The following is a 144,179-nucleotide window of genomic DNA, read 5'->3' as shown; positions in this document are numbered from 1 at the left end:
AATTTGTGTCTCTGTTCGTGTTATTTCGTGTTTTCTGTGTCTAACGTCCAGTCCTTGTGATCCACGACATAGCGTTCAGTTGATTAGTACGTGCTGATGAAGAAACGTTTACCTCTTGGAAAATTTGGGGAGAAATAACGTAGTTCATTCATTAGCGACGTCTCTAATAACCTTGAAAGCCTAAATATTATTATATCTATTTGTCTCTTAGTCATTACCCTTTTTCGAAAGTTGTATTATTTTTCAAGGATTAGTGAAGATACTCTTGCTGTGTAGAATGAAAGCTATTTTGGGATGTAGTTTAAACGATTAAATGGTGCATTTTCAAACTTTTTTCGTCTAACTCTATATTTGACTCACTTTTTGATATCCATTCAGCATGGTTTTATTGTTGTGAAAATACATTTGATTCCTGTTATAATTAGTTTTGGCTTGAGCCGCTTGTGTTAAGGTTAGACGAACCTTTTTCCTACTTCTACTATCCACATCAACAACTTCAAGTCCGAAGTCGATACCAACCTTCTGCATAGTCATGAGACCTCTTCTGCGATATTCTCACATCCCACAGTCCCCAATACGGTCCAAATAACCGAAATCTGACAAATACCAACCCAATTTTAAAATGCCTCAGGCAATAAATCCTGAAGATAATGACCAGTAGCACGTTTGTCAGGACCGTCAAACCTTATGGAATAACTGGTATATGATCATCTAAGCAACTAATTGCCACTTGTGAACATCTTTTCAACTCAACAGAACAACTACGAGAAGAGCCACTTTTGCGTCACTGATCTGAAACTGTGGTGGATAGATGGACCGCCATCCTCAAAAACAAGGGGGAATCGGATGCCAAATGTCTCAACTTTTCGAAAGTTTTAGATGTGGTAAGGCATAATGGTTCTATCGGTTGGCTGAACCATTAGGCATCATGTCATCATTGGCTGGCGACTTTAGGCCTTGAATAAATGATTAACGTTTTGAAGTCAGAAATAACTTTACGTTTTCTCAGGTTACATAATGCTCTAGAGGGCTCCTCTTTAGCACCCCTCATACACTTAACTTTGTTTACGTTTGATTTTATCAACACATTGAATTAACTTAAGTAAGAGACAGTGTTATTCATCTGCGACCGTTTGAATCCCATAAACTTCCGTATTTCACTCATAAAACATGAAATCATTTAGGAATCGATACCTTGACAGCACATACCCTTAGAGATTCTAGTTGAAACAATATGATTTTCACTCAAAAGTGAAATTCTATTACATGGAATTCGTTTGTCTTACTTTAGTTCATTGCAAAAGTTTGAATCTACATATTGGACACTGTACTTTTTTGTGTTTGTATTTACTACATTGATTTATATCCCTAGGCTACTGAATGAACAGAAATGATTACAGACAATGATGAGGATTTATATGAGGGTTTTGATAAACTCAACAGCAAGTTGGAAGTTGAAGAATTCGTGAATGACACTGGATTTCAGAACGTAATTAAAAATACCAGTTATGGTAGAAAACCACCGGTACATTTCTTTTTTTCATGATCATCAATGTTATAAACTCATAGCAACTGATGGTTGTGATCCGTAAATATCAGAAGATTGTTTACTCAGCTATCACCTTGCAACAGAATAGCATCTTAATTTCGAATCTTTAAGTGTAGATTCATACTTCACTTCGAGAATCGTAGCTCAAAATGTTCGGATATCATTTAGTCAAATAAATTTCTAAGGGCTTAAACATGTAAACCAATTTAAAAATCGTACAAGACAGAGCTATTACTGTAAAATGTGGCCATGAGACACAGTTTTGCTGTATTCAAGTGAGAAATTCGAAAAAGTTTCACCAGAATCATAATTTCAAATGCGTTTCCAAAACCCATCTAGAATTGGATTGAACCCCTTCGATACATGCTATAAATCAATCGTTTTCTAAGAACAACCGTTACGCGTGTTTCTAATGTAAATTTCTCCGGATACAGTTATGAGAAATTTTTAACTTGATTGACTCCCTAAGATATTATTAACTAACATGGTAATCTGTCTACAATTTGTTTATTCTAATAACACACTGACTTTTTGGTACTTAAAGGGAATGTATTGTATGTTCATATTACCCTTTGTGATTTACTTCAATAACCATATGAATATTTACCACACTTGTTTGTTTTATGCTAGGTGCTTGATCGAGGTTTAAATACATCAGTCGTTCGTGGATCGATAGGAAGAGTACCAACATCGGGCAACTTCAGATTGGTTACTGCTTCAGGACTTGCAGGTGGGGATTTCGGAAGACCAATGACATCTGTCAGAGCTGCTGGGTATTCATCTATGGGTCGGAGACTGAGTACGGGAAACCAAGGTTGGTTAGGTGGTCAAACTGTCCCAGCAACGGTTGATGTCAGTGCTGTTCCCCCACTCGAAAGTAAACCAGAAGACAGTTCTGAAGAACGTATCAAAAATATGGAAAAAAAAGTAGGTATATTGTTGATTGTATGTGAATGTTTCAGGCAGATACTGTAAACACTGAAACTTTTCCTAGTCATTTGCACACTCCAAACTGACAATTTACAAATCAGAAACCTATTCAAAAAAATAAAATATTATTCGAATTGTTTATTTACAAATCACTTTGAGTGGTAAATATAACTTTTGAAATAAATCAAAAGTAATATCTTTGGGTTTTGAAGATGAGCCATGTTCGTTGTTTCGAACGCTACATAAAATGTATAGGCTGAATGCAACGGGAGTAACTTTATCAAAATTTGAAACTCATTATCAGTTACAACATGATGTCAGATGCAGACATCCTCTCAAGGTTTTTCGCAGTCAATGGTATCAGTGACTGTGGGCGCTGAGTGATGTGGCTTAGGATCGGTCTCAATGGGCTTTGTGCATTAGCTCGCTTTTATTCTTCCGGTCTAAAGTTCCAGCATTATTTCATGCTTGCCTTTCTTACTGTCCTTTTAAGTCTAATCTCTTTCATTACCATTAGCGCTATATTTTTTAGATCTCTTTCTCCATATGAATTGTTAGTTTTGTCACGTTTTCCCGATATGATGTGGCGTCATGGACAATCGCACATCTTTACAGGGCCCTACCTTCATTATGACCTGCTAACTGACTAAAATTATGTTTAATTAAAGATGCATGCTATTTTAAAATATAATTCAGTCGTAAAATATCCAATTGAAGACCTTTTATCCGCCTTGTAAGAAAGAAGGATCGAGATCTTGTGTAACAATGAATGTTTTTAGAGACCTAAAGCTGCCATCTTTTTGTCTGCTACCATTTCAAGGTCCTTCACCTTGCCTGTGGGTAAGATGCCAGAAATATTCGAAGGCGAGTAAAACTCGTTGAGAGTATTTGAGCAAAGTTTAGACGGTGACTAGCACTATAGTCTATTACGCACAATTTTTATCATTAGGAACCCTTCAGCTGTATACATCTACACCCTAGTATTTGGTTTCTATACGAACAAAGGGTCTAGCTAATTCCAATATTTAGAGGGAAACAAGTTATTCATAGGCCACGGTAAGCCTACTTAAACAGAAGAGACCTATGTAAGCAAAACATTACATATTTACCTACTAACTTTGTACAAACGATGGCTATATTCTTAGGACATTCTTTGCTGTCGCAAATCATACGTATTTCGTCTTTACGTAAAGTCGTTTATTCAGCACGACCGTTGACAAGTTTTTGCCTATATCAGTGAAATGCTTCAACAATATATTGTTCACATGGTATTACACTTATGCTGAAGTATTCTATATATCCTATAATACGGTTGAAACTTCCTAATAAATAATGTATCCGCCATAGTAAATACATTAGTTACAAAGCAAAATATGAATTGAAGCCATTTCTGACTAAAAATATTCAAACAAGTCTGTGAAAATTCATTTCAAAAGTGTCTTAGAGTTAGATTGATCGTGACAGTCCGTTATGAGGAGTAAAAGCTCTCTACGTTGACCTTTTATTTCCCGATGGTTTGTAAAAATATGACTTTAGCCTTTTTTCCTTTTGCCAGGTTAATCACCTAATTGAAGAAAGTTGTGTTGCTGCATGTCAAGCAGAAATCACTTTAGCATTAGAAAAAGCTAAGGAAGCCAGTCGCAAAGAACGTGTACTTGCTAGACAACGAGAACAACTTGGTGTCGCAGATCAAATCAACTTAGACTTAACGTATTCAGTACTATTCAATTTAGCTAATCGTTATACAGCAAATGGAATGTATCAAGAAGCATTGAATACCTATCAAGCTATTGTTCGAAATAAAATGTTTGCCCATGCAGGTTTGAATTCTTTTGATCGTTGCGCTTTAAAGCCTACATATGCCATTGGCAAATTACCATCTCAAATTTTTGCTCACCATTAGATTTTTCTGCATCATAACAAAAACCTGTACTTAAGAGTGACTTAGTACTCTAATCAAAAGTCAATATTACTGTAATTTATCTTCACTGACAGCTATAATTTGTCATTAATGTTTCCTTGACATAACGAAACTCTTGTTTCGTGACATTTGAAAGCAAGGAACGTCTACTATTTTGAAATAAACTACTTATCTAATAAACCTCAAACTGTGACATGCCGCCTCATTTCCAGAAGTAGATTAATATCGATTCATGATAGTTTTATGCTAACAACTTCCTGTATCAAAACAAATTATAAAATATATGACATATTTATTTAGCAGTTCAACAATGTGAACTATCAAGTTAGGCAAAACTCACTTATTCAGCATCAGCTTATGATGGCTTAAGATTTTATATCACACTTATTCTGTATTTAGGTAAGTTAACTGAACAGGATCAGCTACTTTGAGTCTAAACAAAACATTTTGGTATCTTGAAATTACCAGATATTCTGGAATGACTATAAATTAGTTAACATCAGAGAAGAAAGTCATTTTGTATTACACCAAGATTTTTCACTGAACTAACGCTAAAAATCGTAAAATAGGAAAAAACGTTTTTCTAGTACTTGATAATACTAGTTTGGTCGTTTGATATGAATTCAAGATTAATGTTGTTTCAATCATCGCCCAATAATCAACTTAACTTGTCTATTTTTTAGGTCGACTCAAAGTAAATATGGGAAATATTTATTATATTCAAAAGAATTACTCAAAAGCTATTAAATTTTTTCGTATGGGTCTAGATCAGGTGCCTAATACACATAAATTAATGAGGTAGTTTCCACTTATTATTCAGATAACTGTTTACTTCAGAATAAAAATTATGCAGAATATTGGTATAAGCTTTGTTAAACTTGGTCAATTCAGTGAAGCCATCACAGCATTCGAGCATATTATGCAAGAGGAACCGGATACAAAAACTGGTTTTAATTTAATTGTTTGTTATTTTATCAAAGGAGATCGTAATAAAATGAAATATGCATTTCAGCAACTACTTCGAGTGGATCTACACTTGGATGACGAAGATCGATATTTACAACACAATGTAGGAATTTAATTTTCTTCCACCATTTTTCTTGATTATTTCAGGATGATAAGCAATATGATTTGATCTTGGAAGTGATTCAAAATGATGAACTGCGTCAATATGAAAAGAAAAAGTAAGTTGATAGCATACCCAGTCTTTGGTAAGTATATCGAACAATAAGAAGTACATTAATATAATCTTATAGACACTTCACGAAGACCTGTAGATTTACTTGTACAGCATTTTAGTATGATACGAATTCTTATTAAAAATGTTTCTTGATTTTTTTGGTTGTTCATATTGTGGTAACAACATAAGTACACTCAATGATTGTAGCTTGTTTACCTTCGATTACTGAGATCGTAAAAAATAGACATCCTGTTAGGCCTTTTTGTTTATGTATTTTATTCATCTTTTTTGTTTCTGAGTGCACACATTATTTTGATTGATTCTCTATCATTCAGATATCTTAATATGTGATGTATACTTCTAAACAATTTCTCCATGTCCATATTGTTATCGATTATCTTCATGCTAGTTCCTAATAACCACTGTTCTAACAAACAGAGAAGCAAACACTAAATAAAGAACTACATATTAAAACAAAGTAGTGGTAAAATAACTTATGAATCACTTGGTTATGTTGCGATGTAACTAAGGTACCCAATTAAGTATCACCGGATGAACAATATAGAATAGTGAGCTAGAAAACGAATAGGGCTTATCAAACCTGATCTTTATGTTGATCCGTGTATTTGTTTGACGTTAATTTAAAATACAAATATAGTAACATGTCGTATTGCAGGAAATCATTCGTATGCGGTTATTTTATGCGTTCAAACGTTTTTCCATATTTTTATCATTATTGTCATCACAATTTCCAATCATTTCTTGCTATTTTGTCAAGTCTAACTAACAGTGCGGATTTAAAACGTATTCCGAAATTTAAGTGATCCACATTTGTGACAGTAATTACATTGTTTCAATCTGTTTATTACCTTCTAAAACATAATAATTCAATCACTTCCGGTAGACGATAAACCATACTCAATATCTCAACTGTTGTTGAAACTCAATGTCAGCTCACATTATAAACCTTCACTCTTTTGATTCCTACCGTTAAATTCTAATTTTTATGGCGTAAAGATAAAATGGGTATAAACGATGCATATTTGTACAAGATATCATCGAATTTCTGCTACTAAGAGCTGAAGTTCACGACATCAATTAAAAGAATTGCTTCATGCAAACTGCGTTAGTTAACACTAATAACTAAAACCCAAGGCTAGTCTACATTACAAAACTACTACTGTAAGTGAATTGGTTTCACAAGCACCAAATCACTGTCTAAACAACATTAATAAAGTGTTTATTAATTAAACTAAAAGACAGTAGTGAAACATCTAGTTAACCAGCAGTCAATTTTAGTTTGGACATATGTGATTAAATTCATTATATTAATGTATGTGTACTCATATAATTTTGGATTTGAGGACCAGTTGAATTTAGTTTATTTATACACAGTTTTGTCAAAGAATTTTACATAAATTTATCCAGATATCTGTTTAAAAAGATACATCGATTGTTGTGAAGAATTCATCCTGCTTCACGATAGCTATACAAGTTCCTCTGAAACTGATAGGCGATTTTAGTTTACTTGAGTTCTAATAAAACTACAGATTGTTATTGGGGGGCTATTTTTCTACTAAATCTGAACTAATGAATGATTATTGAACGCTTATTAAATTTGATTTAAATTACCGCAAATTATTTCTTGACTCATTCCTGTTTGTTTCAAACAAAAGGAAAGTTCAAGCAGAAAATTTCATTAAATTGGCGGCCAAAATAATTTCCCCAGTAATTGAATCCAATTTTTCTATTGGGTATGATTGGTGTATTGACCAAGTGAAAATGTCCTCTTATCATGAAATTGCACATGATTTAGAAATTGATAAAGCTGTGATGTTTTTAAAACAAAAAGATTTCCATCAGGTGAGATTTAGATCTAAATATGTACTGAAAATGATGTTTATACACAGGTTTTTATTGTCATGATCAGTTGTTTCTTTGTCAAACAGGAATTATTGTAATTTTAATCTACACTTTACTGTCACTGTGACGTTTATTTTGATGAAAAGCTGTTCTTTATACTTGCTTTCGTAACATATTACGACGTAAGTCACATAAAACCATAGAAAATTACGAATAAGTGTTCCATATGCTCAAGTTACTAGTAAATAGTAGTTTTCGTCCATCTGATTAACATATTCGAACAAAATATGAATCATTTAAACATGAACCAGAAAGAGAAATGAAAAATAAGTTAAAATAAAAACTCCCTGAATCTTGATAAAGTATCTTTGCACTACTGTAATTGATTTTGTACTATGTCACATAGTATATCTAATTGTATATATGTGAAGTCACAACATAACATTTTCTGAGGAAATCATTGAACGTTGTATCGCTGTAAAACCTTAATGACACAATGATAGGTAATAAATCGTATAGAAATAGTTGATGAATACATGTGTCTTTGTTTGCGACAAATAAATTTTAGCTTTACACGAGCAATACGTCAAGTATTATTCCCATCACCTACTTTTTATGTTATTACTTACGCCTGTTAACCCTCGCCGATGAGCATAGGCCGACCACCAGCACTTTCCATTCTATGTTATATTATCTTCAAAATAATTGCATAACTATTCAAGAAGTAGGTCGGTAAAAAGATTTTTTGATATTTCTCAATACTATATTCTTAATTACTTATGAATATGTAATATGAATTAATAACTCTGTAAATGTAAGTGACCTTTTGACACAAAAATACCTTGTACTTCTTCTCATCTCTTGATCTTGACAATTTGGTAAATATTACAATTTAACTAAATTAAATTTACCGCCAAAATCACTGGAACACTATTTGATACTGGAAAGAAAAAGTTGTATACGTTTAGCATTTTATCACAATATTAAAATATTTATCTATATAAATCTTTCACTTTCAACTATCAACAAATTTTTCATGATTGTTAAGGTTAAATTTAATTTTTGAAGTTAGTTTTTTTGTAAGCAATGATAGATAGTGGCTAGCAGTGGAATCCAGGACGCGCGTTTCGTCAGAACTCATTGGCTGAGCGGATAATGCGATGGCGTTTGGAGCGAATGGTACTGCGTTCGAGTCCCGGAGTTAACATCAACTCAAGTGCAGGTACATCCAGCTGACGAGCCCCGAATAGGACGAAAACGCGTGTCCTGGATTCCACTGCTAGCCACTATCCATCATTGCTTACAAATAGCTTGTGAATTAAGGTAATATCGAGGCATACGCACAGTATGCACATATGCCAATAACAGACTGATCAACTGCAGTCTTAAACCTCAGTGGGAAGATACAAGCCAAACAATACCAAGGGAATTAGTTTTTTGTTTGAAATGATTCCAGTTAGGCTTTAAATTTATGTTTTCTTTTTTTAAAGGCAATTGTTACACTGAAGTCGTTTGAAAGAAAAGATACACGTGTCGCATGTACAGCTGCTACAAATTTATCATTTCTATACTTTCTTGAAGGTGATTTACTACAAGCTGAAAAGTATGCAGATCAAGCTTTATCTGTTGATCGATATAATCCTGCAGGTAAATGATTTACGATGTTGTTATATTTTCTTTTTATTTGACACTAATCGTTGTATCAAGTACAATATTATTTGATTGTAATGCATCTATCCAATACAACTGTTCTTCATCATTTACATTTACATTTATTTACAAAGCGGTTTGATACTATAAAATAATATTTTAACATTTACGCTCAAAATTTCATATCAATTCATCCATTCTAAAAAGCAAATATGTTTAGATTTTATCACAAAAAATTCAGATTATTTAACTAACATATTGAACTGTGTTGTTAGATCTATCGAAGCGTCTAGGTCACCCGATTGAGATACGTGCTAATCCAAAGTTCCAAAACAACGATTTGTCTACAATAGCGGTTCTTTATTGAATAATACACAAAATTTAGTCACAAACCTCAACTTGTGAGGTGTATGGGGCGTTTAAACACGTCCTTCAAGTATGAAATGAAAGGGCTCCCTGTAACAGTAACATAAAGAATAATTACAACATACGACAGTACAAAGGACAGCTGATAGCTGTGTCTAAATTTGATAACAGTTTATGAACAACCGAAACCCGAACCAAGAGCAAAACAATATGGAAACTGTTGCGCTTAAACAAATGCACGAAACTGTGGATAACCGCTACAGTGATTATAATCATAAGTACAATGATAAGTACAATAAACGTTATAAGTATATGTGAACATTTCAGAATATTACACTACAACTTGAGTTACAACATAAGCGTACAAATTGTTGGGAATACAACTGCTTACTGAATGTAAATAAGTAGTATGAAACAATATACACAAAGTGGAAAAGGAGAGGGTAGGAACAATGTAAGACAAACTTAACATCTGTAATTATGATTCGAAGTGATCTATTGCATGGAATAAGTAATTTTATATAACGTTACGTGACAATAGCCTATGAGGTTAACAAAAATGTTTTATTGCCATCAGTCAGTAAGTTTTTCTTCGAATGTTTGTGCATTACATCGTTATCTGTTACAGTCTACTTTTAAATTTATTTAATTTACATGTGATTAGACTGTGATAGTTCTAAGAAATAGCTAAAATTCACTGTAAAAAACTCACCATTTTATTTATCAATGATATTGAGTTGGGTATTTTGAGAATATGAAATTTTTATCAACCGCAATTGTTATATCTAGTGCTTTGATTGTTAATATACTGAGTACAACTCGAGCACTCAAACGTTAGAACCCTCCCAAGTCGCAAATGTGAAGACAAAACACAAGTGAAAGGAATGCTATTCCAAAAAGTATCACTTATTGAACAAAACTGTCAGGTATTTATAATTTTTATTAAAACCTAAATCATTAATATAGTCCTCTAATCCGAATACAGGGGGTTATTAGGGGTTGTCTAATAGAGAAGCTAAACGTAGGGATTCTGAAACATTCTCCTAAAAGACAATTGGACGGAATATCTTTGGCTCTTTCTGAGCTTCTTAGAGTTTCCTCGAGTTCACCAGTAAGCCGTCCTTACACCAATCCATCCCTAGTATTCTTGTAAAGCGACTCAACTCAAAATGAACTAAAAGAATTATCACATTAAAATTATCAAATACTTTATAAATGGAAAATGGAGAAAATTAAGAGAATTTTACAGCAAATATAACTTATCATTTCATATCATGGAGATTTGGGGTGATCTTGAAAAATATAATGAAAGAAACTAGTTTAACAACCACAGTTATAATTCGAAAAATAATACACTAAACGCATAATACTACTGTTGCATAAATAAACTGATTGGGCGTTAAAATTTTCATTGAGCGTAGCTCTATGTCTAATAAGCCAATGATAGTATATTTACCGTTGTTTTAAAACACATACAAACGAAAATAAATCAAAGTCCATGACTTTGATACTTATCTACTGTAGTACACAAACAGTTATCAATCCATCATGGTCAAAATGCCAAATACTTGATATATTAATAACACAACAATAACAACAACAAAAAGGTTATCATTTACTGGAAATCTTAGTCATTACGAAGCTTCTTTTAAAAAATTTAGATCCCATACTAATATACATATTGTAAATAACAGATAATTCGCTAAGCTGTCATCTTTGACAAAGTTGTCATTCATTTATACAAGGATAATTTTTTATATCATCTTGTTAGTTCGTCATCAAAAAAGCATTTATTAAAATCCCTCTTAAATTTATTTGTCTTAAATTGTAAGAAACATATGCTCATGTTTCATTGATTTGAGAGATAACTGAAATAAAAGGATATAGACTGTAGTGTCCATTACTATGTTAAGCCCATATAACTTATTCTAGATTCTGGACAAGCCAATCCATCCATTCTTCTTGAATCACGTTTTGATCTTGTTAATTATTTACTTATCAACCCTGACTGGTCTTATATGAACATGTATGTACACTTCTTATCCCGTTCATCACACGCCAGGAGCTTAACCAACTAGACCATTGAGCCGAGACTGATAAGTCCTGGGTTCGAAGCCCGCGAGGCGAGGACGTGGATGCGCTTTGCTGATGAGTCTCACAATAGGACAAAACAGCCTTCCAGTGCTTCCAGGTTTTCATGGTGGTCTAGCTTCAATTGACTCATGATCTCAACTGTTGAAATTACTACAATCTCCACAAAACCCCTTCTGACTACTGATACAGTTTAGGTAGTCATATTCTTTGAGTAAAAAAATGTAATTCACAAATACCGATTAAACGGACAAAAAAATAAAACTAAAAATAAGATGCACAACAGATTAGGGAGTTCATTTTTCACAAAACCTTAATTTAAAATCTTACATAATTTCAAATCAAATAATCGAGTATTCGAATAAAGAAGAAACAAATATCATAGCAGAATTAAATGAATTCATTTATCCCGTGGATTCCCCTCAGCTGCTTATAAACTAAAACCATAATATTGATCATTAAAATGAAACAGATGTATGTACTTCGCATCAGCAATATCTAGAATAGACAGTTTAAATGTAGTATTAAGAGAACATAATACAGAAGAATTAAAATTGGTCAAACATTCGATTACTTATAAGTCAAATATATGAATGTTATAGAGGAGTATGTGAACAAAAATGTTTCCTTCTCGAAACAGACAATAGATTGTGTAATATAGACTGACTGAGTAAAGCTCAGTAGTAAGGACTAAGAGACTAGAATTTCGATTAAAATTTGTGGAAAAATAAAAATAAAGTCTTACGTAATTATCTCACAAAAATAAGGTCAGCGGGGAAATCAAGGTTTATATTACACAATCTATTGTCTGCTTCGAGAAGGAAACATTTTTGTTCCCATAATCGTTCATATACCATATGAAATACCAATTGCCTCCAAGATTTCAAGTACCGCTGCCGACGATTGCTAACTGAAATATAATCCAGGTTCAAGGTTTGCTGCCGACTATATCCAACTACCTAACATATTCAACATAAATACCTCCGCTTGATGCACCGCGGTTAATAAAAAAAAGCATTACCAGTTTTCAATATTAACTTTATAACATTATGTATTTTCTATTACCTGACACTTTTTTTAATAATTTAGCGCTTGTTAACAAAGGCAACGTTTTCTATAAACAACAACAATATGAGAAAGCTCGAGATTGTTACTTGGAAGCATTGCAAGATGATACACAATGTGTAGAAGCTTTATATAATCTTGGTTTAGTATGTAAACAATTAGAAAGATATGAAGAAGCTCTTGAAGCCTTTTTCAAACTACATTCTGTTCTAAGAAATAGTGCACCAGTAGTTTATCAGTTAATGGACATCTATGAGAAATTGGGAGATCCTACGCAAGCACAGGAATGGTAGATATAAAAACATTTTTATTTTGTATGTTAATTTAAATCCTAAAAATCACTTATGGAACACTTTATATGTCACTGACCATATTCATGCGGTCTGAATGAAATAACTAAATAATTATTTAATGCCTTTTTTTCGTCAACACTACCTAGAAACTGGTTTAACTATAGTTTCAAGGACACCAGTTATAGTTCCTTATCCAAAAGACATATTAAAAAATTAGCTTCCGTGTATTAAGTATTATCAAGTAGTTTCATTAAAGGTTTAAATTACAGTTGAATTCTATATTACGTTATATTTACATGAAAAGTTCCGCAGCTTTATATATGATAACAATGTATTAAGTCATACGTCCACCTTAAGTGATCATATATATACAAGGAATAGAATTTATACCGTTCGCCCAATAGTGTCACAAATGTTAGTTAGTCGAATATAACTCATATGTTTTACTGATGATAATGATAGTCCACCTCCATATCGAAAAGCAATTAACAGAATTTTATTACCACCGTAGCTTAAACAGTGACAAGATTTACTTACGCCTGTTACTCCCAATGGAGCATAGACCGCCGAACAGCATTCTCCAACTAACTTCGTCCTAAGTCTTCCTTTCTAGTTCTATCTAATTGTTGTTCATTCTTTTTATGTCTATCTCCATTGCTCAGAGTAATGTATAGGAGGATTTAGTGAAAAAATTTACTTCTCAGTAATTAATTAATGTAAAATGAGATGAATAAAATCTTCTTCAATTAATTAAATTAGCATATAACAGAATGTAGTTTAGAACAAGTTTGTTAACAAGTGGTTAGAACCAACATTTTTTTAAAGCCTCATTAATGCATTCGTTATAATTCAGTTAAGAATATCAATAATCAGTAATCGAAATAGTGTTTTAACTATTTTTGAGTGTCCCCTAACTACACTAGAATAGATTTTCTTAAACAAGGATCATAAATTTCTTTTTAGAATTAGTGTATCTTAATAGGACATACTGATTATTTATGATTATTCGCAAACTTCTCTAATTATGCTTATTGATTAATCCGTGTTTAGTAAACAAACTTATTTTATAAACTATAATTAATAATGATGAGAAGTGTTACTAATCTCATCTTCTAAATATATACAGATTCACAGTATAAATGATAATAAGTAATATATTTAGTATATAAAGCATTTCTTCACTTTAATTTAATGACGACAGTGATTAAAAAAATTGAATGGACTTCCAACCTGTAATATTAAAAAATAACATGAGTCTAGATTTACCCTGGTAATGAAACTAAACTAGAATAGTAAATAAATAAAACAATAATTTTTAGTAAAAACCAAATTACTACAATGAACTGTTAGTTGTAAACTTAATATACAAATTGATTTCCATTTCAATGAGGTCAACGAGACAATCAGAACATTTATCAGTATAGTTTTCTATGGAAATTGTATAGTTTTATGGTTTAAATCTCAAACAGATCTTAGCTAAACCACCACTGAAAACCAGGAAGTACTGGATAGTTGTTTTATTCCAGTTTGGGACTTTCCAACAGTGCGCATTAACGACTGGGAAAATGGGGATCTAACTTAGAAACTCCCTTATCGCGAGAACGTTTAACCTGCAGACCAGTGGACTAGGATTCAATAGTCTACAAGTCTAACTTCAATCAATATACGGCATTGTGTGATCATCCACCTTTATCTTTCGTAAGTACCTTCCTCACACACAACACAAGTTAGCTCCACTGGTTATCCCTTCTCAACAGAACTTCAGTAAGTTGCATTTCTTAACCAGTCACTGCTAAATATGTGATTGTTATGAGTATGGAGTTCACTTCCATGTAGCGGGATTGAAAATGAGCAGTACTCAGAAGTCCCATACTAGGGCGAAACCAATATCCAGCTCTTTAAGATTTTTAGTGATGGTTTAACCAAAATCCCTTCATGATGTAATTTATGGAAATTAGAATAAATGTTTAACAATTTGTGCATTCGAGTATAATTGATTTATAAAATCAAACATAGCTTTAAGAAATATAATCTGGTTTAATGTTGTTTTAGGGAGATATTTGCTTTGAAAGAGAAAATATCATGTAAGATTCATATGTTGATACTTTATTGACCATAAACAAATCAATATTTTATTCACAATGATTTTAGGGCAATGCAGTTACATGGTATGGTTCCAACTGATCCTTTTCTTCTACAAAGATTAGGTGATAGCTATGAACAGGAAGGTGATAAATCTCAAGCATTTTCTTATTATTATGATGTAAGTCAGTTGGTAAAAACTAGTGAAATTATATCAGTGTAGCTATGTTCTTTTGTAAATATAAAGACTTTTACATGATCTTTGTCAAACATTATAACATGGAGTAATTTCCTATTTTCATGTTCTTTTCGTTTGATTAGTTTTTATTGAAAATGTAATGAGCACTTTGAAAGTTATTATCTTACAATGTGTTAGGTGGTAACAATTAGCCATACATATCTCTGTTGTTAATTAACATGTTCTTTTTGAATAGATCTTGAGTTTGAGGTTTAAATCTCGTGAAACTCATACGATATATATTATGGTTAATAATTTAATATTAAACACAGTGAGCTCAAATTTTATGCTACTTAGTTTGCATGCATTTTGATGGCATGGCTACTTCTGTTTTTATTATTTCGTACATAGTTTAATTTACACTAGTTAACTATTTGTAGATTTATGTAAATATAGTGTATGCACTTATGCTAAAGATTTTTAAATCATATTTACTGCAATGCAAGTAAAACCCTTTAATGAATGTTAGTCCATTAGCTTTCATAAACATAACAACAGTAATATTATTGATAATTTAGTAGATAGAAGGACCTGTTTCTAAAAATTTGTGAACTATGAACTCCATGTCACATGCATATACACAAATAAAATAAACAAATAAATTCAAAGGACAAATGTCGTTTGTTTGTTAATAAACATTTCTGCACTATGAGATCATATTCACAGTAAAAGAAAAATGACACTTTAGAAACTAAATGGTATGCTAAGTGTTAGTGAAAGACAGCTTCTAATAGTATATGACAACGATATGAATTATATCCATTATATCCATTTTCAATTGTCTGAAGATGACCAGGTGACAAAGATCGGAATGTATGAACTCAAGTGATTGACTGATGTAGTACCCAAAGCCTCTTATTCTTAAAATAACAAAACATCTTAGATAATTTTATTGATATTTCAATGTTGTATTATTTAGTATTGAATTAAGAATTTAAGATTTATGTTATCTGCTTATAAATCTACATCGTGCTTTAATTCCAATAATCTAAACAATAAAAATTTGATTAAATTTAATTCCAGTCATTTAAATATTATCCATGTAATTTCGACGTAATTGAATGGTTGGGAGCATACTATATTGAATCACAGTTCTGTGAAAAAGCTGTGGCTTATTTTGAACGCGCTAGTTTAATGCAGTAAGCAAGACTGCTATTGTTTATATCTTTTGTTTTGTTTTTTGAACAAAAATAAATAATAATTTCATTATATGAACCTTTTAAAACTTAAAACACTTTGTTTCACCAGGAAATCATCGAGAAAAATCGTTAAACATTCAGTGAAAAAAAAACTAATACTACTACAGTAAGTACCAAACTGCAGTTATCAGCGATATTCAGTTGAACCTACATTACGAATATTACACACCATTTTTAAAACAATTTGACCCTAACTGAAGAAGATTGAGAATTATTACTTTCACATTGTGAAAAACTGCTTATATCGAATAGTCTTGAGTGATCGAAGTAAACTGAAGAAATTTTCTAAGAGAAATTATGGACCAGTCGACAGCACGTGAGAAAATTTACAAACTTAAAACGTCAGTAATACCATACCCTGAATGTTTAGATTAATTTTCTAAGAGAAACGAAGTTTCTACCTAGGCTACTTAACAAGTAATAGTAATCATATTACTTAAATAAAATACTGAGCTGTTTAATACAATAACTAGACTGTTTATCGGTTCCATTTACTTTTCAACAGCGTTCAAAACCAAAATGTATCATCGATTGCCTTACGTTAATTGACTGAATTAAGATATAACATACAAGCAGTTAACTTTTTTATTCAAATGTCTATATTGTAAGTATTTCATTAGAAATAAACAACGAAATTAGCCTCAGTATCTGTAAAGACAGAGTATTTTTATACTGTTGCATGTTTTGAAATAAGCTGATTGGTTTCCAAGCTCCCGTTATCTTTCTAGACAAAAACATCGGTACCTACTTCCGTGGAGATAAACACTAAACTATCCACTGTCGATATAGCTAGCTGTGTTTGATTATCACCGCTTGTTTTATTATTTTCATCTATCTATGAATCTCCGTTGGCTAACCTGTCCGGTTGACCTCTGATTAAGTGAATTCAAGACACTGTGTCTTTTGATTGAAGTTTTATCTGAATACAGTGTTGATAGAAATTCTGTTAGTTTTCAATAGCAGAATATTATAACAGAAGATACATAAGTAATGAAGAAGTTCAAAAATTAACACCTAATGACATGTAAGTTTGAATAACAACAGTTAAAATCTTTATCTCTTTGAACTTTAAAAGGTTTTCGAAACATTTAACGACATATAGTACAGTTGATTTGAATAGATACAGAGACTGTAGCCAGGCTTCAATAAAATACGTTTTACAGATAGGCTGACACCAAATAGACTTTATTTTGAGATAATGTATTATGAGGAAACGACTGCAAACTTTTTCATACGGCGAAAATGTAACACATGACTGAAGAGTAAAATGTTTCAACTTCATTGGATATTTGCGATCTTGTATTGTCTTAATTAATCAATGATTGGTCATTTCTAATATTTTTAGTTTTCTTGGAATGTTCAAGTATAAGACGTCAGGGAATCAAATGAGATCTTATTTGGTTCAAATTTAAATTACTAACAAAAGAGCTCAACGAACTTAATACTCAATCTTGAAAAAGTCTTTATAAACTTTTACTTCAAACATAATGAAGTAAGAACTTGTAATGTTTGGCATACCGATGAATAACTTAATTAAGAGCTAAGGAAAATTCACAAATTTAATTCCTGATAGTTTTAAAACTGAGGTAGAAGGTTCACTTACATAGCGTTTACAACTCATATCATCAAATTATTGCAGTGTTAAAAGACTGACGTCCTCTCGAAACTATTTATTGAAATCAACATTGGAACTTGGGTCGAATTAAATTGATTATTGTAGATGCATCTAATGCATTTACAGCTGATTGTTTTAACACGATATACTATTCTTTTTTTAATCAAATAGGGTTAATTTGGAAAATGTACTAAATAGGTTTCTTAATGTTCAATGCCTGTTTCAGTAAGATCAACTTGTAGTGATAAAATGTTGAAATCTTCCTAGAATCCCTCATCAATTATTTTTGTCATAACTATTGTATAGTTTTTGGAAATCTAGTAGTTTAAGAAACTTATCTGTTTTGTCGTATTTATGTTTACATAATCGAAGTATTTACTTGTTTTTATACTGTAGACCGAATCAAATCAAATGGCAGTTGATGATTGCTTCATGTCATCGACGAAGTGGTAATTACCAACAAGCTTTAGAAACATACCGTATTATCCACCGACGATTTCCAGAGAATATTGAGTGTAAGAATGATCTCATGTCATATAAGTATCCTACCAATGTGTTTAGATGCGTTCTCAAAAACAATAATTAATATTTTGTCAATGCAGTGTGTAAAGTTAAATGTAGCAGAATTGATCGATGAAAGCGAGTGTATATTAATTTCTCTTCATAACAATTTCACCCGTGTTCATCGATTAAAATAATAAGCCTTGAAGTTTTCCTATTTCCATCAGCTTAAAACCTCCAGTTTAAGTAAAAAGTAAAGTTGAATTTTATATTCAACCATCTGTTGTTCATTCACTTCAACCTAAAACAAGAAATGTGTTCATCAGTTAACCTACTACTCAATTTCTAATTAGGAGTTATCAAGAAAATCTTTTTCTTTACTAACTTAAAAACATCATATCGTTCTTCTGAAAAATTTGACTTTTTTATCTTAATATTGTGGATGTAAAATGTACTTTGTAAAAAAGTTTATACATCATGTAAATAGTTGGTTGAATGAGATAAAGTTTACAGACCAGAAATTAGGAAATGTTCAGTCTTCGGTTAAAATTACTGCTAAATATATAGATGAGTAAAAACAACTATGGTAATTATATTACACTGATCATAAGATTGAAACATTATTTAAATCTTGTTCAAGATCTTGTAAACTATTTAGGGTATACAAGAACAACAACGACACGAATAACTGAATATAGGTTTGGTCATTGTATTTGTTAATATACACTACATAAACAGAAATATAATTTATAAATTGGATAATCACTTCACAGACAAAAATGTAACGCGCATAAAATTTACTCATAAGAAAATATGATATTCTTAATCATCTAATTTACAACAACGTTTATCTAAAACTATCATGACTCTAAGAGTAACCACTGTGATCAAAATCTAATCATTTATATCTAAATGATCAAACTTTACACCTAATCAAACTTAATTAAAACTTCTATTTTGCTTGGTTTTTCGGTAGGTCTTCAATTTCTTGTACGATTAAGTTCTGATATGGATTTACCTGAAGCTCAAGATTATATAGCCAAATTGAAACGTGCTGAAAAATTGAAACAGGCTAGAGAACAACGTCGACTGTCATCAAGTAACCGCCGAAGCTTTGGTCTAACAAATACATCCAGAACAACAGGTAGTCGTGAAAATTCAGCCAGTGTTAGCAGTGGAGGTAAATAGAATAAGAAATTAATGTGGAGTTGTGGAGATTGTTGGGTTTTATTAAAGTCATGAACCAAACAAAGTCAGATAACCAGTGAAAACCAGAAAGTACTAGAATGGCTAGATCGGTTCGTGATTTCAATGAAACTAAACAATCCGCACAACCTCACAGTGACAATTATTATGTGTTCACTTGTGACCAACTTCAACAGGAAATGTTCGAAGTTCTAGTGAGAAGTTGTGACCATTGGAGCTCATCTGTACCGGGTGTGAAGGTACCTACTGAAGACAACAAAAAATAGTCACGCAAAATCGTGGATTTATTGGAGTTAGATTAGTGAACCATTGTTCGCCGGCTCAGTGGTCTAGAGGTAAGGGGTTCGCGCGTGTGACCGAAGGTCCTGATTTCGATTCACCGTGGTGTGCTCGTGGATCCAAACGGCGGAGCCACATGCTAGAACGAAACGGCTATCCATTCATTTCATGTTTTCACTGGTTATCTGACTTGGATAGGCTCATGGTTTCAATGAAAGGATAAAAACTCTCCAAGAAATAATGACTGGTTTCTATTGTTGAAATTTTTCTTATCATTATTCTCGCAATCTGCAGATGACATCTACTATGTGACAGATATTCTGTGAAAAATGATATAAAACCCGATATACGAAACATTATTTCAACCATTACCACTCTAATCTGTTCGACTAAATATTTTAGAAATAACAATTAATAGTAATTCATATAGAACCGTAGTTAAGTAAATAATGACAGATTACTTTGAATGTGATATAGCATAATATGTGACAAATAAAAATGAGGCTACTGATTCAAACTAAGTAGTTTCATTTCATAGGGGAGATGAAACTTTCGATAAAGTTAGCTTTGATATTTCAATCTATATGATCATTGTTAAAATTTTATATTTTTTGTAGGTGAAAGTCGTGAAAGCAGTGCAAATTACGACAATCATTACAATGTCCAATCAAAACATGCACATTCCAAAAATAATTCTTTTCGTCAAACTGAAGTCCGTAAAGAAACATCTCTTAGTAGGGATATAGACAATGAATATATTAAATATAACGATCCACTGGGACCAAGTGTCGAAAGACCGAGAACAGCAGCACGTACTCGACCAATTCAAGATGATTTTGCAGACGAAGAAGTTGATGAAAACCTGTTACCAGATTAATTGTTAATTTTTTTAAGAAACCAGATAAAAGTCATAAATAGTTTCAATATTATAGTTTACTCTCTCACTATCAAGTGATTTTGTATAGCTTCTTCTGTAATAAAACACTTCTCAATACACTGTAATCAGTGGATATTCATCTAAATGATAAGTCAAACCAATCTTACATCATAACTCGTGTTTCTCATACATTACATAAAATATTTATGTATTTGTAAGCATACAAAATCACAATGAATGGCTGAAAGGCTTACAAATTCATTTGACGCAACTTTTCTGTCATTATCATTTTTGTTTTAGTTATCGCGTGTAAATTTCTTATCAGTATTGAAACAAGCGAGCACAGAAGCATTGAAAGTATATAGACGGCATTCGAAAAAGATGCTTGTTAACTTTCTTACTGGTGGCCTGTTCACAGGATGCATTCGTGTAAGAAACATGAAAATCCTATCAAATTAAATGTAGTAATTAATCTTTCTGAAGCACTAATGGTTTGTGATAAGTCTTGCCAACTGAACGCTATATTCTGTTCCTGAGCTATTCTCGTAACACCCAAGCTAGAACTACACAGCGACCTGAACATGAGAGGAAAGGCATAAAATACGCGACAGCACTTTACTCCAAAGTTCCGTTTTAGTACAGAAAATATAGGGTTTTTGTAGTATTTTAGATGTCCTTGGGTTTCCCGAAAATTCTGGAATGCTACTAAATATAGTAGCAGTACAGTAATCAGCCAACCAGAAGCACTACATGTGACTTTCCACTTTCTAGATGTTTCTGGCTAAACTCTAACACTGATTGGATAAAATGCATCTTAGTGTTTTCCTGACCCTTTCTTGTCTTTTGCGGGTTTTCTGGACCACCCCAACAGTTTGAAACAATTATCTTAGACGGATATAACAATAAAATTTAAGCTGCTTCAAGATATACCGGTTTTACCGATGAATGCAGTGTAGTAGCGAGTTGAAGTGGTGTTCATCTACTATGTCCTACGTGATGGTTCATCAGACAGTCAGAATGAGATAATATAGATAGTAATTTTTCTAAATGAATATGCTTCTGATTAACCAAAACATCTTGGATAACTACATTGCATCATACACTAGGAACTTATTTATTACCTAACTAAGCTTAATTGTTTCATGGATCCCAATCCAACGACGTTTAAATAGAGTAACAAGAACTATAAATTACAAGTGAATCTATATATAAAACCCCTGTAAATTATGTTATTAACCGAATATGTCAAGGGTCAAACAGTTACTTGATTTCCTACAAATCACCATGCATAAGTCTTAGTCTATAAATATCTCATAATTTCTGAATGAATACTATTATTTCATATCTGCGTAAAACTATATTTCTAGTGTGAGGATTGTTGTCATTACATTAATTTATTTGAAACTTCATTTTTTATGGGATTGCACGAACTCACTGGTATGCAAATAATTGAATGGGTAGTTTATAATACAAGTGAGAGCGTTAAGAAAGTTTATATTGTTTCTAAATGATCAATCAGATTTCTTAGTTTGTCTATTAGTTCTTTTGGCTTGAAGTTGAAAAACATATAATAAAGGTGTTCATCCATATGACCGCATAGCATCCTTGCTTGGGAATCTATACATAGTTTTGTAAGTGCAGTTAGAAACATAAACGATGCACTCACAAAACTTACCTTTCTCTTCTTTCGTTATACTTTTATCTAGATGTAACAACTTCATCCATTTCAACAACTTTCCCGACACCAGCAAACGATCATTGTAGTCATCTTGTATAGCTCGAGCAGATTTGTTAAAGCAGTTTCAGACTTAATTTGCATTTTCGTTATCTTATGGTGGTCGGTATTCAAAATAATCCTTAAACTTCGTAAACAGTTCGTCCTGACAACCGTTACTGGATCACCCCCCAACGATGTATTAATCAGAAGGCGAATAAAAAGTGTTGATTAAGTTTATTATTACACCACGCACAGATCACCAAAATTACAGGTACACTAAGCAAGCATGAAAGAGTAGTGCCGAAAAGCAAGCGAATCGAATGAACAGGATTAAAATGTACATAGTGAAATGAATGAATCATCGAATCAAATTGACTGATAGTAAGGCTAGCAGGATGAATATATGAGTATGCAGTAAGCAATGCTCAAGCACACATATTTATACAAGTGCAACAATGGTAAAGATACAATAGTATAGATAAGTTGTTACTGTACGAATGACTGTGTCCGTTAAATCAGTTAACAAAAGGGCTTAACCAAAGTAAATGTGAACAAACTCAATTGCACGTGAGTTGCTATAGTCTAATGCATTGTCATGATCAGCAGTTATCTCGATGTTAACTTTAAGGCCTCATTTGGCTAACGAATTGCACGTTTGACGCACTAGTCCCTATCTTTTTATCAGTAAACTAAACGACCACAGTAAACATACATTCGAAGGCATTAAACAATATCATTTTCTGTCAAACTACTCATTAGTTTTACATTTCAAAGTCAATCAGACCTTGTTAACATACGGCTTGCCACAAATGTCTGTTATGATTGAGATCAGGAATAGATTAATGTTAGACCACCATTGAAAACCTAGAAGCAGTGGACAGCCGTACCGTCCAAGTATAGGACCTATCAGCAGTGTGCACCCAGGACACGAACGCAGGGCCTTCGGTCTCGCGCACGAACGCTTAACTTCCAGACTACTGAACCGGTATCCAACGGTGTGGATGCGCACTGCTTAGGAATCTCATACTAGGATGAAACGTCCATCCAGTGCTCCCAGGTTTTTAATGGTGGTCTAAAATCGATCCATTCATGATCTCAATCAAATCTTAACAATATCCACAACCCTATACTGAAAACATCTGTTAGCTTAAAACGCTATACCGAATGAACACGAGATGGAATCATTAGAATGAACGGCATGGTAGTAGAGCTAGTAGTATAAATGATGATATTCGCATAAATCAGACAGCGAAGAATATAGTCTAGAAAGAAATTATATATAGAGAATGTATTTGAACTAATACAACGGACTGAGTCATCACCCACGCCCGACCAATAACTAGGACTGTCTTGTGGGTCTCAACAAATTAGTTTGTATTTTCCAAAACATTTAAGTCAGATAATCATGAATTCTTACCCCTACCTACTCCCACATTACCCAGCAATGCGCATCGAGGGATGTGTTGATTGGGCATAAGTAATACATGTCCAAGTCACCTTAATCGATGAATAATTACTTCACGTCAAATATCATCATAGCTTACTTAGTGAACTTGTCACACCTGAGTAATACTTCAAAGATATCTACAGTCAAATACCAGTAACCCAAGAGTATCGTCTACTTTCGTAGGCCATGTTTCACAACCATACAGTGATATAGAGCGCGTTGATGTATAATGTACTCATAACTTGATTGGAAGACAGGTATCTTTTCTACGGCACGAGTGAGCACACTGAGAGAAACCAAGAGAGATATAAGAATCCGTGTCAGCCACCAAAAAACGATGGTTAATGAGACTGAATCGAACTGGCGCGCGCCCAGCCGCTTCACTCTATCATTAGTGTAAGGACTGACCCAGACCAGTACTGAAGCAGCATTCTGCTTTTGGATGGAAACAAATGCTAAACATGATTCTACTGTCACTCAAGTTCAAAAGATTGGATAGTGTATCTTCCACAAATAGGACTGTCATTAAGTGAACCTGATAAAATACCGACCTCTGAAATTTATGATTTCTGGGGCGAGGTAATTTATAACGAAATAAGATACGAAGAGTAATAGTATATACAATCTTGAAGGAGACAAACTGAGATTGTCAATCTAGATTACAGTTCGCCCTAAGCGCTGATTTAACCAAAAGGTTCTTAGTAAAGAACCTTAAGTTAGGATACATAACCACAGGTGAACGTGACTTGGGTGTGCTGGGACCTGGAAGTATGAATATTTGATTGATACATCCGGATTCCAGTTTGAATTCAATCTAGGTTTTCCTAGTTTGTTATTTTCGAGATCTAAATAATGATAGAGCGATAATTGAGGCTGACATGTTGGGACTATACAAAACAAAGTAATTCCTTCGCAGAAAGATTTGTCATTTCTAAACTGACAGTTAGTGAACATGGCCGGTCAGACGGGACTACCCCAAGCTCCTAAACTCTAGCAGCTAATACTGGACCACCATGACTAAATAACCTCCAAGTTAATCTATCAGGTCCTGCTGATTTCCCTTGCTTCAAGATAGATATGACCATATCCATCCTTAAAAGAGTTGGGAGAATTGTAGCGATTTCTTAATCAGGCTGTTGGGAAGAGGTGAGTTACTGAAGGTCAGCTGAATTGTTGCCCACTATGCTGTCCATTTGTTTAATCTCCTAAACCTAATAAATAATATTTCCGTTTTTTTCAGAAATACATCAGCTGACAACCGGCTTTCTAATGCATCTATCTGTGACGTGTCGGGACAGATATCTAGTGCTGCCTATTGCCTTTCCCGTCTATTTTGCTTTTATTGTCCACCATTGATCATGATCATTTCATAATGTTTTTATTAGCCTATGTTTGAGTTGTCGTCAATCTGTCTTTTTCCGTGTATAACAGGATGAATTTTAAAGCAGTTAAGAATTTGATAAGAACTTCAGGAATTTAATGGTCCTTCCTAACCTTTTGACTCAAGTTGATGACAGATATCATTTTAGTGCTTACAGGTGTTTGGATATCATAACAACGACAATGACTGATGGTTATATAACCTTATTTCTATCCATAGTCGTGTCGAGGTTGAGGGCCGCTAGGTTATGTAAGTCTCTTCTTATAATTAATGTTGATACGTGCTATGAATGAACAGTGGTCTGAACATTTTCAGAACAAACAGTAACCATTATCTATTCTCTGGGTTGAAATATCAAAAAATTCGACTGTGTCTTTTAATTAGACATTCCCTCTCTCCTTAGGGGTTACTATCACTTTTTACGAGTAGAAGTGCTCCTGATGACCTGGAAGAATAAATCCAGAGGCCAAAAGATAATTGCTTGAAGCCGGTTCATAACGGTCTTCTCATGAATTTTTGGTTTATTAACACCGTACGTTTCAAGCCTTATTACAGACTCCAAGACCAAAATAATTATTCTACTTGAAGAATCACTTAGTATCCATTCAGATACTTCCTATTATTCCACCAAAATTTATTCATCAGATCAAAAATATAACAACATAAAGACAAAATACGTAAAAAAGAAAAGGATATACAACATTAAGTCACGGCATATAAATGATAAAAACAATGTACAAACAAGTTAAGAACTATCACTAATTATTAAACTAATTAAACTTGTCCATCCTGAAAACGGATGACCACGTTGACCATTTCCAGTCTGATCGTTATACTGTTCCCATAAATGACCTGTTCGTTCAAGTCCACCTAATACGGTACGTGCTAAATTTTGCGTCAGTTGTTCAGCCAATCGTTTAGCTTCTGCAGCGACAGGTACAGGTGTACGTGAATGGTGAGAATAATAACGTAGTGACTGTACGGCCAAATAATTTATATTTATCCATATAGCACCTCGCCAGTAGGGTGGGTCATCTTTGGTATTGTGTGTATGATAAAAAGGAGACTTAAGATTGATTGAACGCAAGCCGAACTCAGACCACAGCAATTCCTTATTACTCAGGTCAGCTAACAAACGAGGAAGTCGTGGTGATGTAGGAGAAAGAACTTTCAAAAGAAATGGGAATAAATTTACATATCCAAACGAGGTGTCCACTAACTGCAGTGATGGGGTTTTCACAGTTACTCGTACCAATCTCATCTGCTATGGTAAAAAGTCAATGTGAAATTAAAGAAATAATTACAAAATATATAATATCGAATGCTTTAATCACAATAGTTATTTTCAATGAGTGACTCCCTTCCTCTTGAAGTAATCATATAATAATAATATGAGCTCACGACATTACAGCACCAGATCTCATTGATCTATCATAAGTGAGTCTCCGTACCTGACAGTAATACTAACTATAATATCGCCATATAAAATTAAACATTAGTGAATTGAAAAAAATAATAGAATCCCTTAACTACCCAAACCAAAATAGTTCAATTAGCTTTGAACATGTTTTTTGTACTAGGATAAGAGCTACACTTATCGTTCGAAGTTAAAACTTCGGTAGATAATGTTGGATTCCATCTAGTAGTTCAGTAATCAAATTGTTGGGGCCAAACTTTTAATTACAGAGTGCAGAATAATATTCCAATCGCTATTTAAATAGTAAATCAAATTCTTGCAAACAAGCCCAAAAAATATATAATCCATATCTCCTTTCAAGATATCCAAAAATTATGATAAGAATTATGAAAACAATAAAAAGTACCTTAAAATAAGCACAGAATATTTTAAATATAAATGAAAAGGAAATATCAACGCATGAAATCACTACCTCATCAGAAACATGTGATCCCTTAGGTATATCAGGCATCTCTAGTCTAACAAAGTCTGTGTGCAGACCGTAATCAGCATAGCGGCCCTGTTTTCCTGACCAATGAAGTCTATCCAGTTCATTCTCATCTGATAATAGATCAGCCCAACGAGTATATTCAGCAATCAATGAACGAGTCTCTTCTAGCTTTGACCGACCATTTGCATTTTGATCTGCTTGCATAAATTGTGTAACAATAGAAGCCAATCTTGCCATTACACGAGCAAACAAAGTCATCCAACAACGTAAATCAATGTGACGTTCATCATCAGTTGGATGAGAGGCACGAGGGAAATCATCTAATCCTTGAAACAGAAAACAAAACATGATATATATATATATATATATATATATATATATATATATATATATATATATATATATATGTAGTGAGCAAAGTGATAACAGAACAAAACAATCATAAAACTTTTATAACAGTTGGTGAAAATGGATACATTATCACACAAAATGTTTTGAGTAATACACATGCAGCGCAGTGGGTTCAATGGCTAGATAACTGCATTTCCAACCAATAGTTCTCAATTTTTAAACATACTTTATACGGTTTAAGCATTCGCGTGATAGTTAATAAACACCTCATACAAACAATGAGGTTCAAAGTTGAGTACTTGTAATTGGTATATATAAATCTCACTAATGCTATTAAATGATAAGAAATATTGTCAAATCTGGGCATACTACAAGTGTTTGCAAAAAATGAATATATTTGATCTAGACTATTATAAGAAACATAAAGTTGGTAGTATCCTAATTATTTCGTATTAAGCCATAAAAATTGTATCCATTTTTTATCTATAAACTCAGTACAAGTTCACTAGGTAGGCAGAGATGAATATCCAGTCGAAATTCACGTAACAACTAATAAAACTTTAACAAACACACAGTTATATATATTATTGTACCATTTTGAAAATGAACTAGTTGAAAATAATTACTCCGTTGAATAAAATATTTTAAGAGATGTATATATTCTAAAGTGATTTCCTTAATAATATAAATGAAACTGCATGTTTTCCATGATGTTTATATGAATTACATGCAACAATAATTCCATTAGACATCGGAATTCCGTTTACAAAGTGTTAATGTACCCTTAAGCGTGTCACAATGATTACTATGTTTAATGAATTAGAGTGAAATAAAAATAACATATAATGGCCATGTGCAAAATTCCTATAGAAATAATAACCATTATCTAAAAAAGGATTAAAGTGATACTCTCAAGCATTTACCAGAACTTAATGTAAGAGGGTTCAGCTGATGAATTTCATTTGGATTGCGACCGCGCCAGCGATATGACAGAGGGACAGGACCAATCTGAGTAGTATTGAACCATTGATACCAAACATGTAGCCTTGGAAGAATTAACAAAGACCAACGACGAAATTCATTAGCTTCAGCAACAGTTAGTCGAGGCAAACGATCTAACAAAGCCTGCATGAATAGTACAAAATAATATATAATGTTGAAAGAATTTCAATAACAAAGAAACTAGAAACATACCAATAATAAATATTACATGCAACGATTATCAAGATACTAAGAACTATTGCTGTAAAAAATGTTAGTAATTTGTTGAGTTGGTTTCCGTAAAACTTCAACGGAGCCTCCAGAGGCCCAAAAGGAGCCGAAGGATCCTAGCCAACCAATGTACGAGGGAACGTTCGAGAATTCCAGCGTGGCGTGCTATTATTGGTCGGTAGCATAATATGACGTTGACAGATTGGCTGAAATATGATGTTGATTTAACAGACGCCAACATCTATAAATACCCTTGATTTTCTGTACAAGAATGAACCTTGGGATAAAGCATTTTCTCTCATACTTGTGTCTTCTCTCTGGTGTTCAAGTCGCTGTGTAGTTCTAGTCTGCGGGTTACCAGATAGCTTAGGAAACCAATATAGCGTTCAATCCACACGACTTATCATAATTATGCTCATGACTGATAACAAATCAATGAGAAATACACAAAATTACAAAAAGGAATAAATAAAATACTCAGAAAATTGTTTAGGAAGTTTTGACCAACTGACTAGAAGCATATTCAACATAAACTACCTCAACTTGTCACTGTTTGAATGTTATACCAAACAATAAAGACTATGAAACATACACCCGTTAACCGAAATTACAGGATGAGAGCTATAAAACATGTTCCGACTATTTAAACTCCACCTACCTCCTCAAACAAGACTGAGTAAAAATTTAAATTGCTCGTCAGACGACATCATTATTATGATCAATAGATTGGAACTGGTATACTGAAGGCGTAAGACAATTATGAAATACTTTCAAATTACGAATAGCTAAGCAAGGGGTGAGATTTACCTGATGAATGTTGACTACATTACCAACCACTGTACCAGTAAGCTTTGTCAGAAAATGGATTTTACCTAAGCGTAAAGAACTACTTTTCCTGTTCATTCAAACAATTGCCCAAATACGAGATTAGTTGCCTATATGGAGTTCGCTACCTTAGGTCCCATATCAGTACACTTGTAGTGTCTAGTATCATTTTGCTGGGGATGTTCGATCCCCAGAACACACTTGATAAATACTTTAGTTTTGTAACTCTATTTTTAAAATTCAAATTTCTTGCTTCCGCGCTAAAAGCGCCCATTTTTACCTTCGTGTTGTATTTCCCACTTGGGAGGATCTTAAACGCTATTGGTTCTTTGTGTCTTTTAGTGTGTTATTTTGTAACGCTTCCCAAGGACATTTTTTGTGCTGTATATTTACGCTTGATTTGTGCTTGTTGTTGTTGCTCGTGCTTCTGGCTGCTTGTGGAATAATATTTCCCTTTTCCGGACTTGAACTTCTCTCTCTAGTTAGCGGGGCTGGGACACATCGGAATAGCTAGCTTATCTGAGATGGTGAAGATTTGTAGCTCAGGTGCTTATCTGCCATTGTGTCAGTCTTTGTTCCGTTCTCAGGTTACGTAAACTCGGAATCTCTTCAAGCACAGCGCATTTCAAGCCCACATGGGTTATTCTAGCTTCTAAACAGACCAATCTATTTATTCTTCTTGAGTCACATTTTAACCTCATCAATTATTCGTTTATTAACCTTGACTGTTTTTATATTAGCGTATGTAAATAAAAATAATATATATGAGCGTATGTGTCAATTACCTACACTATTCATGATGTGTCTGTAGTTTACTTTTGTTCGACTATAAATATCGATTCACACTTGGTTAAACCGAGTTGGCTCACATGCCTTATCCGATCCCTTTCGCTTCGCTCTTTCCTCTTCGTTGTGCTACCTCTTATTCTGAATCTCTGTCTGGATAAACGAATGTCTGAATTCCTCCAAGTCCACTTGTATTTGGTTTCTTATTACCGCTGTCATACAAACGGGGTTAGCCTAGGTAATATACGGAGTTAAATGAACGATTTATGTTCATAGCATATTCATACGTTCATCCAAACTGGAGTCAGATCAGCTGGCACCACAAAACACTCACTGAAGACTCCGTGAAAAAGACGTTTCCAAAGGAATATATCTAATAAGCACAATTATAGTGGGAAAAACTATATTTCAAGTGATTAAGTGAGCTTACAATCGTGTTTGTTATAGGACTTCCTACCGAGTACTTTTCAGATAGTTGTAGCATTAGAAATGAATATAACAGAGTAGAACTCTAGGTTCTCACATGAACTATGATCATTACACTCTTGTATAACCATTGGTAAGAAATGACATCATATAAAATTAAGAGCTTGAACAATCCATCATACAACATTCACTTAATAATTACATATCATCTATAACCACAGTGAATTTAACGCTTCATAACGAAACTTTGTTACACTATAACACAACTGAATATTCGCTTCAACTATTAGTAATACAAATTAGGCGTAATAAAATATGCCGTGATGCAAATGGAAATATGTTCATGAATCTACTAAAAAGTTTAAAAACTTGACAACATACTTCAACAGTTAAAATCAAGGATGGTGGATTGGCAACATCAGAGGACTGAACAACAAATTCGGATGGAACCTTTGACCTGGCCTCCCAACCTAAAATCTGTTCACGTGGAATCCAACCATTAGCATTCATAAGATCGAGCCATGAACCGACTGTTTCCATTGCAAGATTTGGATCCCATCGGGCCAATATCAAACCATGAAATCCTTCATCCCATAAAAATCCACGCGGAAAGTTGGGACGAGATGGAGTGGCAGTAAATAAACTAGACGCCCAATTAGATACTGGTTCCGGTCCAATATTAGCCGAACGAACTAACGATGTGCCGTAAAAGAAACCAATACCACCCAGTAGATTGCTGACTGAAATTTTAGATAAGTTGACCTAATCAGATTCAGAGGTAGAAACACAAAACGATTATCCCGATATATATATATATATATATATATATATATATATATATATATATATATATATATATATATATATATATATATATGCAGTAAGGAATGATTATAATGAAAAATCTCATCATAAGAGTTAGGAAAATAACAATTTTATGTAGCACATAATGAACGACGTTAAGACAAAGCCACTGAAGTATTGGCTAATCAATGAGTTTATCATTCACAGTAAGTGTGCAGACGCCAAAACCAGTGCTTACACTAGCCCATTTATTGAACAATATGAAGTAAATAATTTAGTGCACTAACTTAATTAGCTTGTTCTATTCACTTTACGAATAAGATTTCTTTCATAGGATTAATATGCCACTAGCTTAATCCCGATCGTTTCTACAGCTGTAATGAGGGAATTATGAAACAAACATAAACTCCCGAGAGGATTTAGCATGCTTTCAATGTTCTGAGTTGCTAAGTATCCCACCGAAAAGTCACAAGGAAGGTCACTTTCTCCTGTACAAACAATTGAAAAATAATTATTACACCGAGAGTGAAATAATCAACAATTAAGTAGGAACCCGTCTACATTTGAGACCCTTCTGATATTCATACAGAAATCACGATACTGCACTTTTATAACTAACCGCTATAAGTTTCGTATTCCATGTTTCCGATTAATAATTTTGTGGTGCTACTGATATCGACAGATATAAGTAATATGTATCATCAATCAAAAGTGAAATGCCTGGAGGCAGGTCAAGAAGATCGAAGAAAAGAGAACGAGAGCAGAGAATTAGTGTGAAAACGAAGGTACAATGAAGTCTGAGACGACTGATTGACATTTTAAAAATGAAATATTTACTGTATGGATCTCAGATTTTACTAAGACGTTCTGTAATTTTGTATTCAAATACATTCGGTTGTCCCCACTGGTGTTCTCGTTCACTACAATTTCAGTACCGTGAAACACGATACCTTTCGTTTGGAAACATAATCCATATTGTTCAACGGATATAAACGATATAGTATCAAGATGTGTAGATATAAACATAATCAGGTTACTGAATACTTAAACGTTATGACTATCAATTCTAGACATCCTTTCAAATCAATTCTAGTTAGTTTTTACAGTGAAAATAATCACAAATTCCAGCGAACAAAAACTTCAAATCTGACTTAGTAAATTTATTACTACAAAGATTGGTTATAATTGTTGAACATTAGGCATAAACTACGATTTCTTCAAGCTGCCTTTGTTTGTTAATCTTAGAACTTTTATGGATTTTAATCAAAATAGATCAATAAAGCATAAAATAGAAAAATAAATTTAGAAAATGATGTGATCAACTTGCTCAAAACTACAAACCTGTCTATTAGAAAACTTCGTTAAATCAACACTGAATCTTTCAACAAAACGTTTATGGAAACTTATAGACTGTTTAGATAACTCTTCGGAGAAACTATTCCCATGAAAACCTTCAAATGGACTTTGTGATCGAAGGAATTCGACATCCAGAATTGGTTGATTATTTTCATTGGGTTTTGTACTTATTTCATAAAACCATGCATTTGGAGGTTGATTTTTATTATGATTCTTTGTGACACCTGTTAGTGCCAAGAAATTCTTATCTCTTCTAACTCCTAAACCAGATAACATTGTCTCTTTAATTGTATCTTCTCTAGGTATATAAGCCACGAGAGAACTCTCCTGTAATTTATGAGGAGTAGGATGAAACAAAACATGAAAATCACTCAACTCCATTGAACTACCTAAATTGTAAAAATAATAAAAATCAAGGATTGAATACACCTACTAGATTCAAAACATCGTATTTATATAGCAGTAATATGTTGATTATGCATAATTTAAAACTATGTTTAAACTAGACAGTGGTTCTACAACCAACAGTAGTAGTATTTTGCTTTTTGAGTACTTGAGATGATTACAGTTAGGCTGATTAGACTGAAGTATATGAAGCGAGGTTCAAGCCTACGACCTGGTAGTTGAAAGACGAGTGTCTTAATCGCTAAGATACTGCGCTACTACAACGACAAGACAATTAATCTCAAGAAATGTGGTAAAAACAAGTAAAATGTCTAATGACCATAGATCTCACAAGTGTTTACTTATTTATTACAATATAGATTTAGTCACATTATTTTGAACAGATATTTTTGTGTGAGAACATAGGTTTTATTTTAGAAACGATAGCAACATAATGTGATGTGTAGCAAATTGTCTACTCACTTAAGGATTGTTAGTGAGTCTAATAGGTCACTGGGTTCGATTTCATGAAGTGATACCTTGCCACGACATACGTCTTGCGCTGTTGTCGACCAGCATCATGCCAGTAATCGTAAAAACACAAGTTATTAATCTAATACCAACGTAAATATCTCAAACCGACCACCACACTTCGACTTAAAATCATCTCTTGACCTATCTGATCATCAGTCAGTCAGCTACAACGTAGGACCAGGCACATATGTGCATCGGTCCAGGTTGCCATACCGCATCAGCACACAAGATGAACACCGGATTCATAGCAGTGGTTAGGTCAAAGGTTGTAATATATAAGAGAAAGATTGCATATAGAGATATAGTACAAGAAGAAAAAATTGGTTCGTAGAAAGGTATGAAGCGATTTTAATCTCTTAGTTTAAGGGAAGACAGGGAGTGTATACACCGACGCCATTGTGATCGATTCTGAGCCATGTCACCAAGAGTCTCCAACCATTGGTTACGATAGTCACGCGGACATCAACCAAGTAGTCTGCATCTACCAACATGGCTCAGACTACAAGTTAGTGACTTCAAGCACTGATGCCACGTTTTGGTTTGGCCGCCCCTAACTTTCTTCCAACCATCTCCAATACCGGATAGCATTGCACGTCGTGGTAATCGGTGTTCGGACATACGTAACACGTGGCCCAACCATCTCAGTCGATGAAGATTCATAACCTCATCAACTGATTTACCATCATTTCCTAATACCCTGCGTCTAACCTCACTATTACTTACCCGGTGATCCCAGCAGACGCCAGCAATATTTCTAAGACATCTGTGGTCAAATACTAGTAGCTTACGAGTGTCTTCTACTCTTAATGGCCATGTTTCGCTGCCGTAAAGTAAAACAGAACGGACTGCCGCGCAGTATACTCGTCCTTTTATTGATAGACGGATATCTCGCCTTCGCCACAGGTGACGTAAGTTGGCAAAAGCCAAACGAGCTTTTCGAATCCGTGCTGAGATTTCGTCAGACACCAACCCATTAAGGCTGATCAGACTTCCAAGATAAGTGAAGTTGTCAACGCGTTCGACTACTTCACTCCCTATCCTTAGTTCAGGTGCTAACGCAGACCAGTCCTGAAGCAACAACTTGCATTTAGAGGGAGAGAAGCTCATTCCAAACATTCTGGCATTGTTGCTCAGTGCTACCAGAAGACTCTGCATTTTGTCAGCGTCTTCACCAAACAGGACTATGTCATCTGCGTATTCTAAGTCGATAAGTGGACCTCCTGGAAGGAGATCAATACCCGAGAAATCAGTAGTCGAGAATGTTATTTCCATCAGTAGATCTATGATGAAGTTAAACAAAAATGGGGAAAGTGGACAGCCTTGACGGACACCACTTGAGGTTGCAAAAGTAGATGACAGTTCGCCATAAGCTCTCACTCGACAAGTAGTGTTCGAGTAAAGAGGCTTCACAAGGTTTATGTACTTCTGAGGTACGCCTTTCAATGACAGACACTGCCACAGGATCTCGCAGTTTACGGAGTCAAATGCTGCTTTTAAGTCAAGAAAGACCATCATTGTCGGACGCCGGTAAGTATGCCTATGTTCTAGAACCTGGCGAATGGTGAATATGTGGTCGATGCAGCCACGACCAGGTCTGAAGCCAGCTTGGTTCTCTCGTGTTTGCAGTTCACGAGTCTTAGTTAGGCGTCTGATAATTATCGAGGTTAGTATTTTAGATATTATATTAGTTAAACTAATCCCTCTGTGGTTGTCACAGGATGATTTTGACCCTTTCTTATATATTGGGACGATAAGTGATTGTGACCAGTTAGATGGGATAACGTCTAACTCCCAGATCTTAGCTAAAATATTAGTCAACCTAATCGCTAAAATTGGACCACCATCCTTAAAGACCTCTGGAGCCAGTCCATCTGGACCAGCTGCTCTTCCTCGTTTCAGATTAACTATAGCCTTTTGAACTTCTGCTAGAGTTGAGGAACCTACTTCAATGTTCCATTCACGCTGTCTGGGAATGGAGGGTAGTTGTAGAGTAGCTGAAGGCCAGATGAACTGTTCCCTAAAATGTTCCGCCCGTCGTTCTAAACGTCTGGACTGGGAGCAGATGAGAGTATCGTCTTTTTCCGATATAATCTCACTTACACTTGACTTATTAATTCCAGTTTCTTTTATTAATCTGTAGAGCTGTCTTGTGTTCCCTATAGTCGCCGCCTTTTCCATCTCTTTTGCTTTCGTTGGCCACCACTGCTCACAGTTGTTTCTTAGACTTTTTCTTAACCTAGATCTGATTTGTTGTCGCTCTTCATCATGTTCGGAACCTGATGGGACGAGTTTGCGAGAATCCATCAGTGTGATAGACTTTGAAGAAATCCACTGGTTCTTTGTAACCCTGTGGTTTAAGTCGCTAACAGATGTCACTGCTGTTTCCACAGCTGCTTGTATGTCTTTCCAAGCAACATCTGGGTCGGCCTCGTCTTCAGAACTACCTAATTGTGAACTCAGTTGTTCTTGGAACCTATTTTTGGTTTTCTCGTTACTCAACTCAGTTCTAACGGGTCTTTTTAATGTGGCTTTTTGCGTCCAGTGAGGCGCAAGCAGATGCGTGCCCGTATTAGGGCGTGGTCGGAGTCCAAGCCGGTACTCCAGAATGAGCGACAATCTTCTACCGACCCTCTCCAACGATGACTGATGGCAATATAGTCTATTTGAGTCCATCGTTGGTTTGGTGTAGGGGGTCGCCATGTTAGACGATGTCTCTCCTTATGCTTAAAATCTGTGTTTACTAAAAATAAGCGATTGTCAGAGCACAGTTGCAGCAGACGGTCACCATTATCTGTTCGCTGTGCCGGAATGATAAAATATCCACCTAAATGCCTTTCTGTTTGGTTTAAGCTACCTATCTGAGCATTAAAGTCACCCCCTACGAGTACTATGTCTGAGCGTTTAGCTTTCTGAAGAAGTTCAGAAAGCTTCCTGTAAAATTCATCTTTCACATCATCTGAGCTGCAGTCAGTGGGAGAGTAGGCAGAAACGACGAAAAGGCAACGACGTGTGTCCCTATCCTCCCGAGTTCTTACGGAGCCGTTTAGCCGAACAGCACATAGACGACTGTTGACGGGGATCCACTCTAGCAGTGCTTGTTCCGCCCTCATGCTTAGTGCTATGCCTACACCTGCCAGTCCACGAGAACTGGCCATAGGGTCACCAGATACACGTAGGGTGTATCTCGTTGGCTCTCCGTTTTGCCGAGGTGAGGTCAAGTGAATGACCACACTGGGATCCTGTATGCGTGTTTCGGAGACACAGCATACATCAATGGAAAGAGACTCTAGGGTTTTAGCCAAGGAAGCCTGCTGACCGATTTGACATAGGATGCGTACGTTGAAGGCTCCAATGTGTAGTTTGGAGCGAGGTTTCAGTAGACCTGGGACAGAGTTTTGAGCACTAGAATCGTTGGCTATGGTGACACTTGAGGAGGGAGCCGAAAGAGGAAGTTTAGAGTTGAAAGTCGATGTAGGAGGAATAATAGGAATTGAAGAAGAAGGTTGATTATGAATACAGTAGTCTCGAGTGCTGTTAGAGGTATGAGGGCGGTTATCACTTCCCGGTTGCCCACACCGAGGAAGGGTTCTTCTGGAGGTACCTGAAAAGGAAATTGGATTAGAGGCGGTCTCAGTGACCTGAGAGCGTGACCGCAGTGCCCAAGGGACAACTGCTTGAGGCCGGTCGCGCACGGCCTTTTCGTGGGAGGTTTTTGACGTGTTAGCTCCGTTCTTCAAAAGGGCCTTACCGCCGGAGACGGAAATCCGTGAAGTAAGGTGAGGTGTGCATTTTTAGGGTCGACCTTTTCTAACCCCACCCCTCCATGTGGGAAGGCAGCATCGCTGTCATGCTGGTTGTCTGAAGGAAACACCTTACTGCTGTCACACCTCTGTACAGTCAGCAGTACGACTTCGCCTTCGGACCTTGGGTTTGTTGCTTTTAGTCTTACCGCTTTTCAACCGACCTGTCTGACATGGTAGGACCTTGAGGAACGGTTGTTCCAGCCAGTATAGCTCGGTTGCTTCATCACGATAGGCAAGCCCGACCACCACATCAAGGTAGCAACAACGGTCGGGTATCTGATCATGGCCAGCATAATATGTTGAAATAGATAATCACTGCATGCCAGTAACATGTCTGTCTATCTTTCAGGTAGTGAAGGAGGCTTTGACGTCACCTGAAGGCAAATATTTAAAAACTTGGCACTTGTTTAGGTGATTACACGGCGAGACTCTAATTTAGGGAAGACCTTTGAACGGATCTTAAATGACCTTGACAATTATTAGCCAATCAGAAAAGTATATTATAAGAAAGTAATGAATTACAGTGGGTATTCTTCTTTTACATGAGTTAAAAACTTGTTAAGGTTTGATAAAGGTTCTGAGGTTCTGAATTTATAATGCATACGGTATAGAAACTCGTCCATAGGGTTAGGGTTAGGATTAGGTTAGGGTGGCTAGATCCTAATTTAGGGACGAGCCAAAAAGAAGCGTTTGAGCAATTTCAAGGTCACGGAGCCAAGTTCAACACGTGATGCTAACATACGATCGGTTTACAGCGGATTTTAGAGCAGAGGTGTTTGCTGAGAGGCTACAACCCTGACCCCTAACCCTATGGACGAGTTTCTATACCGTATGCATTATAAATTCAGAACCTCTGAACCTTTATCAAACCTTAACAAGTTTTTAACTCATGTAAAAGAAGAATACCCACTGTAATTCATTACTTTCTTATAATATATTTTCACTTTATATTAAGTATATTCTGATTGGCTCGTCCCTAAATTAGAGTCTCGCCGATTACACTTTACAGCCATACAGTGAAACGCAGAGACTATGACGTCATAGTACAAGGCTTAAATAAATATCTGATTATCTCCATAGGTAGTTTAAGCCAACATAGTACTTCCATCTCCACAGATGTTTCTTAGGTAACCAATCACCAAGACCTAATACAACTGTCAAGATAAGTGAGATGTTTGACAGATTTAAACTACTTTACACTATCACACTAAACAGTAGCACAGACCATTCCCAAAACAATAGTTTACGGTCGAGTTGTGGCAATTATATCACAAAATGTTTATGGCCTGTGCTATTGATCTTTGTTCATCACCTTACGTAACACGATCTGTATCATGGAGAATATTTGTAGTATCCCAAATATTTTATTATTAAAAATTTGCGATCAGTGTGAAATTTCAAGAAAGTACTCTCACTTAAGAGGATCTCAGGTTCACATAATTTTAAAAGGAATAATAAATAAACTAACCTTCCAATCCAGTAATTTTCTTATTCGAAATGACTGGTTCGATGAAGAAGTCATTTTTATCACCAGGATAATAAAAGTAGACAATCACCGACAATGGATATTCCATAGAAGTCTAACAAATAAAGTAGCAAAAACACTTTATTGAATAACTTAAATTTACTGTCGACAATTAAGATCCAGTAACTTTATTTATAACAGATAAAGTTCAATAGAATAGAACATCAGTGAATCCAATACATTTACGCAAACTTTTGTACAAAGAACTTTTTTAATTAATCTCTGTAAGGTCTGTTAGGCAGATCCACTAACTAAATGGTGAAAACGGATCTTATCAGACGTTGACACTAAAAATCTGCAGAGACGAGTTTGTAATAGTTTATTACATTAAAAACTCACACGATTCCGCGCAACTGCCGAAATCCTTACTGTCCAGTCACCGCCCATCAAGTCAGAAGACGGTTTTACAAAAGATATCGTGATAATATGATGGATATCCACTATTTGCTGTGTTCCAAAAGTACGACCATCGTGTTCCAACCAGTTGTAGCTACAAAAAACGTGGCAAAAGAGATGGCAGTGTCAACATTTTAGTTGTGGAAAATGTATTAAACAGTAGACTCATACATTTTATTTAATGTGCTTCAATAGCCAAATATAATTTTTCGAACTATGTTTTGAGCCCCATATTTCGTGAGGTCTGGTGATGACACTCAGTTGTTTAAATCTGAGTGGCAGAAAGCTCGAACCTGTAAACAGTTGGTTGAAAATGGAGTCCATTAATCACTAATGAACCGCGCCTTAACTATTAAACAAGATTTTTAATAAGCTTAAATGCAACTCGACTATAAATCAATGGATTTACGGACAAGAAAATATATTTTTGCTTAGTATGAGTGAATAACTATACTTACAACAAAAATTATAAAGTTCATGACTCAAAAATATTTTACTTCATAATTTGACCTTGAACTACACAATCAAATGTTTAGATTCAACATGAATTTACAAGTGTATGGTGTGTGCCATTTATGTTTGTCGACAAAAGTAGTGTGTAACACCAGTCGGAAGTGGAAAACCTAGCAGCAGGAGGCTATGAAGGTTGACTTGAAGAGAACAGGGACAGAATTAGAAAGGAATTGTGAATCAGAAGAGTTATACAGAATGTAAAAGACAAATGATGGAAATTTGCAAATGAAGTATTTAATGAATGGTTTTCATATTTTACCAAGATATTCTGTAATTTTGGATTAAAATACATTTGATTGTCCCCACTTGTGTTCTCGTTTATTACAAGTGCACTTGAGCAACCAATGTCCATTCTAACATAAGTGTGGTTCATAATCAATCAGACTAACCTGCATATTGGTAATTGAACGTACAACTAGTGATCCTGAAATAAATTCAGTACAGCACAATAAATTCAGATCAGCTTAATGGTGAAATTCTGATACTGAAACACTTGTTTCTCATCAGCTTCAACATATCATATGAATATGAGGTTTCTCCTTTAAATTATGTAAAAATCTATTCACTATTCACAACAAGATGCATGGAGTATTACGATATTTTCACTAACGATTTAATCTATAGTAGCAGTAAGCTTCATCAGGTATATAAAATGTTGCAGATGAATTCTACAGTAAGAACATAACGAATGAATGGTGGTTTCATTTTGCATATTTCATTAGTGTCAAAAATGCGACTCATGAAGTGAAAAATCAAACAACAACAAATGTATCGCCTTATGTTATACCGAAAAATCCTATGATATAACTGGGCCGAAAATTATTAGCGAATTCTTTATTAACACAATGTACTCTGTTAGCTGAAGTGCAAGTAGGTTGGATAAAAATGGAAGGGATAAAATCATTTTGTTACCCTGTCATGAGGCGTTAATGAAATAAAGTCGTACAGTTAGGTAACCGATCGAAAATACCAGTCTTACGCAAAGCTCAAAAACCAACATAATAGTGCAATTACCAACATACACGTCATATCTCTATTGCTTTAGAATTTCTCGAAAGTGGTTTATGCGAATTAATACTCGCAACGAAATTTGTTGACTGGGTGCTTCTGAAGCGCCAGATGGAGTGATGAAAAATATTCCACCTTTCTCAAACTTTTGACATGATGCAATGAGTTGGGCTGCCATTCATCTGAAATCATATTAAACATATATCTGGACGTTGGAGGGTAATTTCAGATTCCCTACTCTTATTCCTAGTGTTTCACAGAAATACGAAACTAGATCTTTTATAGAAATACCATAAACAGATTAAATGATTAGTAAATATGAAGATCCGGTAAGTGGAATTAAAAAAGCATAGACGATTAATACAGCCAAAAGCATGTAAATATAAACACTCACTACCAATAAAATTTTACCTTAGAACGCCATCAAATTGATCACATGAGTGGCGGTAGACAAAATTTTCTGGATCTTGGACTGTCCACATAACTCCAAACAAAAGAGATTTGGGGCTTCTATGTTTCATACCAAAATAAATTCCGGGACGATAACTTCCCCAAAACAAACTATGAGATCGTTCATGCGATGAAGCATCCGATACTACTTTAGGTAGATGAAGTGGAGTAATAACTTGTTTTCCCTGATACCATACCATTACTTGACGAAAGACAATCATCATCAAAAAAATCAAGACCCCCAAATATATGAAAGATAAAATGAGCCACTTTGGAACTTTGTTTACAATGTGGAAATCTGTTAGGAATGATCGCTCATGGCTAACACGGCTTCTGAGTTTTGGGTGGCGTGAGCCATCTGACAGGTGTGATATGTGATTTACTTCGCGTTTAGGATGCTCAGAAACTGAAGTGGTAAGTTCCTCAGTTCTTTGACTTTGTTTACGTTTTCTTGGACGTGCTTCAATGGACTTACTCTTTGGCATCTTTATTGAGATATATAAAAGACCCAGACCTAAAAGTAGGAAATATCTTAGTGATGAACAGTTTTTAAAATCACAATCCCTGTTTTTGTAATATATGGATATTTTCAAACTAAGTCAGACTTTTGACTCGATCAATGAGGTAATCATGTCTCAAATCAGAAAATGTTTACATGGATAATAAACAAAAACGCAATGAGCAATCCTTAGGGAATAATACTGATAAAACGTAAGGATGGAACACACGGGATCCCTGTAATTGTATCTCGTACACTCCAACAGATGAAAACATTCTTTTTAAACAGTCCCACATCTTTATAGGCCTTAGTGAAACATACAATAATCGTAGGACGGCAAGAAGTTATTTTGTAGACCCTCTTCAACCGCTTAAAACGTTTAGACAATAAAATTAATCATGACTAACTACTGAGTACGTGTGGGTTTCTGTAAGTGATATAATATGTAAGTGCACATCAGTAATCTATGCTAACAGTGAATTAATCATTCCGTCATTACATACTTTTTATACATTAGAACTTTAGGATTTGGAAACTAATCTTCTAGCTCCATACTTTTTCCACGTACAACAAAAAATTGTTTCCATTAATGCTTTGGTCAAGAAGCAGGTACTTCTTGCGGCAAGCATATGGATAGTGAGTGAGACGTGCTGTATACGTCCTGGCATTGTTGATATCGATAGTAAATCGACTCAATATGAATGGAAACCAATCTATTACTAAATGTGCAGTCTTGCACTAATCAGGTGTTACACGCAGAAAAATCAACTGCTCATAGATTATTTCTATCCAACTAAACACTTAGTTGCTTCGTTTAACAAAGTAATTCGCAGGATGAAACTACTTTACCCCTATAAAGTGAGAAGCCTGTGGTAAGCACAATAATTCTGCTGATCATTAGCAGAGCGGGACTCAAACGAAAACCCGATTATCCATACGACTCAGTTGATTTGGATGTAGCCAAATGTTAGGCTAGGTACAGCAAGTTTACCTACTAAAAGTTGAGACTGATGGAAGCACCTAAAGTAAGCCTATTACTTCTATTAACTTATATACACAAATTAAACGAAGACAAAGCCTCAGCCATCAACTTCTACACTAACATTAAGGGCTAGAGGATGGGTCGGGTAAGTTACGTGTGCAATTGTCTTCACTACGCTACTTTTCAAAAGCTTGTAGCAACCATCTAATTGACTGATAATATTAAACAAATGATATGCATTTTAAATAATTCATCCTTTAATAGTATGTTCAGTAACATGGGTGGATCATCAGTTTTGTTGCCTTCAAGTGAGAAGGAACCGGAAATCCTAGAAACATCCTTAGCAGGAAAGTATAAGGAATAGATATGCAAGATCATAGATTCCTTTAATTAATTATTTACATTTCAGATGAGTGTGATCAAGCTCATGAATGGCAATCTGAAGGCATTATTGAGATATAATCAGGATTAGGTTATGAGACTGGGATCGCCCACCAATTTTACTTCTCTTGGAACTTCGCGTAAGACATGGTTTAACAAATTGATTTTATTGAACGAATTAGGAACGGATTTTTATGATTCTTTTTACGTAGATGCATTAACAGCAAAGTTTGAATTGGTCAGTGTGAGCAAGAGGACTTACTAGAATTTATATCAGGTTTTTCTCATGATGAGACAAATCAAACGTAAAAGCAACGAAAGAATGATGATATAAGTAGCAAATTAGTGTTATTCTTTTTCCTTCCCGTTTTCTTATCGAACATCACACTTCATATTGTAATAAAAATCCAAATACAACCACACCACAACAGTTGGTGGTTATTGCTTCAGAACTTACTAGACGAAAATGCGGACTACCACTGAAGATGGGAACATTTAGTTTCAACGCTATTGTTTCGATTTTAATATGAACACTTTTCTCAAATAAACGAATGCCTACATATACTTCAACATTTTCATATGTATGTGATGTACTGAGAAAAAATAAGCCGGTCTTAAAACGTTAAATTAATCTCTAGTTGGAAAAAAGAAACATTCTTAGTACATGTTCTCATCAAACAAACTCCAGATACACAGCTAAGTTCCACATTTTCTAGACATCAATAATTATCATACTTCTCACTTACAAACACAAAGTATGACAGACACCATAATGCTGATATTTTTGAGGATTGTGATTAGAATTCCTGCAAATTACTTCTTAAACACGAATTACTCTTCATAATAAGGTCAAGCGCTAAGAAACGTTTTCCAGCAGTAAGTAAATGTCGAAAACATTATGGTGGGAGGTAAAATGACAATGGTAAATGTGGGCAAAAATAGACTGGTTGGTGTGCATTTGTGTAACCATTAAGGCATTAACTTTAAGAAAGCCTTTAAGCGAAAAGCTACACTTTAACCACAGCGGAAAATACCATTTATATGTAATTTCGCCGAGTTTCAAATGGACGTGGACGGAATAGAAGCTTCCGTTTAACAGGCTTCCGTGTCTAGTAGCAGGGGATCACCAATACCCCCAGGCAGGAACATAGGTATATTAACCATAACAGATTAGAAAAAAGATATTGGTAACTCATAATAAGATGTTATCCTTAGTCCTTAAGAATAGGTCAAGTTTCCTCTTGAAGGACTCCTGGGAAGTCAGTTTCAGTTTCAGTTTGGGAAGGACAGGAGGCTCGATGGCCTATGTTAGTCCTGGCAATGGTGGTCTCTCAGTTGATCCAACTTTCTTTTGAAAGAGTCGACGGATGGAGCCTCAACCACGTGCTGAGGTAGTGAATTCCACTCGTTGATGATTCGATGGGAAAGTCGATAGTCAGCTGACAAGTAATTTGTTCTCGGCTTGTGAACTTTTTTGGAGTGTCCTCGTAAATTCTCTGTTTTGGAAGACAAGAAAAATGAGGGCATGTTAGGTGCAAATTTATCACTAAGCAATTTGTAGACTGTAATCAAGTCGCCTCTAGTTCTGCGATATGACAACGGGAAAAGGTTCAGCTTGGCCAGTCGAGATTCATACGGAAGCTTCGCTATTCCAGGAACCAGCTTAGTCGCCGTTCTCTGAACCTTTTCCAGAAGCTCACTGTCTTTTTTAAAGCAGGGGCTAGCCGCTTGTATGCAGTACTCAAGTTTAGGACGAACGAACACTGTATACAAAGTCAAAAACGTCTTAGCGTCAACATGACTAAAAGCCCTACGTATTGACCATAACGTTCTAAAACTTTTGGCGGCTATTGCACGGCAGTGTGCAGTAGTCTTTAAGTCTTGACTAACGATAACTCCTAAGTCATTATATGTCTGGACGACAGGTAGCTCAGTGTTATTCATCGTGTATGTATCTGTGCCTTGATGACCGATATGCATCACAACACACTTGGAAGTATTTATCGGCAACTGCCATGTTTGAGACCATTCAGATAACTTCTTCAGGTCATTTTGAAGTTCTAAGCTATCACCCTCACATCGTATCGTTCTCCATATCTTGACATCGTCAGCATATAGCAAGACCGATGATGATAGGATACAAGGAAGGTCATTTACATACAAGAGGAATAGCACTGGCCCCAAAACTGTACCCTGGGGCACTCCACTAAGCACAGTTTCCCAGCTAGATAACTTTGAGTTCACCCGAACTCTTTGTTGACGCCCAACTAAGAAGTCTTTTATCCACATCAATAAATTGCCTCCAATCCCGACTTTTCTTAGCTTATATAACAGCCGGTTGTGCGGAACTTTATCAAAAGCTTTACTGAAATCAATGAAGGCGACGTCTACAGGTAGCTTTTGGTCCTTAAGAGCACACCAGCTTTCACGAGCCACTAATAAGTTAGTGAGACAAGAATAACCTATTCTGAAGCCGTGCTGCTTCTCCGAGAGGATCCGGTTTTTATCGAGATACTTAAACAGCTCCTTCCGAATAATCTTTTCTAATATTTTAACAACCACACTAGTTAGGCTAACGGGGCGGTAGTTCTCAGGTTTGTGTTTCGTGCCTGTTTTGAAGACAGGACTTACTATGGCATTTTTCCAATCTTTCGGTAAGCGACCCTGCGTAACGGATAGGTTAACGCATGTACTTAAAGGGCTTGCAACGAAGTTAGATAATTCCTTCAGTAGCCTAGGATGTAATTCATCGGGCCCCGTGGATTTACCTATGTCAAGCTTATTTAGCAGACCAAAGACATCGAGTTCTTTAATGGTCACGCTATCCAGTGTATGTATGGGGGATCTGTATACGCTGACGAGAAGGGCGCTTCTATGGTATACACGTTGCTAAAGTAGTTCGAGAACGCTTGAGCCTTACCAAAGTCGTCCTCCACTAATGATGAAGCAGTACTGTCTCCCCATAGAGCAGGAATATTTCCTTTTCTCCTTGTCCTTTGGTTTATATAGGAATACAAGCGTTTAGGACATTCTATGGATTCCTTAACAAGTTTTTCTTCGTACAATTTTCTAGACTTACGGAGGGTCGAGGCACAAGTGTTCCGAGCCTTTCGATACTGAGATTTTGACTCATCAGTCCCCAGTAACCTAAATATATCCCACGTTTTCCTTTTCTTACGGAGAAGGATACGGACCTCCCTACTGAACCATGGTGGCGAGTTTTTCGGCCCCTTTGGTATAGTCCAAGGGATGTGAGGTGTGGTAACTTTTAAGTATGAATTTCGAAATGCGTCCCAGGCCGTTTCAATGGAGGACTCTGGGTCTATTGTCCAATCTATTAACGATGCTGAGTGCATGATGTCTGGTATGTTTGCTTTCCAGACGTTGGGTCTGGACTGGACTGACGCGTCCTCATGACTGGCAGTTATATGGAAGTCGAAAGTTAAAACTGCGTGGTCACTTTTACCTAAGGGTGGCATATGATGGAGGTTCGCAACATCATCCTCATAGTGAGTCAGTATAAGATCTAATAAGGATGATTCAGTGTCCGGATCGTACCTTGTCGCTTCTTTCACATGTTGCACTAGAGCACATGTGATAACCCCATCAACTAGTTCCTGCTCGAAAGAATTCTCCGACGATTTAGTTCGCAGATTTTCCCAGTCTACCATAGGTGCATTAAAGTCCCCTAGGATTAGACATCGACCACTTTGGGACCAAGTATTGAGACTGCTTAACAGGATCTCATTTGCCTCACAGCTTGGACTGCGATAGACCAAACCAATCAGCAGCTCTTGTCCCTTGCATTTTAAGCGAAGACTAACTAATTCACACGTCCCACTCTCATGGGATACACTATCGATAATGGTAAATGGGATAGCAGTCCTAATGAGTAGAGCTACTCCCCCTCCTTTGCGCTTTTGTGTTCTGTCGGCCCTTACTAACGTAAAGCCCTCGAAATCAAGTTCTATACTATCTATAGCCTGTGTCAGCCAGGTTTCTGTTACTGCGATTATATCTGGCTTTGTAGAGTCAATCTGTACACCTAGTTCCGATCGCTTATTAAGTAAGCTTCGTGCATTGGTGTAACAGATCCGAAGCCTGTTTAAGTGCCTTCGTGCTTCACCCAGAGTGGCTTCGGCATCATTCTCTGTCGAAGTCTTACAACCCGAAAATTTACAATTTTTAGGTCCTTTTCGCCAGCGTCTAACCTATGTTGTAGTTCTTTCTCGGCTTCCCGTCTTTTAACACGGTCTGCCAACGGTAGGTCCTTTCGGATAAAGACTCCTGAACCCTTTAATTTGTGTCCATTTTGTAAAATTAGGTCACGTTCGTTCGAAGAGCCGAATACTACTTTAAGCAGTCTGGAATGATTTGGTTTCGAGTCCGTTAGACTCCTAGTCTGTACACCTTTAGCAAGGTGACCCCAGTCATATTTTGAGGCATGAGTTGATTAAGCAGCTGCCTAATCAGTACAATGTCATGCTCAAAACGAGCTTTAGGTTCAGAGCTATCGCTCTCCTTAATTCTATGAAAAATAGCTGATCTGTCGCTATGATCAGCTTTCGATTTTTCAACCACTTTTACGGGGGCAGGTTTCCCTTTTATATCAATACTTTTCTTCTTTACAACCTTTACCCATTCGTCAACGGTGCTGGTAGAAGCAATAACAGTTGCGTCAAACCTAGTGTTGGGTTTTGGGGGGTTGTCGACGACCTGAGGGATCGTGTTATGTTTACCATTTGAAACCGATCGAGCCTTGCGATTGCGGCTCCTAGGTGTTTCCTGTTGGATCCCATCTGGGAGACGGGGAACAGAAGACCCTACTTTTCTTGAGCTTTTTTTAAGGCAGGCCTCTTTGGAGACTGCTTTTCCTTCTTTGACGGGCGTGAGTCATCTATCACCGGACTAACCTTAGTTTCCTTCACGTTGATTTGCGTGTCGACAGATCGAGTGCTGTTTGACGCGTTCCGACTATGCTTGATAAAACACTTCTTTGCAGCATCAACCAGTGAGATGGCCTCGGTTAGCAAACTGTTTGCATCCGAGCAGCACTGTTGACAAAACCACACACAACCCTTCTTACTGAACCGTTTGAAAGCAGCAGGCGTTAAGTTCGTGCAAACTTCGTGGTACCAGCCTTTGCACTCGTCGCACTGCATGCCGCTTTCAACAGGATAACGACAACCCGGACGTTGACAACTGCTTTTTTTACACTGTCCGGTCATTTAGGAGGGGTTCTTTTTTAAACTGTGATGATACTCAGAACAAAAAAATTTATCAATGACCAAAAGTGAAGGGCTGTAGATTGCTAGGACCAAAAGTACTAACAGATACAGTTGAAAAAGAGGTACTCAAAAGTACCAACGACAAAATAGCAAAAACAATACTTTAGTCGGATACTTTAACTGAAATAAATTCAATTAAAGTGAAAGACAGTAGTCTTGATACGTAATAAACGATCAAAACAAGTCGCTTGGACTAGTTCAGTCGGCAGCGAATTCCAGCATTTGACAACTCTTAAAGAGAAGTTGTGTCTACAGTCCATTTTGCTATGTTGTATCTCCAATTTCTGGGTGTTACCGCTTAGGTTTGTATTGGGACTAAGCTTAAGTAAGTGTTTAAGGGGATGTCCAGAAGTGCTAAGGATACTGTAAGCCGTCAGAAGGTCACCTCTAGGACGCCTATACTCTAATGGGTAAAGCTTAAGTGATTGGAGGCGCTTTTCATAAGGTTTGAATTTGAGTCCCCGAACTGATTTCGTGGCTCGCTGTTGGATACCCTCCAGAGTGTCCTTATCGATAAGGACACTCCAAAAAGATCCTTTTGGAGTGAGGGAGGAAATACTATGTTTCCGTACTCTAAATGAGAACGAATGAAACTGTTGAAGATTATGTGGAAAGTTCTTCCGTCAAACTGGCCAAAAATGCGCTTCAATGTTACCAGTGCAAGGTTTGCTCGAAAGGCATTTTTGTCACAGTTAGCGTAAGACTTCAAATCGTGGGGCACCAGGACTCCTAAATCTTTTTCGACTTTGGATACTACTAGAGAGGAGTTTCTTAAGCTGTAACTGTAGTCTGTGACATGTCGCGGATGGACTACTTTACACTTTGAAGTGTTAAAGTCCGTTAGGAATATATACCTTATATTCTCCTGAGCATATCTTTATTCCACAATATGGTTAAAAACTCGAGATTTAGACAAATACCTAAGAGTATATTAAATACAGGAATTAAACAACAAATACAAGAAAAAGAATACCATCACCAGATAAACGCCCGGGAGTAGCGCTAAGCTTCAAATGGTTCAAATGGTTGTGGACGGAATAGAAGAAGCTTTCGCTTAACAGGCTTCCGTGTCTAGTAGCAGGGGATCACCAAATCCTCCAGGCAGGGACCTAGGTATGTTAACAATAAAAGAGGAAAAGAGATTGGTAAATCATAATGTGATGCTGTCCTTGGTCCTTAAGAATAGGTCAAGTTGCCTCTTGAAGGACTCCTGAGAAGTCGCTTGGACTAGCTCGGCCGGCAGCGAATTCCAGCTTTTGACAACTCTTAAGGAGTAGAAGTTGTGTCTACATTCCGTCTTGCTATGTTGTGTTTCCAGTTTCTGGGTGTTACCCCTTAGGTTATTATTCGAACTAAGCTTAAGTAGGTGTTTAAGAGGATGTCCAGAAGTGTTAAGAATACTATAAGCCATTAATAAATCACCTCTAAGACGCCTATACTCTAATGGGTAAAGGTCTAGTGAACGGAGGCGTTCTTCGTAAGGCTTAGATTTGAGTCCTCGAACCGATTTCGTGGCTCGCTGTTGGATACGCTCCAAAGTGACCTTGTCCTTTTGGAGTGAGGAGGGGAGTACTATGTTTCCGTACTCTAAATGGGGACGGATGAAACTATTGAAGACTGTGTGGAAAGTTCTTCCGTCAAACTGGCCAAAAATGCGCTTCAATGTTACCAGTGCAAGGTTTGCTCGAAAGGCATTTTTGTCACAGTTAGCGTAAGACTTCAAATCGTGGGGCACCAGGACTCCTAAATCTTTTTCGACTTGGGATACTACTAGAGAGGAGTTTCTTAAGCTGTAACTGTAGTCTGTGACATGTCGCAGATGGACTACTTTACACTTTGAAGTGTTAAAGGTAAGTCCGTTATCGTCTGCCCAACTTTGAAGTCGAGTCAGATCCTCCTGAAGTGCCTGTGTATCGTCTTGGTTGCGTATCTCTCTCCAAAGTTTCACGTCGTCGGCAAAAAGTAATAAGTCTGACGTTACCTGTTGAGGAAGATCATTTATGTAGATCAAGAAGAGAAGAGGCCTCAGTACTGAGCCCTGGGGACCCCACTAGGACATTCCATAGCCTGAGATAAAGTGAAATTAACCCTAACCTTAAAGTGTCGATTTTTTAGGTATGAAGTAAGCCAATCGATTAGGGGTGGTTTGATACCTAGTCGTTTGAGCTTATTGATAAGACACAAGTGGTTAACCTTATCAAAAGCTTTTGAGAAATCAAGGTAAATGACATCAACCTTTCCCTTGCAATCGAGGATGCTTGTCCATCTGTCCACCGCAGTCAGCAGGTTGGTTGTACAAGAGTAACCCTTCCTGAAACCATGCTGTTGGGGTGAGAAGAAATTTAAGGACAGTAGATAGTCGTTTAAACCGTCGCATATCAGGGACTCTATGAGTTTTGAAGGTAATGACAGAAGAGCCACCGGCCGATAACTTGAAGGTTCATTGCGTCGACCACCTTTGAAAATTGGTGTGATGTGAGTCAACTTCCAATTTTCCGGTAATTTGCCTCGGCTTAGCGAGTGTGAAAACAGCACGCTAAGCGGCGTTGCCAGGATTGAGGCTGCCTCCTCAGTATGGCAGGATGAACCGTATCCGGGCCAGGAGAAGTGTCTAGTCTTAAGTGCTGCAATTTCCGGAACACCAAGTCAGCGCTTAGGTCCACTTCAGAAAGTCCTGTGGAATTGCAGGTGAAACTGTCGTCAATAAAGTTGATGTCCGCCGGTTGAAATGTTTGAGAGTAATGTGCCGCCAGAAGGTTAGCGGCGTCGCCATCGTTGTTGGTCGGGCCGCTAAAACCTAGCAGTTGAGAAGCTCCTGTTTTGGCTTGACGAAGAGAGGCTGCATAACGGAATAGGCTTCTAGGGTTAGAGGCGAATTTGTCCATAAGCTTTGTTTGGTACTGAAGCCTGTCTTCTCTTATAGCCTTCGTGCATATGTTCCTGATATGTTTATATTGCCTATACGCTCCATCGTTATTAGTTCGTTTGTATTCCGCCCAACAGTGCCTTTTGCGGCTTAGCAGGCGGATAGAGCGGGATAGTCCTTCCAGCATACGACTATCGTACTCGATGTCGGCAGTTGGCTTCCTGTAAATGACTCCGACTAGACACCTCGAAGTACTAGACAATCTTACAGAGCACCATATGGATTCCTCAAGATTGTTAAACTCGAGGTTGTGAACTTGGTGCACCTCCAAGCAAGAGCTTATGTATATGGCTACTCCGCCCCCAATTCCTGTTTTTCTGTCGTTGCGGAACAAAGTCATCCCAGGTAATGCTAACTCTTGGTCCGAGAACTGAGAAGATATCCAGGTTTCAGATATTCCTATCAGATGGGCCTTATTAGCGTTGCTAAGTTCACGTAATTCATCCAGTTTGTTTGGTAGACTCGCGGCGTTCATATATAAGCAGTTTATGCTTTCAATTTGGAACGCGTGAGCTTCGTCCTGTTTTTCTGTATGAACCTTATGTGAATGGACAGGTAGCCCACCTATATGAGGTTTGCCGAGGTGGTAGGCCCTGTCCTTTACACGTTTTTTTATCGTTTAGACAGTCCACAAGTGGAATGGTCAGCTCCAACTTGCCTTTGTTCTTGGTCGTAGCTTCGTATGGCCTATCCGGGTGCATGTGGATTCCAGGTGGCGATCGACGTCTATTGGCACGAAATGCTTCCAGAACTGCAGCCGCCATGTGGGAAGATGGGAAGGTTATCTTCATTAGACGGGGTCTAAGATCACCATCCTTCTTGGCTAGTCTCGTTTGATGAATTTCCATTCCCTGATGTCAGAATTTGATTGAGTAGGGTCTGCATTTTCCGGTATACCTTGAACAATTATGTTTCTACCGCGGAAAAACTTCTCGCGAGATTCTTTAGGGATGTTTCGTATGATATTGCGCTCAGAGTACGGTATGTCGGGCAATATTCTTACGTTACCATCTGATTTCAGCAAGTGACTTGCTAGCAAGACGTCCTCTACGTCGGTAGCATTCTTAAGTGTTACTCGGAGAAGCCTCGGGTGATTTAGATGCTTAGAATCCTTTCCTCGAGTGAGCCGGGTGACCGTCAAAGGCTCTATTCTAGGAAGTTCGAGCTTCTTGTTCAATTCACCCCAGAGCATCCTGTCGTTTTTGTCCTGCAGACTGAGAGGAAGGTCAGGATTGTCAACGAGGTTCATGATAATGAGAGAATCGTCACGAACTGTTGTTAATTTACCAGGTTTCACGATGGGTTCAGGTTTAATAACTTGTTGAAACAAAGGACTCCAGTCCCAGTTTAAGGACAGGAGGCTAGGCTGTGGTGGTCCCTGAATTTCTTTTAAAAAAGTGAACTGTTGGAACTCCAATCACGTGTTGAGGTAATTAATTTCATTTGTTTATGACTCGATGGGAAAGTCGATAGCCAGCTGACACATTTTTTGTTCTAGGCTAGTGAATTTTTTTAGTGTCCTCATAAATTATCTGCTTTAGAAGACAAAAAACATAAGGGAATATCAGGTGCAAGTTTATCACCAAGTCATTAAAAAACTGTGATCAAGTAGCCTCTGGTTCTTCTATATGACAATGGCCAATCGATCATCATATGGAAGCTTAGCTATTCGGGAATCAGTTTAGCTGTGGTTCTTGGAATCTTTTACAGCCACTGATCGTCTTTTTTTAGGCACAGGCTACCCTCTTATATATAGTACTCATGTTGAGTACTGACAAATACTAAATGAAAAGTCAAAAATGCTTTAGAGTCGACATAGACGATGGCACTATGTATCAAACATATGGTCCTAAAACCTTTGGTGGCTATTGCACGGTATCTTGAAGTAGATTTTAAGTCTTGGCTAACTATGACTCCTAAGTAATTTTTCTGTCTGGATAGCAGGTAGCTCAGTGTTATTCTCCGTGTATCAGTACCTTGGTGGCCGTTATACACCATAATGCACTTAAATTATCTATCAGCAAGTGCCAAATTTTTGACCATTTATCGAGGTCAGTTGGAATTTCTAAGCTACCAACTTTACTTCCTATCGCTCTCCATATCTTGATATCGTCAGTATATAATAAAACCGATGATGGTAGGAGACTAGAAAGATCACTTACATGCGGGAGTGTAGAGGCAAATAAATCCCCAAAATAAGTAGCTCTGTAAGACTTCGACGTTTAGTTTTGATGATCTCACCTGGTTAACGGCTCTCGGTCACGTATCTACACCATATCACGAGCGTGTACACTGCGCCTCACATCTCCTACAACCGCTAGCCAGCTTAAATCAGTCACATATCGACATATCAATAGCCTATCAATTATATCTTCGAACCTCTTCGCTTCCGACTTCTGATCTCACTAGTCTGGCACATTACCATTAGAGAAGTTGTAACTGGTCAAGGTGTGATCAAATTCCGAATGCTTGTGACATCTTTAGGAGGAACAACACCGGCCCGAAAATTGAACCCTGAAATATTCCACTTAGTTGACGCCTAACTAGCGAGTTATTAATCCACCTTAATAAGTTGCCTCCAAATCCGATATTATTTGATTTATATAATATCCGGTTTCGGACTGTAGCCACACGACCTTTGAAGCCGAGCATGTGACTACTAAAAATATTTATATTCAACAACTGACAAGAAGAAAAGGTTAACTATAAAAAACACGTTAACATTATTTCAGTTCAATTCGATCGGATGGCATGGTTCAGCATCACAGGCGCGGTCATTCTTGTGTAAATTATCTATTTCATTCATATTAAATATATTATCCTATCTCCAGCCTAAATGTGTTCTCCAGAAGTATGTAACGTCATATTGGTGATTCTTACGTTAGGACGAGTCAGTGTAGACAACGATGTCACGTCCGCGTAAGATCTGATAGATAAGGTAGTCATATGATGACGAATCTACAATTTTAGGATCAGGTCTATTATTAGAGCAGTACTAATAACTAAGCAAACCATAATTCTTAAATTCTACACTTGCTCCTTATAACTGATTAATATTACTCACGAATGCACACTGGTATCTCAATATTTTATTTGAATACCAGCAAACTTTGATTTTGTACGTCTGTGTTGGAAATAATCGATCCATCTTCACTTGGGTCGCGTGCATCGAAATTCAGAACTCGTCAGTTTTCCAGCCAAAACTTAGAGAAAGGCTTTTATTATTGTATTTGGTAATTAGCAGTGAAATAATACGCTCCTCATGGTTTAGAAACATACAAGAGAAGTGTTTCTGAATTGTGTCAGTTGCAGAAATAACTTACAAGTATGTTCTCAAACATTTACCGATAATCGTACTGATGGTGACGAAACAAGTGTCAGGTACGGGATGATCTTGTTTTTTGATGAACAAAACTGCCATTATTGTAGGTCTCACAGATGGACAGTTTCCTAAGCAAGTTGAAACCACTAAAAACCTACCAGCTTAAGTCAAGCAGCTAAGTATCACAATCAAATCACGTTGCAACCCGTCGTGAAACAGTAGTCTAGCTCAAAATATATTAACGTGTATCCCCCAAACGTTTGCCGTCAACTTTCATATTTGCCATGAGATACTTCTATACAAGAATGCCACTTGTCTATTTTGCCATATTCTAGATATCTTTGGAGGAAACTCGTTCAGAACAACTCAAACTTATCGATGCTCTGAAGGCCCTAGTTATCTACACGTTCTTCCAAAACCTGCATCTTACCTGAAGATATAACTATTATAGGGGCTATCATAATAATAAATTATCAGAAATCCAGATAGCAGAAAAAAGAGGCAAACTTGTTGGCACCAGGTGATGTCGAAATTATTTGTTAGTGATGTGGTTAAAGATCATAGCTAAGATGGAAAACTGGTGATTTTGGAAACCCATGTGTGAGACTATTAATAAAAGCTCCGAAGTGAATAAAATTTAATAATCTGTTAAGTAGTGTTTTCCTCATAATTCTGACGGTAACTGGAGCGATACTATTGGACTTTTGAATCAAAATAACTTCGTTCTCATATTTCAACTTGAAACCAAATATGTGGCCTTCTGTGAGTTAGGATTTGTTTATCACTTTAGATAGAGTGTAAAACTGTCTGTAATTATGTAGGATTATGGTCTAGTTTGTTTTTAGTACTGCCCTAATAATAGAGTTAATCCTAAAATCGTAGATTTGTCATTATGTGACTACCTAATCTACAAGATCTTAGTGAACTTCACATCGTTGTCTACACTGACTCATCGTATCGTTGCAATCAACGATGTGATACTTGGTACTTAGGAAGAACACATTTTAGCTAGGGATGGAATAATGTGGAAAGGTATGAGTTACACAAGAATGATCACGCCTCCAAGAGTGAGCCACGCCATGCCAGCTGAGTGATTTGAATGTTACCGTGTACACGACTGTTGACCTTCTCCTCGTGTTAATTGTTGAATAATTATCTTGTCAGTAATTATGTATTCGGCCTCAAAGGTTGTGTGGTTAAGAACCGATGCAATAGAACGACCGGAACTTAAAGATTTCTTACGTTTTTCGAGTGTTCACGAGTCCTTTGATCCAACTCTGATTTGATCGTATCGTAATGCAAACGAAGCAACCTCGAACATAATAATTTATTTTATTCGCGTTAGCGAATAACGGAATAATGTCAAATACAAGAATGAATTTCGGATACTTATAATTGATAAAATCGTTATCCCAGACAAACAATAAGAGAAACTATGTGAAGAGGAAGATCGAAGAAGGCAAACACGTCGACTCACTGTACTATTCACAGCAAGTGTTAATGCAGCTCAAACAAGATAATTCATGGTGTTGAAAAAATACAGGCATTGGATTAAATAATAAGTGGTAGATATACTCATAAGACATATAAGAGTGGAAGTATAAGGGCATGAAAATAGATATGTGCGCCTAAGGTCACCATTTTCCATGAAAACAATAGAGTTGTCATGTAGGTAGAAATGACTAAATAGTCACATGTTGTCTGAGATATCAAGGACTTTTCAAAACTTAGGACAAATCATGTGTGTACTAGTACTAGACACTACAAGTCCTTTAACGAATTATAGTGTCTTATGTAGAGTTTTTTCTTATCAGCTTTGACGGATCAACCTATAGTTTGGTGAAAAATATCAGCAATGCTTCGGTGTTATTACTAGAACCGCAGATGAACAGTTCATAGATTCGACCAGTCACACAACCACTGAAAATATGAAAGCACCGGTAGGTCGTTTCATCTTAGAAAGGAACTCAGGAGTGCACATCATTGGCTTTGCGACCAGTAGTCGAGCACAGGACATTCAGTCTCGCATGTGAAAGCACAATTATCAGACAGGTCATTGAGCTGTAACCTTGTTGCGCAGAAGTGTAACTTCACTCCATTCATACCTTGTAACATATTAGGCCATAATTCTTACAGGATAATTCAAAACAAACTCCAACGTTCACTTTGTTCACTCTTTTCATCCGCTATGAACGACGTATCAAATTCAACAGCAGAATATTTCACCATCTTTCAAGTTTTAATTCCCACACTTTCCTTCTGGTCAAAATATTTGTGGAAATAGATTTGCTTGAATGTAGTGCGATACATGAACCGGAATCGACTGGCATTAACTAGAGAACCATTAGAAACTAGGAAGGACTATGTAGCTAGTTCGTCTTAGTCTAATGCTCCTGCTCACCCATACATTTCTCAGGAGTGAAATGTGAATTCAACCACCCAAGGAAAACTAGTGGAAAACACATCAGTGGATTTTGTGCAGTTTGACCTAAATGCCTCACAGTTGTAAGTAATAGATGACGAAGTCTCAAATCTCAATGAAGCAACTGTCTGAGGATGATAACTAACATTTTGGTAATTATCCAACTGAGTTCAGTTCACAACTCAACTCAATGTCAACCTGTATATTCGCCATAACACTAACCAATAAAACTTGAAAATGATGAGTGACAGAGAATTATGATCAATTTCAGTTCATTCATTCTACATCGACAAAAATAACAGTTAAGTGAAATGTCAGTTTCCCAGTGTTTTCATCATCACTGTCTCTTTCAAACTAATCATTCAGTGTACAGTAAAACCAATGAACACCTATCAAGCTAGTACCCTATTCGAGTCAAAACTAATCAGATGTTTACTTTTCATTGATCAAATTGGTTGCATCGAGTTTATCGTTTATCCAATCAGTACAGAGATCTCTCTAAATCATTTCAACCGGATCAGCTCGATTTGTTGAAACACGCAAACATACCAACAAACAACATTCATACATAATCTGCATTTCCGAAATTCCATCTACATCAACATGGTATTTGACTTACTTTTATGAGATTGCATTGTGAGTGATTGGTGTGCTTTCGGTTTACCTTCACGAACACCACAATGGAAGATTATTGTGAATAATACTCCAATGCCAACGACAATCAATGTAACATTTCGAAATATGGGTAAATCTTGAATTGTTATATTGTATTCTGAATGTACGACTAACTGTTTCCCAACATTTGTTGACTGGTTATTTATCGAATCATTGAACAATGTTGCTCGTTCACTTCCAACAATAATGTCAGTTGTTATTAATGATTTTGTGAACAGTTGACTGTTGTTCACATTGTTGTCAGTCTCATTTACTGATTTCAAAAGTAACGAACTGGATTTTCTGATTCAAAATACATACGTTATAAGCAATGTAGCCAAATGTCCGATTCCATGGAATAAATATCTCAAGGATGCAAGTAATTCTCGTTCATCATGTTGGTCTGTCAAATCATTGATAATTGATAAGTGGGGAATTTGTACAGCTGCACAACCAACCTTCAAAATATTGTTTTGTAGATAAAAGGAGAATCAATTAGTTTGAATGTTGTTTTATTTTAAACTATCATCAATACGAAATCAGCGTTTAGTCAATTCATCCGACTCTGCAGAAAACAAGAACCGCTCGGACCTGAGAGATTTCTTTTGAAGACCGCAAGTGGATACACGATTATTTAGAACTGATATTTTCTAAATGAAGTATCTACTGTACGGTTCTCAGAGTTTACTGAGCTATTCTATGATTTTGTGTTCAAACATATTCAATCATCGCCAATTATGTTATCGCTTATTACAACACAATTTACTACTTATTGGGATACCATGGAAAGTAGATTTATTATTGTACTCATAAATGATGTTTTGTGGATTTTGTAGAAATTAGGGTTCGTTTGCATGAGGGACTGATTTAATTTGGGAAACTGTTAGAAAAGAGAGGACTTCCAAGACAGTTGTTTCGTCTTATTATTATATTTTCTTTAAGTATGACTAGTACATGAACTGAACCAAGAATTTCCAAGCCAGTCTGTCAGTTCATTAGTTTAAGGCTTATTATTTTGTATATCAGTAGAATCATTTACAAAATATTTTGGCATTTAATATGTGCGCTCCGATTGACAGAATCTGATTTCATGTATCCCATCGATAAAACTTTACGTTCGTTTTATTTTAAAAGATTATTTACAAAAATATTTATTCTCAACTCCATTCGAATTTACTTCGATGACGACTTTACAGTAATCGGTCAAATAGTTTGTTTTTAACCTTTGAGCATGTTGATATTTCATCCAGTTAGACCATTTAATAAACTTTTGTAAAGCAAGGACAATAAACCTGATAGAATGAGGTGACCTAATTTCACTTTGTGTACTTTAAATCTTCCACATATGTACTGGTGTGCATAAAGAAATAAATTTTTAAAAATATTTTAGTGGATAAGATACATACCATAATTTAGTTCAATAGTGAACAAATGACTATTTTGATAAATCGATGAATTGATCAGATATGATAGAAACCGTTATGTAACCGTGTGCAAGAAACGTGTGAAAACCATTGTGATTACGGTAGACAAAATGATAGTAAGTATCGAAATACAACAGTAAAGTGACCATAATAATATTAGCTAGAGAAGGCAAGAAAACTTAAGTAATAAGATATCTAAATTCATTTTATTGAATAAAACTGAAATAATAAGGCCTTCGTAATATTCATTCCAATGTCTACACATTTACATAGATTTAGATCAAACACATCATACTAAAATATTCACTCAATCGACCAACATTATCACCTAATATTTTCCGAGTGATTTCAAAATTCCACATACCTGAACACAAATTATAAGCATGCCATTGATTAATCTTCACCACAATTGGAAGACCAACAAAATATTCCGGTTGTCCGAACATCAACGGAAAAGCAACAAGCATCAATAAACATCCACCTAAATGCCATGACTTTCTCTGTCCAAGTCTCAACTGCCGTTTCATTCGACTGAAAACCTCTTATCCTTCTTTACACTTCCATCTTCACACGTTATCGACTGGTGACCAGTTGTCGGTTTTTCAGTTAGACCGAGTGGACGATCTGATAAATAACCAATCAATGGTGTGGCTAATCCATTAGCAATCTGACCACACAGTAATAATGCCCCAACTTGTGAACTACTCAAACTGATACAACCTTCATAGAATATGATGTAGAATATACTGATAACTCCTGCAACAAGATCTTTAAGCATTTGACCCGTTCCATAAGCAATTTTACTAATCCACTTCATTTTATTTGTCGTTGTAGCTTGGATAACTGATAACGATTGTGAGACTTTGATGTCATTCATAATTCACTGATTTGACCAAGATTTATGAGTGAGTTAATTCAAGTGCACACACTAACTTGTTGAAGTGAGTAAAATTTCAATGATTTATGCTATTTGTGAGAATTGAAATTAGTCTCTTTTAAATACTGTTGTATGTACAATAATTTCGCAGCAATTTTATGGCCTAATTAATCAATATGAACTGACTTGTCTCATTGTCCAATCAGTGAATAACTATTTTGGCTTTTATACTAACCGGCTTGATGAAAGATGAATAACAACTTCATTACAATGAAATGATTCCACTGATATTTCTTACACTATTCATTGAGTACCTTTTTTTAAAATGTGTCCTATCCACTTCCAGCGCTTCTCCCTGATTTCTTCCTCCGCTAGGATCTGGTTTGTTCTCTACCACAATAGCTTGTTACTGATAGTGTCTGGTCATCGGATCCAAAGTATTTTGCGTAGACAGCTGTTAATAAACACTTGTATTTTCTGTATTAGCAAACGTATAATGGAAGAGTCATAGGATTATTATTACCTTGATTTTCCCATTGTCATGTAGAAGTTAATCAAGAGTAAATGCTTAATTTAATCATCACGCGTACATTGATCAAAACTACCCTTGGATGTTCAAAATTTATATCGACATTATGACCATTTCTATGGCAATGATTTAAATTCAATATCCCGAATAAACCATACTGGCGTAGATATATTTGAAGATATTAATTTGAAGCTATATATTTCAAAGATTTCTTTATTGACTCATTACATTTTGATTGTGATAAATTCAAGTGATTAGTTCTGTTTTTTAAAAACACACATATTTTTTCTAATTTACGATCTATTATCAGTTGTTATGACCAGCCTTAAATTCAATGGAGCTCAGGAGATTTCCTAATAAAAACCTTTGTAATAGAAAATCTATCATTGATTATTATTGTTATATTTTGCAGCCTGAGCGCCCTGTTAATGTATAAGGTAACGATACCGCCAATTAGAGAGCAGTGACTAGTCGATCGGACCAATGACGCATAAAACACGTGCGAGCAGTCTAGAGTCCCGATTGGTCCTGCTTTCCGCCTAGCCCAGCCAGTTAAGTCCAGAAGACCAATCTCAGCCTCTGCAATATGAATCATTTATTTCAAACATACGGGGTTTATACAGCAACCAGACAGACCACATCGTACCAACAAAATAGGAAACAACATGTGTACGAGATTTAGCCAAATGTGGATGTGAATGGGGAAGGTAGTAATTAATAGACAGGGCATAATTCAAGAATGGTGAATCGTATAATAATAGTTCATAGGTCAAAATAAGGCTCATAAATATAGGGACACGAATATGAATAGCTTGGTTATTCAACAATTATACGATAAATTATACCATAAATGGATACCAAAGTTACCATTCATTATGCTTATTGGAACATAACAATCATAAATGTATTGATCATTACAATGATATATATCATGACAATCTTTGTAAAATACTACTTCTTAGGGTACAACTACTGGATTACATCAATTGCATTCAAATTCTAAGGTTAATTATTATTCACATTTTAGCTGTGTAAAGTATACAATTTCACTCTTCTACTGTGATTTTAATTTTTTCGCATTTTCAAAACTAATGACATGATTCTGCTATTGATCATTAAGAAATATCTTTAGTCATGCATATTTATCACATTAGTCTTTCAGAATGCACGAAAACTAATTCTTATCTTACTTATTTTATTATATCTAAATGAATATTTATCTTATTTAGATCTGATGATATTTTCTGTGACTTTTCCTGACTAATATGAAATACTTCAAAAAATGCCATTTGTATAATGAGATTGAAATAATGATGTAATTTGTTTTGTCTGATTAGGGTCAATCTCATGATTGAAAATAAATTTATATTTTAATTAGACTAAATCATTTTGTTTCATATTATTCTAGGTTAAGAAATGAGCACTCATGAGAAAGCTGAAATTTTCGGCGAAATAAAATAAGCTAACGTGAGAACTTTGAGAATAGTTTCATCAAGAACCTATTGTAATTCGTGAATATTTGTGGAGGTTGTCGAGGTTTTGATTGAGGTCATGAATCGATCAATGTTAGACCACCATTTGAAACTTGAGAGTATTGGACGAATTGTTCTTCCTTATATAGGTCTCTTCAGCAGTGCACATCCACGATCCCGGACGCGGGATTCGAACCTAGGACTCTGGGTCTCGCGCATGAACGCCTAATCACTAGACCACTTAGCCGGTATCCAACACTATTCATGTCTAACTCCAACCAATTAGTGAACTTTTGAAAGTCAGGAAGCTACTGACACTGAATTCACCAAAGTCTAGACCACTTCAATAACTGCACAGATTTCCATGTTTTCATTGTGAGAGTGAAGGATAATGAGTTTAATCGCTCACTAGGTAGCTGGTGTTCATTTCTGAGGAATGCGAAGCTACGATAAAAATATGCTTAAAATAAACATCGTTTCTTATCAAATAATTTTTAGAGCGTTTCTATTCAAGAAGCGATGAAATAGAATGAATATATATCACACCACCAATCTTCTCGATGCTTGATTAATCGTAAAGACATATAGGAGCTGTGATCAGGTCTGACAACTATCTTATGTAAATGCATGCTAGACTACTTGAAAGTAGTGTAATTTTCGTGCGTGATTTTAGAAGTGCACTTTCTAAAGATCAGTTAAATCAGTGTTCAACATCATCGTACGAAATTTCGGTGAACACGTTAATTCGAAAATGGTAAATTAGGTTGGAAATTATCAACTATTACTTGATTAGTGTGTGTATCACTGTGGCGACTGAATTATTGAGTCAATCACTCCATAGATAATCAGAATAGAACAGTTTCATGAAAATTTCACACAATATATACCCAGTATCTTGCTAAGTGATGAAAGTCAAGTGTTTTTAACCCAGTGGCTTGTGATAAGCTTTGTGTTGCTGATATACAATTGATAAACGGGTTTTTATTCTCTCAGTCACATAAAGAACTTATCGAAGGTTTTTGATAGTGTTCTATTTTATAGAGAATTCATGTTCACAGAGTTGTAGAATAAGTGACCCTTTATGAATTTGTGAATAACTGGCCAATAATACAATACCTGATTGAGAAACTATTGAAGAAGTGGAAAGTTTCACATATCTGGTATCATCATCGATGAATTTGAAGGATTTGGTGTAGACGTAAATACAAGCATTGGCGAAGTAAGGACAGCAATCCTACAGTTGGAGGACATATGGAACTGAATACAACTGTCACTGAATATCAAAGTCACAATCTTCAATACGAACGTTAATACAGTCCTACTGTACGGAGCTGAAACGTGGACAACTACTATAACTACCATCTAAGTTGTACAGATATTTATAAACAATTGTCTTTGCAAAATACTCTAGATCCGTTGATTGGATACCATCAGTAACGACTTACTATAGGAGAGAACAAACTGTCTTCAAACTGAAGAGGAAATTATGAAATGACACTAGAGGTCCATGGACACACATTTAGGAGATCATCAAACTGCCTCACGGGGCAAGCACTAAATTGGAATCGCAGAGGAAAAAGGAAAAGAGGCAGACCAAATAACACATTACTTCGGGAATAGCAGTTGAACATCGAAGGAATGAATAGCGGTTGTAAATTAGCTACCGGTGTGACTTACCTTGTTTTCGTTAATCTGTACATTTATTAGTGTTGCCGATTCATGGAATGATTACTATTAAATAAATCGTTAGCGTTACAGCTCAATAAAATCTTCGATCATTCCTTTGTTACATTTTGAACACAACATTAACCTATTACCGGTTTAATTCACGAGTCAATCTAAGCTAGAACGCCATTTTAAAACCTGGAAGCACTGGATGGCTATTTCGTTCCTGTATGAAACTCCTCAGTATTGCACATCCACGATAACGCATGCGGGACTGGCTTCAAAATGAATTTTCCAGAGTTCTGTTGAGATGTCTTAAATTTTGGACCCTAATCCGTGCAATTCACGACAGGTATCTAACACAGACCAAGGATGAAGGGTTGGAAAGGATCATGGGTGGATTCAGGTTAGATACTAACACTGTTGGTTACCCGCTCAGTGGTCTGGAGTTTAAGTGTTCAGGTGCGACACTGAGTCCTGAGTTCGTGTCTAATGTGTGTGATTGTGAATGCACACTGCTGAGGAGTCCATACTAGGTTTAGACGGCTGACAAGTGCTTCCATGATTACATTGGTGTTCTAGCTCAGGAATCAACTAATACAATGACCACAATCTCCACAAAACCCTATTCTGACATTAATTTATCAGCTTCTTTGTTGATGAGTTAACTAATGATTTTAGTCTGATCGATTTTGCTCTGTTACGATAATTACTGCTGTGGTGTATGCTAATTATATTGAAATAATTAGTATACAACACCAATCAGAAGTGGGTTGCTTGGCATCAGAAGCTTGGGATGATCGAATAGCGGAGAACGGGGGCGGAGAGTAATTAAAATAACAACGAAGAAACGATAAAGATTGACACAATTGATGAGGGTTTGCAAATGAAATATTGAATGTGTTGTTTTCAAAATTATTGAAGGGACTGTGTAATTGTGTTTTAAATGATAAACCGGTGTCTCCACCTGAGTTTTCGTTCATTATACTACTACGAATCACAATAATAATAATAACAACATTAACAACAATAATATTTGTGATAATAATATTACTATTGTTATTCGCTGTTAGATACTGTTTAGAAGTTTTGTTAACATTTTAAAAATGAGATTTAGAAAATCGTACTTGACCTACAAAAACATTAGACAGTTAAAATTACATTGTCATTAGCAATTGTATAATATTAAGAAACCCCATCGTTTCATTAGTACCATTACACTTATAACGGTATTCGGTGAATATGTTTATTCTATTCTTCAGACACATTTCATTCACTTAAATTGTGTACATGAACTGGATTGAAAATCGGTTGTGCTCAATGTTTAGAATGTCAGACGGTTAATTTTATTTCATCCAATTAAACTATTAAAAATGTACACTTATCTTTTAAACACAATTTTATTTTGATTTAGTAATTGAACATTGATAATTAGGGATTGATTGTAGATTGTTTGAGACTGCTACGCATTGATGTGATATGTATTGATTATTTGAAGTTAAAATAATGATCCTGAAAGAACAATGATGAGAAAATGACATTGTGCAGTTCCGTTTTGTTCGCTGACAAGTATATGGCGTATTCATAGAAAAGTGTTACTCCTTATTTCAAAGTTACCGATATGGACTGTTTTAGGTTTAAATTTAATGTCCTATTGGTATCATTTACTCAATGAGACCTCACGATCATGGATTTCATTTTAAATGTCATCGAGAGCGCACTGCCACAGGTCTCCATCTCCATCGAATATATTATCCACTGACTCCCGGAGAAAAGGATTAACCCTTGTTATATTATACGAATATGTCTCCAATATAATTTCCAACCAGACTCTTCCCTGTAATTAGTTTAAATATCACAAGTTGTAAGCAGTTGACGAGAACCTACGAAATTAAAATGAATTCAAGCAATTCTGCTAGAATCTTTGTTCTTTCTCTTTTCAAAATGATAAAGGGAACTATGTGTATGAAATTTCCCAAAAACGCCTCCCTGGACATTAATGTTTAATGGAATGAAAACTTTCAGAAAATGACCCAAGTTTACTTTTTTAACAAAGTTTCATCAAATGGTGACAAGTAGAGTGATATTGAGAAATCAATCTTCGAATGAACTATCACCGCACCAGCTGTTGTATTCAAAAACTAGCAGTTGGTGTTCTTCACGGTAATGCATACTATTATTTGGATCAAATCGTGAATATATTGGTTACAAATTAGTATACCGGTTAACTATGTTCAACGAAACAAACGTGTAACATGTAAAGTTGATAAAATTGTCAATGACAGTATTGTAATGCAAAAATTTAAAACATGGCAAATTTATTATGCTTCAAATTGATAAATGACTTAGTTCAAAATCAATGTGGAATCTCTTGGTTTCAAATTCACAGTTCAAATGGATGAATCCATCCTCTTCTTTACCGTGGAACTAATTAGTGAAAGTGAATATTTGATCATATATTTATATTCACAACATATCAGCCTTTAAAAATACTTGTTAAACCACTAGGTCCTGTCACAGTCGACTAAAATGCCACTCTGGTCATTATAGCACAGATTGGCTGAGTCAGATACTGACCACTTTCACAGTTAAGCTTTATGGATGAATTAGTTATCTCACGAAATTTTTACCGATATTGACACTGTTAGGTGGCTTGTTAAGCCACGTGAATTGACGAGACCTGATTAAGTTAAAATAGTATTTTACTGAGTGACAGTCATAGATTTAATGTCTTTAAACAAATGAAATACGTTATGTAGATGAGTCAGTTGTTGGATAAAAGCACGGTTATACGTCTATAAACAACACTGACAGAAATCAAAGGGATTATAAGTATGAATTTCACCTAGAGACATATGATTAATATAAATCGACCGGAGAATAAATGAATACGTAAATGAATTATGTGATTACATATCTGTTATAAAAGTTTAAAATTGTCATCACAACATAACACAAACAATAGTAAATATTACACTTCTTGTACTAAATGACAGTAGCGAGAATATCAGGTAATTATCAAAACTCAGTGGATTAATTGGAAGCTTTCTCTCAGCCGAAAGTACATGATTAGAACCATTCACATTCCCTCGGATGCGGAGATGTTGAACTAACATGTAAGACGTGAAAATAACAACTAAACTCATTGCGATTTGATAAACAGATTAGTTTCAGTCCAAGATCACTAGACTTTTGCTGACATAATGGACTATAATCATAAGGTTTTCTATAGGATCTAATTATTTATTCATATCAAGTAAACTGTCGTCAAATTTGTTTACGTTTAATTAGAAAAAAATAGTGTGCGTCATAAGTTCTATCTAGAGAAATATAACATGACAGAATGAAAATAGACAGGCTTATTTGATTTGTGAAAAATGTGGAGCAAAACCTTAGTGCGCAGTTCATCATTTTGGCCGGTTCACTCAATATACTAAATAATTGCCATCCAGTTATTATGAGCAGAGATGGATGGTGGTTAGGAGTGGAATCCAGGATGCGTGTTTCCTCCGAATCGGGACTCGTCAGTTGGATGTGCCTGCATCCCGCAGTTGATGTTCATACATGGACTCGAACCTAGTACCGCTTGCTTCAAACTCCGTCGCGTTATCCACAAAGCTACTGAATCCAGATAGCCACTAGTTTGTGCAAGGGGATGAATTTCTAATTCATTTTTGTATTGGTTATTAGAATCTTCCCATTGATATTTAGAAATGCGATGGGTCAGTCTCCTATTGTCATATGTACATCCTGTGAGGATTGTCTCGATATTGCTGGTTTCAATTTCCGGAGGGAACATCAATTCTGGGATGCAGATAATTACAAATGATGAGTCTCAAATAGGAGGAAACACGCATCCTGGATTCCACTACTAGCCAACATTCATCTTTGCTTAGAAAACGTTTGCAGTTGAAAATATGATCAATCTGTAAGTGTAGGGATTTATTCAAGGAGATCGTGTCAGCAAAACAAATTAATTCAATCGTAGACATCAACAAATATTTAACTTATGGTATTAAACAACATTGTTTTGAAAGTTGAGAATATCAACTCGTTATCCAGTTGAAAAAATAAACTTAATAGAAATTTTATGTAAACATGAGATAAACTAATATTTACAAAGTATGCAGATATCAGGTGTTTGGTTGACATTATTTAAGTCAATAAATATTTAGTTAATCAATAAACTCTCAGTTGTTTCTAGCCTACGTACCACTGTGTTTTCTACTTTACTTGAAATATATATTTGTTATTATTTATCCATGATAGTACATTTTAGTTACTATGACAGCAAAACTGATTAGTAAAATATTATAATGACTGAATTAGTAAGCAAATAATTTGCCAAATGGCACTAAACCAAATGTAGATCATGATATCGAAATTACTAAACTTATGCGAAATACTCAACACTGAATGATAGTGAGGTTGAATTGATAGGCATCAATAAGCTAATACAAAATCAGAAGGGGCAGTAATTGATGAAGTTAATGTATTTGAACAAATGTGACTGATAAATTATCCCAACTGAAAATTTGTAGAAAAACTGTAAATAATGCTGAAGTATAAAATACATAATCAGAGGAGTTATAATCTTAACGTATAGAGTAATTTATAGAATAAACGTCGTTATAATCATGAATGTTGTAAGGACAAAGTTTTAAATAAGATGATAATGTTGTGTAGTGAATGTAGCTATGTACATTTCAATGTCGTTGTAATTACATCCTCATTTGAGTATCAAAGTAATAGATGTTAAATCTCTCTCAAAGATGGTAAGAGAAACCGTAAGCAGTGGATTTCAATCCGTGTCTGATGTGAGACATATATCCACTGCAGTCATTGGATGAATGATCATTGATCGATTTCGGTTAGGCATTAACACTGTTTGGCTTCTCATTCACCTTTGTTCACAGCAATTACAGGTCACCATCATTGTTTCTTAAAACTGAATGCGGTTAAGTGATTGTATATGGGGTATGATATCCTAAAGTAAACTATTATTAATAACAGAAGTGAGTATAGGGTTGTAAAGTCACATTGCTTCATCCAATCCTCAGATTTATTCTTTTAGAATAGCTTGTTTTAGCAAATCGAAAAATCTATCTGCCTGATTATTATGCCGAGAGTGATATGGTGGGGAACAGAAATAGTCACTGTACTTAAGCTTCAAGTTTTAGGATTCAGTAATTCATCCGTAAGAAGACTGAGAACTCAACGTCACAAGAAGTAAAATCAATAGTGTAGTGAAATGCAATTGTTGTCTGCTTGCAGAACTCATTTGATTATTATAAGAAAGAAAGATAGAGAGAAGAAAACAAAAGCTGAGATTTACTTCTCAGATAAGAAAGAATTGGAAATAGCTAAAATTGAAGATAACATGGAATAATCAATAAGGTTACACCTCTGTTTGTTCTATTAATAATGAATATTATTTCAAACTTTCATTAGTTTTTCTGGAAATCGGGGTTATTAGAACTTGTATTAAAAGGTGTAAACTATCAATTGGACAAAAATCTAATCTCAAAACATACTCCATGTTCATACAATCTACATTGAAGATATTTTATGACCGAAACTAATTTTCGAAGAATTCCGAATACTGACGTTGAGACAAGAGATAAATTGATTGATAATATTTTTGTTGAAAGTTTCATCAAACTCAACTATTAAATGTGAAGTTATGAAAACTCTTGAACACTACAATGCCCACCCCTATAAGAGTGTATGTATAACTTATGAAAAAGTTGGAATAACCATTGTCAATATGGGGTTATTGAGATTATCAAATGATCGATATCATGAACTGATTTAAGTTAAAAAATCACTGAGAACCTCACATGACTGAACTTTACTGGTCACAGTTTCTCACCAAAATTCTGGAATTTTTTTCTCGAAGCTAGTAACTAGTGTGTACATGGTGATCAAGAACTAAAATTATGAAGGTGAAACGGAAATCAGTAATTTGATATGGTTAATTAACGAATATCAACTGTTTTAGATGTATTGGCGAATTGATTTAGATCATAACAAGGTTTTTGATCTGGTTCCTGGTGAACAACTCAGTGTATTATCTCCATATTTGCTATAATACCCAATACCTATGCAGTGTGTTTTAAATATAATTCAAGACTGCTATCACATTATAGCTACTCTCCTACAGTCAATTTCGATTGTGGTTAGATTTTTTTGAGCCGTTTTATTAACTAATTCAGAAGACAATGTTATTCGAACAGTAACAATTCACCTATTTCTTTGTCCTATTATGACCACATGCGACAACCTATGCACACATCTCTCTCTAACCAAAATGTTGATAGTTTAAATATCATTGGATGAGTCATTTACTTTCCCGTGTATATGTGTACTTAAATCCTATGAATAGCCTTTGCTTAGCCTCGCTTCGCCTTGATTCGATTTGATTATAAATTCCTGTCTGTATTCGCTCACACACACATTAGCATCTCTGCTTCGAATTCACTCGATGTGCTTGTAACTTTGCTATCTATGCTATCCGCTAATAAACTGTAGTCACCACTTCTTATTGCCTTCTGATTTCAAACACCTTTGGAATTTATATAATAACGCTTATCAATGTGATTGATTAAGTAAGCAAAGCCAATACAGAATTGGTGACCCCAACTTGCGAACACAAAGGAATTTTCGATGGTACAATCTGGTTTCAAAATCCAACTCACTTGGTCTTGATTCGAATCATTATCTGGATTATAATTATAGTTGCGAATTTATTATATCATTATGTTCATTACACGAACGTTATTTCATAAACATTATTGGATATAACAATGATGTTTTACAAACAATTGATATACTGGTGCAATTTAATAAGTCTGTTCTATGTTTTAAATTGTACCATTTGTTATTATCATTGTTGGTATCGGTCCATTTCTCTTTTTACATTTACATTATTAATAATAATTTATATATTCCGAAATAATAATTACAGAATTCACGCCACTTTACAAGGATGATCAATTTGATATAAATGGTAACATTAGTTGTGCAGAACAAACATGTGGTAGAAGAAAGTTTTAAGTATACTAGTTCAGTAATTGTTTATGTAGTACATGTATTACAAGCGATCCAATGCATCAGCCAGGAATTTTTAATATTTCTTAAATGGACAGCCTGTTGATTTATTACTTACTTACTTACACCTGTTACTCCTCGTGAAGGAGCATAGGTCGCTCACCAGCATTCTCCATCCAACCCTGTCCTGGGCAATCCTTTCCAGCTCCTTCCAGTTGTAATTCATCCTTTTCATATCTGCTTCTATTATCCGACGTAATGTGTTCTTTGGCCTTCCTCTTTTCCGCTTCCTTCAGGATTCCAAGTTAGAGCTTGCCTCGTGATGCAGTTTGACGATTTGCGTAATGTATGTCCTATCCATTTCCATCGTCTTTTCCTAATTTCCTCTTCAGCTGGAAGTTGGTTTGTTCTCTCCCACAGAAGGCTATTGCTGATGGTATCCGGCCAATGGATGTTGAGTATCTTGCGTAGACAGCTATTTATAAATACTTGTACTTTCTTGATTGTGGTTGTTGTAGTTCTCCAAGTTTCAGCTCCATACAGTAGAATTGCCTTGACGTTCGTATTGAAGATTCTCACTTTGATATTGGTTGAAAGTTGTTTTGAGTTCCATATGTTCTTCAATTGTAGGAATGCGGCCCTTGCTTTGCCAATCCTCGCCTTTACGTCTGCATCTGAACCTCCATGTCTATCGACGATGCTTCCCAGATATGTGAAGGATTCTACATCTTCCAGAGTTTCGCCATCAAGGGTGATTGGATTGCTGTTCTCCGCTTTGAATTTGAGGACCTTGGTTTCCCTTTGTGTATGCTGAGGCCTACTGATGCAGAGACTGCTGCTACATTGGCTGTCTTTATCTGAATCTGTTCACGTGTACGTGATAGGAGGGCTAGGTCATCTGCGAAGTCCAGATCGTCTAATTGGTTCTGAGCTGTCCATTGTATTCCGTGTTTTCCTTCAGATGTCGAGGTCTTCATAATCCAGTCGACCACCAGAAGAAAGAGGAAGGGAGAGAGTAAACAGCCTTGTCTGACTCCGGTCCTTACTTGGAATGCATCTGTCAGCTGTCCTCCATGCACTACTTTGCACTGTAGTCCGTCGTATGAGTTCCGGATAATATTGACAATCTTCTCAGGAACTCCGTAGTGTCGAAGAAGTTTCCATAATGTCCTCCTATCTACACTGTCGAATGCCTTTTCATAATCAATGAAGTTGATGTATAGTGACGAGTTCCACTCAACTGATTGTTCGACGATGATCCGTAGTGTTGCAATTTGGTCTGTGCACGACCGATCCTTTCGGAATCCAGCTTGTTGATCTCGAAGTTGGGCATCTACTGCATCCTTCATCCGGTTCAGCAACACCCTGTTGAAGACTTTCCCTGGTATTGACAGTAGTGTAATGCCTCTGTAGTTTTCACATTTGCTCAGATCTCCTTTCTTTGGAATCTTGATGAGGTGTCCTTCTTTCCAGTCCATTGGCACTTGTTCCTCCTCCCAAATCTTTTTGAATAGAGGGTAAAAAGCATGCTTGTGGTTACTTCGACGTCTGATTTCAGTGCTTCAGCTGGTATGTTGTCGGGTCCTGCTGCTTTCCCGTTCTTGATTTGTCTGACGGCCATTCTAATTTCTTCCGTCGTTGGTGGGTTGACATCTATAGGAAGATCTGTGTGTGCTGCTTCGATGTTCGGTGGATTCATTGGAGCCGGCCTATTCAGGAGTTCCTCGAAGTATTCTACCCATCTGTTTCGCTGTTGTTGAATTTCAGTGATTGGCTTGCCTTCTTTGTCTTTGACCGGTCTCTCTGGTTTACTGTATTTCCCTGATAGTTTCTTCGTTGTATCGTAGAGCTAATTCATATTTCCTTCTCTAGCAGCTTTTTCTGCCGTCGTTGCTAATTCTTCCACGTATTTCTTCCTGTCGGCTCTAATGCTCCTCTTCACTTGCTTGTTTGCTTCTATGTATTCAGCTCATGCTTGGACTTTCTCTGCTCGTGTTCGGCTGTTGTTAATTGCTGTCTTCTTGTTCTTCCTTTCTTTGATCTTGTCCAGTGTTTCTATAGAGATCCATTCCTTATGATGGTGTTTCTTTAGGCCCAGAACCTCTTGACACGTTGAAGTCAATGTTTCTTTGATGCCTTTCCAGTTGTCCTCCATGGTAGTTTCTTCTTCCTTCAGTAGATCTTGAAAGGCTTGGAATCTGTTGTTGAGAGCTATCTTGAATTCATTGAGTTTGTCAGTATCTCGAGGGAAGGCTGTATTGAACCTTTGTATTGCTGTTTGTCCACTTGTCCAGTTTTTCTTTAGCTTCAGTTTTAAATTGGCTACAACTAGGTGGTGATCTGAAGCTACGTCAGCTCCTCTCCTGGTTCTCACATCTTCCATTGTCCTTCGGAATTTCTTATTGATGCAAATATGGTCTATCTGGTTCTCTGTAGTGTGTCCGGTGAGATCCATGTAGCCTTGTGTATACGTTTGTGTGGAAATATTGTGCCTCCTATGACTAATTTGTTGAATGCACACAAATTTGCAAATCTTTCTCCATTTTCGTTCCTCTCTCCCAGTCCATGTCGTCCCATAATATCTTCATATCCAGTGTTGTCTATTCCGACCTTGGCATTTAGATCTCCCATCAGAATGGTGAGGTCCTTTCTTGAGCATTTCTCTATGATTGACTGCAGCCGCTCGTAGAATTGATCTTTAATGTCGTCGTTGCTATCATTGGTGGGTGCATAACATTGGATAATATTCATTGTGATCCCCTCCTTCTTTGTTTTGAATGATGCTTTGATGATTCTGGATCCGTGGGATTCCCATCCTACAAGTGCATTTCGTGCTACTTTGGACAGCATTAGAGCAACTCCTGTGTGTGTGGAGCATTGTCCTCTTCGTGACCGGAGTATAGTAGCATCTCTCCCGTAGCTAGCCTTTTCTGTCCAGCTTGGGTCCAGTGGGTTTCGCTGATTCCCAGTACTGCCAAGTTGTATCTCCTCATTTCCGTTGCTATTTGGCTGGTCTTCCCGGTTTGCCACATTGTTCTAACGTTCCATGTACCTATGAAAGTTGTTGCTCTGGTTGTTAGAAGGGGCATCGGCCTCGTGGCTTCCGAAGGAATTCGGCTTTCACCATGAAGCGTCATAATTCTTCTAAATGAAGACCTTCTAACTCTCAGGGCAGAGTTAAAATGGTTTGAATTATTTTTTCTGGTAAGCGTTTTTTTAGCGAGTTAGTTTTCTACGGGATGGGGACGCTAACCCCATGTTGAACCCTCCTCCTTTACCCGGGCTTGGGACCGGCAGTAACTCTAGAAGAGCTACAGGCGGAGTTTGTTGATTTATGAACGGAGTAATTAAGGTCATTTCGTGTGCCAGATCGAATTAATGATAATTATCTACAACTAGAGAAATTAACACGAAAACAGAGAGCACGGAACAACAAAGCAGTAATTAACAAAATATATCAATTAGGTTTACCAAAATGCGTGTGTCATGTGACACAGTGATATACTGTTGATGTTATTCAAATTAGTTAAACTTTATGGGGACGATGTTAACATAAAGTGACAGCAAGTAGGTGGTTTTACTTAGGGAATGAACTAGTAAAGATAGCTAAACATTTAAAGTTCCTATAATATCATTTATGGAATGAGATACACTTACAGGTGCTAGAACATTCAATGCATTTTCAGAGGAACAGTACGCATTGATTGGGCGAACAAATAATGGGAGTGATTTTATCGTACGGATAGATTGTGGTAGGTTATTGCAAAGTCTAGAAAATTTACAGGTAAAGTAATTCATATAAAGAGATGATTTAGAATAAGTTTGTTTCACTAGTGACAAAGAATTACAGATGTCATAATGAGAAGTTTCTGCATATTGAATCACGTGATTGGATGTACACGGTAGTTTATTAAGTAGTTTGAAGAAAAGATAAGATTTAGTTTGAGTCTCCTCTTCCATAAAGGGTCTAGCCCAAGTTGATTACATCTAGAATTATAAGTTAAGGTACAATCGGCTCCAAGAATACGAAGTGTAAATCGTCTCTGTACTGATTGCAGCCTTGATTTATCCTTTATGCGCGCACTACTAAGAATAAACGTGCAATATTCTAGAAGTGGTCGAACACAAACTTTGTACATTAGAATACGTGACTCAGTGTTGTAAAGATTTCGAGTTATGTAACCTATTAGACGTTGAGACTTAGAGGTCTGTTTTAATATATGTTCTGTAAACGACAAGTCTTGGGAATATCTAAATCCTAAGTCTACTACTGTATGTAACCTAGATAACACTTCTCCATTTATGGTAATGTCTAGGTTGAGTGATGTATCGCCGAAGCATATCCATCCACATTTAGCCGTATTAAGCTCCAGTTGCCATTTTAAGCACCACTGTGCTACCTTGTTAAGCTCCATGCTGATGCAATTCTGCATATTTTTCAGGTCATGTGGAGAAAATGAATATACTACTTTAAGATCATCTGCATATAGAAGGGGCTTACCGACACAAAAACTTTCACAAATATCATTGATAAACACTAAAAAGAGCAAAGAACCTAAGACACTACCTTGTATTACACCACTTCTAACAGGGACAGCGTTAGACAATGAAGAGTTAATTTTAACTATTTGATGTCGATTGCTGAGAAAGGAATCAAGCCAAGCAAGCAAAGGATTTTGAACCCCATAAGATGCGAGCTTACCTATAAGAAGTTGGTGGCTAACCATATCAAAGGCTTTAGAAATGTCCAGATATAGCACTAAGACTAGATATCCTTGGCTACGTAGAGAATAGACTAAATTAAAGAAGTCAAAATGACATGTCATGCAAGAACGATTTTTAAGAAATCCATGTTGAGTATCATTGATAAATTTTCCAGCAAGTAAATAGTTGGAAAGTTCATCACTTATAATTTTTCCATAATCCTAGAAATAACTGGAGTAATATTTATTGGCCGGTAATTGTTCATTTCAGTCCTATCTCCAGATTTGTAACGAGGTATGATGTACGCGGTTTTCCAACAGTAGGGAAAGAACCTGTTTCCATAGAGAGTAAAACAGCTTTAGAAGAAGAAGTGGAATATCTGGACCACTATATTTGTACAGAAAGAATGAAATCCCGTCTGCTCCATGACCCTCGAAAGCTTAAGGGTATTTATAGCCTTATTATTTTCATGCATTTGAAGGAGATAGATTTTATTGAGTTGCTAGTCACGCACATAACTCTTGAAGCAGAGCCACTTATGATTCCTACACCATTTGCAAAAATGCCACTGAAAAGGTCGGCCATGGTTTTAGAGTCGTATATAAAAGTGCTATTATGCTGGATGCACGGTATATCAACATTTTGAGTTGCTTTAGCGCGTTTATTAAAAAAGAGAGTTATGTTTTGTACCTTTGAGTTTGTATTAAGTGCTAGTATCTCCTCATTAATGGCTTTTAACCTATGTTTCTCTTTAATTTGATTAAAAATTATTATTATTTGTGCAACTGCCGTGAAGTCGTTTGACTTAAAATAACGATTCTGTAGGCGTCTTAGCTTATTACGATATTTAGCTGGTATATATAATTCGTAAGGTTTGCTAAACCTGTACGTTTTAAGAGGTACACAAGAATCTAAACAAGAGTTAACGATCATATAGAATTCGTCGATAGCATCCATGAGGCTATTACATGAAAAAAGTTATCCCAATCTGAAATTTTAATCAGTGAATGCAGGAGGTCCCAGTCAGCATGCTTATAGTCTCTATATTGACATATTTTTCGAATGGGTTCGTTATAAGAGGGATAGATAGGGAGAGTGTAGACTACTATCTTATGGTCACTGCTTTCAAATTCACCGTATACTTTTACAGATAGTGGGATAACATCTCTACTAAATATTAGATCGAGTATACTATCCCCTCTAGTTGCGGTACGAACCTACTGTGACTAGCAGGGCATGTTAGTGATTGCCGAGAACTCATCATTACATGAGTGACAACTACCGGTACTGCAGTTAATCCCAGGATAGTTGAAATCCCCAGTGATAACCTTAGCATTAAATTTTAGAGCAGATGCATGTATGAATGGATTGATAATAAGATCATTCCCATTATTCGAACTATCTGGAGCTCTGTATATACATTCAAGGAGTAGACTATGATTCAGGGTGTTGGCTGATATCCAGACTGATTGATGTACTATCTATTTTTATAAAAATGTCTTCCAAAAATACTATGTCAAGTTTACCGCAAACGCTGTCCGTGAAGGCTCTTAATCACTATGCAGTTCGCAATCTGTTATAAATGGAAAAGTATACTGCTATTAATAGTAAATAGAATAATGCATCCATTTTTATATACGCTTCATGTAATACAAACCAAGGAAAAGTCAATGTTAAGTCCCAAATACCGATGGATGACACTGAAATAAGAAATTAAAAAACGTCTTGGTTTCGAGTCCCACACGCGGTTTAGTGAAGGCGCACCGCTGAGGAGTCCATATTAGGACGAAACGGCCGTTCAGTGCTTTCAGGTCTTTCATGATGATCTAGCTTTAATCGACTTATGAAACCAACTATTAAATTACTACAACCTCCGAAAACTCCTATTCGGAAAACTACAAAATATCGATACTTTATTGATTATGATCTCTTTTGTGCATGATATTTTATCTCTGTGGCTCACGATTAAAATATAAACCTACATTGTTAACATGATGATATGTATTTATATGATGCTTATTGGTACAAAATTAAATTCTTGATATTTCTTAATTTAATGTATATTGCTTGTTCATAGAAGCACAAAATGCACTTATAGGACGGGAATCTCATGGACCAAGGATCATCAAAGCTTCCTTCACAACAAAGAAAGCGGGCATTTCAATGAACATCATCCAATGCTATGCGCCTGCCAACGACTACAATGAAAACGCTAAAGATCAATTCTACAATAGGCTGCAGTCAATCATCGAGAAGTGCCCAACAAAGGACCTGACCATTCTGATGGGAGATTTCAATGCCAAGGTTGGAACGGACAACACTGGATATGAAGACATCATGGGACGACACGGACTGGGAGAAAGGAACGGAAATGGTGAGAGATTTGAAAACCTATGTGCCTTCAATAAACTGGTCATAGGCGGCACCATATTCCCACATAAGCACATTCACAAAACCACATGGACTTCACCGGATCACACTACACAAAACCAAATCGACCATATCTGCTTCAACAAAACGTTCAGGAGGATGATGGAAGACGTGAGAACCAAGAGAGGAGCTGATATAGCATCAGACCATCACTTGCTGGTCGCCAAGATGAAATTGAAACTCAAGAAGCATTGGACAATGAGGCGGACAATATCACAAAAGTTCGATACGGCCTTTCTTCAGGATACTAACAAACTCAACAAATTCCAGATACTCTTCAGCAATAAGTTCCAGGCCTTTCATGATCTACTCAATGGAGAAGGAACTACTATGGAGAGCAACTGGAAGGGGATCAAAGAAGTAATCACTTCAACATGTCATAAGGTTCTGGGTCACAAGAAGCACCATCACAAGGAATGGATCACTGTTGATACACTGGATAAGATTCAAGAAATGAGGAACAAGAAGGCAGCAATCAATACCAGCCGAACAAGAGCAGAAAAAGCCAAGGCACAAGCTGAATACCCAGAAGTAAACAAACAAGTGAAAAGGAGAATCAGGACCGATTTTACCAACAACGGCGGAAAAGGCTTCAAGAGAAGGGAACATGAGACAACTGTATGACACGACAAAGAAACTCTCTGGAAATCGCCGCAAACCAGAACGACCAGTGAAAAGCAAGGAAGGCGAGGTAATCATCAACATTGAAGAGCAACAAAACAGGTGGGTAGAACACTTCAAAGAACTCTTGAATCGACCAGCTCCACTGAATCCACCCAACATCGAAGCAGCACCCATGGACCTCCCAATCAATGTTGGCCCACCAACAATTGAAGAGATAAGCATGGCCATCAGACAAATCAAGAGTGGCAAAGCAGCAGGACCAGACAACATCCCAGCAGAGGCACTGAAAGAAGACGTAGCGGCAACTGCAAAGATACTCCACATTCTCTTCAATAAGATTTGGCATGAGGAACAAGTACCAACAGACTGGAAAGAAGGACCTCTGATCAAAATACCGAAGAAAGGCGATCTCAGCAGCTGTGATAACTACAGGGGCATCACTCTTCTCTCAATATCGGGAAATGTCTTCAACAGGGTATTGTTAAACAGGATGAAGGACTGCGTAGACGCCCAACTTCGTGACCAACAGGCAGGATTCCGTAAGGATAGATCGTGTACAGACCAAATCGCAACTCTACGGATCATTGTGGGATAATCAATTGAATGGAATTCATCACTCTACATCAACTTCATTGACTAAGAAAAAGCATTTGATAGTGTGGAAAGAACAACACTATGGAAACTTCTTCGACACTACGGCCAGCCTCGGAAGATAGTCAATATCATACGGAATTCCTATGATGGATTAAACTGCAAAGTCGTGCACGGAGGACAGTTGACAAGCTTGTTCGAAGTAAAGACCGGTGTTAGGCAAGGTTGCTTACTCTCACCCTTTCTCTTTCTCTTGGTGATCGACTGGATCATGAAGACGACAACATCTGAAGGGAAGCATGGTATACAATGGACATCTAGGATGCAGTTGGACGATCTAGACTTCGCAGATGATCTGGCCCTTCTATCCCAAACGCAACAACAAATGCAGGAGAAGATGAACATTGTAGCAGCAGCCTCAGCAGCAATAGGTCTCAATATACACAAAGGGAAAAGCAGGATTCGCCGATACAACACAGAATGCACCAATCCAATCACAATTGACGGAGAAGATTTGGAAGATGTAAAAACCTTTACGTATCTGGGCAGCATCATTGATGAACATGGTGGATCTGATGCAGATGTGAAGGCGCCGATCGGTAAAGCAAGAGCAGCTTATTTACAACTGAGGAACGTCTGGAACTCAAAGCAACTGTCAACCAACACCAAGGTCAGGATTTTCAATACAAATGTCAAGACAGTTCTACTATATGGGGCGGAAACCTGGAGAACTACAAAAGCCATCATCCAGAAAATACAGGTGTTTATTAACAGTTGTCTACGCAAAATACTTCATATTCGTTGGCCGGACACTATTAGCAACAACCAACTGTGGGAGAGAACAAACCAGATCCCAGAGGAGGAAGAAATCAGGAAGAAGCGCTGGAAGTGGGTAGGACACACATTGAGGAAAGCACACAACTGCGTCACAAGACAAGCCCTCACATGGAATCCTGAAGGTCAAAGGAAAATGGGAAGACCAAAGAACACATTACGCCGAGAAATGGAGATAGACATGAGAAAAATGAACAAGAATTGGAAGGAACTAGAAAAGAAGGCGGAGGACAGAGTGGATTGGAGAATGCTGGTCGGTGGCCTATGCTCCATTAGGAGTAACAGGCGTAATTAAGTAAGTAATTAAGCTTGTTCATAGAATGAATGATATAGTCAAATTAATAGGTGTTCAAAGAAACTTCAGTTCAGTTTTCTACTCAATGACTTATTATGTATTTTTATTATAATAAACAAACCATCTGATGTCCACTTGCGCAAGATCATGAATTGATTGAAGTTAAAATTTAACACCTTTGAATGCTGGCTCGGTGGTCTAGAGGTTAAGCGTTCACTCGTGGGACGGAAGGTTCTAGGTTCGAGTACCGCATCCGAGACCGTGGATGCGCTCTGCTGAGAAGTTCATAATGTGACGAAATGGCCATCCAATGCTTCCCATGGTGATTTTACCGAATGAAGAAAATTACTTTCTAAATCGTTTTTGGTCAGATAATAATTAAACCAATATACAATGAATATTTTTCGGCTGAATAAGAAAAATAACCAGTAAGTTAGGTTACGTAAAATTATGCAAAATATAAAACAGACTGAACAATTAACTATTATAACGGCCGGTGTTTCTTCGTCTACACGAATGGGATGTTAATTTGCCTTAGACGAATATCTACATAAGATTCCCTCCCAGTGTCTATTTCACAGGACTTCAACACAATTCGGATCAAGAACATATGACTAGAGGTACTAGAACGTAAATATATTTCCACACCACAATCTGACACGACCCAACAACACCCAATGATAATAAGGATAGGAGAATATATAACTCATCTAACGCCTGTCAGACTATCTACAAGTCTAACTAAGCAAACAACCAATCGTTATCATTCTCGTCCGCATATCACTAACATAAGTGAGATTCATAAATTGTGATGCCAGGAGACTTTCGAAAAGTGTTAAGCTGGGTAGCATTTTGTTAGAAGCCATTCAAATACTTATAAGATAATTTATATCATCAGCCTATATCAGTTGAATAACATTAGAGAAGCTAGTAGACCGTGATATTTAAGAAGTTTTTAAATGTAACCACATCCAGAGTTGAACACAATATCATCGAAGAATGAATTACTTTTTTGACATAATCAATCTTACAAGTATCTACAGCTACAGATTTTTAATTCAGAGTGAATCAAGTATCTAATGCCATCAGAATCAGAGTAATACTATATCTAACATCAGATCATCATAAAAATCATCTTTCAAATCCTATCAAAATCAATCAAGTGAACTTTCTAGTGCATATCAAAGCTCAATATTGTTAGGTGTTATTCATGTTTGATTAATATATTGATTGATGATGATGTGAATTGAGAGAGGTGTTTAGAAGATATATCAGAAGGCATTTCAAGATGAATTAACTCCTAAGTTTTGAATTCATTCTGCTGATCCCTACATTAGTCACATTGGGTGATGATACACGTAAATCTTAATTTATTTCATAAAGTACTGAGCTAGCCAATCCATGAAAATCAATTTGCCGGTTTATAAGTATTTTGAAAAAGCATTTTCTGGTTATTAGTTGTGACTTTTAGCCTGGCTAATCATCACATGATTTATTCACCAATCAGAACACGACTAATACAATCTTAACACTGTGCCAAACCAATGACGTATCGACCGGTATGAGCAGCCTAGTGTCATTATTGGTACTTTTTCACCCTAGCCCTACCAGTTGGGTTCAGAACATCAATAATAGCATCCCATGTACGAGTCATTTATTTCAAACATACCTGGTTTATGTACAAGCCAAACTGACCACATCACACCATAAAATAGGAAATAACATTTGTACAAGATCTAGACAAAAGTGTCTGTGATTGTGGGAGACGGTAATTAATAAAGTGGGTATAACTTAAGAATAGTAAATCGTATAATAATAGTCTATAGGCTGAAATAAAACTTATAATAAGAGGAATATGTATATACATAATCCATCTACTTAATAGCTATACAATCAGAATATATGAATAATATTTGTCCATAAATAGATCTCAGAAGTAACCTATAATTTAACCTTCACTAGGATATAACAGTAGTTAGATGGTGGTTGAGGATTATTCAGTTTTAAGATAGTTTCAGTTATGTACTTATTATGATATCTGAACCCTAGAAGCTAATAAATAACGAGCAATATTTTCGTCCCAGTATGGGATTCCTAAAAGATGAACACCAACTCACTGTTATATCCTTACCATTTAAATTTATGTCCGTACTAGGATAAACTAAATGACCGTAACTTCCCAGGATTTTAATGGTTCATCAACTTTTGCCAATTTGTGGTAAAATATGTCACGAAATACTAATATTGGTTTATTTGTTTAGTTTAGTTAAAGTTTTCGCTTTTCCATAGATATTTTCTTAAAACTGAATAATAATAATAATAATAATGAGACAGAATGATTGAGTGTAATGAAATTATAGACTCATTTTTAGTATTTAAAATAAACATGCTGTATTTTGTTTTGATTTTAATTGATTAAACAAAAATAAACAAAATTTCATTATTATTTTCATTAGAAAAAACAACAACAGATGATGTTTTGATGTAACTCACATTATTCAAAAAGTATCATTAAAGGTCAACATGTCTGGATGGTATGAACATGCATATGATACAATGTGTAAAATAAAGTGATTTTAAAAATAAAGTAGTTTGAATAAACAACTAAACATCCTCAAAACTCAAATATAATAAATCAACATATTTTTACACTTGAACTCATGTTGTAGTAAACGAGAACACAAGTGGGAATAATCAAATTTATTTTAATACAATATTACAGAACAATGTGGTAAAATCTGAGAACTATATAATAAATACTTCATTTGAAAAATGTTAATCAATAGTCTCAGACTTTATTATCCCTTCGTTTCCACACCAATCATTCTCTGTTCTCGTTCTCTTTTCTTCGATCTTCTTAACCTTCTGCCTCCAGGTATTTCACTTTCGATTGATGATACATACTATTTATATCTGTCTACATCAGTAGCAAATAAGTTTGATTGTCCCCAATGGTGTTCTCATTTATAAGAAGTGTTTATCTAAGCTAGAACACCATAGAAAATATGGAAGCATTGGACATCCGTCTAGACCTAGTATTAACTCCTCAGCAGTACGCATTCACGACCCCACACATGAGACCTGAACTCAGAACTCTCAGTCTCGCACGAGAACGGTTAACCTCTAGATCATCAAGCGAGTATCCAACAGTGTTAATGTGTAACCTCAATCGATGAGTAATCTTGTGCAACCCGTCATCCATTGACTGCAGTGGATTTATGTCTCACATTCGACATGGATTGAACTCCACTGGTCATGGCGGGATCGCGGATACGAACTGCTTAAGAGTCGCATATTGGAGTAAAACAGATCTCCTGTTTTTCCACGTTTACGTTGGTGTTCTAGCTTATATCGGCTTGTGATTTCATTTGTGAAAAACTACAATCGTCACAAATCCCCCATACTGATAAAAGTTGACATAGATTTTGAATAAAATCTGAGAACTAGTATTTTCCAAGGAATATCAAAATACATAACACCATAAATATTGATAAATTCAGAATAATCAATAATAACAAAAACGTTTGATTAAAGAGTCTTTACTGTTAGGAAATTTGTTGAGATCCATCGAGTCATATGATGTTCATTGGAATAATTTAAGCGTCAATGACCAAAGAAAGGAAGATATTTTAAAGATTTAAAGAAATTACTTAACTAGTACAAGACCCTATCGTCGTCAAAATCTAATAAATCAATTGAAACTTGAAAAGATCTTGGAAGTATCTCGCTTCAAAATAATTCTAGCGTATTATGAAGATTGCTGAATATGCGGTAATTAAACATAGAAAGACAGATTATAGTAAAATGAAAAACATGGCTTTTCAGATTTACTGTCTGTCGAAACTTAAAAATAGGTTCGACGATGGGGGACAAAATATGTTCATCAGATCGAAATATTTAGATCTTATCAAATATATAAATAGCACTTAATACATCTTTAATCTGTTACATTCTATGATACCTTGAACTTAATGGTTTACAACATCGTGTTAAAACTAGGAAGTCATCTTAAACTTAATCTCAAGTAAATACACGCTAATTAAGATGCGAAGTAAATAGAGATTGACAAATTTTGAAGATAAATTACTAGTATAAAATATTCGTCTAGCGATTTTTCAACTTAGTCATTCTATCAACCATACCGAACTGACTATTCTCTGTTAACAACCCATCTTACCAAAATTCTATGTGCTTAACATGTTTGTATGATGGATTTTAATTAAAGATATCAGAGATAAACAACTCAAAAGAATGATAGAACTCATATATTTAATAAAATAAAAAGAACGAATGTGGCAGAATAACAGGAATTCATGTTATAACAAATGGTTTCTTCATATCACGACAATGTATGAAATCATTAAATCCAAATTAACAATGATTGTCTGGGCACAGAACAGTAGATGGTATGTACATAAATATTTATTACCCTTCTCTTAAATTATACACAAGATTAGAATGGAATAAGACATAACAACGTATATATTTCAACCATAAAGCTAAAATTTGAAATCGTGCAAAGATAAGATAATTTCTGTCGAAACTGTCATATTTTGTGAAATTAAAGCAACAAAACAGGAGGAAAAAATCATACGACTCTAGATACTAAGTTTAAATCAATACCATAATGGTATTTTTATTATAAATATAAACTGCATCTTAAGAGGGTCTGATTTTTGTATTTTCTATGATATCAGTTTATGAATGTGTAAGCATTCATCCTAGTATTCATTTATACACATCTACAAACACTAAACTAAGATTAATCTCATGATACTCTATCTACTATTTGTTCGGTAATAGTGGAGAATAGTTGCTTATAATATTTTATTGAGTTACTAGAATCGATTTATTCTCCAAACACCTGAGTACATTTTTAACCTTGTTTTTAAATACGTTCAATGAATACTGTATTACAAGATCCCCAAGAAGACCTTTTATGTTTCTTTAGAAAGCTATTCGATTATGATGTAAGGTTTCATAAAAATATAAAATGGATTATATAAAAAGATAATTATAACAGGATGTTCAAATAGCTTACAAATCAAAATTTAGATTTCAGTACCCGTCATTGTCTCTAAGACGAATAAGTTATCTGATTTGTATGTAGAAGTTCTGGGTTCATTTAGGACTACTTTGATAATACAAAGTGATTTTTCAATAATTTTCGTATAGATCTGTAAACCGTTTCACTACCTTTCAATTAATTACGGTAGTAAATTAATTGTTCACTTTACATTTATTTTTATGCTTAGCCCCTTTTTGTTATTAACATAAACTTTTTATACAACATTTGTCTTTTCAAAACAAAAAATATTTGTCTGCTCAATACTTTGGCTACAGATTTAAATTCATATAGTGAATGAAATGAGGGAAGGAAGATTAAAGTAATATCGATGGCTGGGTATGTGACAGAAGTCAAATAAATTTCTTCCTAACACACAAATGCAGCTTTAATACAAATGATATATAATTAGTGGTAGAAGACTTCGAAAGAGTTTATTAAAAACAATCTGCCTTTCAAGGATAATTAAGCAAGAATGTATAAAATATTTGGGTAGATTTATTATTTTTCTTTGGATAGTAGTAATAGAAATTCAAGGAATAACTCATGCAATTACGAGTCCTACATAACTATGTTCATAATAATATTTCAATCAGATTATTGTTTCTTCATTCATAGTTGTCAAAAGTAAAAAGTATATAATGAACCGAAAAACTAGACTGTAATGGCTATTTAATACCGACCTTTAGTTATATTTCGATAATTTCACTAAATCTCATCATCAAATTTTAAATACTATTAACATGTTTTTTCGCAACCGCTGTTAGATAGATAGATAGATAGATAGATAGATAGATAGATAGATAGATAGATAGATAGATAGATAGATAGATAGATAGATAGATAGATAGATAGATAGATAGATAGATAGATAGATAGATAGATAGATAGATAGATAGATAGATAGATAGATAGATAGATAGATAGATAGATAGATAGATAGATAGATAGATAGATAGATAGATAGATAGATAGATAGATAGATAGATAGATAGATAGATAGATAGATAGATAGATAGATAGATAGATAGATAGATAGATAGATAGATAGATAGATAGATAGATAGATAGATAGATAGATAGATAGATAGATAGATAGATAGATAGATAGATAGATAGATCAAATGTCTCTTCTCAATTGGGCCCGAATATTATTTTGGTTCTCATGATTTTTTATCTGGCTCTTGATCATCAGATTTAGGTTGATCAAGTAAAATAATTGAAATATATATCTATATTAATACTGGTGTTTATAACTTCTGGTTGTTTGAAGCTAGAGTAGCCTTGAAAAAGAACTACTTCATCTTCTTTTGTTTCATCAAGGAATAAGTTGTATGGGATAAATCTTTTATATTATTAGTATACATATATTTTGCATATCAAAAATTAGAAAGCCCTATAATGGACGAATAGTGATCGGATGTATCATTTGTCTCTTTCATTACAAACAATCGTAAACACTGGATGCTTATTTTACTTGATTATGCCTGTTACCCCTCATCGAGGAGCATAGGCCGTCCACCAGCACTCTCCATCCAACCCTGTCCTATGCAATCCTTTCCAGTTGTTGTTCATCCTTTTCATATCTGATTCTATTTCCCGACGTAATGTGTTCTTCCCCATTTCGCTTTTCCGCTTCCCTTCAGGATTCCAAGTTAGGGCTTGCATCGTGATGCAGTTTGATGATTTGCGTAATGTATTTCCTATCAATTTACATCGTCTTTTTCTAATTTCTTCTTCAGCTGGAAGCTGGTTTGTTCTCTCCACAGAAGGCTGTTGCTGATGGTATCCGGCCAATGGATGTTGAGTATCTTGCGTAGACAACTATTTATAAATACATGTTTGATGATGGTTGTTGTAGTTCTCCACGTTTCAGCTCCGTACAGTGGAACTACCTTTACGTTCGTATTAAAGATTCTGACTTTGATATTGGTTGACAGACAGTTATTTTGAGTTCCATATATTCTTTAATTTTAAGAATGCGACTCTTTCTTTGTCGATTGATTGAACTTAAATGGATGTAGTACTCATAAGTTTTATCATACACTATATTCACATTATTAACATTATTAGCCATCAGATGATGGCTGGAATTACGTCATATCACAAGTTAAACAATAAGATCAAAATGAATTTTTCGAAATCTGTTAATCTACTGCATATTATTGAAGTTACGTAAAATTGATATTGTAAAGGTTTACATGTATATTTCAGATGGGTTTTGTGGAGATTGTAGTAATTTCAATGGTTAAGATCATGAGTCAGTTGAAGCTAGACCATCATGGAAAACCTGGAAACACTGGACGGCCGTTTCGTCCTATTGTGGGACTCCTAAGCAGTGAGCATCCATGATCTCGCTCCCTGCGAGATTAGAACCCAGGACCTACTGGTTTCGCACGCGGGCACTTAACCACTAGATCACTGGACCGTCATCCAACGGTGTTAATGCCTAACTTCAACCAATTCACGAAGTTGCGCCATACACCATTGTCATCAGTGAGTTACTATCTCACAACAGACCCGGTTGAACTCCACTGGTCACTACTTCTCACTAAAACTCCAGGATATACCTCGTGAAGCCAGTCACTAGTGAGCATATGTTGATTAATATCACATAGGTTTTGTGGAGATTGTAGTAATTTCAAGATCATGAGTCAGTGGAGTTCAACCAGGTCTGTTGTGAGATAGTAACTCACTGATGACAATGGTGAATGTGTCGCTCAATTTCGTGGATAGGTTGAAGTTAGACATTAACACGTTGGCTGCTGGCTCAGTGGTCTAGTGGTTAAGCGCTAGCAAGCGAGACTGGGAGGTTCTGGGTCCGATCCGCGAGGCGGAATCGTGAATGCTCACTGTTGAGGAGTCCCATACTAGAACGAAACGGCCGTCCAGTGCTTCCAGGTTTTCAATGGTTGTCTAGCTTCAACTGACTCATGATTTCAACATGTATATTTCTTTGAAATAATACAGTATGAGATTTGTTCTATGATAATCTTCATCTTCTTAATACACTATCAAATATACAGTGTTCATTGTATTATTAAATGATTGAAACAAAAGATTTTCTTTATTGTGTTCAATCATCATAGATTATATATGAATTATTATTATTATTTTTATCATCAATTCGATTGTTATTTAAATAATCGAATTAAAGTAGTATTTCTATAGGTTGAATAAATAAGAATTTATATAGTTATTCACTGATTGGTCAATGAGACAAGTCAATTTTTATTGATTAATGAAAATTATTTAGATTACTGCAAAATGATTGTACATGTAACAGTATATAAACTGGACTAATATCAATTCATCATAAATAGCATCAATGAATTCAACACGTTAATGTGTGCAGTTGAATTAACTCACACGTGATACTTGGTCAAATCAGTGAATTTTGAATGACATCAAAGTCTCACAATCGTTATCAGTTATCCAAGCTACAACGACAAATAAAATGAAGTGGATTAGTAAAATTGCTTATGGAACGGGTCAAATGCTTAAAGATCTTGTTGCAGGAGTTATCAGTATATTCTACATCATATTCTATGAAGGTTGTATCAGTTTGAGTAGTTCACAAGTTGGGGCATTATTACTGTGTGGTCAGATTGCCAATGGATTAGCCACACCATTGATTGGTTATTTATCAGATCGTCCACTCGGTCTAACTGAAAAACCGACAACTGGTCACCAGTCGATAACGTGTGAAGATGGAAGTGTAAAGAAGGATAAGAGGTTTCTCAGTCGAATGAAACGACAGTTGAGACTTGGACAGAGAAAGTCATGGCATTTAGGTGGATGTTTATTGATGCTTGTTGCTTTTCCGTTGATGTTCGGACAACCGGAATATTTTGTTGGTCTTCCAATTGTGGTGAAGTTATTAATCAATGGCATGCTTATAATTTGTGTTCAGGTATGTGGAATTCTTGAAATCACTCGGAAAAATATTAGGTGATAATGTTGGTCGATTGAGTGAATATTTTAGTACAACGTGTTTCGTTTAAATTTATGTAAATGTGTAAACATTGGAATGAAAATTAAGAAAGTACATTTAAGGGCATCATATTGACATACTTATACAACAGAGGGCTTTTAATAGCACAACAGAGGGCAGTTCATGGATAATCTTTTATTTTATTGATCAGTCTGGATAATTTATTGTCTTTCTTCATAGTTTGTTATATTACTGAATAAGTCAGGTTAATTCTAACATTCGGCTATGATATATTGGTAGTGAGGTTGAAAATCAAAATAAATATCGTTTATTTAAGGCTTTTGAATATTTAGCGTTTCTAAATATATTGACATACTTATACAACAGAGGGCGATGAAAGATGAATATATGTAACATAGTGTAGCAAAGATTTCGTTAGAGTTAATGAGGTCATAAAATTTTGTTTTGAATATATAGAGTTTGGGAGGGAAGGTTCTAGAAAATTTAAATAGTGATTAGAAATCATGGAATTAAAACACATTAGACGATTATGTAATGAAATAACTGAAAATAGATTAATGTTAATAAAGAGAGATATGAATTGAAATAGGTCAGTTATGAGTGATGTGATTATAAAATTCAGAAAGAGTTGGAATGACGTAATAAATAAAAATAGAAAAGAAAAAAGAAAAAAGGGGGGTAATGTTACCAGGGCAAAGAAAGATTCATTGCTGTTTCTTTCTGTATACAAAGATCTGGTTTTAAACGTTTGATTGCTATTGCTTCGGGGAATTTCAAATGCTGAAGTCCTAACAACCGCTTCTTAGTCTCATACTACTGATGATCTAAGTGGTAATTCATCGGTGTCTCAATATTTACAAACTACAATCTTTGAGCATCTAGTCCAAATTTCTGTCTGTTATCACCTACGTTTCTACAGAACATTTGTCATTTCCCTCTATCTCACAGGTGTTTTTGAAATTTCTTCTATACTTTTATTTCTTATACAATCGCAACTGTCTTCTTATCTTCCTTTGATGACCAATACTGAATTTCTGAATTCTAATGAAGTTACACATTTAACTGACTTTCGAAATTTATATTTTGCTTCGTTTAAAAGTCATTACTTCTGAATATTATAATGAATTTCCGCAACTCATTCTTACTCAACACACACTTCCGTTTCATGACAGTCACATAACAGAAACAGCTAGTCTACATAGCCAAAACCAACATACAATAATCAGACATGGCAAACCATGAAGGACAATTTTAAGCAAGAGGAAGATGGAACGGTTATTAGGAGACTGAACATCACCGAAGAGTTAGTGACAGTTAATGATATAGCAGTAACAATGACGAGTGAACCAAAGGAGAAATTTATATATTAAAATAATGACAACAATTGAAGAAACGCCAAAAGAAGTTGAAGTGATGAACAAATCCCCAGAATAAATAGCTCCGTAAGTTTTCGGCATTCATCATCAGTTTTACTGAACTCACTAAATGAAGGCGCTCGATCACGCATTCATATCGGATCATGAGTGTGTACGCCATGCTACGTATCCCTTGCAACGTCTAGCCAGCTTAGACAAAACGCTTCTCGACATATCGATAGCATTCCGAATGGACCCTCTAACTCATTCATTTCTAACGTTTGATTTGACTGGGTTATTACCCTTCAATTCTAAAGGTGTTACCTTTAAAGACATTGTTAAACTTCAGATATCTGTGGCATTTTTAAGTGTTTTATAATCAAAAGGCTTAAAATAATGCAGGAATCAAATAACATACCCAGGTGTTACATTCTAGGGACTAAATTGTTCTGTAAAAAAGGGGATTTGTGCGGTGATCTAGTGTACGGACACACCAATAAATGACTGAAAAATAGAGTATCAGGGTCTGCCATGTCCGCCAGTAGAAAAACAGTAAGACATATGATGATGCTGGCATTTGTGCAGTCATTCTTCGGCGCAGAGAACAGTCCACTCGACCTTCCACTAACTGATCAATCTAAATATGAACAGACACTTCCATTAGACAAAAACTATCAACAAGATCCACAAGTTTCAGATGATTGCATATATTAACGATTGTTCATTGGTTAGAACTAAAGTAACAATTTCTGAAACCCTACATCATGAGTGAACAAAACTGATGTTCCTATCTTCACTCGCTCGCTAACTGCAGTGTATGCAAACAATAGACAATGGACTTAACATGAGCAGATGCACCTAGTTTTTGTCTGAAAAGAAACAAACATCAGTAGACTGTGGTAGTCAGAAGTGAGTCATTAAGCATAAACAATGGCCTAGCTGGAGAATATCAAAATTCTTGTTAGAAGTTGACCATTTAATTTCTTATCTTATGTAGACATGACATTTGATATTTTTGTCTGTTAAATGATAAAGTGTTCGTGATTCCTAGTGGCAGCGTCTTGCTCTACTGACTCCTCATGAAGTCCGAGAAGTGAGTAGAACAGCTCTCACTATAAAACGATATGTGGTTATTTGTCAAATAAATTTTTTTCCGTAGTCCATTTAGTATATATGAGTTCAGTATACATCAGGCTCCTTGGAATCTCAATCCCCCAACTTCAGATAAATCCACATTTTTTAAAAGCTTATATTGAGTAGAATGTCTGCACTGGTCTACCTCGCACTTAGCTCAAAGTAAGTATTTCTCTAAGTCTTCAACTTTGATGGCGACCTTATTAGTTTTACTGGACACATCCTTGGTCAAGCGTCAACCATGTTATGAAATCCTCGAGAAAGCCATTCATCTTGGCCGATAGATGACATCACTCTCTTTATCTCCTAAAAAGCATGACCTAAGCCAAGTACTAGAGCTACCCAGACAAACCACTAAATACAATCCACCTCATGATATATACCATTTGCTAGATAAATTCGCCTGGATGAGTTTTCGCAGGCATCGATGATTCACTGCTACAAGAAACATAAACCCGTTGAGCAAAAGTTTATTCTGTTTCGTCCACAGTCACTAGGACTATTCGAATCATAGCTTGACATTAGATACCATCCCAAAACGTTACAGGCCTCAAGGCCTCCATTCTGATTAGCGGGTATTTTGTGCTCAGGGTTGCACCGACGCACCTTAAATAATGGAAAGGCCTTTACTTTCTCCATTTAGTCCTAATCTGCCATATTCTGCAAAAGAAAGATGGGTTTGCGTTTATCCTGCGTATTTAAATAATCGTCGTACAAGAGCTCAAGGGAGGAAATTGTCTGTGGAACACTGTGTTGATAATCCTAAGCATTCGGAAGTAACGATGATTTTGGGGAAGCTCTCTCTCGACTATCTGTTGGAGACAAAGGTTATTCTCATCTGTTTATAGTCCTTTATAGTTTTCAGGTCCATCCTAAGGAAAGGGATGCTTTCGAACCTATGAACAAATGGCGTGTCCGCGTCCATTTGAAAAACGATGATGGCAGTCCCGTAAATGAACAGTAATCGTGTCTTCTTTTTTTCTCAGCTTCTAGGTTTCCAAATCGTCAATCCCTTTTATCATATTTGGGAAAGGCTCTTCCTGTAGTGCGGTCAAGAAGACCAGCCACATCAAGTTCTAGTACTACGGAACAAACCTTCCAAGGAAAGAAAAACAAGCGAAAAAGGAAGTGAATACATGGATTTAGAAGTTTGACATAACCTACTATCATGTACTTACCGTAAACATACTTTGTCTCGGGTGATTTTGTCCTTACTTATGGTTACTTCTCAGTGTTTTTACAATTGTCTTAGAATGAAAATATAAAAGATTGGTTGGTTGCTGATTTGTCTCAGTATTCATCTTTATGGGTGACTAACTAGCTTGAGACTGCTGATTGATAGTCTCATTATTATCTTCGTGTATGTACGCTGTAGTGTCTAATTGTTTCGGTGGTGTATATTTGTAGTTCATTCAATGTCGAACTGTCATAAAGCGATCCTAATATCTGTATAGTATGTAGTCATGGCATCTCATATAAGGGCCTTTTGTTTGTATGGCAAAATTTCACGTTATTCGGAAGTCACTTTCCATATATTATCATCCACGCTTACTTCCACTTCAGGGAGCGGAGGCTGAAGTTACGAATTCCAAATTTCAACCACTAAATTTCAATGTTGATCTAGCTTTATTTACCCTGGTTTAGGAAACCCGGTTATTTTCGCTAATTTTAAACCATGTGTACTAATACCTACTTTGTAAATGAGTTGAATAAAATGTCCCACGTCAATGGTATATGAGATTATGCTACCTAAAATCGTTTCGATTGCCAACTTTAAATATGTAGGCTACAATACTTCAAGCTTTGGTAGGTTTGTCTCCATCTATGAGTTTTTGGCAATCGGATATTCACGTTCGTACTTAACTCAGAATTGATTACCCATTCGGATTGCTTCAGTAATGTTTCTATTCTCTAGTCTGGATGAGAATATCAGATGTTAATTTCTTAAACTGTGTGTTGTTCAGTAGCAACAGTATATTTTTTGTCAGTTGTTTGGAATTGAAAATCATGCTGGTGGCATCTGGTAAGCTGCGAATATTGGACATTTTTGTCAGTCGAGTATTTTTGCGTTTCAAGCTTACCTGTTGAGATGGTGAATATTTGTAGCTCAGATGGATGATTTTGATAGAGTTTTGTTCTCTGAGCTGGATGGTTTGGTCGTGCAGCACTCATCGTTCCTCTGAACGACATCAGCACAAACTTCAGGTAGAAGTTTCTCTCAGAGGATTCGTCTGTTTGAATAACTGGTTAGTCACTTTCACAGATGACCTCAATATTCTACGTAGTTTGGTTACAGATGTTAAACTTCGTAAATATCCTGTTAAAGATGAGACTATAATTTATGGACGACTTCTGAATGTCACCAAAGTAACCTTGAGAATGTCCACCTACTAACTAGGATTCAATGAGGGTTATAAACTAGTGTGAGGAATTAGAATTGGAATTTACATTTGATGGTTAGGGTTAGGAATTAAATTTAGGGTTTTTATCATGAACTGACATCAGCTAAAATTCCAAAACTCTATTTAGCGATATAGATGAATAAGTTCCACGCCAAAAACCTAGACATGCTATCTTATCTCGTTGGTTCGTCCATAAGTTATATTCTGGCGTTGTTAAAGCACAACGGTTAATTTCTCCATGTTGAACAACTGACGTTCTTAAGGTTTAGTAAATGTGTTAATAATAATTAACATGATTAGTCTGTCAGTTACCTCGTCTAACGGCTTACTGTTTAGACAAATGGGTTGCATTTTAGAGTGGTAAGTGTGGTTTCTCCTGAAAACGAGTTTTGAAAGCCCTCACTAATATCTTTTATGGCTTTGTTTACTAAGGAAGAGAGACACATGTTCACAAAAGTACCCTTTGTATGTTGATAATAAGCAGGATTAATGCAAATCTCAATCTGTTTATTCAGTCTATTAGTTCTTGTCTTCTGAGGATTATCTGGGAATATCATGATTGTGGGAAACACTACGTAATTGAAGCTAGATTCAGGAACGAAGGTTTGTCGAACTAGGTTCCCACCACTCATCGTAAACTAAGACATCTTAGTCGAGGTCTCATTTTTATTTCGAGTGTAAATTGTAGTTGAGTAGTAATTATTGATTAATTTCATAAATCGATGAGGGATGTTACTTTTAAGAGACTCATTGTTACACTAGTTTTGATTATAAATTTAAAATATAATGGAGATTTTGCCTTCTAGAAGTTTATAAGTACAAGGATAGTTTCTGATATTTTACGCCTCAGTTGCTTTCTTGGTATTTTAATAAGAAACAACTGGTCATGTCAGATAGTTGGAGGAAAGCTACTTTTTGTAAATAATGCTGGTATTATCATAGGTCGTCGGAATATATATATATATTCAATTCACATAGTCACACTTTGAGAGTCTGGTATATACGGCCTTTTAATAAGAAATATTATATCGGGAGTGTTGTGTTGTCATGTTTTCAATAAACTCCCAACTGTCACCACTAATGCTTATATGATACATGAGTAACAACAGCTGAGATAATTCTGGTGGAAACCAATCATTTAGCATTTAATTAGTCCAAATTAATAATCCGTAAAATTGGCCAGATTTAAGGTCAATTTTATGGATGATTAATTTGGATTTATAATTGTAGAACCTGATGAGGAATTATTGAAAAGAATATTCTTCGTTCATATAATTGTGTTTTAATATAATGGGGATTTTTCAGCGATTTAATTAGTCCTCGATAAAACAAAACTGAGAAAACCAAGCAGGTTTCAGTTTTAAATGTAGATGTGTTGACTAGATCTCTATTTATCGCTGGGTATTGGATTATAGACATGGTGACCTCATACTGTAGCCGTATTCCTTGATACGAAATGGTGCACTTCTTTCCCGATGTGGAAAACTTTTAATGACGTTTTTTCGAAAGGTTTACCAAGGAAATACACCAATATACTAGAGGCCCTCCAGTCAAACAGAATTGGTCAAAGTGTAGAGGAAAATGTAATTCGAACTGGTAACATCAAGTAAAGTTAGGTCTGCTCACTTTCATACTTTTTATTTGGTTTCGTCAAAAATACTCCTGGAAGTGAGTCCTTCATAGCCAAGCTTTTCATGGGTTGATTTCTTACTATGAAACCCACTCGTTTAATGTATACGGGTGTTATATTCTTCCTTGGTAAGCGTGTTTGGAAAATCGGATCTTTTAGATGTCTCGATCGACAATGCAAGCATTTCTGCAATGTGTTTCACGACTATAAGTACGAATTATACTTTAGAGCTTGTCTTCACCAATGTTTGATATAGTTACACACTTCAGCTTGTATTTCATTTTTGGAAATCAGATTTGAATAAATTAACACATTTTTCCTTTGTATACCTTCTCATTTGGCGATTCGTTTTCGGTAATTCAGTTATGAGCAGACTAGGTGCATAATAAATTCTTACAGTGGTTATTTTATAACGTTCTTCTGTGAAGGTATTAAACAAAATTACACTGCTGATATGGGAATAGTGTGTACGTATATATACATATGTTATGTGGCGTAATTGGTCTCATTTTGAATTACTGTGTAACTTATATTGATAAGAAAGTATGAGAAACATAATTGACAGGAGAATGTGCCTATTTTTTACTTTAAATTTAGCACATAATTTTTCATAGCTAAATAACAAGTTACGACAAAAACAGGTCTTTCTGATTGGATATTTGATATTCTAACTAGGTGTTTGATTTTAGTTTAACATTATAGTGTTCTAGATTTATTTATCAAATCAGTGATAGCGTTGTGCAGTTGAATAAACATATACATGATAGCCAATAGAATGTCTGTGTTTTTTTGTCAATGTAATTAAGTTTATAAGCACCAACTGATTATGATACTTCATACTGATTATACCCGGCAACTTATAAAACATTGATGGATAATATAATAAATATTACTTAGTGATGCCAAAATTGGCTGATCAAGTGGATATGTAAGTGGTTACTGTTGAACCATAACATTCTTTTTGTTCGGAATTAAATTAACTTATTAATTCGCTTGACTTTTTTTTAGATGTGTGAGATTGTTTAGGAAAAGGAATTAATTCATTAAAACTTTCTTATTTAACTGTTAAAATCTAGATTAAAATGAATCGAACAGGATCGTAGTAGATATTATTATTCACTCACATTGAGATAATCTGAAATTGTGGTACTATTTATTTGACATTAGTTAGTTATTAACTTACCTAGTCGATATAAACTCTGAACATACATACATGTATATCGTTACACAGAACTCTGGTATTGACTATGAAAGCAGGGTATGCATAATAAGCGTTTTCAGATATTTGAAGGGTCTGTATATGAACACGTTAGGTAGTGAGGGTATACAACACTCGGTTGCCCGATATTTCCATTTTCCTTCAATGACGTATTGAAGAAAGCTCGGAAGGAAGTACATGTAATTGGCGTAGTTCTGTCGCTTTTATAATGACTAATTTCGAATATATGGACGACAGTATCATGCTGTTATATGATAAACAGGTTATCTGAATGTCAGTTCTGCACATAAAGTCCTTTCAACTCGTTTAGGGTCTCACTTACTTAACATGACATCTTTAATATTAACTTATATTAGTGCTATGGATGAGTATACTATTGTCTGTTTTTCTCCTGTGTGTTTTCAGCCTCGTAAATGACTATTTTCAACACGACTTTAAAATTTCTTTTATTTGTTTCAACAAATCTAAATGGACTATAGCAATGTCATTTATTATTTAGTAGTACTTTTATAACCACATGTTTTACTGACTGGTATCCTTGTTATCGTAACTTAGCTAATCCTAACTGTTCTGTTTTGCAGTTTTAAGATGAAACTCATTTTCGGAATTCTCTAACGGCTAATAAAATTTTATTAAATTGTTTATCTGATGAATAGTGATTGTACTTAGTCCTTTCTTCAAATCCATCCGTTGGTATATTAATTCATCTTAATTTACTATATAAAATATTTAATCTAACTTCATTTGAAAAGAGTTTATTTATGCCCTAAAGTAAATAGAAATGAACGAGTTGTAGGCGAACAGAGTGATAAGTTGATATTAAGGCAATAAAATATATCTAAAAATAAGTTTAAGCATTAACTATATGTTCCAAGTGAAATAAAAGAATATGCCATTTGAACTGTACTTTGACATCTTAACGTCCCGACTATGAAAATTTGCAGATTGTAACAAGTAAACCAATTCAACTAAGTTTGTTACACAATACTTTATGATTCTCAACATTCGGCCTGTAATATGATAGAGGAAATAATTAAATATATACTGTAACAGCATGTCAGGGAGATTGTCGATAACCCCAATATGTTTCGTTTCGCAAATAAATCTGATTTGATGAAACATTCGAACTTAAGATATATGCCTGCATTATTAATAAAATTTTACTGTCATTATGAGGTTACGGAGATAGTCGAACTGAACTTGGGACCTTCAGTCGCTCGTCAACGCTTAACTTGTAGACCACTGAGCCGAAATCCAATTGTGTACTTCAGTCAGTCCACTGTTATGCGTGACTATCTTCCACTGTCTTCAGTGGCTGCCTTCCGGTTGCAGTGTCGTGAATACACACTGCTGAGGAGTTGAAGCAACCGTCCAGTGCTACCAGGTTCCCAACGGTTGTGTAACTTAGATCGACTCATGGTTTCAAATAAAAAGATTCATAATGATTGTATTGGAAGGTAATTATTTTTCTTTACTAAAACTATAAATAAAGAATGCGTTCATTGGTTTATTTCATGTTTTATTTTAGTACTCAATATAATTCAATTCCTAGACAATCTTCAATCCACTTATTTTTTGTGGATGAAAAAATATGAAATTCGGTTACATTTCTTAAGCATAATAGTTAAAATTTGGCTAAAACCTTCAAAATACTGGTAGTTTTATTATTTTCAATTTTATGGGTGTTTAATCGTGAAAGCTCATTGTATCAGTTTAGTAGTTAAACGTTTCTAATTTATTGTAGTGCTGCTTTAAAGTGACATTTTGGCTGATACAGTACATTAGATCAATACACGTTCTGCAGTTCCAAAAATCGCATATCTTCTATTATATCACCTTTTTTTATCGACGTGTTTAAAATGAGGTCTGAGATCTAAATTTTGAAATATAAATAGCATAGATCATGACCTATTTATCAATAAAGTTGCTTTCATTTTGAAATAAAGCTATTTACACTTTATTTTCGATAAGTCGACTCACCTCGTTGTTGATATCTGACTAAATTTTAATCGCTTTTGGTTGACATATGCACATCCTGTTCGAACTGCCTTGATAGTAAGCATTGTTTCGTTATTTTTTTTAAACAGATGAAATGTGGTTAGCAGCGCAATCCGACACGCGAATTTCTTCCTGTTTGAAACTCGTTAGCTAGATGTACCTGCATCTCAGAGCTGACGTCGACTCCGAGATTCAGACACGTCCAGCTGACAAACCATAGATAGGATGAAACGTTTGTCCTGGATTTCACTGCTAATCGTATACCATCTATTATATGAGAAAGGTGATAACTTTTTGTACATTTAGTAGCGAGTTACTACGGAGTGACGAATCGGGGATTATGATAAATCTTTATTTTTTTCTCTTAAATTTATTACTTGATATTGTTGACACGAGCTAATAAAAAGATCTTAAAGGGTTGGCGGGAGAACCGAAGTATACGTGTAGGGGACGAAGAAGAACAGTTACTGAGCCAATATTTCTTCAAAAATAGAAAAGTTTTCATATCACCTTACTGGTTTAGATGCGTCTATAGACGGAAAGTTCACCGCTTTTCGAGGATTTGTTATACGTCCATCAAGGAGTATACATAAAACCTGACAGTGTTATTGAAAAGCATTCAGTCTTGAGATTATAGATCATGTTAGCTTATTTTCGTTAGCGTTCCACGAAGGAATTCAAAGGAAATAAAACTAGTGATTGATTTAAGATCCGTAAAAATGCAGAACTTAGCGACCGAATCACACTAAATTCTTCATTATCTATTAAGTAAATTTATATCATTTTGCTATAAGTAATGGATAACATTAGAAATATCTGAAGTAATTTTCCAATTCTATGAGTTCCATAAATATTAGGTGGGTGTTCGGCTGTATTTAGTTAAACACTGTACTGAAGTAGCTGTTACAATTATTCATGAAGTTTTTTCCAAATTATCCATAACTATGAGTACCAGACTTAAAAATCCTTGTTTTTAAAATATCTCAGACCTCTTTGTATCAATTCTTCCTAACATTTTGGCACTTAATAAATATCACAGAGCATTTTTCGCCACTTGTTGAAGTTTAATTTTCCTCATATAGAAGCTTACAATTTTTTATATTCATCTTGGCTTCTGTCCATTGTTTTTTTCTAAATATTAAAATGATAGTGTCACGAGCTCTGGTCAGTCATTAGTAATATTTCAGATTGTGAGGTTGTAAAATGTCTAATTAAGCTAACAAAATGTTGATTGATTGCAAGGGTGGTAATATATATTTGATTATTCCCTACTGTTACTGGTCTAGTTCTAACGATTAGGTTGACTAATATTTTAGTTAAAATCTGGGAGTTGGAAGTAATCTCATCTGATTGGTCTCAATCACTGATTGTCCCAATATATAAGAAGGGTATTTGAGCGAACAATTGTTTTCAATAATTTCATCATCAGGCTCTACAGTTATAAGTCCATAATTATGATATTTTACAAAGGGTTATAAAAAGGTTAAAGTCATCCTATGATAACCATAAAGGGATTAGTTCGACTGACATAGCATCTAAAATACAAGACTCAATAATTTTCGGGTGCCTAACAAAGACACGTGAACTGCAAACACGAGAAAATCAGGTTGTCTTCAGACCTGATCGTGGCTGCATAGACCACATATTCACCATTCGTCAGATTCTAGAACACAGACATGCATGTTGGCGTCCGATAACGATGGTTTTCCTTCACTTAAAAGTAGCATCTTACTTTGTAGACCGAGAGGTCCTGCGGCAGTGCTTGTCATTGAAAGACGTACCTCAGAAGCACATAAACCTTGTTAAAGCCCTTTACTCGAACACTAATAGTTGAGTCAGGGTTTATGGCGAACTGTCATCTGCTTTTGCAACCTCAAGTGGTATCTGTCAAGGCTGTCCACTTTCTCTATTTTGTTCAGTTTCATTATAGACTTACTGTTGGAAACGACAATTTTCGGGCATCAATCTCCTTCCAGGAGGTCAACTTATCGACTTAGAATACGCAGATGACATAGTTCTGTTTGGTGAAGACGCTGATAAAATGCAGATTCTTTTGGTAGCACTAGACAAAAATACCAGGATGTTTGAAATGCGTTTCACCATTCTCTAAATGCAAGTTTTTGCTTCAGGATTGGCCTGCATCAACACCTGAACTAAGGATAGGGAGTGAAGTAGTCGGACACGTTGACAACTTCACTTATATTGGAGGTCTGATCAGCCCTAATGGGTTGGTGTCTGACGAAATCTCAGCACGGATTCGAAAAGCTCGTTTGGCTTTTGCCAACTTACGTCGCCTATGGCGAAGGTGATATCCGTCTATTAATTAGGGGACGAGTATACTGTGCGGCAGTTCGTTCTGTTTTAATTTGCGGCTGCAAAACGTGGTCATTAAGGGCAGAGGGCAGACGTAAGTTACTAGTATTTGATCACATATGTCTTAGAAATATTGTTCAAATCTTCTGGGATCACTGGGTAGGTAATAGTGAAGTTAGACGCAAGGTATTAGGGAATGATGATAAGTCAGTTGATGAGGTTGTGAATCTTCATCGACCGAGATGGTTGAGCCATGTATTACACATGCCCAGCCACCGACTACCACAGTTCACAATGCTAATCGGTGTTGGGGATGGTTAGAAGAAAGTTAGGCGCGGCTAAACCAAAACGTGGCATCAGTGATTGAAATGACTAACTTCTGGTCTGAGCTATGTTGGTGAGTGCAGGCTACTAGGTTAGGGTCCGCGTGAATATCGTAACCAATTGTTGGAGACTCTGGGTGACATGGTTCAGAATCGACCACAATGATCTAGAAGCATACACTCTTTGTCTTCCCTTAAATTGTGAGATCAAAATTACTTTATACCTTTCTTTCTACTACTAATTCTTTCTTCCTGTATCATATCCTTATGCTCAATCTTTATTTATATATAATACTACCATTGAAGGAACTGCTTCTATAAATTTGGTATTCAACTTGTTGTGCTAATCAGGTATGGAGACTCGGACCGATGCATATATGTGTCTAGTCTTACGTTATAGATGATTGAGCGTCGGAACGAAGTTTACTGATGACGAATATTGAGCTGTCTTAAATTGCCCAAAAAAACTAACAGGCTATCTCGAATCATCCTAATCAATTCTTTTTAGGTGGACAATATATATATATATATATATATATATATATATATTCAAGTTTTAGCTGACATGAACTAAGCCATAGCACATGGAAACATGATGAAATTGTAATTTATTGCATAATGAAAAATCAATAGATTTTGAAATTACCACAATGTGTTATAAATCAATGTTAAACCAGTGCTGAATTGACTTCTTATTGATTTTTAATATCAAACTAGTATGGATTTAACTGGCTAGTGTAAATCAAACTTGTTAAGAAAGAATTTAGTTTTATAAATAAAAAGATATTTTTCATTTTTACTTAATAATGTAATAGAAACTCTGTAATAATTTTAGTGTCAGTATTCAATAGTTAATTTTCTATGTTATCATTGTACGTGAATCATTCAGTATGCTGAGTAATTACTGCATACATTACTAACATACATTCATACATCAATATAATATAGCTCATTATGAATATGTAGATAATTTTTTTTATATGAAGACATCGTTTTTAAACATTTTATCAAGTGACATATTCTAATTACTTAGCTAAAATCAAATTAAACTAATAGTCTCATGTGTTAAGCATTGAGAAAGCAGTTCATTTAAAAAGCTTTAGCTTAAGTGTAGTCGCGATGAAAACAAGAAAAGATGGTACAGTTCAACGTTCAGTTTATAAGAAACCACCAAACAGCATTACGAAATATTAAACGAAATGACGATATAATGATATTACGGTCAGACAAAGGCTCAAGTGTTGTTCTAATGAACAAAACAGATTATGTCTCTAAGATGAAGTCTATCTTGAATGACCATATGAGATTCAAGTTAGAAAAAAGTAACAAAGATTTAACTGATTCCATTGAGAAAAGAATCACCAAAGTACTCAGAGATCTGAGAAAGAAGATGATCGATAACTCTACTTACAATAATCTACGACCTCGTGGGTCTCGTTTGCCCCACATGTATGGATTACCGAAAATACATAAACAAGGTTATCCTCTTAGACCTATTTTGTCAATGATCAATTCACCATACCACAAAGTTGCACGATGGTTGGCAAATAAGTTAGAACCAGTGCGTCAACGATTAGCCACCTATACACTAAAGGATTCATTTGTATTTGCTGACAGCATGAATCACATAAATATTGCTGGTAAGTTTATGGTTTCTTTTGATGTAAAATCTTTATTTACAAAAATACCACTTCTTGAAACCATAGACATAATTTATCAACATTCTGACATCCTACCTCTACCAGTACCAGAATTCAAACGACTATTACTCATTTGTACAAAAGATGTTCAGTTCCAGTTCAATGATATCATATAGAAACAAACCGACGGTGTAGCGATGCGAAGTCCGTTAGGTCCTGTCCTAGCAGATATTTTCATGACTAACCTCGAAAGAACCAAACTCAAACGAGCGATTGATGAAATGACGTATTATTCGAGGTGTGTTGATGATACCTTCATCGTATGTAATAATAAACAACATGCAATAAATCTGCTAGAGTTTTTCAACGAAGCACATCCGAATATCCATTTCACTATGGAACATGAAAAAGAAAACATGTTCCATTTTCTCGATATAGCGATAAAACGAAGAAAAGATGGTACAGTTCAACGCTCAGTTTATAAGAAAGACACATGGAATGGAAGTTATCTCAATTTCAACAGCTTTTGTCCAATCAATTATAAAAAGGCACTTGTCAAAACATTGTTTCACAGAACAGAAAGAATATGTACTGCCGATACAATAGAAGAGGAAGTTATGAATGTTAAAAAGTGTTTGACGAATAACGGATACCCACTGAAATTTATTGAGAAATATGGCAAACATGAAGATAAAAAACCGAAAGAAATTACGGCAAATAAAAAGCCTATTTTTATTCAACTTCAATTCAAAGGTGACGATGTCACAGGATCAATCAATATGAGACTAAAAACTGCACTGACAAGAACTTATCCTGCAGCAAAATTGATTGTCCTGTCCATAACAACATGTTCTTTGACACAATCAAGGGTCGACAGGTATCCCTTTCATGTTACCACCAACTGTGTATACAAATTTACATGTATCTGCCAAAGCAGTTACATTGGTAGAACAGAAAGGAGAGCCTACGTCCGATTCAAAGAACATATTCCAAAAAGTTTAAGATTAAATGGATTAAGAGCATCCAGCAGTGCCATCGCAAGGCATCTCCTTAACACAGGACACGAAGTCGATACACTGAAGTCCCTCAAGGTGGTTAACAAACAATCAAACTCCAACCTTTTGAAATTCGCTGAAGCAATAGCAATCAAACGTTTAAAACCAGATCTATGTATACAAAAGAGACAGTAATAAATCTTTCTTTACCCTGGTAACAATAACCTCCACTCTGTCTATTAATTTGCTCCTATTTATTTATTTATTACGTCATTATTGCAACTCTTTCTGAAATATAAATTACATCATACATAACTGATTGATTTCAATTCATATTTTCTTTATTACCATTAATCTATTTTCATGAGTTCTAATCACTATTTCAATGTTCCAGAACTTCCCCTCTCTAACTTTATTTATTTATTCGAATTAAACAGTTTATGAGCTCATTAACTCTATCTGAATCTTTGCTACATCATCATACACATGTATTGATCCTTAATCACACTCTTATGTATAAATATGTTAATATCTGTAATAATGTTGAATTTCAAATAATTTAGGTTGTAAGCAGCTGATGAGAACCTAACGAAATAAAATGAATTCATATTATTCTGCACCAATCTTTGTTCTTGCTCTATTTAAGATAATAAAGGGAACTATGTGTATGAAAAAGCTAAATACTTTAACTGTACAATGTATAACTTGGACGTCAAATAGTACTGTTTCAACAACAAAAAAACTTAAGGTACTTCAGGTTTAGTAAGATAATTATGTTGATGAGCGCTAGTAAGTCCAAAACTCATCTATAGATGATGAAATGTTTACATTTTGTTTCATATTCTACAAAGGTCAATGAAAGTGTTATACATTCTAGTGATTATATGTTTTTAAGTTACTAATTAATAAAAACTCGAAAAGGAACTTAATTCACATTAAGGAGTTACATTAAAGTGTAATCATTTAAACTTCTTTCTTTTTCTAAATAATTTTATTTTAATTTCAATGGTTAAGATCATGAGTCAGTTGAAGCTAGACCACCATGGAAAACCTGAAAGCACTGAACGGCCGTTTCGTCCTATTGTGTGAATATCAAAAAATAGACAACAAACACTTACTGCAGCTGAATTACATTTTTCTTAAACATTTTACAAAAGGATTTTAAAAAAAATTCTACTTGAATTCAGTGAACTACTAAAATTTAATCATTCTTATTTGATAATGAGACTATTCATATATACTGGCGCTCTCTTGTACCAATATTCATGTGTTCAAATAAATAAATTGGCGCTCTCTCTCTATTCAACAACACATACATCACATTTCATGAAATATTAACTGTCATTACCATGATCATCTAAATAATCTCCAAAATGTTTGTTGATAATCAATATCCTCCCATACAGAATTAAAGTATACCGTTACACAATGGCAATTCATCTTAAAAATATCGACCACAGATTTTTCTACATGTCTTCAGTTCTGAATCTGTCTTCCTATCTGGTTAATTATGAGCTATAGATTTTCATGAATGTATGAATGAACAATAGTATTTTATATTATCTAATAATTTATATTGTTCTTTTGGTTGGAGATACTTAGGTTTTAGATGGTGGTTGGAGGTAGTCGACAGGAAACCGTGGACCCGGGTTTCGTGCTACTTGGCACTCGTCAGTATGGTGTACCTGTAATCTTGAGGGAACTGGTGCTCCGTGGCGGATTCGATCCCGAGGTCAGTCGCGGCCCGGATAGCTCAGTGGTAACGTCTCTGACTGTGAAGCTGGTTGACACGAGGTCGAATCCGCCACGGAGCACCAGTTCCCTCAAGATTACAGGTACATCTTGCTGACGAGTGCCAAGTAGCACGAAACCCGGGTCCACGGTTTCCTGTCGACTACCTCCAACCACCATCTAATCTAAAAATATAGTGCACTCAGTGTCGAGTCACCTAGACTGGTGGCCACATTGCAACATGATCGATAGCATTCGATCTGCACTAAATAGGGACTTGACACGCATGACATTGATCACCATCCAGTGATCAATCAATTGTGAATACTTAGGTTTTAGTCAATATGTTCAAGGTTCACGATTATTTACCAATTCGAATATTCCTATTATAATAGCCATAAAATATAACCTAAGCAGATATGTATTTTATATAATTTTCCCATCAGGCTTTACAATTAGGATTACAAATATTTATTTCGAACATTTGTGGTTGGTACATTTGAAGTACACATAAATAAACGAGTGGGCAGGAAATTTTATAATAACTATGATAAAGCCACGTAAGTCCTTATACGGTCACTGTAGTTTTGTAAGGAATTTGTGTGTATTTGGGAGGTAGAGAAAGAGTCTTTAGGTACAATTAACAAAATGAATACTCAAAGAATGATGATAAACAATATTAGGAATAAAAATTATAAAGGTACACATGAAAATAATATGTACCGTTGTCTAGGATTGTGTATGATTAATGTTATAGTCCAAATGTAAGTTGACAGCATGTGTAGGATGATGAAAAAGAAATTTTTATGTCTATGAATTTGTTCCGAAACGTATAAGTACAAACTTCAAATGCACTTTTATATGATGAGGAATGCTAAGCACTATGTTCACCAAATCGGTTAAGATTGAACTTCTAATGGATCTAGTTGGTTCTAACAACACACTAAATAAAGCTGCTGTATGCTTGTCGCTGGCTCTATCTACATAGCTGTTTACGTAAAGGAGGTTAAACACTTGGGTACAAATGAAAAAACTTGGGATTTTTTAAAGAATCGCAATATCTTCTTCAAGTTACCAGTATTAGTTTTAGGAGGAAAACCTTGTCAAAAATCAAAACAACTCAATATCAATTAGTTATTACTTTGGTTGTATTATTTATTTTTTATTGAAAGTTAGAAAAACTTCTATGTATTCATTGCATCAAGAACAAAGGGTGTTCTGTTTGTTCTTCAACATAGCTCAAATTTACGTCATAAAAGAATCAGTTTATTTTTATTGTATCTAGTAAACTGTTACACATATAGCGGATGTTTGGTAAGGTGAACAACACTTGTTTATGCAGGTTGAACTTATGTACTGTTTAGTCATCATTTCATTCAGCTCGCATTTTTTGCACTCAATTGTTAGTGAAACTAATATTAAATGTGTGATATTCGATTGTTTGAAGTGTTCTAGCTAAAAAATTGTTTAATTAGTGCATCTTTCACAAGTATTACATCAATGAAAGGCATCAGCAGGGAACTTCTAAGTGAAAATCCCATTGATATATAGACTGTGTATTTAATATCATCTTCTCCATAACGAATTGATCTACAACTATAGTAAACAAACGGAAGCGAAGAACACGGAACAACAGAAGCAACAATTACTACGATGTGCCATTTAGGCCTACCTTTATACATATGTCAGGTCATTTTATGATTTACTGTGCGTGTTAGATATTAGTCACGGACAGATTGTGGCAAATTATCCCAGAGTTTGGAAAATATGCTGGTAACTTATATATGTTTGGTTCAGTTTTGTCAAAAATTTGAACTACTACTACTCTTGTGAGAAATGGAAACATTCAACCAGCAAAATACCTAATATATTAGTTGAATAAAAAGGTAGATATGGACAATAAGTAAACCATTTGAAAGGGTTAGCGAAGCCTTTATTATTTATCTTCTTAGACTGTTAATTTTTTTAAAAAACAAGTAAACTTTGAGTCAAGGCTTGATTTAAGTTTCATTATTTGGGTTTAGATGTTGTTAAGTAAACATGACATGCTTCAATGAGGTAAAGCCCAACTTGAGTAGAGTATGAATCCAGTACATGAATGGGATAACTTCATGTTCTTCGTATTAATAATCTTCTGACAGATTTCAAATTAGTTTTATTTGTGTCACGTTTCGCATGCTGCGTCATAATGAATAACCAGGATAAAAAGAAAGGAAGAAATAAATGCTTCGCAAATTCTGTCATTTTTATGCTGAGGCACTCATGCATAAACGACATGCGAGGTTTACGTCCTCGTGTACTAGTGTTTAGTGAAGTAAGTCTTTAGGTTTATGATCATGATACAAGGTTGATCGCTACATTAATACTTACAAGTAATATATATACTGCATTGACTAATTTTTCTTTGGGCATGATAACAGCTCATTCAGACTCAATATTAATCAGACTACTCGTTACACTAATCATACCTTTACTCAGTAATACACTCGTATAAAGCGTGTGTAACTCGATGCTCTTACCTTTTAGGTTTACAGTCCACCAAACCAGTACACTTAACAGTAACCGATACAATGAGCTTAAAAAGATTTTCGCACTGGCATTACCTACCGTAAGTTTATAAATGAGCCTTTTTTATAAGACACAACCTCATTTCACAAAATATAAGGAAAAGTTTGTCTAGACATTTGTTACCCATTTAATCTTGATCTAGCTTCTAGGTGGTGTATGAGCTTTTAGCAAGAAAAAATCAATATTATAAACGAGGTTTTCCCATTACTTTTATCTTCAAACCACTGAATTAATTTAAAAATTATTGAGGAACGAAGTGGGTAGCATAAATCAAAATAGGGTTGATATTCACATATAGATTTGTACATGTATGAACAGGCGTCATATTTCGTAATGATAGTAATCATAATAAACTGGATAGAGTTGGAAACAGTAAGCATTAGAAAATTCTTCTATAATAAAGACTAAATGCATAGTCAGAAGAGAGTTTGAAGCTTGTTTGATTGTGTTGGTGTCTACAGACCATGCATCATGACATCTTCCTAACTGAATACACGTTTATAGGTACCTACATGGATCAATATACGTGATGACATGGTAAATCTTCATTGATAGATTATATATGTTCAGTCTTTCAACCACTGTGGTCTACGTTAATCGATTACACAATCAAAGGTTAACGTAATACATAAATCAGTGGGAATCCAAATGTATATTAAGATAACAAAATATTTATGGACAACCAATCACTAACCGGGTCATCAGAATATATTGATTTCACTGATAATATTGTTCACAATGATAATGAAAGCTTTGCGATTAAATAACTCGGTTCGGAAAAATAAAACATCATGAAATACATTCAGTTACGCTACAGGTTTTCCATACCACTTCACACTGGATATTAGAACGCAGGTTAAAAGTTTCCATTCCACAACATGAGTTAGTTACAAGATAAATGAGATTTGATTGATGATGGTAATCTTTAAATATATCAAATGGCATATGGAAGATTGGTAAACGGATGAACTGTAAGTATACAGTTATACCAGAAAAATAGGTCTTACATAGAAGCGGAATTCACAAAACAACACCAGCAGTTCATCATCGTGCATTTATGTTAATCAACAGTTTTGTTTTCCAATATCTATTTAATTATAATTTCGTAGTTCTAGAACGTATTCTTGATATGATCTGAAGAACAAATCCAAACCATCTAAAACGTTTCTAGTTGATCCTGCTTATGATTTCAGTATTGGGAAGTGAAAATTTCAGTTATTTATTCAAAGTTTTCACTTATTTATATATTTTCCAGTGGATATTTTGATCTAACTAAATTATCACAAAACTTCCAGAGTATAATGACTTTAAGAAAGAATTACTTAAAATGCCTTTATCTGAATGCTCTTTAGAGTTTTCTTTTACTAAACATTGCATACTACTAATAAAGTTTTAAAGACGGATAAGTAATGTGAATCAGTTCATTAAGAGTATATACATCATAAATAAATTTAAAATATAATATTCACATTAATCTGCATCTTATTATTATTTAAATTTCAGAAACATAAACTGAATTTTGTAGTTCTCTTGAAACATTTCTTTTGTTCAGATGATTTCACAACTCTTACGCTTCACTAATCCTTCAATCAGTGTAATGGTCTGTGGACATTTAAGTCGAGAGGAATTAGACGCTTCATCGTTGGCTAACTGTGTAAGTTTAGCCATCTTAATTGTAATTTTTTTGTATCAGTTAAAACTTTGCCTTAGATAAAGTGTTTACCTTTTCCATAATCTCTAGGATTTTCTTTATTGTTTCTTTTACTAACTATCATCTCACAACATGATTCATGATTACTCAAACAAGTTAACTGCTGTTTATAGTTTTTAATAGTTGAGATCATGAATTAGTTGAAGCTAGACCATCATGGAAAATGTGGGAGCACTGGACGGCCGTCTCTTCCCAGTATAGGACTTCTCATCAGTGCGCACCCACGATTCTGTTGCGAGATTCGAACCCAGGACATATCTATCTCGCGCACGAGCTCTTAATCTCTAGACCACTGGGCCGGCATCCAACGGTGTTAATGTCTAATTTCAGCCAATCCACGTAACTGAATGATACATCCATCATTGTCTTCAGTGAGTTACTATCTCACAACAAACCCGGTTGAACTTCACTAGTCACTGCTTCTCACTAGAACTCCAAGAAATATCTCTTGAAGTCAGTCACTAGTGAGCATACGTTGATTAGTATCAGAATGGGTTTTGTGCATATTATAGTAATTTTAATAGTTGAGATCATGAGTCAACAGAACGAAACAGTCATCCAGTGCTTTCAGGTTTTCTATGATAGTCTAGCTTCAATTGACTCATGAACTCAACTAATAAAATTATTATAATATTCACAAAACCCATTCTGATACTGTTTATATGCTTGATTATTTAAAGATAAATGAATAAAATGTTTACAACTACCAGCTTAAACTAATAAAGATATTTGAAAAACTTATCATTTTGATTGATAACTAGATTTCAATAAAGAATGTTGATATTCTAGAATCATCTTGTACAAACCACTCTTATATTTATTAGTAAACATTTCAATTTCATACAAAACATCATTCTCTATATAAACTTTATCATAAAGTAAAATTAAATAATTGGACCTAAATATTTATGAGTAAAAATTGAAACTGAATCATATCGGATAGATTTTGTAACTATGATAGTTAATAAAATATGATTAATTAAAAAAAAAGCATAATTATATATGTGATTGATTGATTTCAATTGTTTAAATAAACTAAAAATTGTGTAATATCATACATTATATTGTTACTATAGTAATAATATTTCTTAAAATTATTTGAACTTTGGATGAGAATAGTGTACTTTTCAGACTACATCTAATAAAATAATTCAATAGGCATGAAATCATATAGTTTTAATTTATAAAAATAACCTTTGGATGTTATTCCTTCTTTTCTTCTTTTTTTTCTTTTCAAATTATCATTGTTTATTTTAAATTTTTTTTTCTTATTATTTCAGATAATCAATATTTTTGGTTTAAGCATTGATACAGGATTTTCAAGTGCCTGTGATACACTTTTCTCTCAAGTCAGTAGTTATTGTTGATTTAAAAACAAAATATTTCAATTTTCTATTCACTTTTTTTTATTTATTAAAAACAACTGAAAAGAATTTTTTTAATTTTTAGTATGATGGATTGCTTGAAGTTTACACGGTTGGATGACTATTCAATGGTCTAAAGATTAAGCATTCTCACGATCAATAGGAAGGTCTTGGGTAATAGTCATCTGTGTGGGATTGTGAATACACACTGCTGAGGAGTCCTGTACTAGGACAAGACAACCGTCCAATGCTTCTGGGTTTATAGTAGTGGTCTAGTTTAGATTGACTGATGATTTCAACTGTGAAAATCCTGTAATAATCCGGAACAAATTTCGATCTGAGCAAATTTTTCAAAGATTCATCATTGTAAATTATTTATTCATGTGCGCTGTTTTTAAAGTTCACAACGTATGATATACCAATCGAATGATTTTTTACTTCATACTTAACTTTCAAACTGTGGAAATGGTTAAAATATATTATTTAATCTATGTACAACATTAAGCTCTATCAACAGTGATTATACGTCCCATACGCTGACTGAAATGGAAGTTATCAAAATGAATAATAAATGTCAGAAAAACATTGTGCGAGATCTGGTAATAGGTCAATATAAACTATGAACGTTTGCTTTGTGTTATTTGCTAGAACATGTGTCGATAATTTTTAATGAGAATCACTTCGACAGTTGTCCATAAAATCGTATTATCATGTTGTTTTAATCTAGAAACTATCAGTGTTATTTTCTACACTCCACAGTATAATCTAACTTTAAATTCTGTTCATTGATATCTTGCTTGGTAAATTGGACTATAGCTTTTGATTAATATATTTATATTTAACTTAAAGACTAAGTACCAATGTTGATAAACACTTGCCAACCAACACTTTTGTTGCTAATCTTCCTGTTAGATAGATACCGTTGTTTGGATATTATTCGTAGGAGTTTTAATAGATTTAAATAAATATTTCTCAGTTTAGGACATTTTTGTTTCTGAATACACTTGGATATAGGGTGGTTGGAAACAATCAGTTGGAATCTATAAACCTAGACTTATTACTAGTTGACATGTTTCGACTTGGAGGAGTCTTCACTCTTGAGAAAATTAATGTTACTGATAGGACTATAATCTGTCCACAGTCAGAAATAAATCCAAGGAGTGATTGGGAAAAAAGGAATATCACGTGAATTATAAAGTGAAGCTGTGTGAAAAATGAAGACTGGTTGTAACCTATTGTAGACTGAAACCAAGTTTTATTTGATGGATAATTATAGGTCCTATTGTTTTAAAACGTTAAATTATGGACTATATGAAGAAATTCTATGCACAATCTTAAAGTTATTGTGTGGAAAGTTAATAAGTCTCAAATAAGGAACTATTTACTACTACATTTCCTGCTCGATGAAATTATATAGGCACGTACTCATGTATAGGAGTTGGGCGTAATACTAGTAATAATTAATGTACTTTGATACATGAGGATTAGATATAGGACAGATGAAGAAACTAAATATTCATTTCTCCTAAGATCAATCTGCTATTTATAAAGACTACTTTAGCTTGTACCTGTAAAACATTTTCTAATCCTTAAAATTTAGATTTCAATACAGGAACTTCCAGTAAACAACTTTTTGACATTTTTGTTTGTGGTTTATAGATAACATTGGTCAATAGACGCCTTAGGTATCTATTTTCGACTTTTTACCAAGAAAGATTTCTTTTAATTCACTTTGTATTGTTTGTTTGAATCTTCTTATTGATGCTTAGGACTGCAATTGATCAGTCTCTTATTGGCATATATTTATCCTCTGAGGATTGCCTTAAGTCACAAGCATTATAATCAAAGATGGATGGTGGCTAGCAGTAGAATCTAAGACGCGCGTTTCGTCCTATATGGAACTCGTCAGCAGGATGTGCCTGCATCCCAGGATATTAGGACCCAGTAGCTAAGTGGATAACGCGATTTCATTTGAAATGAACGGTACCGGGTTAGAGTCCCATAGTGAACATAACTTCTGAGATGTTGGTACATCCAGATGACGAGTCCCAAATAAGACAAAATGCACGTCCTGGATTCCACTGCTAGCCACCATCCATCTTCGTTTATAAAGTTTTCTTTTGCTGCAAAACGGTCAGTAATAAAATTATCATGAGCTCGAGCACATTAAAAGTGAACCAAGTTTATCCTTCTCTTATGACAAGCATTTAAATGTAGAAGTTAATAAGCTAATGATCTCATACTAATCTGTTTCAAGGGTTTATTAATGATCCGAATAAGAACAAAATGCATATTAACGATTCTTTTTGAATGAATTTCAGTTTTGAGTCTTAAATGAATGTAGTTTGTCAAATAGTGTTTCCATCGAAAACAAAAAGTTTATAGTCACCATGACTTATATACTAGTCTAAATGTTTCACAAATTGACAAGGTTAACTGGAGTAGAATACGCTGTCGACAACGCTTCCAAAAATATTTAACCGAATTCTTTTGTTTTGACCACATAATTGTTTATTACACCTCGAAACCTAGTCATATTTTAGCCCACCAACTAGACTGAGATTGGCACTGATTGGTCAATTTACCCAAAGTATGTTGTCAAGCCGTTGACGTATATCTGACAATAAATGAGTTATTGTGCGTCTCAGACAAATGAAATTGTAATAATTATCTGTTTGATGTGATTTTTCTATTTTTATTTATATGTTATTGACATGTCATTTCACCACTGAATTCAAACTAGTGATACTAATGTAATATATGCGTACAGTCATCTGCACATGTTACATTAAATTACATGATCACATGATTAATTTACATGATCCATTCGGCGTTGTAGCAAAATGAAAGTTGTATATTAAATTTGTGATGAAATTAATAACAGTTTACAGGTGAATATTGTATTTCATTATGTAGTACACATGGTAAAATTATATGTAATTACGATTGTACGGTACAAGAAAATTCCATTTTCCGAAAGAACATTTTCTTGACTGAAATGTCAACATTCTTTTTATTGTTTATCTGTTCCCGTGATTTAATGCTGTAGGTAAACGACATGTCTGTTAAAATTTTTACTTGTTGCTGATTAGGTTAATTTGTTTCTAGGCAAACTAATAATTCTGATCATGATAAACTCGTATTTATTATTGATGAGCTTTTCAATTTTATCCGATTCATTCACATATACAGTGTATTGACAATTGAGATCTTATAATACACAATTTTGACATTATACTTATTTCATCTGTGCAACAGTTGACAAATGAACAGTTTTAAATGTTTTCTATTTTTATCTAATTTATATGTCTGGTGACTCAACTGACATTATTTAAACCATATTCGAATTTGTTTTTGGCGGGATAACCAAAAAATGACTACACGTAATTAAGAAAACTAAATCTTGTAAATAAATGAGTGATGATAATAAAAACTACTATTCTTTTAATTTGAGTATTCAGTGTCATATCTTTAAATCTTTATTTAAGTCTAGTAATGATTATCATTATATTATTTGGGGTCTAATAACACTGATCAATAAGTCTGTAAATCCTTAAGACCTTCTTGTTATTATTATTTAATAAAGCTACACCAAGTTGAAGTTTTCAAGATTTAAACATTATAATCATATAATAATATATCCTACGATATAACCTGATAATAGTTTTAAAAATAGTATTTGTAATAATCTCTTGTCTAAACACGTTCAAATGTTTCTTTTCAGTAGAGTAAGACTATAAAACGTGATAGATCAAAGGAACTCTTTGGATAGGTAAACAATGTATATAACTCCAATTCATTTTCAATAACATTAAAGCACACTATCCTGCTATTCCTTATCACTGCATAGGTCTATATGAATAATTTCATCATATATACTATTATCTTGTTAATAACCAAAACAATTATTACGTCCGCATCCAATTTTCATTGGTAAACAGTTAACCCAGTAGCATAAAAGTTAAATACCATCAATTGCATGAATTCATAATTAATCAAAGTTGGTTACTTCAAGAATTTATTTTTCTAAAGAGATGAGCCGACTGAAACAACTGTTTATAAACGCACGATTGGAGCTGTTCAGTGAAAATGAGGCATTATCCATGGAGCTTACTCAACTAAATTTCGATAAAAAAAAGGGTGGATATTAGTTCAACAGTGACTACATAATTGGCCTGGATCACATAGTACAAAAGTCAGGTCGAACCAATGAAATAATTCGTTTTTGAACAAAATTGAAAGGGTAGAAATGAATATTGAATTGGAAGGAGATACGGCTAACAAACTCATGGGTAAACGGATTTCAAAATCCCTGAATAAAACCTTATATTCAACTAAGCTCCGCATTGTCATATCAAGTCATCTAAATATTCACGAATGTGTTAAGGATAAACTTCCGCTTTAGGCCACATCAATGTGTATCTATAAATTTACTTGCTCCTTAGGGGCAGATTACATCAGACATATAAAACAAGTACATGATTCTGTCGAAAAGAAAATTTCTTTTGCCCAATTCTCTTTATTTTTAAATTTTTTCCTCACCAGCCTTGTATGAAATTTTTCAACCAGGAACATCTGTCTACCGTAATCTGCTTGAAAAGTATTCTATTATTTAAATGACCTATTATTCGGCAAATTTTATTCACAACAAATAAAATCAGAGTACTGAAGTCGACTGAGGTATCTCGTAACGTTTTCAATGGGTAATGAATGTGTTGTATCCCGGGCATTCGGAAATTTTTCCGTTCCTTTAGTGGTGGGATTTTGTTTAAAGCCCTTGAAAGTTATTTGTAAGTCTTATAAATACATCATTTTATCATAGGCCAATATGTCGCATAAAAAACACAAATATAGTAAAAGTTAGGGCTTAAAATGAATTCTCTAGTTTTAATGGCACTTTAATTATGAAATAATAAGTGGACAGAAGAGTGAACAAGAGTGCTGTATGTAACTTGTCTCCTAAACACTGGGAACATTATAGATAGTTTCAGCATATAAATCATATAATAACATTTAATTTTTCATTACAAGTAGAGGATAAAATGGACACAGTGATATCCCACCTTTAGCCTACCCAAATTTACTCTCTAGTTTTTAAGAGTTGAAAATTTTCTGTGCTAGTCTGTATTGATCATTATTTTGGTAAATCGATATTTTAACGAAAAATCACAAACTAGTCGGATTTAATATTTTATCATCTACAATAGTCAACTCTTTTACTTTTTGTAAAGTCAGTAGTTTTATAGTGGACAAGAACTCGGGCGGGGCAAACCAATTTATTGTTTAATGTGAAATCACATAATAGCTTAGCAAAATATGTAAATCACACATTAGATACATCATTTACACATCTAAGCGTTGTCCTTTACATATTTTATTGTTCCTCGAATTCTGTTGTTCTTTCGACTGTCCTCAGATTTCCTTCCTGTTCTTCTGCTCCCAGGCATTCCACTTCCAACTGATGCTACATACTATTACTATCTGTCACCATAAGTCCCATGCACAAAAGTATCACTTAGGTTAGTATATATAGAGAGTGAAGTTTTAGAAACTAATAGTCAATTAAAGGTTTCATATACTTTTCTTTAAGTGATAACACTAGTTGAAACGATAAACAAACGTAAAAAAACCAAAATTTTGTTGTTTTTTTTATAAAAATTGTTCAAAAGTGGTAAAAATAAAACTATCTTAATAATGATCTTCCAGTTTTTTTAACAAGTTGGTAGACTTCTAGCATAACAGTCGGTATTGTTTGTTCGGTATTTGAAAATTTAGTAATGTTCACAAAAACACGTATTTTTTCCTCAGTCTAAAGAAACTACAATCTAGGTGTGTAATATTTATTCATGATGACTGATTCACAAATGACAAAGTGTTGAAATTATCAATATTGATAACCAGTTGGAAACCAGTGAGTAAGTTATGGAGTTGTAGTGATTTAAACTTACTACGGATGTTCATAAGCTGAGATTAGTATATTTTTAGTTGGATTATGTATTTTATTGATAAATCGTTATCTACGATGCTAAGGAACATGACTTTAGACATATAATACTAAAGAAAAACTTTAGTACTAAATGATATCACTGACAGAATGCTGAATTTGACGTCATTGTGGTAATTTTGTACTCAAAACGATTTTAATTTATTCAGAAAAGAAATTTTCACATTCATTTCAGATTATATGTATGAAACTGTGTTATTAAAATTTCCATTTTTCCAATGTTTAGGCATATGGAAGTCGCAATCGTGAACTCATAGGGACACTGCTTCAACGAGGTAATGTCGAAAAAATTTGCATATATATTTACCTTAAAATATTTTCTTAATTTATACAGCTTTATGCGTTGTATGTCTAATGTACATGACATTGGTGTGCATACATTTGAATATTGAAACAGTATTATTATTACTTGGTCAAAATCCTTTAACTGCATCGTGAGTCTGTATTTATTTGATTCTTTTGTATTACCGTAAATATTAAAATGGATAATTAGTGTTTAATGTCCAATCAATAGTTTTAGTAGATTAATTCTTTGCACAGATTCTATACGATTAACTTTACATTTGTGAATAAAACTGTAATTGATCATTTTAGTAATCGATAATCGAATTTGCAACTATCTCTATATGTGATGCTATTATTCTAAGTTTTACCGGAATAGTTTCAAGCTTTGTATATGTATGATATAAAAGAAGTCCTTATGGTTGGTAGTTTATACAGTCAAAGTGTTCCGTGTTTCTCCATGTATATACATTCAGGTATATTCAGTTATTCCATACAACCTTTCCCATCTGTAAACGTTAATAAAGAAAGAACAAATATTGTAGCAGAATAACATGAATTCATTTATTTCCTGGATTCTCCTTAAACCACAGTATTGATCATTAGGACAAACCTACATACTTTATATTAGAAACGTCTAGAATAAACTGAGTTAAAGTGTATTGATAGAATAATATTATGAGACCATAATACGGAAGAACTAAAATTGCTCAGACGTTCGCTCGTCTATGAGTAAACTGTATGGATATTTTACACGAGTATGGACTAAAAAAACATTTTTCTTCTCGCAAACTGGCTCCTGTTAAACCAGTTATATTGGATGTACAATTCGTCAAGCTCTTCATCGCATAGCAGAACACTATCCGTCTTGGTTGAGAAAAGGACAGATAAGATTGATTTAGAGTTCTATTTTTGTTCACTTCATACAGCTGACTTGAATAAAGCGTTTAAGGTTATACAGCATATTCCACCATATTTATCACATGGGTTACGAGTTCGTCTTTTGCACAATACTGAAGCTATCGGAATTTTTGTTCTTAAACCTAACCTTTGCACCCAAAAGAAGTTAGTGCAACCTTTCTCACTACCTTGGCCATCGGTATGAGAGTGGGTTTTTAGCTCAAATTTGTTTAAAATCTTTCCTTCAAAAATATTCAGACAATTTTCTAGTTTCTTCTTTTTTTTGTATATTACATATTCTCAACGTTTCTCTCTTGATTCTTACGTAACTACTGTAATGCTGAACTTTCATCAAAATATTTTGATAGTTCTTCTATATATTATGCATTGTAGCAACCACTTGATTTGGCACGTGCATTTAAACTAATAAACACAATTTGATCTAAAGGTATGTGGGTAATCGTCCACATTTGATTGTTACAATCAGCATTAGGCACTTAGTCTAAAATCATTTCTTCCGGCTATTCCATCACCTTTATATCTAAGTTCTAAAAAGAAAGACTTTTTCTTAACCGTAGGATATTCCATTTCCATTTGTCTGGTTGATCAGCATTTACATATGGATTTTCGCCGACAACAGTTCTCATGTAAGCAGAGTTTAACTGTGGCCAATTCCACTTTAAGTCTATCCACAGAGCATAATCTGCATACATGTTTGGATAGCGTTCTAACCAAAGCTATTTTGTGGTTTGTCGTACAGGAGTTATGTAAGTTTAAGTAGATCTCACTCCAGGTGTCATTTCAATAAATATGTCCTTCTAATAGACCATTTGAATTACGTTTAATACCAAGATCTAGGAAATGAGACATGTTTTCATGTTTACCTTCCATTTTAAATCTAATGATAGGGTGTGCTCTGTGGAAAATTCGTAGTATACGAGAAGCATATTGAGAATCATTATATGAAGCAAATGTATCGTCTACATAACTGACGTACAATGTTGTGTCAAAACAGTTTGTTCTAGGGTATCTACCAGGATTGGATCCAGCTGACTGCCCATGGCCACATCATCAACTTGACGCTGAAGGATATTGTTGAATCAAAATTTAATATCTTTAGCGCATATTAGTATTAATTCCTTGAATTCGTCTTTCTGTAACAGAAGTAGTTTATCATGTTGACATATGATTTTTGTGGTTTCTTCTGGTTTGATTGAGGTAAATAATGATGATATAACAAATGAAACCATGAATTTATCAAAAACATCAACATTTTTCAGCATATTAGTAAATTTAAAAGTGTCTTTTAAACCATGGATAGAAAACTTCGAGTGAATAGGTTCTAACTGATTCGCTAACTACTTAGCAAGTTTGTGAGATGAAGAATCGATCATCGTTAGGATAGAGCTAATAAAAACATCAGATTTCTGTATTCTTGGCAGTCCACATACGTAAGGCAATCTGGATCACTTTATATGTTTAAATATTAAATGAGTTCCCCTTCAAATGTTCCTTTAACTTTTTTGTGATACATTTTCCTGTTGTTTTTTGGGCAGTCAACTAGGAAGCTAGCAGAGTCATCTATGTATTGATTGCCAATATAGACGAATAGAAATTTTAGTCAACCTTGTTTATCTTCATCGATTGTTTTCAGTCCCGACAAGTGTTGATACAGGTTCCCAAACTGAGTTTCTGTATCAATTCTGCCAGTGGAACATGAGACTTCAATTCGAGTGAAAGTCGTGATTCGACCCAAGTCACTGCTTGACATGTTGCAAATAATTTTTTCGAGATTTTCCGGAGTACCCTCAAATAATTATTCTTCATCACAAGTTATCATGAACTGAAAACCTTTGAAAATTATGAAACTTGGGACAACTTTCCTACATATATTTAGAGCTACTTAGAAGTATTTGAAGACAATCCGATAAGAAGTGAAACGTGGAACATTAATATTCCGTAGCGATCATGGTACCTTTAGACCATTATATCAGGTTCCATGGGTACGCTTTTTTAATTTTGGTCTGTTTAGGTAACATACCGTTCTCTTCAAATTAAATAATACTTGTATGCTCAGTTACACCAAACGCTTAAAGAGAATTTCGGAATTTCGAATGGAAAGCTGTAACATGTGAAGTAAACAAAAACTGAAATCCAAGAGGCAATTAAATGATATTTGATAAGGATGGTATCAACTTACAAACAGGCCGAAAATGTGAACTACTCGGTATCGACAGAATGGTTTAAAGTTGGCGTGCTTGAATTGGATCAATGAGGCTTTTGGTTTAATTTCAAGCATAATCTTTGACGTTTACAGCCTAAGTGTTCAAAACCAATATAAAACAGACGTATTTTGTGGTTCCCAATAGTCTTAAGGTCATGAAGCCTCATAAAAACCCTTATTTTGAATACAAAGAAATATTGTTCATTAGTTTTTAAAGCAATTCATAAACGTAGAGGATGCTAGTTATGAAATCTACAAATAAATACTCATATATACCCATGTAATGTTTTCTATTGCACTTCATTTAGCCTTACATCAGAATATATTGCGTACTTTTTGCCTGGTCTTGGGGTGAGTAATGTATAATAAAAAAACAATTGATCCATGGTATTTTATTATCGTATAAACTGACTTAATGCTTTTATATTTTGAAGTATACAGTTTATTACTTGGTTATTACAACACATTTTTATTTGAACGACATTTTAGAATTCTCTGATGCATGTAACGTTTATAAAATACTGACTAATCAATATGAACCACAGTTATCTTTTTAATAAAATACAGTCTTCAATTACCTAGAACGACTTGTCAGCATAATATGTAGAAAACTTTGTGTTTTATTGTAAAAGAACATCTTAAAAATCATGATTGTTTAGAGTCATGTAAGTAACCATTAAACCATTAAAGGTACTTGATCTTGTTGTAATATCTTCACGAAACATGACCAAAACCTGCTCTAAATACGAGTTGGCGTCTTTTGTAATGTGACCACTTTAAACTGTATACCTTATTTGTGTTACCTTTTAATAGTTTCCAATTAATTTTCACCAGTAGACGAATTATGAGACGTAACTGATTTGTTGGACATATTTACTTACGTTGCTTGAGTCTTGAGTATTTATTCGTACTTTCCAATTAATGAATTCAAAAGGTCACTTTAGGTCTTGTTTATTATTTATCGGGTCACATAATCCCAGTTATACCTTTGGGTAATCAATAGTGAGCTCTAAAAAGTAGTTTTAGAGCCTAAGACTGGGATCGGCTTCCATAACTAAAAAAATAATTAAAATATTTACACTACTTCAACAAAAGTGTTGTTTTGATCCTGATAAAGACTGTGGTTTAACACTTTTATAATCTTTTATGTTATTAAAAAAATCAATTGGATGATGATTTATAACGTGAAGTGATGTTTAAATAACTCAACGATTTTCAGTCACTTATGTAAATGTACCAATCATTTTTAACTTGATCATAATTTGTTAATTTATTATTGAACTGATTTTCTGAATGTTTCTTTTTTTTTCTTGTTTTTCAGTTTGATTTTTTATTTTTAACATTTGCACGATACTTACAAACACAAAATATTATTCAACCCATTGTATATTCAACATTTACAGGAACAGTTTTTAATATGTTTGCACAGTATTATTTTATTGTTCATTTAAACTATGGGCTACGGTAAGTTTTCATGGAATATGAATTCTATAAAATCTGTTACATTGATATTTATGATATATAATGTTTAGTAAATATCAGTTGTGATTGTATTTCAATGAATATTTATACTTAACCTTCCATCAGGTATTACCTATTTGAGCCTTAATAAGTGTTTTTAGAGACATTTCTTTAATTTTAATTGAACAACATAATTATTCCGAATTTTGACTGGTTAATTATAGCCTTCTAATTGATTGTTATAAAAATTTGTCATATTGACAAATTACTAAAGTGCGGTATATGCGGTAGCATTATTATGTTGAATGGTCAGAGGATCACTATTCATTGAGATGTAAATACGTTTAAAGAACATTTCAAATGAATTTATTTGTTTGTTTTCATTTGATCACTCAGCTAATTTTAATGATTTTTTGTGTAGTAGTTCACTGTTCACCCAATGATTAATATGTCAGTTGCATGAAAATATTTTACTGGAGCTTCTTTATTTATGTACTGTTGAAAAATGGCATATTCGTTAAAGCAGATAGACTTACACTATTTATTTGAGCGTCATAACACTGATATCCATTTTTCCATTTAAAATGGTTGGTTGGTGTAGCTTGGTTTCAGTTTAGTAACATATACTTAAGAAGTAATACTATGTTTACATTATTATATTATTATTGTAACAATTATTCTAAAGCAAATTGTAATTTGTGTGCATCTTTAGGTAGGAAAGTATGAAATAAACAAAACTATAACTAAAATGACCAGATTAAATGTAGATGATTGATATTTATAAGTTACTTAAGAAAATGAGAGAAACACATGTAGTGAGATGGTGGAGAAGATTTGTAGCTCAGGTGGATGATTTTAGTGGAGTTTTGTTGTCTGAGCTGGATGGTTTGGTCGTGGAGCTTTCATCGTTCTTCTGAATGACATCATCAGCACAAACTTCAGATAGAAGTGAAGGTCAATAAGAACCGATCAACGTTGAGGTGTGCAGAACAAGCTGTGAAACGCATATGGAGAAATTCGAACACTTCACTTCTATCTGAAGTGTGTGCTGGTGATGTCGTTCAGAAGAACGATGAAAGCTCCACGACCAACCCATTCAGCTCAGAGAACAAAACTCCATCAAAAACACATGTAGTACATATTACATAGAAGGGTGTTTGAATGATGAAGTGTCACGAAAATTAACTTTGATGTGCTTGTGAGAATCATGAAACAGTTTTTTTGTGAAATAATACAGCGTTCGTCTCTTGTAACAGGAACGGTCATGATTTGCTAGAATTTCTGGGTTGTAAGGGGTTAGATGCTGTACAAAAAATAATGAAGGTACACATATGCAGTGCTTTGTGACAATAAACAATGAAAACATGTAGTTGGTAAATGTCTTGCATTCATTACTATTGATTTCATTTCACTTAAAGTTTTAGAATTAGTATGAGTCATTGAGATATTTTGTTAAGTATATAAATGGAATTTCTTCTCTCCCATCAGCTTCATGTGAGAAATGTCTTCAGAGACTATCTTTTATCACCACCAGCTCGTTAGTGTATTTCATCAAACCACTTGTACTTTTGGCAGGGAAGGTTAAATTTAAAATTTCGAAATAGACTAAGAATGTTTTATGAGCAATTGAGTTTTAATCTTTCCAATGCTTATTGAACCAGGTAAAAAGAAGACTTCATTGGAAGTTTTCAATAAGTTGTATTTTTTCTACTTACTGTTGAATAGTAGACGTTATCTTCTTTATATCTACGCTCGTCAAAAAACTATATACAGAATGTATTCCAAATACTTTTAATTATTTAAAACAATACATATTGGCGTAAATGATGATAATCAAACTTTTTCTATGTTCTAGCGCTTCCGCTGTATGCCTGTCCTTATCGTTTGGTTGTATGTTTCTTTGCGAATTGGGATATATATTAGCTTCCAAAGTTTATAAGGAAACATGGAGTGGTAAGTGATAAATTCAATCTTTTCAATTATCAAAGTATACTTTATACAATGTTATTAATAATTCACTGAGATTGTTTTGACTTTCACTTAAGTGGTTGTATATCATTTAAATAAGTGAATAAGGAATATTACACACTAATAATCTAACTACAGTTAGAAGTACAAACAATTTGACCCTTTTAAAATTTATACTGAAAGTCATGTTAGTCCTTGAGTAATATCAGAGTCAGAAAATGAGGAGTATTTGAAATGTAGCTGAATTTGTATAGAAATCATGTACCGAAATCTTATCAGAGTTACCAAGGTGCATTAAAAAGTAGGCACCATCGACGATGTCATTTATTTTCATGAAATCGTTCATTAATCTGATATCAGAGTTCAATGTAAAACTTGGAATGTATAGGTAACTATCAGTAGGTAAAATTCGTCAAAATAACTGATCTTCTATCTAATATAACCAAATTAGTGACGATTCCATTTTTTTTTAAAGTTTAATGTTCTGTACGAAAATGTTAAATATCTGATTCTGGTAACTATATTGTGAACTAAAAGTGAGTAATACGCAACGAGCATATATAGAAAATATTGTCAAAATATTTTGTAAACAAATATGAACAGTTTGGTAAAATATTGCTTGATATAATGGATTTCTAAGTGTTCGAATTATTTAAAATAGAAACTCTAACTTACATCAAAGAAATATTTATTCCAAATCAGTATGTACATTTGAATATTGAAGCGATCAATCGACCAGAAATGATACTTGAATTATGAAGTAAAAGAAATGCAGCAGTCTTGATAAATTGACACAAATATGAAATGGAAAGAGGTGAAAATGGAATAGCATATGTATTTTATGTATAAAATGTGTGTTTTTAAGGGGAAATTGACACTATGATTTTAACAACGTTTTACAGTTGATAGTGAGAACTAAACAAGTTGAATCTAACTATGGAAAATATCAATACTATCGGGAATTCTTCACAAACTAAGTCCATATAAGTCATCTCTACGATCTACAAAATATAGACTTTAATTTCACAATGTCACCAATAAATACCATCTTACATTTAGGTTAACCTCTGTCGATGTCTAATGAATAAATGCTTTATACAACCTCTTCACAACTTTTAACACTAAACAGATACTACACTGACATATCAGCGATTTACACTGGATACAATACATGACAATATATGAAATCCTATCATATTGGTACATGGAAATGATAAACAGTTGTTATGTATCATAATGAATGCTTTATTTTGCATCAAATCCACCTAGACAAATCACGGAAATAACATACTAATGATTGATAAATTGAAATATTTTGAAACAAAAGTCGCATGACTTGTTTGCCAATCTTTATTCACTAATCGTAATTCTAAGATACTGTGTTCATTCAAGTGCTGTAAAATAATGAGTGAATTCATTATTGATCAGTTACAAAAACGATCCATTCATTTCCTTAAGGAAGATTGGTAGCAAAGCTACATATTTAATTAGACTTTTATTCATTTTTTAAATTGAATACAGTTGAATTGTCAACGTTAAGAAAGACGGGCTGTTTAAATTTGATCCATAAAGAAAATAGATATTTTTATCAGAATGACTCAAGTCCCCGTTCGATGACAAGCTTACCAAATGTACCTGAAACTGTACGAACTTAAACATTTATCCTCTTATTCGATGAATGAAAACAAGCTAGATAAACATTTAGAGACGGCGTTGAATATTCCCAGTATATCAAATATAAAAATCTAACTATTTTATTCATAGTTATGTGTTTTATGAGAGATACTTATGACCATTTTTCAGAAAAGAAAACGAAATGATTCATTTCAAAATTATGCAATCTATAAGTTTCTGGAGATGTACAGTAATAGTTTAGTTTTGTAAAAATAAAATTCATGAATAACCTGTATTAACCTTGTTTACCTATGGTTTATAAGGAATTGGTAGACGCTAAGGTCCATAAAGTGATTCGTGAATATTTGAAACGGTTAAGGTAAAAACTTAAGCATGTGAGATGGATAGATCGAAGTTAGATATAAACACCGTTGGATGCCAGCTCGGTGGTCTATTGGTCAACCGTTCGCGCGCGAAACCGATAGTAATGAGTTTGAGTTCTGAGTGTGGTATCGTGGATGAGCACTGCTGAGAAGTTCCACACTAGAACGAAACGGCCATTCAGTGTTTCCAGGTTTTCAGTGGTGGTCTAACTTACGTCGACTCGTAAATTCAACTATTAAAATTTGAAATGAATTAAAACCGTGAAAACCATTCATGTAACTTTTTACAAATAAAAACGTGGAAAAGTTACTAAAAATCTTTATTGTCCCAAATGTACTAGTCATGGAGTCTGTAAGTCCCCTTACAAAGAATCACTTCTGATCGTATAGTTACTAAATCATATTAACATAAAGTCATTATAAATGTTTGTTTTTGTTTTCTTTATTTTTATTGGTTTTTCTTCTGTAAATTTTATTCGTATAATGTATCTTCGTAATCATAAATAGGTCAGATGAAATGTTACTACATATTGTAAAATATCTTATAGGAATGTTCAAACTCCGTAATACTGCCAGAATAATGTATAGTTTTTAACTTTTTAAGGTTGTCGTTATTGACAAACATTTAGACTTTACCACGTATTGAATCCAATATAGTGTGCCCATAGTTCTCCATTTTTATTAATCCAAAGAAACAGTTATCAGGCAATTTAACTCATTTCTCAAAACTCTAAACATAACAGTCATTGTTTGATCACAAGTGTATGACTTCACGATAGATTCCTGAGGTTCTGGTGAAAATTTGTGATTGGTAGATACCCACCAAATCAAGCGTCAATCAGAAATTCATCAGTGGGATTACTCGATTGTCATGCTATGATACACTGAGTTCTGATTCAATTATTCAGAAGTAACTCACTTAAAAAGGTGCTGGTCCTTATCGCTGACAGGATCGCTAGTTTGCACAACTGAAGAGACCCAAACTTAGATGAGGTAGCTGTTTTATGACATAGATTTTACTGATTACTTTGCTTTGACGGATTCTGTAACCATAGGTATAATCAAAGTGAACTGGCATTCTAAAATCATCCTTACGACCTCGAGTAACGTGAATAAAGCTCTAGAAGACAAAAGAAAACACTCAATGTCTTGTTCAAAAGTTATTTGATTTTTTGGAATTCCACTGAATTTGCTTCAGTAACTCCATAAAAAGCTGAAAAGTAACTTTTATTCATCATTTGATTTTCTTGATAACGATTATTGAAAGCCATTTAACTATTGAGAAATCCACAGTCAGATTAAGATACTATATTTGGATAATTTGAACTTAGTAGTGGTGTTTCATAGTGGAACAAAATTAATGTGACTTGTCTAATTACTGTAAGCTGACGTCATGTCAAATCTTCATACTTGCAGCTCTATTGAAAATAAGTTTGACTACTTGTCAGTAGTTAAATATTATTTTTGAAAAATTATTCCAATGAAATCCATAAGACATTTGGGATGAAATAAAGCTTATTTTCGAAATAATCCTATGGAAAGTGTTCTCGGGTACAATTCATGCTAAAAAGCCTTTCAGAAATCGTGTATACGATCTCGGCTACCCACATGAACTATTGAAAATTGAAGAGAAAGAGTTGGAAGGGAAGTGTGTTGGGTTTTCGTGAAGCCGATTCAGTTTTTTATTGAAGAGATTTTTATAGAACTACACACCGCTTTGTCGCCTGAGAATGTGGGGGTAAATCCGTTTTCATAGAACCCTATGAAGTGCTTTAAAAGTCTTTTTGCTAAAATGAAGGTCATAAGCAGAGATGGATGGTGACAAGTAGTGAAATCCAGGACTCGCATTTCGTCCTATTTGAAACTTGTTACCTAGATATACCTGCATCCCATATTTGACGTTCACTTCAGTACCACCCCATTACAGTTCTCTTCAAAAGCCATCGCGTTATCCACTTAGCCACTGAATCCAGATAGCCACTTTCTTGTGTAATGCAGTGAAGTTCCAATTCACTTGGTATTGTTTGCTTGAATCTTCCCATCGATGTTTAGGACCGCAATTGACCAGTCTCTTATTAGTACATGTGCTTCCTGTGCGCACTGCCTCGATATCGCCCCTAGTCACAAACATCGCAAGTTTCATGGGTATTGGATTTGAGTCCAGGAGTAAACATTAACACTGGGGTGTAGGTACATTCAGCTGACGAGTCCGAAATAGAAAAAAAGCAGGCATTCCGGATTCAAATGCCAGACACCATCCATCTCTGCTTATAATGCTTGCGACGTAAGGCAATATCGAGGCAATTTGCACAGGCTGTATATATATATATATATATATATATATATATATATATATATATATATATATATATATATATATATATATATATATATATATAGCTAATGATGATGTAAACTATTGAAGAATAAATCACTTATTTAGTGCATCAGAGATCTACAAAGTTTATAGTTCCATTTACAATCTCTGTATCAGCAACAGCTTATGCTATTTGAAAATCTGTTATAAATAGTCTTAGTTTGAGCTATATGTTTTGTTTCCAGGATTCAAATTAAATTCTGCACTCAGTAATTGGAGTATATTTTTCAAATTGGGAATTCCTGGTGTTTTAATGGTGGCACTAGAAGAATGGTGTTTTGAAATGATGACATTAATGGCTGGTAAGTTGATTTAATTTAGTTGACCAACATAATGAGATAAACTTCTACTATTTAAAGTAATTATTAAGAAAAATTCTATGACAAACACCTGTGACACGAGTAGCTAAACCACTAAACCAATCAGTTAGTTACATCAAAAATTATTTTTGAAATCTATTTCGTACAGTTCTGTGAAACATTAGTAATACAAGTATTACTTTATGACAGATTATACTATAAAAATTGAAATAAAGGGTACTGGCTGTCAATGTTTGGTGACCTCAAATCGTAAAGTCACTTCAAACGAAATCAGTTGAAACATTCATCATGTGAATGTGGTGATATTCTTCTTTATTAAGGTCACTGAAGGAGGAAATATGTTTTATAAATTAGCTTTGATAAGTAATCCTACGATCCGTTTGATGACTATATATATACCATATATCCGGAATGAAAATGTGACTTGTATTTTGAGAGGATTCTACTTTACTGCACGTATGACTCTGTTATTTACTTTATACAATGTGGTAGTAGTCAACGTTCTATTTTAGAGGCTTCAAATTATGTGTCCAATGTTGATCTTTTGACATCCTTCTGCTTCTGCTTGTAAATCACTTTCTAGGCACTCTGGGAAGCGTAACTCTGGGAGCTCAGGCAATCGTGTTTCAGATTCAGTCAATAATATATATGGTAAGTTGTTAATATATTTACCGCAATCAGAACTGTTTTCTTTTAATAAAATTTAACCTTGTCTTAAGTCACTCAATATACTTGAGTGACCGACATACAAACAGAGTCCTAGTATATTGTAAACGTGTATTTCGGGAGTTTTAGAAGTATACATTTCTCAACGGCAATTGTTTAATTAGTGTACTTACAATAAGACCATGACTGGGACATAGAACTATGCAAATTAAAGTTGGATATTAGATTGATTATTGAAAAAATCGTACATACGAAAACATTTCCTATTTAGCATGAAAAACTAGCGATAAGCGATTCTTAAGTTGATTAGTTAAACTTCAAGGAGCAATGGCAAATGTCTGTCGAGTTCTTATTTAATGTATTTATTATTATTATTATTAATATAACTTCTGAAAGAATTGGATAGAGTTTATAGAGGGACAGAGGGACAGAACTATAATATGATGTCTTCTAAAATTTATGACGACTGTATCATTAGTTTTGCATATTCAATTACTAACAGTGCTTCAATCTTTTATAAGATCCTTCTTGTTAATTTTATAAATACAAAATCAATTAATTCTTAAATATAGGTTCCTCTTGGACTGTTCACAGCAGTAAATATTCGTGTTGGTCAAAGACTTGGTGCATTTGATCCAGTTGGTGCTCGTTATGTATACTTCACTGCGTTAACAATCATTTGTAAGTTATCTGTAATTACTCGTTCAATGAATGTGAAATGTTGTAGTATTTTTTATTCGTGAAGTAACTGTAACTATAGTAATGATCACTATTAAAATATCTATGAGTAATTTAAATGAATATTTCAATCATAATCGTATATATCAATAAACCAGTAGGTCCTGGGTTCGAGTCTCGCAGGGGGCGAGGTCGTGGATCCGCACTGCTGAGGAGTCCTTCAATAGGACTAAACGGCCGTCCAGTGCTTCCAGGTTTTCCATGGTGGTCTAGCTCCAACTGACTCATGATCTTAACCATTGAGATAAATATCTGTTTACTGAAGGTATAAAACAAAAAGAAAATTATTTTCTATTTTATTCAGTATGTTTATGTTTATACATTATGTTTCAAAATGTACCCAACAAGTATATTTAACAAAATCAAACAATATTTCAATTTATTCATATTTTGTTGTATTTTTTTTAGCTATAGTTGCATTATTTACTGGTTTACCTGTTGTACTCTTACGACATTACATTCCTTATATGTTCACATCGGATGAGTGAGTTATATCTATTCTACTTTAATTAATTTACTTCTTTTATCAGTTATTGTTTTATTCGATTAAAAGCTATATAATAATATCAGAATATAGATTTATTTAGATAACATTATTTGTAATCAATTTCTAATTGGACTAACAATGACTACATTAGATATAGACCATAAATGTGTATATTATAAGATACAACCATACATGATATCAGTAAAATGTGTAATAGCTCTCAACAAAATAGGTATTTCATATATTGGGAAATCAATGGGGGTTTTAGTTGAGTTAAGAGTTGAAATGATAAAGGCTGTGAGTGTAAATCTGAGTATATAGACTATTTATTTGACACTGCCATTTACTAATAATATTTATATAAAATTATAACACTATTCATTCAGACAAGTAATTACCGTTGTCAACTTATCAAAGCGTTTTTTTATTTTAACTATAAGCTCTTTGTAGTGTATCGGTAAAAGTCATATAATGCAGATATTGTTGAATAAAATTTAAAAAATGCAACGATTTTTATGTTTTACAAAAATAACTAATTTTGTTATTGACAATTTCGTGCCGAAATTATTACTTGAATGACATTTTATGTTCATGTTTCTCCTCACTATTTGGTTAGAAATTAACAGTAATCAATATATATCGTAAATAAATATTGACTGTGGTACAATGTTGTAATTAGTCAATACTTCGGCTTTGAATCACTTTGGTGATGCTAATTACTTATAGGTTACGTGTACGCCTTGTTAGTGATAATTATTCCCGTTAATTTACTTTAAATGAGATAATTATTAGCATTAGTACAAATGCTAACATAAAAATTAAGAATCTAATAGTGTTATGATCGATGACTTGAGTAGGGTTAATGAATTTTTTATATCAGGCAGAGTCACACTGTATTTATAAAATATGAAAACAATACATTAAATGCACTGTTTGCATATCTTCCTTGAGTTGTCCTTTACAAACTCCATTGTTTTTCCGTTCCTGCAATATTCTGACTGCTCTCTACTGTTTTTGTTCCTTCTTCATTTTCCTTTTCTGTTGATAAGAATTCTACCCCAGAATCTTGTATATACTACTTATAAGTAGCACAACAGTTTAGATGAAACATTTGAAAATCGTTCATTTATTTTTATCACGAAAATGATAAACAGGAGTTAATAACGCTTTTTTTCTACGCATCTAAACGAACTTGGACAATAAATGTAGTGGTTTCTAAAATATCAACGACATATCGTATTTTTTTCGAAATTTAGAAGTTTCATCAAGTTTACATGTTATTACTAACTAATTTATTTATTATTTATTTCATGGATTATTTAAAAAAAGAATATTTTCACCACTTGTTCATATTAAGAAATATCTGAAAATAAATGTTTCTTTTCTTGTATTCTTATTATTTCTTGATAGAGAAGTTTGTTCATTAGCCAGTCAGCTTTTACCAATGCTTTTACTATTCCAGTTTCTTGAAGGATTTGCTGTGAGTACTTTTTAAGTGTTAAAATATATTACTTTATTTAGTTGATTGTATAAACGAGAGAAATTTCAAATAGATGTGGAACATTTAACAAGTTCTACTGGGTTTGTTTTTGTTCAATATTATTGAAGATGGAGAAATTCTTTTCATTTTCTTATTTATACCAAATTGTTTTTTATTCTTAGTAGATTTTGCCAGATTTCCACAATCATACTGCATCTTCTTAGCAGTTAATTAGTCAGAAGTGTTGTTGAAGCATCACATTTAGAATATAGCATACAGTTATTAAAAACATTTTATCTAGTCTAATGACATACTACACCATATTCTGAAGAGACGAACGTTTGCTTTTTTAGAAAGAAGTAAATCATATTAAAGCACAGATATATGAACGAAGAATGTTCTTCTCACCAGGTTCTACAATTACGTATTCAAATTAATAATCCATAAAATTGGCCAGGTTTAAGGCAGAGTACATCATTTAAAATTATAACATATGAATTAAAGATTGTTTGTAATAAAAAATAAAATGAAATCGTTAATGTTGGGGTGACTAATATGAAGTGTTAACTTGAATAAATTCATACATTGTAAGATAAACAATGATCAGAGTAAGTATGGTCAACATGTAGTGAGAGGGAATAACGTAATATGTAGGATAATATGAGTTAGTTACGAACTAGTTAATAGGGTTGGATGCTGAATAAACTTCTCAAAACGTTTTTCAGGTGCTATAATATTGATTTTAATAATAACAATCATAAGATATGTGAATAAGATAAGTTTAAGCTATTACGATCAATAATAATCAAATTATGTCACCATATCATAAAACTGACTGTTAACTAGTTGAACCCGAAGATGGCCAGGGTAAAAGGAGTGGTTGAATATATTTCTTTTGGACTCAAAGCTCCAACTCTTTCATTCGAATAGAAATTGTTTCAGCCGTCTGAAGGATTCTCAGTCTCACGGATTTAGGCAAATTTCTGTTAACATAAAATATTATTATGTAAGACTGATTGTTTGCCCCGTTTGTACTAAATGAACTAAAATTGAGCTGTTTATAGTTTTAAATATACATTTACTTCACCATACTGGGAGGTGTTCGTTAGTCCGAAAATACTAATTCTTAGAACACCTGCCAACTTGCTCCACAATAGAATTTGAATTGATAGATATAGAAAGAAGTGACCGGTCTAGGTAATTTATCTTTCAACCTCGGAGTAATCGCCGGATATGTAGAAAAAAATAATTGTAGCTTGTTTGTTCTTTGAATTGCTCTGTTCAGATTTAGTATAAGCATATCGCTGGATACATCGCCTCTAAATTGTAAGCGCAAATACAAAGGCTTTCGTTCACAGTTAGGTCTTCTTTATTCTCTTTTTTTTAGCTAGATGTTCATTTATAAATTTTTCCGGATATCTATTTTCTTTCAGGGTCGTATACAATATCTTTGTTTCATTTTCAACCACGTCTAGAGAGCATATGGTCTTGATTCTATAATGAAGTGTTTTATTCAGGTTCCTATTATATTGTAGAAGAACAAAACTAAGAAAATTTGTATATTGGACATTCAGAGATGTTTGTAAATAAACATTTAGCAAAGAAAAAAGAGTAATCATTAGTTTATGAATTCTTAATGCACATAATGGCGGTTTTGTTTTGAATCAGTCTGAAAACTAATGAATAATACTTACATTATTACTTTATTCAACTTATAATCCAAATAGTTAATAAAATGATCTTAATACCTAAAGAATATGAAAAAAGTAAACAGATACTAACGGATTATTATTATGACCTAATGGACTGTAAATGTTTATACCGTCTTTCAAAATTATCATGACTTACAACTATTCTTTACGATATTCTACTTGAATTTACATGATTAATTAATTCATAAAATGAAGGTGAATTTCCCAAGTTTTCTCTTTTGAATATGAAAAGATGAAAAACTTTTAATCAGTTTTAAAATTAAATCAGACCTAAGTTTAATTAATAACTTGGTCACTAATTAAATATGATTGAAACCTGTTTAGCTAAAATTATTCTTATAGGACACTCATTAGGATTTTTCTGATACGTTTTTATCAAACGTCTTATTCAAACAATTATCACTGTTTTTGACAAGGAAATTATTTTCTGTGAAAACTTAGAAGCTTCTAAAGTGAATATGACTTATCTAGGTTACAAGACAAATTTGTTAGCCCAGTAACTAAACTGTTAGGTGAATTGGGATAGGTAATGCATATAGTCACAGAAAGTTTCTTCGCCACCATTTAATTTCACATTAACCATTACAAATATATCCAAGGACAATTATTTACTTATTCAAATATTGCCATTAAATACTAATAGCTTAATAGTTTTAAATTAATGATAGATATTCATTTAAAATGACTAGCAAGCTAATGGCTTGACAATATATTTGTTCCGAATATCTTTTATAAAAAAATGAGTTTTAAGAATGGATTTGTTCGTGATTTAAATTTATTGTTTATTAACTTGGCAGGGTGTATCAGAGGCTATTTTACTAGCTTGTGGGCGTCAAAGTCTTGGAGCAATTACAATATTTTTAGGTTATTATTGCACTGGAATGCCAATTGCTGCAATACTAACTTATCAGACATCACTTGGAATATTAGGTAAGCTTATATTATAAATGGATTTTAATCAAGAGCTAATGAATCATTGTAATTAATAAATTATTTAGTTACAAAGATATTACCATAATCTTTTAGTTAAAAAATTATTCTTCCACAATATTGTCACTACTGTTCATCTAACTTAATATGAAATCCGTGACATTTTTAATATTTATAGAAACATCCAATTAGAAGAATTTAAAATCCATGTTGTAGAATTCTAATGCTCTATGTCTATGGAGAGCTTGTAATAAAGATGACCTGTGAATATTTATATGAAACATACTGTATCTATATTTTTATGCTATTAATATAAGTAATGTTTTTTTCAGATAAAAAATTTCGGACCTTTAGTCTATTATGACTGTACACGGTCACTATCAAATGTTGAAAATAACAAATAAGCAACAGAAGTACTTATAAAAAAATTGTCAACAATTTATTGCGGATGTAGACATTGAAGCATCATTCTAAGCTTATTGCAGTTCTAAACACTGAAGTTGGTCTACTTAGATACCTGTTAGTTGAAATTATCGTGTAAAACCGTCTACTGAGAAGTGTTAAATCCAAAAGCTTTATTTTTTGAGTGAACAGAAAGTATCTTGATTACCATAGGTCTATTTACTAACTAGTTCAACTGATAAGTTTTCATGGGACTAATAAGAGTTACTGATGTCTTTAGCAAAATAGCAGTGCGTTTTCACAAAATGTACATGATGTTCAAATCTTAGGTTGAACAACGCTTTAAAGTAATTAAGTTTGTTAATTTATTTAGGAAAAGTGACCTAGGTTAACATCTGCAAAGTTTCTCAGCGTACCATTTAATTGATAGATTATCAGTCAAGAAATTCTCAAACGTTTCAAAGGTATTTCACTCCTATGTCATCTTACCACAACTACCATACAGGCTTTGACCTAATCATGTTCTTTAATATAGCAAATTAATTTTCATGAAGCCCAATGATTATTTCTCGCTATTACAGAACAAGTCAGATTGAACGATTCATTTTTTTAAAAGACCAACCAAGTATTTTACATCTGTTTAACTAATTGAGGCTAAACATCTTTTACCTTTGATCTAGTGAAAGAATGTGAGTGGCAATTGAAAACTATGTGTTTATCTCCAGTGACCAAAAACATACATGATTTATTTATTAGTTTGTAAACCACTAAAAAGCGTAACAATCTTCTACAAAAAGTTAATTTGTGTTAAATATCTAACAATATTTAGTATATTTTGCAGCAATCTAAGATTGCTTTCTCTGTAAACATTTCGCGTAAAATTTAACATATTAAAAAGCTGATTAGACTAAATCATTCTTGATAATAATATTCTTAGTTCGTACTAGACATATTCTTATAAAAAGAAGAGCACTTATATTCATGTGTTTAAACCTAAACCAGGCAATAAAATAAATCGAAAGTTGGAAATACTAGGAAATTGCTAGAAGCCGTATCTCAACAACGAAATAGGTTTACACCATAGAATGTTCTAAAAACGTACTTTAAAATAATGATAACAAATTCAGACTATATAAGATTGTCCTCTTATTCTGATGAGAGATATTTGAGTTACTAAGGCCTCTTGTCGCAAAGAAAAGTGTACAGTCCTGTTAACAGGCTTCCTCGGCCTACCTGTAACCATTTGGCTGGCTGATGTCTTATTGAAGCGTTGATAAACCGTGTATATATCAATGTATCTACTGATTGCCAATCGATCTTAATCCTATGCCTCTAGAAATTCTCCGGTTTTTTAAAATCTGGATGCAGAATTTTGACCGAATTCATGTTCAAGTCTGTCTATATGCATGAATGTGTTTTTGGGTACATAGTTGATGGATAAGTAGCTTCAAATGATCAATAGTAGAATAATCACTTTACTTTTAAGTAGACATAGATTTTGACTTCAATGGAGAATCTTGGTGGGCGGCCTATGCTTCTTCTCATGAGGTAACAGGCGTAAGTTAGTAAGACAGTTTTTACAAACACACTGATTAGTGAAACGTAAATTTCGAAAATATTAGCATCAAATTTTAGAAAAAATGTATTTGCTTTAAATAAAATGTCATGAAAAAAAGAACACTACTGATGCAAACCATTCGAACAGTCGCTTAACACTTCAACTTTTCCTGATGATGAAAATTAATTCAAAATAGTCCAGTGTAACTGATAAATAAATAGTTACCTTTAAAATCTTGTAAATATTTTTCAGACTTGTTCATCAAGTGATCTATTACACTGGTGTTTGGAAAATAACTTTTCTTTGATTGTATTTTTTATGATCAATACAAGTGTAAATAATGATAAATCAAATCAATAATGATTACAATTTAAACAATTCAACACATGTCAGTATTCAATTTTCATTCTCTTCTATTGTCTAATGGTCCAAAAACTGAGATCGGCGTCTAGCCATTATGGTCATTAGCAGTATCTGTAGTGGGATACCTAGATATTAAAGACTTTACTAAATTTTAATGTTAATTGTTTATTATGAAAATTTTCATACTTTGAAAATGTGCTGTACACGTACTAATTGGAAGACTACAGTATTTAATGATGAAAATCACACAATTCAAGGATTAGTCAGTCAGTCATCAACAACGTAGGACCAGGCACATATATGAATCGGTTCAAGTTTTAATAGCTCATTAGCATAACAAGACGAACAGTAAATTCATAAAAGTAGTTACTTCAGTGGTATTAATATATAAACAAAGATTGAGCATAAGGATATGATACAGGAAGAAAGAATTAGTACTAGGAAGAAAGGTATAAAGTAATTTTGATCTCACAATTTAAGGGAAGACAAAGAGTGTATGCTTCTAGATCATTGTGATCGATTCTGAACCATGTCACCCAGAGTCTTCAACCACTGGTTACGATAGTCTCAAGGACCCCATCAAACAATTCAGGGATACTCCTGATAACGTATTACTAGCAACTACAACGTGCAGCTAGATCTTATGTGTTTTTGATAGTGTTGCGATCGCTGAACAATGTGGTTGAACTGCTAAAATTTTATTTTCTACAACACTTACTCCATGCAGCTCAGAGAACACAATATCACCATATGTATTCACCTGTGTTGGGGATATTCTCAATCATTTTTCAGTGTGCTATAGACTAGTGAGGCAAGTAATGATTTTGTTAGTGTCTATTTCTGTAATTCATGGGCGGAGTTTGAAAAACAATAGTGGAGTAATTTTTACACATGAAAGTTGGTATTTTAAATGTTTAGTTTCTAATTTTATGAATTTTTTCAACAAAAAGTAGATTAAACTAGTAGTATTTATTACATTGTTGCAAATAGGTGAACACTAGTGTGTAATTTACTGGATGAACAATTCATTATCCCATCATTTCAAGTTTTATTTAAAAAACACTTTCATAGTAATAAGAAATCCTATTTTTAATGTCATCATAATCAGGATCATGGATAGGTTTAACCATTGGTTTTGGATTAACAACTATGGTTTACACAATACTTGCACTGAGAACAGATTGGACTAAACAAGTTAAACAAGTAAGTTTAACAAGATCATTTAATTTCATTTAGTCAGTTAAATAACCACATTGAAATGCGAAAATAAATTTCTTCGTATGCACCTATCCAAATCATTTATAATCATTCTCAGTGTTATTGTTTATGTGTTTGGTATTATACTGTAAGTGAAATTAATAATGTTACTGGTTCTAATGATTTTAGAAACATGAGGAGTTGTGGAAAGGCTAACTGTTTTAACTAGAAATATAAAAGTATTTAAAATAAATCTACTCCTGCTGAATCTGAACACATACTAGATAGCAGCTATTTAATTGTATACATTTTATCACGCTGTATACTATTTTGGGCAGACTTTATTGAGATTCTAGTAGATTTATTGAAACTAGTAATTTTTTAATCATTCGCTTTGATCATATTGTCTAAAAGATAGATACCTAATATTGATCTTTTTGATATTATAAGTGAGTTCATCATCAAACAGTATCATTAGGTCTCAGTTTATGAGTTTTTAGCTCTTTCACTTTTAACTATTATGTGTTAATGTCACATTTAAATAATGTGAAAAAAAATAAGCGAATATGCCCCTATTTAATTGCTGATTTAAGCTTTGAATATCCGATTAAGTGATGTCATTACATTTTAATTTTTATCCTACTCTTTATGTAATTTAATAAATTTTTTGAGAAACGTCATTTACTCATTCATATAATTGCACTTTATTTAATTTTGAATCAACACCATTTAGTTGGCGTTGTATTCTTATGTATTGCATTTAATATTTGTAAAATACAGCTTCTGACAATCCTGACTTTCTGCTATCAGAGTATTGGTTAGAGATTTGTTATCAAAAACAAAATCCCCAGAAAAAGTAGAGATACATAGATTGAAAGGTAAATATAACATTCATTTAGTCTGTGTTAACTATTTCTACAGACAAACTCATGAAAGGAAAATATATATTTATTTGTGTAAAACTATCTTCTATTAACTACAAAAAACGTTCCTCGATATTGCACGCGAACGCTTAACTTCTAGACCATTGATCCGGCATTCGACGGTGTTCATGACTAACTTCAACCAATCCACGCACGATATTGAGCGACCATCATCCATTGTCTTCGGTGAGTAACTGCCTCACGTCCGACACGGTTGAACTCCATTGGTCGTGACCTCTCACAAGAACTCCGAGAATTATCTCTTGGAAGTAGTCACCAGTGAGTATATGGTGGTTGAATAACATTGGTCGGTTTAGGATACCGATAAAAACTAAACAGTCTCCACAACCCCATATTGACGAATATTATTTTAACAGTTCTTTGGTAAAATTTCATAAATGCCTAGTGCACAGTTATTCTTAAATTTGCAATTTGATTCGTATTTACAAAAATCCAGACAGAAACATTATCCCTATCATGAAGAATTAATGTCTGTGTATATATTTGAAATATAACAAAAACGGTACAGTTGCTGATATTTTAAACTTCCTTGGACTATATTTCAAATTTCCCAAGATCGACTTATTTTTATTTATTGATTTTAGGCTAGAAACAATGTTACAGAAATATCATCTGTTTATTCGACAAATAATATTAATGAACAATATAAATATCACTACTTAGATATAGAAAATGAAAGCGGTGATGGTGAGTGATATTTATGAAGTATTCTTTGCACAGTTCATTAATCTCAGGATAACCATAATGACATTTGAACTTTACTTTTCGTTCACTGAATGTTTAGTGAGGAGAGCAAATTTTGCAGACAAATCACAGTCTTATACTAAGTCATAAATGTTTTGGCGGACGGTCCAAAATCTGATAGTGATGCATGGTATGCCACGCAACAACTTTCCAAATAACTACTTGGACGAGACCACAAAAGTGAGAGAGAAAGTGTATCGCGCTACTGAATAAAATGAACAAATACTCATTGATATATATACCATTCTAATCCTTAAGAGATTGATCCATTTCTTATCCAATGAAAAGCACTTGTCCTTTAGGTCACTTCTAATTGACACCTATTGACTTTCTTATTAGGCTATTTCTTATTGGCTCTCCTTATCAATATACATATGAGTTAGCATTAAATCAGAGATGCTGAGAAGTTTAAGTAAAAAGATAGACTGAAAACAATCCATTAAATTGAAACATATTATACTAATGCTTTATTTCTAAGCTAACGAAAGGAGGAACAATTCGTTAAAAATAACAATGAAAAACTTGTGACTTAAAGGCAAATGAAGACTATCCGTTTAAGATACACATATCTCACTGAATAATGATCACTTGTAGTACTTAACATCGACAACGCAACAACATCATAAACTCTTACAGATAATGGTATTGAAACGTAATGAATGTTTTCGAAGTTTCATTTGGCTAGAATTTTATGCTACTACCACCATTTCTTACGTCACAGGGCTTATTTTCAAAAAAAAGCTTTCCTGTGTGTTTTCACGAGTCAGATTTAGGTAAAGCTAGATTTTTCATATTTTATAATCTTAGGATGATTAAATAAAGTAGTGTTAATGATTTAAACATAAGAAATAATTGCAGAGTTATCCAAGAACTCTGTTGTGATACAATTAATCTCTTTTTTTATGGATCAGTAATCAAGTATGAACATCTGAACAAAAATAGTTAATTATTCAGCTGTATGATATATGTACAGTGAATCAAATAAAAACTATAAAAAATGCTTGTATTGAGACTGTATTTGTATGAAGTACAAGATCATAAAATTGCTCTCTTGATAACGAACTCATTGACAAAGATATTTTCAAAAGATTATATTTAATTAGTCAGATATATAATGTAATTCAAATAACAGAACTAGGTTCTTCAAAACTATTTTATACAGTCATGCATACCGTTTTGTAACGACATAACATTTATAAATGCTACTTCTGTATAGTTTAATAAATAAAGTATACATAATGTGTTTACTTTTGTGGTTGAATTACTCGTCTGAGTGGCTGATATGTAAATAAGAATATATTTCATTCAAGATTGCTTACATCTTTATAGTGCGACTTATAACCTTTGTAGTTTTTAACGTCAATTACCAAAATAACGTTTCAACTTATATCCACGATTAACTGACAAGTCTTGTAAGTTATTCTGTATACCTTCTTTACTGATGGTATTATAGACAGATAGAATAAATCCAATTTTCGGTGTTAAAAATGATAAACATATCGAGCAAAATTGAGTGTACCCCTTTCGGGGTAAAAATTAATAAAAGTCTTTAGATAAGTAAACACTCTGAATTACCTCACTTTCTATTAGAAGAATAAGCGTTGATACAAACATACATTTTACGTTTACAAGTGAAAAGAATATAGAAAAAGTAACTTTTTCATTGAGATCATGAACAGATTGATGTTAGACCACCTTTGGAAACCTGAAAGCACTGGACGGCCGTTTCGTCCTATTGTGGGACTCCTCAGCAGTGCGCATCCACGATCACGCTCGCGGGATTCGAACCAAGGGCCTTTGGTCTCGCGCGCGAACGCTTAACCAACTGGACCACTGAGCCGGCATCCAATGGTGATAGTGTCTAACATAAACCAATCCACGAAATTGCGCGACCAGCTTCCGTTGTACTGAGGTAGATACCTGTCTCTACTCAACATGGATTAGCTCCACTGGTCACGGCTTCGAATCCTGCGAGCGGGATCGTGGATGCGCACTGCTGAAGAGTCCCACAATAGAACGAAATGGCCGTCCAGTGCTTCCAGGTCTCCAAAGGTGGTCTAACATCAATCGGTTCATGATCTCAATCAAAAATGTAATAATCTTCACAACCCCTATACTAGTAAAAGTAACTTTGTTGTTTCAGTTATTTCACTCAAAAAGTTAAATTTACACAAACACATGATTGATCTAGATTATGTAATTTTAATAGTGAATATCATTAAAAGAAAAATTACGTAACTTCATTATATGTAATATGATTTCAATTATATTATCTTTCTATCTAATTAAAGTACAAATCATCTATGGAATGTTTTCTAATTTTAATTTAGCTTCCAATCTAACATTATTTGAACAATCTACTATGATCACAGAAAATTTATCACAATATCATAAGATGAAATTTTCCAAAAAAATAAAATGTATAGAATTAACTTCAAATTATTTATGGTTTAAATGTATTATATTTTTTATTTTTTTAATACTACTTATTATATCATTGTATATACGTTTCTTCTATTCTATTCCATTATGGTATACATATTGTAATGAACAAGTGAATTTATTAGATAAATCATCATTTTGTACACGTATTATGCCAATAAATAATTATTTATTACAATCTAATAATAATATAACTCATTTATTAATGGATAATATAACATTATGAGAAATTTCAAAAACACAGAATAAAACAACATTAATATACTACTTATTTTGCATTGTTCTGTTTGTTTTTTTGTTTTTGTTTTTGTTTTTTTTGTTATTTTCAGTGTTTATTCTTTTTCTTTTTGTGAACAAATAAACGAAAGATTCTTTTCATTTGATCATTAATTGGATACATATATATTTTACTCATCTAAATTACTAATTCTGATTTATGTAATTGTTCATATGTTTTCTTATACTGAAAAAAGGACAATATTATAATCCTTAACAATCATTAATAATAGATAAGTTCGAAATAATTTATTTCATCAATTAAATTTATTATTTCTGATCTCTATTATGTTTGTATACTTTAGAAATACATATGTATAGGATATATATATATTTTGATTTATGTATATTTGAACCTATTTTTTAAAACGAAATCTAATAAACACTTCTTATCACTAAGAGGATAATTATTATATTTAAATCAAATAAAAGGTGTATAATCTTTCAAACTAACATATGTTCCGTACATTCAATTAGTTGAAAATCATCACTTTTTAACTATACTGTATTTGGATTAGATCAATATGCCCGATAATTATATTCATTCTAGGTTTCAATAAGAAATAAAGTTTGTTTATGATGTACAACTTGATATGAATGATGAT

General features: G+C 34.3%; 6 protein-coding genes across 10 annotated transcripts; 4 read left to right on the top strand and 2 right to left on the bottom strand.

Moving 5' to 3' along the window:
• The first annotated feature begins 1,357 nt into the window (after positions 1-1,357).
• On the top strand, positions 1,358-21,598 carry IFT88 (Intraflagellar transport protein 88). Its single transcript, XM_051216041.1, has 14 exons — positions 1,358-1,525; positions 2,180-2,476; positions 4,035-4,299; positions 5,084-5,198; positions 5,238-5,469; positions 5,514-5,584; positions 7,257-7,443; positions 8,934-9,090; positions 12,640-12,904; positions 15,060-15,171; positions 16,252-16,367; positions 18,439-18,557; positions 19,520-19,723; positions 20,646-21,598. Exons 1-14 carry the CDS (start codon positions 1,391-1,393, stop codon positions 20,903-20,905), a joined length of 2,535 nt encoding a protein of 844 aa, XP_051066594.1. The 5' UTR covers positions 1,358-1,390; the 3' UTR covers positions 20,906-21,598.
• Positions 21,599-22,467: 869 nt separating this feature from the next.
• On the bottom strand, positions 22,468-45,879 carry MS3_00007716 (uncharacterized protein). 2 transcript variants are annotated; one of them, XM_051216038.1, is made up of 9 exons: positions 41,692-45,879; positions 39,703-39,853; positions 39,307-39,418; positions 33,103-33,506; positions 31,339-31,719; positions 28,632-28,833; positions 27,340-27,683; positions 23,155-26,714; positions 22,468-22,509 (listed from the first exon to the last, which is right to left on the bottom strand). In XM_051216038.1, exons 1-8 carry the CDS (start codon positions 42,213-42,215, stop codon positions 26,196-26,198), a joined length of 2,637 nt encoding a protein of 878 aa, XP_051066593.1. In that variant the 5' UTR covers positions 42,216-45,879; the 3' UTR covers positions 22,468-22,509; positions 23,155-26,195. The 2 variants fall into 2 exon arrangements, with proteins under 2 accessions (XP_051066593.1, XP_051066592.1); XM_051216039.1 differs by lacking the exon at positions 22,468-22,509 and having other exon boundaries at positions 22,846-26,711; positions 41,692-42,244; positions 44,627-45,879.
• A 12,253-nt stretch (positions 45,880-58,132) lies between these two features.
• On the bottom strand, positions 58,133-60,826 carry MFSD12_2 (Major facilitator super domain-containing protein 12). The gene is made up of 2 exons (XM_051208212.1): positions 59,993-60,826; positions 58,133-58,662 (listed from the first exon to the last, which is right to left on the bottom strand). The coding sequence occupies exon 1, from the start codon at positions 60,503-60,505 to the stop codon at positions 60,152-60,154; it is 354 nt and encodes a 117-aa protein (XP_051066591.1). The 5' UTR covers positions 60,506-60,826; the 3' UTR covers positions 58,133-58,662; positions 59,993-60,151.
• A 28,232-nt stretch (positions 60,827-89,058) lies between these two features.
• MFSD12_1 (Major facilitator super domain-containing protein 12) lies at positions 89,059-89,749 on the top strand. The gene has a single exon (XM_051208211.1). It carries the CDS (start codon positions 89,222-89,224, stop codon positions 89,717-89,719), a length of 498 nt encoding a protein of 165 aa, XP_051066590.1. The 5' UTR covers positions 89,059-89,221; the 3' UTR covers positions 89,720-89,749.
• Positions 89,750-92,769: 3,020 nt separating this feature from the next.
• Positions 92,770-93,340, top strand: SRP19 (signal recognition particle 19kDa; the record flags this gene model as incomplete). Its single annotated transcript, XM_012936439.3, has 3 exons — positions 92,770-93,035; positions 93,074-93,168; positions 93,202-93,340. Exons 1-3 carry the CDS (start codon positions 92,823-92,825, stop codon positions 93,338-93,340), a joined length of 447 nt encoding a protein of 148 aa, XP_012791893.1. The 5' UTR covers positions 92,770-92,822.
• Positions 93,341-95,558: 2,218 nt separating this feature from the next.
• MS3_00007714 (uncharacterized protein) lies at positions 95,559-143,865 on the top strand. 4 transcript variants are annotated; one of them, XM_051216035.1, is made up of 18 exons: positions 95,559-97,168; positions 108,986-109,067; positions 110,580-110,681; positions 112,019-112,087; positions 118,333-118,381; positions 118,441-118,540; positions 121,821-121,863; positions 122,834-122,976; positions 124,829-124,926; positions 129,501-129,617; positions 130,219-130,286; positions 130,874-130,982; positions 131,448-131,523; positions 132,937-133,006; positions 135,516-135,648; positions 139,080-139,174; positions 140,697-140,799; positions 143,187-143,865. In XM_051216035.1, the coding sequence occupies exons 1-18, from the start codon at positions 97,140-97,142 to the stop codon at positions 143,522-143,524; spliced, it is 1,824 nt and encodes a 607-aa protein (XP_051066587.1). In that variant the 5' UTR covers positions 95,559-97,139; the 3' UTR covers positions 143,525-143,865. The 4 variants fall into 4 exon arrangements, with proteins under 4 accessions (XP_051066587.1, XP_051066586.1, XP_051066589.1 ...); XM_051216034.1 differs by adding an exon at positions 106,906-107,019 and having other exon boundaries at positions 118,441-121,863; XM_051216037.1 differs by lacking the exons at positions 135,516-135,648; positions 139,080-139,174; positions 140,697-140,799; positions 143,187-143,865 and having other exon boundaries at positions 132,939-134,658.
• Positions 143,866-144,179: the final 314 nt, after the last annotated feature.

The sequence above is a fragment of the Schistosoma haematobium genome, chromosome 4 (assembly GCF_000699445.3).
Source record: "Schistosoma haematobium chromosome 4, whole genome shotgun sequence".
NCBI lineage: Eukaryota > Metazoa > Platyhelminthes > Trematoda > Strigeidida > Schistosomatidae > Schistosoma > Schistosoma haematobium.
The sequence above is the reverse complement of the archived record's forward strand: the minus strand, read 5'-3'. Positions and strand labels throughout refer to the sequence as shown.

Excerpts from the sequence above, each read along its gene's own strand:
- MS3_00007714 (XM_051216035.1), top strand. The coding sequence starts at position 97,140 with ATGCCAAAATTGGCTGATCAAGTGGATAT. Across the intron at positions 97,169-108,985 it reads TTGGCTGATCAAGTGGATAT|GTTTACAGTCCACCAAACCA; the intron begins GTAAGTGGTTAC and ends CTTACCTTTTAG. Across the intron at positions 112,088-118,332 it reads GTGATACACTTTTCTCTCAA|GCATATGGAAGTCGCAATCG; the intron begins GTCAGTAGTTAT and ends TCCAATGTTTAG.
- IFT88 (XM_051216041.1), top strand. The coding sequence starts at position 1,391 with ATGATTACAGACAATGATGAGGATTTATATGAGGGTTTTGATAAACTC. Across the intron at positions 5,470-5,513 it reads ATCGATATTTACAACACAAT|GATGATAAGCAATATGATTT; the intron begins GTAGGAATTTAA and ends TGATTATTTCAG. Across the intron at positions 18,558-19,519 it reads ATTTCCAGAGAATATTGAGT|GTCTTCAATTTCTTGTACGA; the intron begins GTAAGAATGATC and ends GTTTTTCGGTAG.
- MS3_00007716 (XM_051216038.1), bottom strand. The coding sequence starts at position 42,215 with ATGCCAAAGAGTAAGTCCATTGAAGCACGTCCAAGAAAACGTAAACAA. Across the intron at positions 39,854-41,691 it reads CAATTTGATGGCGTTCTAAG|CTACAACTGGTTGGAACACG; the intron begins GTAAAATTTTAT and ends CGTTTTTTGTAG. Across the intron at positions 31,720-33,102 it reads CGAAGTTTTCTAATAGACAG|GTCAACTTATCTAAAATTTC; the intron begins GTTTGTAGTTTT and ends GAATCTGATTAG.
- MFSD12_1 (XM_051208211.1), top strand. The coding sequence starts at position 89,222 with ATGAAGTGGATTAGTAAAATTGCTTATGGAACGGGTCAAATGCTTAAA.
- MFSD12_2 (XM_051208212.1), bottom strand. The coding sequence starts at position 60,505 with ATGAATGACATCAAAGTCTCACAATCGTTATCAGTTATCCAAGCTACA.